Consider the following 103,647-nt stretch of genomic DNA (forward strand, 5'->3'; position numbering starts at 1 on the left):
TGCATTGATATTAAATTAAATAGAAATGGCTGAGCTAGATGTAGTTTTTCAAATGCATCTTTTGCTACAAATGATCAAACACTAAAAGAATGCCGTTTTTGAATTTAAAGCAATAAAATGCTTATTTTCTTATTTAAAATAGAAATTAAATAATTTATTTGCATCTTTTACTTTATTTCTAATATTGTTTAAAAAGGCTTAAGTATAAAATCTACAAAATATAGCATTTTTAAAATTGAGCTGATAGATTAATTGCTAACTAAAATAATCGATAATTGCAGCCCTGCTCTATAAGTTCAGCACATCCCCTTTATGCATTTTTGATTTAATGAAAGTGGTCAAATGAAAAATGTATTCTTGTTTTTAATCTGACTGATCGATTAATCGGCAAAAATAACCAATAGAATAATCGATTACTAAAGTAATCATTAGTTGTAGCCATAAATAAATACAAAAAACATTAAATGCAGTCATGATGGAGTTGGTTTTATTAAAACGTTGCACAGTCAAATACGTGATTGGCAGGAGACAAAAGGCACATCTGAATATAAAAAGGCTGCAGCTGCAGCAGCGGCGTCTTCGTTCTTTATTCTTTCACAATAGTGGGAGTGATCATCTTCTTGAAGGAGTAGTATTTGCATTCAGTGGGTGGTTCAATGTCCATGGTGGTGGTGCTAATCTTCTCCTTCTTGAAGCCGGCCTCGAGCAGATGGGGCACCTGGGTTTCCTGAAAATCATTAACAGAGACAGAGAGAGGCGGTCGGCGTGCGGTCCAATCCGGTTCATCAGCAGCAACCTTGACATGAAAGCAGCAGGTAACTCAGGTGAACGCAGTGATGTTTTCACCATCTGCGTGTGTCTCTTGTGATAATAGTTGTTGCATTGGAAGCATCAGCATATCCAAAGGAAAGCAGATGCAAATTAGCTTCTGCTATAATCTGGTACAGAAACTCAAATGGTGACATTTATGTTTGAGCTGTGCATTGTCCCTTTTAGAACAAAGATTATCATTATCACTAATAATGATTATGATCTGCATGTTTTACAAACAGAGATCTGCATCTACAGCTTTCCAACGCTACATCCCTACAACGTTTTTAGATGAATCTCTGCTCCAATGCAGCCAAGTCAAATTATCGCATCACTTCTTCAGCGTCAAGTTTAAGACGGAAACAATTAATCGGATTAATCAGGATGAATCAAGTGTAGAAATAATCGTCAACTAATCTAGATATCAATTAATCGTTAACTGGAGCATACAGACTTTAAAAAATCCATTTGTAAAAGAACAACAGTGCAGAAATTAAACCAAAACTTGCAAATACATGTGACATTGTTTTAATGTTTCAAATTCTGTAAAAAATAAAAATAAAACTCATATTAAGCACATTTTATAAATCAACTATTAATCTGTCAATCCAACCCCCCCCCAAACAAACAGATTAGTCCCACACTGGATTGATATGTCAAAAAGAAAAGGCTGGACTTTTCAAATGTTGATGTTAAAAGTATTTTTTAAACAAATGATCAAGGATACACTAAAGAAACTCTGTTTTTTTGCATTTTAGGCAGTAAAATGTTAATTTTCTTATTTAAATGGAACTGATTTATTGATTTGTATTTTTTATGCATTTCTAATATTATATAAAAAAAGGCGTAAGCGGTTAAATTAAAAATCTGCAGAATGTGCCAAATGTTTCATTCAATTTATTGTCAAAATAATAAATTTCTAAAATACTCATTAGTTGCAGCTCTAATCATCTAAAAGCTGCAGAACCATAGCTCTGGAGTTGGAGGATCCTGCTAAAGTATGTAGTGAATTTATACGACCAAATTGTATTATAAAAACTGTTTTTATGCTTCGGTTGCGTAGCTGCATCATGGGAAGCAGTTCAGGGGAATTGTTGTAGAGAAGCGGACGATAAATCAGATAATCGGATGATTTTATTTTGATGAGATCATCAAGGCGACAAACCTGGAACATTTTCTCAATGTTGTCGTATTTTTCCTTGAGCAGTTCGCCCCAGGAGGTCAGGTTGCAGTAGGTGAGGACGCCTCCGGGTTTGAGCATCCTGTGAGCGTGACCCTGCAGGTAAAGAAACCACACCGTTCATTTTCCCTTCATAAAAAAATCATAATTAATAATAATAAGATGGTCTGGGGTCTCACTGGGCTCCGACTACAGAAACAATTCGCCCTCCAGCTCAATAATAACATGATAAACACAGGAGCTGTTTGTAAATGTATTTGACTAAACCAAAATCATATAAAACTCTGAAAAGACCTTAAGGTCATGCAAAAGTCGCAGTTTGCATGTTTTTATACGTTCATTTGGGTCTCGACTGCTTCTATAAACAGTCCAAACTTGTTGTTTTTTGGCAATAAGGTAATATTTTTTGATGTCTAAAAAACAAGCCATTTTAAAAATATTCCAATTGTTGAGTCACAATCAACGGGGGCTACACTGTTACCTAGCAACCCCAGCACATCACCTATGGCTGCTGGACAAGACGTGTTTTGCTGTTGATTTCCTACCCAGAAACCACTTGCTGCATTCTTGATGGTTGTGCAGGAGGCTCTACTAATGCTTTTCAAAGGAGCTCAATATAGGCCGAACTGTGCAGACTGATATCTCATACACTAAGAATGATTTTGTGCAAAAGAAATGAACTAAAAATGTAAAACAAACCTCTGCTGCTGTATTTAAAAATAAAATAATTATTGGAGTTCTTGTTATTTTTGCCATTAGCTTTAAATAGAACCAACAAAGTGGCTGAAGAGCTTCAGCTGCAGATTCAGCTTAGAAATGTAGCTTCTTTCAGTCACTTACCTTAATGAAATCAAACTGGTGAGTGTGCCACGTTTCCTCTGAGAGAGGATATGTGTCATAGAGAATACCTGAAAGAGAAGGCAGAGGTGGCAGCATGCATCATGCAGTCAAATTTATTTATTGATTCTTTTTATTATTTCTGCTCTAAAGGCATGCTTTCCTTTTAGTTCATGATGTTCACAGGTCACAGATAAAAACATTCAGTTAGCCCAGCACTCCTCCAGCGTTCCTATTCCCAGTAATTTATATATTTATGACAAATTGCGTCAGGAAATGTCTCACCATCAAAGTGATTGTCTGGCAGGGTTGGAACAACTTTTTCCCACAGACCCTTCAGAGGGACAACCTGCAGGAGGAAAAAAGAGGCTCACTAGCACCTTATTTTACCAACTTTCCATTCTCAGTTGTCACTGCACTGACTGAGTCTAATGACCTTGTGAGGCTGAGACTTGGCCCAGTTCTCCAGACGGGCAAATACTCCATCGTTGCACTCGATGATCCAGTGCTCCTCGATGGGGAAGGACTCCACCTTCGTGGCAGCGATGGCCATGCCGAACCCGATCTCCAGAACCCGACCGCCTGTCAGACAAACAGAACCAAACTTTTCATCTGTTCCCTGCTTGTACGACATTTACAAAACCCATCAAATGTTCAGGGTGAACTAAAATTGTCAGTATTCTACTTTATGTGTGATTTATTACTCTGTAGGGCATTGAGAGGAAGTGATTGCACAGAAATGCCGAGGAGTAACTTATAAAACTTGATGCTTAAGTCTTTTATTTAATAATTGAAAAATCTTTTAATTGCTTTCAGATCATCAGAAATATTTAGATTTGCTTATATTTTTGCAACCTCCAGGAAATTTGTTCTAAGATGCCTAATTTGCTTCCAAATAAAAAAAAACCTTTACAATGTAGATATTTTACATGCATTTGCACATCAATCTAAGAAATAAACTGAATATAGTATTCACACTGTGCAAACTAAACTTGAATTTTAAACTTTTTTGCATTCTTTGAAACATCTGGATCAGTCTGGCTTTCAAAGATGAAAGTACGTGAGCAGAAATGCTCTCTGCCCCCTGCAGACTTCTTGGCCTTTTCCCAGTAGTGAAGTAACAGCTGCTGCAGTATTCACCAACACAGCGCACCATGTGTTTTACCATTACAGAGTCAAAGCAACTGTAAACTGTTAATTTCTTTTGATTAACAGAAAAGAAGTTTACAGATAATAACATAAATTATTAACTTTTTATATATTCCAAAAAATTTTTTTTGCAAATATTTAAATCTATTTTTGTAGTTTGTAGTCCTCAATATTACACATTCGATCTCTAACAAAAATTTAACACATCTATATTTTCAGCTGAGCTAACAACACTTCTGTCAGACATTTCAACGCCTTTTAAGTGTATACAAGAAAAAAAAAGTGTGATTTTAAACCACATTCCTTTAGAATATTCTGTGTTGCTGTCTCTTTAAATGACAAGTTCATGCAATGTGAGTTCAACATCGGACAAGCCGCGCGGCAGAACGCGATGCCCGATAATACACACTCCTTCCCGGCCGTTGTTACCTTTAGAAGCTGCAACGGTCGCCAGCGAGTGCATGTACGGGGTTTCCCAGCGTTCCATGACCGGCTTTCCCATAATCTCTAGGTGTGTATCGGCCTCATTGTACCCGGCGTTAGCGTCGTGCCAGGAGGGCTTGCAGTCCTCTCCCTTGGTGAATATGGGCTGAGGAGCGGAGGTCATTTTGGTTTGCTGTCGTTGCGGTTGGCGGGCTCTACTGGAGGGTTTCTCTGACACAGAAGAGGGTGAAAGTGGAGGAGGCGGTGGTTTATATCGAGCTCACAACTGCTGACACCGCAATCGTGTGACTGGGGGTCAAAAAGCGCAAATATACATTCCAAGATTTAAGAGAGCCCAAGATCCTCTGAAGATAAGATGACTCACTCAGTGGGAAATAACGGATTATCATTATTGTTATATGTACTGGTTTGGTGGCTTTTTTGAGCCAAATTTGCCAACTTTTAAAGTACTTGCAGGCTACTGTTTTTTTCTCTCTCTGTTTTCAATAACAACACAAAATAATTAATTTTGATGTTTTAACTTGTTCAGCAACATTTAATGAATCAAACGACCGAGTCAGATTTGCATAAAAATGGGGATCTTTAGATAATTTTTGATCCTAAACATAAAGGTATCACAGGTTTACTTCTTTCTTGAAGAAAAGCACACAGATTGTTGGATTTTTCTAGAATAGATTATGAAGTCATAAAAAAAGAATAATGTTGCTAACCTCCCATTTTAAGACAAAAAAAAAACTTGTAAAAAATTGCAAATTGTGTCCATTTGCATCAGATGCCAGTACTGGAGGGCCACATTTGTATCATTCTTGAAATGACATTGTGTTTGGGGCCACAAATATAAATAAAAAAACAGACGGACTTCAGTCTGTCTTGTTGTAACCTTTCCTTCAATAACTCTTTCATTAAGAGTCACAACAATATTTAATTTCTCTTTGTTATCTACAAAGTATTTTTTCACCATTTGGACACCACTGGCCAAATCCTACTTGAATTGATCTTCTCAAGGATCTCTCATGTGAAAAATGTAAAAACTGCATAAATATTCATATATTGAGGCACTTCATCATAAGCAATAGGCAAACAGTCCCTACAAATGGAAATGTATTCATTTAGGTCAGGTGAGCTGGAACAGCGACGCATCTAAAACGTGGGTCTTGATGACCAAGGTTAAGAGTTACTGGTCTATCACATAAAACACCAATAACACCAGTTTGCGGTTTTCACATAAGAAAAAGTTCAATGATTTGAACATGAAATAAATCAAATGATTCTTCTTTTGGCAGCTTTTACTGAAACAGCTGCTTCTGGAAAACATATTAAAAGTTGCTGCTTTCAGCTTCTACTGTTAAGACTATCAATCTGACTTAATCTTTGGAATTTGAACTTTTGGTCTCACATAGCACTTATATCAATACCTTTGAATCAGCTGCTGTCCTAGTAGACGTGTCTGAGCTGTTCCGTTGAAAAGAGTTAAATCTCCATGGAGGACAATTAAATCTACCCTGAAAAAATAGATACAGGAAACAAGAAGGTCCTGGGTTTGAATCACCTTTCTGAGTGAAGTTTGCAGTAGTTCTCTCTGGGTCCATCTACAGCCAAAAATATGCAAAAACTGGCTAATTGCTTGTGCTAATTTCCTCTAAAGAGTGTGTGCAGGGATGTGTTTTTCTGCATTGGGTTCTTATGGATGTGTGACATGTTCAGGGTCACTTTAGCTTTTGATTATTCCTACACTTTATTCATCAGATGAATTTAAACAATCCGTGCATTCTGCAGATTTTTTATTTAAACCTACATATGTAACATTATCCTTTTCACTGGATTGGATCTGCCCACAGTCTGGATCATTTCAAATTGTTTCTTAAAACTTTGTTTTATTCGTTGGCATTTAATTAAGGCCAATGATGCTGTAACTTTTCTGATGAGGTGTCTTTTATTTATTTATTTAGTGTATTACCATTTTTCTCTTTCTTTTTTTATCAACTTATTCTACTGTGTTATCATTTTAGTACAATGCTGGTGCAGTTTCAAACCTGTTTTTAAAGGTGCGGTATAAATAAAGTTGACATGACATAATAGAAATGCTTTAAAAAAACAAATAAATTCAATTCTTATTTCAAATAAGAAAATATTTTATTGTTTGAAATACAATTTCAAAGTATTCTTCTTAGTGTACATAAAAGTTGATTGTGCAGCTAAAAAGATACTTTTAACATCAACATGTGAAAAGCTCAGCTGATTTCTGCTTGACTTGGCATCAGTACAGTGTAGAGCTGATCTCCTGAGTATTTTTTTGGATTAACTGATTAATAATTTCTGCTTCATAGGAAATTTCCTTTAACATAATTTGAACCAGATGATGCTAAAACTATGCCACGTGTAGTGGTATACGTTTGGCTTGATTACTGCTCTGATTGTGTTGTTATTTCAGAAAATTACATTTTCTTGAGCCTGTATACTCCACTATACTCGATTACTAAATTAATTGACAATTATTTGATCAAAATTAATCTATTAATCATTTCAGTCCTATAAAATAGCATTTTTCTAGTCATACTGACCACTCAGATATTTATAGAAAAAAAAATTTAAAAAAATAAATATATATACGTGTATAGCTCGGAAAAAATTAAGAGGCCACTTAGAATGATCAGTTTCTATTATTTTACTTTTTATATGTATATATTTAAGTAAAATAAACATTGTTCTGTTATTCTGTGAACTACTGACAACATGTCTCTGAAATTCCAAGCAAAAATGTAATATTTATTAACAGAAAATGAGAAATGGTCAAAATAACAAAAAGATGCAGAGCTTTCAGACCTCAAATAATGCAAAGAAAAGAAGTTAATATTAATTTAGAAACAACAACACTAATGTTTTAACTCAGGAAGAGTTCAGAAATTAATATTTGGTTGAATAACCAGGAAGTTTTCAATGGGGTTCAGTTCACTGGGCTCTTAGTTTTAAACAGAGCTGTATATATTATAAAAACTATGTATATTATCCTTCTACATTTATATACACTACCCTCCTTTGTTCTATCATATAAATTTCCACTGAAATACATTGAAGTTTGCGGTTGTAGCGTGACAAAAGAAAGCTCAAGAGGTGTGAATATTGTACCTAACCAGAAGAGTAGGTTTATTGTTTCCCGTGTCAGAATGCATTAGTTAATGCATGCAAGTGAGATTCAGTGCAGCAAAGTGTCATTGAAGGGAGTGGATATCAAGAGGCTCAAAAGAGGGTTGGTGGATGATGAGACCCTGCAGAGCAACAAGGACCTTCGCTCAGCTTCATCTAATGGAGTAGAAAAGGAATTAGAGGAAAGATGATCAGCGGTTCTGTTCCCGAGCGTTGGTCTGTCTGCTGTGATTCACCACATAATGTTGTGATTCACATCATCTGCAGTGAAAAAGATAAGTGGCTCTAAATATAGTTCTGAGAAGAGTGGGCTTGATTTTCAGATTTTCATCCATCCGTCGTTTACACACACTTATCCTGGTGGGGTCATGTGGAGGGCTGCAGCCTGTCAGCAAGAGGACGGAGACTGAGACGATTAATCAGATTAACTAGATTAACCAGATTAATTATGATGATCAGTTATTGAAATAATCGCCAACTAATTTAGTAATCGATTAATTCTTACCTGGAGTAAACAGACTCCAAAAAAAGTCCAATTCCTAAAAGAATAACACAGTCAAGGCAGTAATTAAGTCAAAACTGTAATATATACATATATATTCTAGAACTTTTCAAGTGGCATAGTTTTGAATGTTTATTTCATTGTGTTTAAAAAAGGAATTTAATTATTTGTTTATTTGCATTTTAATATATTTTAATCAAACTTTCTTTTTGTTTTTTTATGTTTATCATATATTTTTCTCTGACATTTTACTTATTCAAAATAAATATTTTATTTCATTATCAGCTGGTCTGGTGGCAACAGGAAGAGGGAGCTGTTTTTCTAACCCGGCAAAGCTGCAGTTTTCTGCACATAGCAGCTGGTTGAATCTGACTTTAATAACAGAATATTATAATAGAAATGTGGCAATATTACATACTTAATCAGGAAACATTGAATTTGTGATAGATGTTACAATCAGAAGAGGTTGTAACAACATGATTCATTCTGCCAGCAGCCTTAAATGTCAGGGCCGGCCCAAGACATTTTGGGGCCCTGAGCAGATTTTCAATTGGTGCCCCCAACATCATTTCTAAGCTACTGTGTAATACAACTACTATCATTAATGTCATTTGTAATTATTTCATATCACACAAATGTTATTATGGCTGTTGATTTTAGCATTACAGGATTGCAAACTAAAATAAAAAATATTTGGATTTTGAAATGCAGAGTTATATTTAAGTGTGACATATTATTTTTACTGATAAACATTAAATTTACTGTAACCAAGCTAACAAATCTGATATCTTATATTTCCCTAAAGGTGACAGCAACCATCAGCAGTAAGACACTATTTGGGTAAAAACTATGAAAATAATAGAAGTAATTTTTCATGTGTAGTTTTTTTTTTTTTTTTTTTTTTTAACATAAAGCATCTCTAAAAATTAACACTGAACCCCATTGGAAATCTCATGATTATTCAACCAAATATTGATGTCTAAGCTCTTCCTGAGTTAAAACATTAGTGTTGTTGTTTCTAAATTAATATTAACTTGTTTTCTTTGCATTATTTGAGGTCTGAAAGCTCTGCATCTTTTTCCTCATTTTGACTATTTCTCATTTTCTGCAATTAAATACTAAATTTTTCCTCTGAATATCGGAGACATGTTGTCAGTAGTTCATAGAATAAAAGAACAATGTTCATTTTACTCAAACATCCATTCATTTTCTTTCACCCTTGTCCCTCAGTGGGGTCGGGAGGGTTGCTGGTGCCCATCTCCAGCTAACGTTCCGGGCGAGAGGCGGGGTACACTCTGGACAGGTCGCCAGTCAGTCGCAGGGCAACACAGAGACAAACAGGACAAACAACCATGCACACACACACTCACACCTAGGGGCAATTTAGACAGACCAATTAACCTAACAGTCATGGTTTTGGATTGTGGGAGGAAACCGGAGTACCCGGAGAAAACCCACGCATGCACAGGGAGATTATGCAAACTCCATGCAGAAAGACCCCAGGCCGGGAATTGAACCCAGAACCTTCTTGCTGCAAGGCAACAGCTCTACCAACTGCTCCACTGTGCAGCTCTTACTCAAACATAAACCATTAAAAAGTAAAAATTAAGTGGTCTCTCAATTTTTTCCAGTTCTGTATATGTACGTCATGATGTATCCTATTAATCCCATTCATGCTCAACATGTTTTGATCATTTCCAAGTAAAATACATTTGACACATTTGAATATTTACTAATTATACCCCTTATTGATGTGCTTTATGTCCACCTCCCCTGCTGCTCCTATTTCTGTCTTTGTTAGGGAAACAGAAGTGAGTCCATTTCCTCTGAGAAACATGATCAAGCTGTTTCCCTCATACATGAGGTGATTTGAAAGAAATTGGCTCCAGTCCCAGTGGAGAGGCTGCTATAAATCATGACATGCTGATGTTTGTCCTCAATTTGTCCTTTATGAATGATATGGAGCAGATAAAGAGAAACAAGAGCATCTTCCAGGGACATGCTTTGCTGAGTGAGAAGGTGGTTCTCGTTCTGACTTTTATAATTCCCACCGGCGAACTGGGAAAGCTTTGGGAATAACAGCAGCACAGAGACACTCCTGTACTTCTATTTCTGTTGTTAATTAGATCCAAGATACATAATTGGTTTGAAAGGACACAGTTATAAAGGGAAAAAGGGAACAAATGTGTAATAAACATGATGATCCATGCAACATTGTATTGAAAAAATAATTTCAGATAATATTTTATCTTTCAAATATCTTTGTGTGTGCGTTTGATTCATGAAGACAAAGAAAAGTGGAGAAATGTTTCTTAAATCTGACGCTATTAATAAGCTGAGTGGAGGTGTGGGTTGTTGGGTTCATTTAAAATATCTAGAAAGTAAAAAAAAAAGTACGATTTTGGTTTTTTTTATTATTATGTGAAATGTTTTAAACCACGTGTCAAACTCGAGGCCTGTGGGCCAAATCTGGCCCACCACAGCTTCTTATGTGGCCCTTAAATTCTAGACTAAACACTAAATGTGCTTAAATATCATGTTATCAATCAAATCAATGCAGTTTTTGTCTGTTTACTGACAAATTATATAAATCGACTTTTTATTACTCGCTGTATGGATCATGGACTATAATCTGACATCAATTTGACTCCCAATTATGTATTAGCACAAAAAAGAGTGTGGATTTGTTGATTTTACATGAATTTGCACAATAATACTCAAGAAACCGGAGGTTCTGACTGGTATAATTTGGCAGTAAACAGATAAAAACTGCATTGATAACATAATATTTAAGCATATTTAGTGTTTAGTCTAGAATATAGAGGGCCACAAAAAAAGCTATGGCGGGCCAGATTTGGCCCACTGGCCTTGATTTTGACATGCATTAAACGATTATATTTTTGTGATTTCAATTTGCGCAATTTTATTGTTAACAGAAACACAGCTAATGTCTTCTGTCAGAGGCTTCCTGAGATGTTGCTGTAATACAGACTGCTACAGGAGATCCTTCAGCATCTACAACTCTTTGAAGAAAAAATGTTAAAACATTCAATTCCCACTCGGATTAATACAGTATTTGAATATGAGTTAAACTTCACAGTTACTTGCAACTTCATGTCCCTTTATCCCATAAAATCCCAATGAAATCCAGTGACGTTTGCGGTGCACTGTAAACTGAGCATGACGTAATTTCCAGATTACAGTTCTGTCTTTCTAAGCAAATGAGCCGTGGAGTGCTGGTGTTTGGGTGTAATGTTCCTTTAAAGGCTGTTGCCCCCTGCAGCGTCGTCATTGCGCAGAACAGTTTGAACCAAAAAGCGGAGTGACCTTCCTCCGCTTTCAGTCTGAGAGGGGCAGCACTGAAGCAAGAAGCCGCTCACAGCTCCCAAAGTCCACCGCTACAGCCTCAGAAATGAACAACAACTTAGTCGGAGATGAAGTCGGGTGAGATATGCCTAAAAGAGCTTCCCTGTGTTTCCACAAGAACATTTTTCTGCTGTTTTGTAACTTGCAGCCTGCGCTCGGTGTTGTCAAGCTGTCATTTGACAGCTAGCTGCGGCTAGCTCGGTTAGCTTCAGTAAGCCGGAGGAAACGCGGCTAAAAAGTGAAACTAGTCCTCAAAGTGAGTGGGTTGTTTGTGTTATGGCTTGTGGCGAATTATACCCGGTTGACCTGCGGTAGTGACACACTAGTTGTCAAATCGGTTTTTACTGTTGTCACTTATTTCTAGTTAGCTCCAAGCAGCAGAGCTAGTTTTGCTAGCGCTCGGCAGCGAGGCGAAAGTCAGCTCTTGACTCCGCCGCGGCTAGGACATTTAGCGGGCACTGCTGGAGAATGGAGCATCCTCTCCTGCACCGGGCTCTCGGTTTTTACATCCATCACCTCATACGTTGTGTCGATTATCTCCACCAGGTAGCTAGTTGAACAGTTGAAACAGACGCTGAACTTCATGGTTATTTAGTCGGCACCGGGAGTTTGGTTCGCTCCGCATGCAGCGAGCCGAGCCACCGCGCTTCCCCCGGCTCTGCTTCGCTGTGGTCGGGCTCTCATGGTTGAAGGCTGGTGGTTTCCAGTTAGCTCCCCCAACGTCACGGCTCTGTCCCAGGCTGACTTACGTGGCAGGACGTTTCATGTAAAAGACCTCTTTATTGTCGATGCCGCTGCTTGCAGTATTTAAAGCGCAAATTGGCGAACATTAGACGCGGTGTTTTTAAGCGTTGCACCGTGTGTTTATGTTGATGTTGCAGCAGTTTGTGTGTGTGTGTGTGTGTTTTTTTATTTAAACTTTTAATGTAATATCCGCACATTTTAGCAGAAGCTCTGTTTTTCTCTCAGTTCATCTCTTTGCTATAACTAGTGATTATGTTTGGTCTCATCTTTTAGGAAACTTTTTGTAGGTGGACTGGACTGGAGTACGACACAAGGTAAGTCCTGCTGCTATAACATAAGTAGGAATGTCAGGAAAATAAAAATAAAACTATAGATGTCATTGCATATTTGTGGAATATTGCATTTACTGTCAGCGCCAATAAAGCCATAAGTTCCTCATTCATCCAATTTGTCAAATATTTGAATGCATTGTATGTAAAACCCTATGAAATGCTGCATTCAAGCATTGCACAAATTGACTTGTATGCTGATTATAATTCCATATGTTCTGCTTCTCTATTCAAAACAAACATTTCCTTCTCAAAGCAAATGATAACATCATCATGTTAGGACTCCAGTTAATGCCCTGCAACTTTTATCAGCATCTTTTAGCTCTGCAAAAGTCTGGAAAAGAGCCATTAATTTACATCAGGTGTTTAGAGCAGAATAAAAATACTTTTTATTGTCCCACACTGAGGAACGTTTGGGTGCAACAGAAGTAAAGTGACAAGCAATCAAAGCATGTAAAGTATTGCGAATATATATAAACAGAAAATATATAAAAACAGAATTAAGAATAATTTGCTGCACTGTAACAGTAAAAATACAACATAAAAATACTGTGCAGTTATTAAAAATAGTGTGTTCTGAGGCAGAGATGGGCAGAATACACAAATTGTACTCAAGTAAAAGTACTTGAACATATTTTTACTTAAGGTAAAAGTAAAGAGTGGCCATCCAAGAAATTACTCAAGAAAGAGTGAAAAAGTATTTGTTAAAAAATCTACTCAAGTACTGAGTTACTGATCAAATTATCAATCATTTAATATTTAAAAGTTGCATAATCAGACAGACCAAAATATAAAGTTAAGTGGAAATTTTGTTATTTTAAGGATGAAAATGACAATAATTCAAATAAGTAACAAAAAATAACAAAATCAGGCAAAAGAAAATCTTTCTAAATCAGTTTCTTTCAATAAAAAAAACTTATGCAACTAGAAAAAAAACTGCAGGTCTTTGGTTAATTTTTGGTTAAAACATGTTTGGTTTCTTTCATTCAGTGAAGAAGAAAATCCAGAAATTTTGCTCAAAGAAGAATAGAAATGCTTCATAATAAAATTACTCAAGTAAAAGTACAGCACAGTAAAAATACTCCTAGAAGTCTGTTGTTTCCCCCCCCCCAAAAAAGTTACTCAAGTAAATGTAATTGAGTAATTGTAACTAGGTACTTTCAAACTGTGTGCCACTGAGTAGGATCAGTTTAAAAGTAATATACGAAATGTGTGTTTGTGTCTTAAAAACAACAAACTGTTCACAATAAGTGATGATAACAGGAGGTTGTTGGGATGGTAACTGAGTTTAACAGCAGATTGGAGGAAGGATCTACGGTAACACTCCTTTGTGCACCCAGGATGCAGCAGTTTGTCGTTGCAGGAGCTCTGCAGTTCAGCAACACATAGTCCAGCAGTGATGTTGCATTACTTATTCCTTCTGCCTCCCATCACCTGAACGGGGTCAAGAGGTCGTTCTGGGACAGAACTGGTGCAGGATAGTCTGGTTGAAATTAAAAGGCAACAATGTTTAAAAAGCTGATAATCTGGGGTAGCTGATCTCATTCTAGGGAAATTAAAACCAGAGTAATAATTCAGAAATGTAAAAAAAAATTGTGTATAACTGGCAGATATTTCCCTCAAACATTCTTAGACGCTCTACTTTTTTTAATTCTTTGAATAAAATCTGTTAATTGATTTGTATTAGTTTAATCGGCTAGAAAATATTTTAACCTTTTAAAATGACCATATTCTGAAACAAAAATTCATCCTGCTTGCATTGATGTAAACATTAGAGTTAAATGTAGACTCGTTGATCGAATGAATCAAATCAGTTGATATGGAGCTAATATTTAAGGTAAATCAAATGCACCTGGTTTACGTCATTAACATGAGTAGATGGCAAATTATATTCTAAAAGGGTTTTACATTATCGATGTCATTTATTGAAACTGCAATCCTCATCATAAGTGTTGCTGTATTATTATTATTATTAATAATAATAATAATAATAGAGCTATTATAAAACCACAAAAATATTACGTATTATTTTTTGACTAAATGTGAAATAAAAATCTGAAGAACTAAGTATTAAGTACAAAAAACTATTTGATAACTGGGCCTTAAATATATAGCATAAAAAAAAAAGTTATTACAGGACGATAAATTCATTACTTCTATTTGATATCAGTTATGCAGAACCAGACCTAATGCTAAAATAAGGCATGTTTCTTACGCGTACTTAATTTTTTTATTAATTAGTAGAGATGCACAGATTTAAAAAGAATTTTCTGCCAATTTCAGTTAAACTTCAAGGCACCGATTCCAACTTTTATTCTAAGTGCATTTTAATTCATAAGAGAAAAATGTGCTGCTGGGTTTTATTCATACAGGAATTGGTTCTGAATCCAACTGACTGAATGAATAATCTCAATTTATACATAAAGTAAATAACATAACTTTATAAAAGCGAAAAGTCAAAGGTTGAAAAGTCAAAGGTATTTACTGAAATTGGTGGAGAATTTTATTTTTGCTGCATTAATTGCACATGTTTGCAACCGGAAGAGTCATTTTTGTCTTCAGTTCTGCTGTATCTTTTAATCTTAATCTTTTCAGGGGACAAAAATGTAATTAATAATCTGTAATAAAAATGTTTCATTTTTAAACCACCGCCATTTTGTCTATTTTGACAATTTAAAACAAGAGAAAAATAAACATTTCATTATTATTTCATCTGCTGATCAAATGCAAAATGTGTCAATCGATTAGTGTCTCTCTATTAATTATGGTTGCATCGTTTTGTAAAAAAAAGAAATAACGTTGGAGGCTAAAGGCCTGCAGGAAATACTGATTTGTTTCTCTTCCAAGTCATTCAAGGTATTTTCCAGATATGACCTAAAGGGAAGTGCTCTTGTGCGTTGAGACAGTTTAATTTTATTTAAATACACATCTTTATGATGCTTTCACATAATATTTGGTAGGAAGACCTGTAAATCAAAAGCAGTTGGTTTATATTTACGTCCTGCTTGCATTCCGACCCAACAGGAGTCGACTTCCAGGTTTGCTTGAAGCCCTTCTGCAGCTCATGGCTAATTTGTTGTTGTTTAACTTTGCACAAGAGCTTGTCTGTATTTACTGCCGTCTTAACTTTAAGATCTGCACCACAGTTCTGCGTAACTCTGTGGTTTTTTTTCTGCGCCGATGCCCCAGGGCTTTCCAGCAATAAGAAAACCGATTATACTAGCTCTCCAAAGTGACTTCTCATTTGTTCAAACTTGCTCGTCTTGGTTGAAACGGCTCCCCGGGTGTGTGCTGGGTTTGCTGTGCTCGGTAGCACGCTTGGCACCGTGCAAGATGACACTAGGTCTGTGCTTTGTTTGCTTTTGGGGAGTTTCTGTATGCGTCTTATTCTAATTTAATGTTTTAACGTAAATAGTCCAATCCCTGGTGATGCAACATAAATTCAAGGTCGCAGGAGGATTTTCATGGTTTAGCAGCACAGTATGCTTTACTTTTGCACTTCTTTTTGTCCCACTTACATCTTCAGAGCAAGTTTAACTGCTAAGCATAAATTCATCCTCCATTTATCCTGACTGTACTTCTTGATTCTATTCTTGAATCTGTGGTTGTAATTTCCTGCAAAGCTGTGAAATATCAATGCAATGTCTGTCTCTGCTTTCTTAGAAACATTGAGAAACTACTTCTCGCAGTATGGAGAGGTAGTAGATTGTGTCATCATGAAGGACAAAACCACAAATCAGTCGCGAGGCTTCGGCTTTGTTAAGTTCAAAGACCCTAATTGTGTACGAACAGTGCTGGAAACAAAGCCACATAACCTTGATGGAAGAAATGTGAGTATTTTAGGCTGTAAAACTCCTCTGCTTTGTGCTAACTGTGCATAAACATGTTTCATATTTATAGGAAACTATTTGAGAAAAAAGAGATTATATTAGGATACTGATCTTTCTGTGCAGTCCTATGAGTAAAATGTGATGTTTAGAGTAAATATAGGACTTTATTGTCAATATATATACAGCTCTGGAAAACATTGAGGCCAGTGCACTGAATCCCATTGAAAACCTCCTGGTTATTCCTCCAATTATTAATTTCTTAACTCTTCCTGAGTTAAAACATTAGTATTGTTGTTTTCTTTGCGTTACTTGAGGTCTGAAAGCACTGCATCTTTCTAGTTATTTTGATCATTTCTCATTTTCTGCAAATAAACACTAAATTTTTGCTTTAAAATTCAGAGACATGTTGTCAGTAGTTCATATAATAAAAGAACAATGTTCATTTTACTCAGACATAAACATATAAAGAGTAAAAACTGAGAAAATGGTCATTTTAAGTAGTCTCTTAATTTTGTGTCAGATCTGTGTGTAGGTACATTTAAAATAATTGAGAGTATAAGTTAATTTATTTAAGTATATCAATTAGTTTAAGTCTTTAAAGTCTCAGTTGATGGAAAAACAAATTTTCTGTTTTGCAGTATCATGTAAAATCGACAGCAGCTATTTTTTAAGTAGAGATATTTGTCTGCAGAAAAGTATTTTCATGAACTGATGCATTCACTCAGTTCTTAGTGGGGCTCTGCCGAGGCGGTAAGGCAGTCCAAGTTGCCCTAAAATGTATTTATGTAAAAACAAAAAAAAAGGCTTAAAATCTGGAGAATGTGCCAGTTTTGTCAGAATAATCGATAGAATACTATAATTAAAATAATCATCAGTTGAAGCCCTGCTTGCAGCAAGCACTATGTTTGTTGTCGCATTAATTTGATGCCTCGTTAGGCGTTTAGCTCATGAATCTGCATTCGACTTTCTTCTGTTGTTCTTCTCTGTGAGAATATTGTGGAAATATCTCCTCCTCCTCTCCTGTCAGATTGACCCAAAGCCATGCACACCCAGAGGAATGCAGCCTGAAAAGTCTCGAATCAAGGAGGGCTGGGTAAGAGTAATCTGATTACTTCTCAGATAAAACACGCTTATGAAACAAGATGGCGGCTTTGTGCGGGCTGACGTCACTCTGAACGATGGAAACCGATGGAGTTCAATGATGGGGGGAGGGAGAATCCATATTTTCCTAAAATTAAATATTTAAAAACAAAAAAGAAAATTGCTTAATTGAAGGCTGTTCATCATTAAAGATTTTCCTGGGCGATAAATTGTCCCAGAAATTGTTTTGATAAATTATATTATTGTTTTGAGACTATTTTCAAATGTTTATTATTTTCATTATTTTATGAAAGTTTTCCCTCTCAAAACTTCAACTTTGTGCAGAACACTTAACACTGGAGCTGGAAGACATTTTAAGTATTCAAAATAAAACCAACAAGCAAAAACAATAAATAAAACGGAAGTAAAAACAATGAATAAATTGGATTACGATGTCTCTGAAAGTAAAATTACCCTTCAAAAAGTTTACATTTAGCTCATTTTAACTTATATGATTACACATTAAATCACACATTAAATTTCTTATTTATGGTTTTCCTGACTCTGTGGCTCCTTGATAATTTGCAGAAACATTTTTAACACAAACAGCCACTTTTATGTGAAATGTTCTCCCTTGTAGTGTTTTTCTCTGGATTTGGATTTGAAAATAAACTGGATTTTATGATGTAAAATAAAAAAACAAATGGCTCTCGGCACTGAATTTATTTAGGCAGTGAGAAATGTTTCCTCCAACTTGGATCATTTTTGGGTCAACCAGCAAATGCTGCAAAGCTAGATTCATTTTAAGTCACATATTTGGCTGTATGAAGACTGAATGTCAGCTTTATAACCCCCACCCCAAGTCATTCAGCTGGTTTTTACTGAAAAAAGTCGAGATTAAATGGGTAAAAAATAAGTAATTTAAGCAGCGTCTTGCTTTTATTGCCAGATTGCAGCAGCAGCAGAGAAAAGCTCTGCGGTTGAGTGGAAGTGGAAGATGCCGTGTTCTAGACTGGAGCTGCATTGACTTGACATGTTAAGAATTATACCCCAGGGCAGTAGAAGAGCCTAATTTCTTCTGCACTGTCTAAATAGATGATAGCGTACTGACCTCCCCCTCCTCCTGAAGTGATACTGTAACACACTTTGATATCAAATCCATCCACTCTCTTGCTTTTTTTTATTTCAGAAGGGCAGCAAAGCTGATAGCAATAAATCTAAGAAGATATTTGTAGGTGGAATTCCCCATAACTGCGGAGAGCCTGAACTCAGGGACTATTTCAATAGATTCGGAGTGGTAAGTATCACTGCTGCCCATTTAGTGTTGGTTAAAATCACATTAATGTAAATTAAAAAAAAGCCCCATCAGATTTCCTCTGGTTTTGTTTTTTCTGTTGTATTTAAGTTTTTCAGACACGGATAACCTGAGTGAATATAAATCAGTTTTCAAATTTTGTTTATTAAAAGAAAAAAAGCCAGCACCCCTGAATCAAATGAACGACTAAAGTTGGAGTAGAAAGTTTTGAGAAAACCAGAGACTTGGCGTGTTTTCACACCTGATAGTCCAGTAGACGGTTTGGGACCAAAGTTACAACATTTGTTACTTTTTCAGCTGGTGCGCTTCTCTTTCTCACTGCACTGTCAAACGGACCAAACCCTTTGAAAAACCTTTTCCCCTCCTCGCCTGTGGGGACACTGCATCAAGAACTACTGAAGAAGACGCTGAATGCTACTTCCTTTTTATGAAATGTAAACAAAAACAGTGGTGTCAGATTTAGTAGGATTTCACTTTTGTTTTTGGTAAAAGACAATGAGCCTTTAATGTTAAAATTATTTGAATAAGCACGACTTGCAGGTTCTCAGCTCCTCCCCCATTGCGAATCGTGTCGAACTTGAGAAATTGCAAATTTTCCTGTACCTTTAAGTTATTTCTCCACCTTTATCAAAGCAGCAGTCTTGAGCTTGAACCACTGTGCTCACCGTGGTAGAGGCGGGTGTGAGCAGCAGCTTTACAAGTGTGATTGACAGCACGAAGTCCCTCCTCTTGGCTCTGATTGGTTGTTTTTGAGCAGGAGTGTTGTATTTCTGCAGATGGCAATAGGACCACAGGGAGGAGATGGAGGAACTTGATTTAGTTTTTCACATATTATCTGTCTCATACTGCCAGGAGATTAACAGTTTTAATAATTAGTTAAATAAATAAATGTTTATAGAAGTTACCTTCTGCTTTGTCAAACCTGTTGATTGCCAGTGACGCTGCAGCAGCGATGCATCCAGATGTTGGAGGATGGAGTTGCAGACACCTGATTTACAATAACTGATGATTTTTTGTGTGGCTGAAATGTTTAAATTCAGACACAATTGAGGGTTATTGAGCGTCAGTCGTGTGTTCTCCATTAGAAACAAGTGCATACTTTGACTAGACAAATGCCCAGAAACCTTTATTGTGTTTCTTTTTAGCCAGAGATGAAGTGACTGCTTGTCAAAATTTGCTTTAGCTTAATGTAACGAACCGATGGGCGAACATTTTCCTTCAGGATTTTTTTGGTTTGCAGCAGAGTTTAGTTATTCCAAGCTGTCCAGGTCCCCAGATCATCATACTGCCAGCACCGTGTCTGACCATAAGCATGACGATCTCTTTCTGAAATGCTGCTTTCCACCAGATGTAATGGGACTTTTTTCTCATTAGTAGACAAAATATTTTCTCAAAAGTCTTAAAAATGTGGGAGGATTCTTTGTTTTTGTCTCTTTTAGCCTCTGATCTCCTCTATGGATGCCGTTTTATTTGCTGAGCATCTGTCCTGTTGAATCATCATCACTTATTTCACCGAAGCAAGTGAGACCAGCGTGGTTTATATCTGGTTCTAGGTTCTGGGTTCTTTTGTGACCCGGATGAATCGCCACTTCACTCCTGGAGTAATTTTTGTAGGCCGGCCAGATGAACTCTATGTCTTTATAATTTGTTGTTTATGGCTCTCACTGTTTCACTGGAGTCTTGGAGCCTAGAGGGCAGCTGCACAGATCAGTCAATAATTATGCCCCAGTTCATTTTTCTACCACACACACTGGCTGCGTCTAGTTGGTGGCCGACGCTCCGAGGCGCGGCGCTCACATCAGCACGATGAGACTAATTTATGTTAAAAATGCAAATTTATGCATTAATTGATAAGATCCAACAAAGTGTTTTGGAACCTTTTCCAGACTGATGGATGTCATTGGTTTTCTCGTGTGTTAATAAATCTATTTTTTTGATTTTTTTTTTTTTAGCTTAAAATAGCAGGAAAAAGTTCTATTTCAGGAAATTCTGGATGCTGCAGCTCTGCTTGTAAAGTTGATCTGATATTAATCATTAATTACAGTCGAGTGATTTAACAAAGTGAACAGTTACTGTTTTTACATAGGGGCTGGTTGCTTTGGATACCTTTTTCTTTTTGAATTTTAAATAAATTATTTTGTAAAATAATCTACTCAGGTTATCTTTGTGTATTATTTTTCATTATTTGAATCTACAATGCTACATTCACACAGCATGCTTGTTTGTTCATAGTACCAATTAAATGCGACCGCAATAAAATTTCAGTTTATGAAAAATCTCCAACCTGTTTTTATGCCAAATTTGATTTCTGATTTTAATCCTTTTCTTCTTCATCACTTAGTTATTTGTTCATTTTTAAAAAAATAAATTTTTTTCAATCCTTCTTTTTGTGAGATGACTTGAATTCAAAGTCGAAATAATTAGAAGCTGTAAATGCGCTTGTCAAACAAGATGGCTGACATCACTCGGTCTGAACTATGGAAACTGAAAGAGTGCATTGGTGAAAAAAAATCCAGATTTTCCAAAAAATGTAATTTTCAGAAACAGAAAATTTGATTGACGTCTACTACTGTAGATACTTGAAAACAACTGAATCTGTATCCGATTTAGTATCACATGTGGAAGTACAAATCAGATTTTTTTTTGATGATCGAAAGAATCAGAATTCAGCCTGGCGTGGAAAAGTCTGATAAAGGTCGCATTTGGGCAAAAAAAGAACAAAAATCAAATTTGGGTTTCATTTGTTTGGTGTGTGAACGTAGAATGAAACACTTTTTCATGGCATTGCAGAAGAACGTTAACAGTGAGGGTTATTAAATTGAATATGAAAGGATCCTGTCCATTTTTCTAAATGGAGCCACTGTTTTCCTTTTGTCCCATTCAAGGTCACAGAGGTGGTAATGATCTATGATGCGGAGAAGCAGAGGCCCCGAGGTAAAAGCTGATCCCGTTTTTCTCCCCCCTCTCTCCCGCTCTATTCCTCACCATCTTAAATCCCATGGCAAACTATTCTGGCCCAAAGTGAGAAATCACAACCCATTCATTTCCATTTAATTCACTTAAAACATGTCACCCTGCAGCAGGCGTTGTATGTTGGACACACACTGAATGACAAAGGCACTTAAAGCAGATTGGAATAAACCCAGAATGTTTCATTAATAAAAGAAGCTCAGTTTTCTAGAAGCCATTTAGTAGAAAAATGACTAACTCGTCCCACCATCTGCTATCACTTCATGATTGAAAAAACTCAACTCATTGTGTTTTTATTGTTTTTTCCTCCATGTTTTTTGAAGTTACTGTAGCTATTGTAGGGTTTGCTTTGTAGTGTGTGGGTTGTGACCTTGGTGGAGAACATGAGTCTTTTCCTGTGATTTTTCCTCAAGATTGATTTCTGAAAAGAAATCGGTGATCAAACAGAGCAAGGAAGCTATTTATTTTAGATTTCTTACATTGAAGGACAATAAAACCTGAAAACAGAAGCTGTAGCTTTAAAAATACCTCTAACAAGACGATTTATGACATTTGTTTGTTGACTTGAGGTTATTTGTAGTTGAAGGTTCCGCACAGGCTCCTAATTTTACATTGGGACGCTAAAATGTTTAATATACATGCGATAGAACGCCATTTCGATTTATTTATGGATTTATTTTTAGTTTTTTTTTTTTTGCTTAAAGGGGATCTATTATGCAAAATTCACTTTTTGGACATTTTTATACTTCCATTTCAATTCAAATTCAATAATACTTTATTGATCCTAAAGGGAAATAAAATATTTTTGTAACTCGTATTAATTAAAAATTCTTCTGAGTTATTGAATCTCAAATGTTCCTAAAATCAGCCCAAGACCTTAAAGAAAAACACCCAGCCGATTTTTGGCAATGAGTTAGTTTTTTGGGGGGTTTAGAAAACGAGCCATTTCAAAATATGTCCCAGTGCAGTGCCATTACCTAGCAACCCCAGAACCTGGCCCGTCACCTAGCAACCCAACTTGCTCCTGCGCTTTTGTTGGTCAGTTTGTTTTACCGCTGTATGCGCCGTACAATGTACCTATTCTAACCTGTTCAAGGAACTATAATAACTTTAACGGCTCTCCATATTTCTGCAAAGAATCAGTCATTATTTTGCAGGAATTTTGCGAATTCTATTTTTAATTTTTTTGGCACATTTTTCCCTTACTCTTATTGTGGCAGTGACAGCAGGGCAAATGTTTTGTGTATTTTAACAGGATTCAGTTAATGTTAACGCATCGTTGTCTAAAGTTTTATGTAATGTTTTGCTTTATAGGAACAAAAGCACCAGGACACAGACATTTATATTTAATACTATGTTATGTTTAATATGTTTTTTTATTCCTGTTTTTTTTTTTTTAATAAAAGGTTCTTGCTACAAAATACTACACTAAGCCCTAAAAACACAGCTAAAAATAAATATTTGTAATTGAATCAGTGCATTTTTTTCCTGTGCTGTTATAAAGATATCATTTTCTTTTTATGCAAAAAGAAAAATTAGAAAATCCCACATGGGACGGATGAATGCAAATCCGTGTCCACAGTGGCTTTAATTACACATGTTGATGTATAGCTTCATAAAATGCTATCATTTTCTGTTTTTTTTTAATAGTAGATGTCTCTCCTATAAAATGCAACAAAACGGATTCATCCAATTAATGAAGAAGTTAATGAAATGCATTCTGGGATCAGAGCTAAAAGGAACTGCTACCTGATAAGGAGACAGATTGTGGGAAAAATAGGTGCTCCAAAAAATACAGCACTTAATCACAGTGTGCAGCTGGCATATTGAGAACAGTTTGAGCATCTAAAGAGGGATTTGTCCTTCAGAGCGGCGGCTCGCAGCCCAAAATCCATATGGCGAATACGACATCGTTACCACAGGAACAATAGCATTGAGCTAAAAATTTTTTACCCATTGAAAAGTTTCTCTAACCTATTTTCCGGCTGCAGAAACGACTGACTTTTACATCTGTCCGGTTAAGTCATAAATAAATGATGAGCCTTTGACATGTGTCGACACTTTTAGCATTCACGGTCTCCTCTCCTTGGGAATCAGACTCGTCCCGCCGGCTGTGCTGGCGTCAGGCTCGGCCCGCTGAGTTACAGTCACAGCTGTTTCATTTGTGCTCGTCCCACATCGCGGTGATGCGGCGGCGGCCGCTGACCCACTGCTTCCATTATCGCTCCACCTTTTATGTCACCATTCATCCGCTGTTGGGAGGAACCCAGAATAGTTTATCATTGGGATTTAACATGATGATCTGCATCAGTAACAATCATTTATTTAATCTTTAATAATATTAACGTTTTCTGGTACTAAAACTATTTTATGTATGTCTTAAAGATTGGAATAAGTTTTCTTTACCTTGATTTAGAAGTAACTTGTACTTGTATCTTAAATGGCATAGTATGTTTTCCCGTTTGTAGAAAGTTAAGTATTTTTGTAAGTAAGCCCTTTCTATTTTTCTTTCTTCTGTCCCCTTTCTCCTTGTGAATGGTTTGAATGTGATTAACTTTGTTTTCATAAGATTTGTCTTTTCTCCTTTAGGTTACTGTGCATTGACAGGTAACACAGAGGTACAGGCCTGCTGTAAATGCACTTCATTTTTTACTCTGAAACGGGGTCTACAGAAGGTGCATCAGTTTTTAGTCTTTTAGACTGAGATAAGTGGTGAGAGAGAGAACCGACTTACTGAGAGTTTTCAATCAGGTTATTCTGGTGGATGGGCGCATATGAAATATTTACTGCATTTATTCTAACCATATGTATTATTTACTGGTAGAAAACTGGCACCACATTTTCAATTGCACTGATCAAATTCTGTGTTTAGTGTTAGGCCTATATCAAAAACCTGTAATCAGTGGTGGTTTTTGGCATACATGCATTAATAAATTAACAGCTTATACAAGTGTTAGCAAATTGGCGATAACATCTGCGAATCCATTGTGGAGAGTATTCAGATCTGAATTTATTAAGTATATGAAAAGAATTTATTAAATATTTTTGACTTGTTTGATATTTGGCTGATTCATCTAATCTGCAAAATTGGGTTTTAAACATCCTTCCTGTGTAAAAGTTTAAACATACTGAGATGCTTTTTCCTTTGCATTCCCTCGCTATAGTAAGTTCTTGCATCTTAAATGCATGAACTGCTACAATATAACATTTTTGTACCTTTTGTTTCTATGTATGTTAGAATATCTAATTTGTAAGACATCAGATGTTTTACATCTTTTTCTTTTGGATTCAAGTGCACCACAAAACCTGTGTGCTAAATGCCGGAGGCAAAACGAGTCAAACATGAGCTTTCCATCTTCTCTAAAACATAAACACGACGGAAAACTTTCTGAAAGAAAGCAAACAAGCTTGAAAGAGAAAAATCCAAACTATTTAGACTATTGGAGTTATTTTCATGGAGTACTGTCGCCATCTGACAGGTTTGGTTGTCTGAATGGCTAATAACAGACAGTTTTTATGTGGAGTCCCATCCATACCGAAATATATTACATAAACACACAGTTAATAAATTGAATTCCTGCACCAAAGAGTTGAGAAGTATATACAAGTCCAAGTTTAAATTGATATTTATCACTGTGAAGGAATACAAAGGAAAAAAAATCCCCTGTTTCCCTTAAGGGGATCAGTAATTTTCAAAAAGTCACTCCAGGTGTAATACGTAACCTTTCTATGTTCATATATATGTAATATAATATAAAAATGCAATAAATAACCTTAAAACATGCAAAACAATAGCTCCCAATGAGAAGTTGGCAGCAGTTATCATTGTAACATTAAACGTGGCTAAAATTGGCAACATTAATTATGATGGCAGTTAAAAATATATACAAAACAGCAAATTTACTCATGAAACACTGTACATTATTAATTTTATCTAAAATACATGTTAAGATCTAAGACTTGTAAAGGAAACGCAAAGCTGATTCTAATACATACCACAGTTACAGACACCTGAAGAAGTGGCAGTTACAGGTTGCTACGGTAACCACCACCAACCGCCAAGAGCAGCGGAAAAAGAACTTAAAAAACGCCAATAAATGTTGACTAAACAAAAATAAATTCAAAATTCAAAGAATTAACAAATTTGGACAAACTTCACATTGATAACATTGTTAAAATAAAACTCCGCTTTTTATATATATATATATATATATATATATATATATATATATATATATATATAAAACCAACTTTTTAGAAACCATTTTCTGCCATTCCAGTTTGAGTGCAACCAAGATATTTCAAACTTCTTAATGGTGCCAGTGTGGTTGTAAATTTAGGTTGGGGACGGGTCATTGACAGATGTTATTAATAGTGGTAGAGCATAAGGCAGGGGAACGCCTGGCGTTGCACTAGAGGTCTCTGAAATCGTCTCGTAGGACGTTTAATTGGATCCAGGTTAGGTCCCCAAGTGGAGATGTGCTCTCAACCCAGTTCTGCCAGAACCCAAAGATAATCAGATTGAAAAGTAGATCACCGCAGCTTGTTAACACTCTGCAGAGAAGTTTTGAAGTAGTTCATTGAGAGGTTGGTGTTCCCAAAAAGTTTGACTTTGAACTCGATTCTTCTTGGTGCACTTTGTGTATTCCCCGTAAAACCCTTTGAGTGAAATAAATAAATGAATCGGTGAGGGGAAAACGCTACGACCTGTATCTTTGTGTTACCTTTGTAAGCAGTTTTGCGAATGTCCGTTTTTTTAGGCTTATCCTGGCAGACTCAAAAGTAAAAAAAAATACTGAATTTGGGAAAGCTCGGAGAAAGCTTTAGGCATTCTACAATTTGTGTTACTCCATGTTTTTGTGATGCATTAACAATGGCTGCTGCGAGTGTGTGCTCCACAGCAATATACCAGGGGACAGATCAAGGTGGGGTTTGGATGAAACGGCAACAACTAACAATATGTAACAATACTGCAATTTATTATTTAGGTGGAAAATTGACCTTACTGACCGACCTCATTTTCTAGTGATCCACACTCATCATCCTTCATGTTTAACATGTAAGCTGTTCATAATTGTTCATTTCACCAAGTATTGCTAAAGAAAAAGATTTCCTTCAATCCCCCCAGGCTTTAGTCTTGGATTTGTGTTGCTCTGCAAGTCTGCGACGTCATCCGAACCCCAGGAGCCTCTTGCTCATCCTTGACGGATCCTCAATCTGCTGAAGCCCAATACTGTTCTTCATCTTGTGTTGTCACAACCCCCTGCTACCTTGATTCACTCTTGGTCGTTGGCTAGGTTTTGGATTTATTACTTTCGAGGCCGAACAATCAGTGGACCAGGCTGTCAACATGCATTTTCACGACATCATGGGCAAAAAAGTGTGTAGTTGTAGTTTTATTTTACCCTTAAGATCGAACAGAGGCTTGGGCGATGCGCTCTGATGATGATTGTCAGAATTTTCATCAGCAGCTTAAATGCATCACTTAACATCCTAAAATAACAAGAATATTGGCACCACTTAACAACTTATCTCGGCTTCTGTGTGGATTTAATTGTCGCCCAAGGCTTTGTTTAAACTGACCACTCCTTTAGAGTGTCTCAAGTAGATTTAACCAAAATTTCTTAAATTTATCATATTTTTCTGGCTTCCAGTGTAAAATTATTTCCAATTCAAGTAGTTTAAAATACCATTTATCACCTAAAGGATTGGTCTAATCAGTTCTGTTTTCTTTTTTTCTTCATTCTTTCTTTTGTCTGTTTTCTAATGTTTTGTTGGCAGGTCACTTACATGTCAACATGTTTTTATTTTTAATTTATTTTTTTCTTTTTGAAAAAGTTCAACTCGGTGACCTCAGTCGAATCTCCATACTGTGTCTGTTAGCTGTCGGAAAAAGCAAAAAGGAAAGTGTGGAACGCCAGGCAAAAGAAAGATATTTGCATATCACTTCTGGGTGTTTGTTTAGCTTGCTGGGTTCTCCAGATGGATGGAGTTTACTGCACTCGTTGCAAGGCGTTTCAGATAGAGGCAGGTAAGCTGCTCATACAGGCAGAAACAACACTTTGTTGGTGGTGTCGCATTCAAACACTCTTCATAACCTTTTTGGCACAGTGTGTGTCGGCTCAGTGTGTGTAGTAAACACCACCCAGCTGCTGCCTCAGCTGAGTAAAACCCACCCACAAAATTGGCAAGTTTTAGTCAAAACATATCTGATATTTGCTCCAAACATGTCAGTTTCCTTGCAGCTCTTGAATCATTGGTGTTAATTTAGTTACATTTGGTCTAATTAAAAAAGTTAGCCTACTTTTCTGCCTTAATACAAACAGTGGCTAAAATGGAGCATTGTTAAACTTTGTTTTTGCATGACATTATAGGGAAGGAAATGTTGTGAAAGTCAGTTTAATTTACTAGACGTGGACAAAACCTTAAATAAAGTTCAGTTTTTATTATAGCAGCAAAATCTGACTGAATGTTTCAAAAGATCCACAGTTAAACTTTCATTGTGAGGTTATGCTAATGCAATAAATTATAATTTGTCCACATCTGTACCATTTTATATTCTGGCACAAACAATTGTGCCAGAATGCTGATGATGCTAACATCATCAGCAGTTAGCTGGATGATGTTGTAGCTGTTAACATAACTAAAAACTAAAAGTTTATTTGCTTGGCTGAGATTATTTCTCGGTGCCGAATAAGCGAATATTTAACAGATTTGATCATTAAAATTTTCTAATAACTTCTGCTTAAATACAAACTGAAAATATAATTGGGATTTATTTAAAATTTATCATTAACCAAATGCTCAGTTCCCTTTAGCATTACAGGACAAAATGGATTAAACATGTAAAAAGTTTCTCAACTATTATTAATGTAATAAACCCTTTTGAGGAACTGTTTGAGAGTATTCAGTACAAACAGAAATTATGTAAATCCAGTTTATGCTACTGGTTGCAATCTTTTGCTCCCATTTTGTAAACCTACTTGAATAAGGACAAGCCACATACAGAGTTTTAAAGTCTATTTTTATCATTTATAGTCCTCTACAACAGCTCATAGCGCATATTATCTGGAAATATATAAGTTGTTTTTGAATAAATAGAAGGGTTTGTGTGTGCATCCTTAAAAAGATTTAAATTAATGCATTTAAAATGAAGGCCTTAAAATGTCTTAAATTAATTGAAAAATAATATGTTGGACTTAAATATGTTTAGACTATTAAATGTGATTCTATGTAGTTTTCTTTTTCCTTGCGGGACTTTACTGTTATGCATAAATTTGTCTGTATTCACTGTGTTCTATGATTGAGGGCAGTTGCTGCTACTTGTAGCTAGCTGCTTAATATACTCTTGTTAGCTAACTAGCTTGCTAGCAAGAGTAACGCTAGCTAGCTTTTTTACATCTATTATGTGTAATTGAAGATTTATCAGCAGTTAGCTGGATGATGTTCGTCTTTGCCACTGGCTCTCTTCTGTTGCCATTTCTTTAGTCCATTTCTGTTGTGATACAGGTCTTAAATTCTGGTCATCTTAAAAAGTCTTAAATTTGAGTTGGTGAAACCTGGAGAAACCGAGATATAGATTGGACAGAGTTTTAATAGGCTCAGGATTGTGACATCAGTGAAAAGTTGAAAGGAATTTGATAAAGACGGTTGTTTTGTTCTTTAAATAACTTGACCTAATGGGTCATAGCTGCTTTTAATTTGAAAAATCTCCCCAGGAAGACGAGTAAAAACCTGAACGGGATTTCTGTTGCTAAGTAATGAGACATTAAGCTTCACTGATTATTACATTACAAAGATGAGTTGAAACCCGTTTAGTCGGTTAATGATTCAGCCCAACCTGTGTGCGTACCTTTGGTACCCGCTCGCCTTGACTTTGCCCTCGTTTCCTACAGGAATCGCGGCTCGACTTAATCCATTGTTCTTGACTTGACTTTACTTTACGCCGGGACTAGAGGGAGCCTGGGAGATATAAGTTACAAAATTAGAAACTGGAGCACATCAAACTGTGGAACAAATCCCAGTTCTGCTGTTGGGGACCACGCAGAAGTCATGGTATCCATCACTTGTAGCTGCGGCGCCCACGGGGAGAAAATGCTCAGGTAGCAGCCGGCGGCGGCGAGGGCCACTGCTGGAAACATGTGCATGTAATTAGGTCGACAGAGAAAGAAGACGGGAAGCTGGGGAAGGTGGTAACACCTTAAAGCGGGGAAGAATTTGCTATTCGTTTTCCTCCTGCAAGGTGACCCCAATAACTCAACCCTTCAGTCTATTTCTGGTTGGCTCCGCTTGGTCTCAACCTGCTTCTTTGCTCTGGTTAGCTGCTAGCGTAGTTAGTGGAACAACACATAACCGGAGCTAATTTTTCAATTGGGATCAATTACTATCTTTTTTTGACACAGTATGAAGATTCTGTTTTATGTTGACTAAAAAAAAAAACTGTTCATTTGTACAATCTGCATGTTTACTGTTTATCCTGTTAGAACCAAGAGACAACTTTCTCTTTACATCCATTAACCCTCCAAAACTTACTCCAAATAAATTTGATAAATTAGATCCTTTTTTAAGCATTAGCTGAAGAAAGGTAAGTCATGACATTACATTAGAATGTATTGATCTTACATAGGGCAATTGATAACAAATAAATACATAAATCTATGTTTCTCGGGTACATTTTAAGATCTGGAGCCAAAATGTTTTAAAAGTACAATCATTGAATGACTTAATTTTATAACAAGTACCTGAGACACATAGCCGTACAGCTCTTGTGGCTACACTTTAAATTTAATTTAAGTAGCTCCCCCACATTAATCCAATAAACATAAAGTGAAAGATTTTAAACTGGCCCAAAACGTTAAGCTTAAGCATCACAGGTAGGGCAGGTGAAGGATTTATTTGACCCGTTTACAGGTGTTGCCAAATGTGCCCTTCTTGTCCTTCATCCAGGTGGAAGTAAAGAAGGCAGAACCTCGTGACAACAAAGCTCCTGGCCAGCTTGGTCCTGGCCAGTGGGCTCCCAGGGGGATTTTGACTGCAGCTAATGGTTGGACAGCACAGCCGGCCCCAGGCTGGCAACAGGCTTACGGCCCACAGGGTGAGTGGGACCGAGTCCCAGAGTGAAACGAGCAACAACCTGTGTAGATATGGAACATGTTCTGGGTAAATATTAACCCAGTTTATGTAGATTAGCACTTGTTTTTGTTACCTTGAACTTTAAAGGGGACCTGTTAGGCAAAATTCACATTTTGCACATATTTGTACTTCTCAACTGCTTCTAAAAACGGCCCAACCGCTTAAAAACAAAAACGCCCAGATGTTATTTGGCTGTAAGCTAAAGTATTTTGGTCTTTGGAAAGTGAGCCGTTTCAAAAACCTCCCAATAAGTCACAATTAATGGGCAATGCGCCGTTACCTAGCAACATCAGCGGAACTCTGCCTGTTACCTAGCAACATCAGCAGAACTCTTCCCATTACCTAGGAACCCAAGCAGAGTTCCAGCACGTGTGATTGGCTGCAGGAAAAGACAGTAGTTTCATTGTAGACTTGCCATCCGAAATTGCAGTATTCTTGTCAGTTGTGCAGTAGGTTCCACTTCTGCAATTCATAGATTTGTATAATTACACATCTGTATGATTTTTAGTGATGGCACTCATCAAAATGTAAAGTTTGTTCAACTGTGGACTGTATGGTGTTTTCTTTATAATTTTCTTTATGTAAAGCACTTTGACCTGCCTTACTGAAATGTGCTTCACAAATAAACTTCATTGATTGATTGATTTGTTTGCAGGCATTTTCACAAATGAGTGTAAACGTTGAGTTGGGGGCGTAGCCAGTAACAACTTGTTCAGATTTTAAGTGGCTAGAGGTCCTAAACAACTCATTCTAAATGGAGATCAAAATATTGAACAGACTAAAATCTCATTATCCAAGAATAATTTTGTGCAAAAAAAATTTAACGTTTTTTTTAATCACACATAGACTTGTTCTAAGCAGTTCAAAGAAGCATAATGGGTCACCTTTAAACATTAATCCAGTTTATGTAGATTAGTCCTTGCTCTCGTTGCCTTGAACTTTAAAGGGAACCTGTTATGCAAAATTCACATTTTGCATCTTTTTGTACTTCCACTTGGGTCTCAATTGCTTCTAAAAACGACCTAGGAGCTTAAAAATATGTATCTACGTGCTTTTTGGCTGTAAGTTAAAGTATTTTGGTCTTTTGAAAGTGAGCCATTTCAGAAACCTCTCGATAAGTCACAATAAATGGGCACTGCGCTGTTACCTAGCAACATCAGCGGAGCTCTGCCTGTTACCTGGCAACCCAAGCAGAGTTCCAGCACGTTTGCTCAGCTAGTTTGACCATTGTATTTGCTGTATAATGACTGCTGGAAAAGACAAGTGTTTACCATCGAGGAAGCTTAACAGGTCACTTTTAAACATTAACCTAGTTTATGTAAATTAGTCCTTGTTTAAACTGTAGCATTTTACCTTTTCTGGATCGGTGTTAAACTGTGGCTGTTTTCTCTTCCTGAAGGAGTGTGGGTGTCCGCTGCCGGCCAGCCTATAGGTGGGTACCAGCTCCTCCACTGACAGACCCTTCCTTGAGTTTTCTGCATGCTGGCTGGCTGGCTGTGAGATTGCTGATAGATGTGTCGTGGCCGTGTGATCACGTGCTTATCTGGAAACGCTCACGTGGCAGAAACGGGGCTGAAGCACTGTGGCCAGCGTGCTGATGACAGTCTAGCAGTGCATGTTATCACTGATTCATAATGGCTGAGGCTGCTGATAATTTACCACTTGAGCCAGATGGCGGGGTTGAATGGTTTCCGGCATCACTCTGCTGTTGGTCAGGCTTGACTTCATGTCAGCCTGCAGGTCAACCTGCGGGGGTCACTGGAGTTGAAGTTATTAGCTGAAGTTATTATAACACAAATAAAAGCTGTTGAATGATAATCTTGAGGAACGATATCATGGGCTTTACAATAAATTGAAATTAATTAATTGTGATTAAAACTAGTTTAACTAATTTCTAACTGTAGTAAATCGGCTGAAAAATGGCGTACTCGGAGCAGGACTGAGTCAGAACTAAACACAAATATATTTATTTAGCATTTAAGATATAAAAAAAAAGGAAAAACCAAACCCTTCTTTGCCTGTAAATGTTTTACTACTCTAGTGGCAGTTTTTGCTTCGCCTGGATTTTTTTCAAATTCTGGGGGAAAAAAATCTCTTAAGCACCTTTTGTTATCAAAATATGAATTGATTACTTGAAAAAATAAAAGGTCAAAAGCCTAGAAGTATTTGTTTTAGCTACAGATGCGTCTTTTGCTACAAATGATCAAGTGTACGCTAAAAGGAATGGTACGTTATTGCATTTTAGGTAACAAAATGTTTATTTTCTTTAAAAAAAAAAAGAATTTAATTTAACCCTTCTCCAGTCATGACAATGACTTTTTTTCCTAATCCGAGTTATTTTCAAAACATCTTTTCTTCCCTTTAAGGTAGGGAAACATGTCATAAGCTTCTGTCATCCAGCTGAATTTCAGTGTGCAGCAACATGTGGGGGAGGGACAACGTAGTAGAACCGTGTCCACCATGCAGCCAATGAAAAATTTCAGTCACTTTTTAATGAGAAAAAGATGGAAACATGAAAAACTACAATTTTAAAAATGATGACCGTTGTATGCTATGATGCTGGTAACCAGTCAATGTCTGTTAGTTACTGTTGAGTTGATAAATGAAAGCAAGTCTAATTGTGGTTAAAAACAAAAGTTTCTGCATTGATTAATTGATGGATGCTTTCTTTGTTTGAGCAGGTGGGTATGTACCTTCGCTTTCAGCGGGCCGGGGAACCCCCACGCAACCTCCGTCACCCTTTAACGCATTCCTGGTCACCACGCCGGCCGGCAGCTTCGCAGCACCTCAGGGCTACCCTCAGCAGGGCTACAGCACAGCACCTCAGTTCGGTCAGTCCTTCATTCACAAAGATTACTTACTCTGATGGCAATAGCATCATTTCAAGGGGATTTCATGCAGGAACTTTGTATAAACTGATGTGGTCGGAGTCGTTTTTCTGGAGAAGACAAGCCAGGAGATTGACTGGATGTGTCATTTTAAATAAATCAAATAAAGTTTACCCTCTTTCAGTTGTAGCGTTTAATCTAGTGAGCACATAATAAAGTGATCTGAGCTACTAAGTCGCTAACCAAGTCTAACCTTAAAGCTGCAACTTTTATAAAAATAAATTTTTACGTATTTGTTGAAACTGATAGTTTTAAGACGACCTGTGAAAAATCAAGCTCCTCTCTAGAAACAACCAGTCAGAGCCAGGAGGAGGGTCTTAGTGCTGTCAATCACCCTCTGTGTGGCGCTGCTCATCTCTCCTTTTCACTCTGCTACGCTGCAGCTAACATAGCCTGTTGTGAATGCTCAGGCTACATAGCATGGCCACCGATGACGGTGGATAAACAATATTCTTGTGACTTTAAGTTGTTTCTCACCATTAGCACGTAGAGCAGCGAGTACACGAGGATGATTTACAGCGTTAAGACCCTCCTGGCTCTGATTGGCTGATTTTGGTCGGTGGTGTATTTCTTCAGAAGGCGATTGATTAATTCTCTGTAGTCAGGAAGAAGGTGGAGGAGATCGATCTTTTCACATATTAACTGTTACAACATGGCGACACTTTTAACTAGAGATGTGCCGATCAGGTTTGTTCCTACCGATACCGATCACCCCTGAGGGCCGATCACAGATACCGATCACAGATACCGATCACATAATTATTATTATTTTATCATAAATACTACCGGTTACATTATGTGGAAAAAGGAACCATGAATTCACCTTAATTTAGACAAAAACTTGTTTTTAATAACTTTTTCCAAGAAGAAAACTAAACAAAACGGGCATTGTGCAAATTGTACTGCTATTGGTAATACTATCTTTAACAGACTGATAACATATGAAGGCTCTGAAGAGGCTAAATAATGCAAAGAGCCAAAATAAAACCTCTCAACATTGCCAAAAAAATTCAAGTATAAAACTTAACATTCAAAGGCAAATACAGGATCCATTACAATAAACAATCCTGAGTTACTGAATGAAAACTTCCTGATAGCATGGCGGCTAGCTGATTACTGCTAGTTCTGAGATGCTGTTTCTGACTGAGCGGAGTAATTATGCAGAACCGGGAGGAGATCGATTATTTTTTTAGAGATTATCTGTCTCATGTTAGGACAGTGAAAGTTTTAATACGTATGCAAAATGTATTTTTTAAGTTAGATGCTGCAGCTTTAAGCAGAGGTTCGGTGTGAGAGTCACTACCAGGTGGAGCAGAAGCGGCGCTCCGTCTGTGAAATATTACTACCTGTAGCGCATAGCAGCAGTTCAACAGCGAGAACAGAACCACATCGCAGCTCGAGGACTTAATAAATAATTTTGCGGGTTATTTGTTTAGCTTTCTGACAGTCATGCTAATCCGGGTGAGTGTTTGTAGCTGTGCGCTGCTTTACCTGCTGTCTGATCCTCCATATGTCTTTTTTACTGCAGTGAGCCTTGATGTAGCCAAACTCCGTCAAGTATGGCATTGTTTTTATGTCGTATTAGCTTCGTTGTGTTGATGCATTTTGACGTGCTTCAATTTTCCGCCGCAACACGCAAACTTCCCTATTCACTCAGTGCGTTATAGTTCCACATCGCTTAGGATTTGTTGCTGCGCAGTGTGAAGGAAAGGAGACCAGCTGCACAGGCAGGCTGCGAAATGAGAAGCAGGTGATCGGTTTGTGTGATCGGCAACAAGAGACTGTGATCGGCGATCACCGATCATACACTTTTTCACGGAAATCGGCCGATTATGATCGGTGACCGATCAATTGGCACACCTCTACTTTTAACAAATATACAAAAAACATAAGTAATTTTAAAAAAAAATATTTGTTAAAACTGTTTTTCTGTCCTGACTGCATATAATCTGAGTCAAAACTCCTTCACAATGCGTGAGGCTGATAAAGTCACACAGAAATTCACTAAGTATTCTTCTTCTAAATGTTGCTCTACAAACTGTTGACTTATGGGATGTATTTAGTTTTTCTCAATAAAACTTTCCCACTTTGGTTTCAACTTTGTTTAAAAAATTTCATAGCCTTACTTTTTGTTGTGTTTTTGTAGATTTAAAGTTACATTTGAATAATTTTGGACCAGAACGTTTTATTACTTGGAAGTGAAGGAGGGTGTGCGCTAAGCTGCTGCTGTAAGGGAGTAACCTTCGTCTTATCAGAGGACAGCATGACTTGCAGACTCAGAAATGAGTTAAATGCAGCTGGAATAACCATAAAGGATTACTGACTCGTACAGGGTTCGTACCTGTGCTGGAAATCCTTGAAAAGCTTGAATTTCAGTGTTTTCAAGGTGCTTGATAATCAAGCAATCAGTTTTGTAATAAAGTGCAGTTGTCTAACGTTTGACTAAAAGCCTAAATTTGGGGAAATTATTTTTACAGTTGAAACCAGATACTTTCATACACCTAATAAAAAAAAAACATTCACAGTTTGAAGTTAAATCGGATCAAACTTTTATTGTTTTACGTCAATAATAATCACAAAAATTATTTCTACTTGCTAAATGCCATAAAACTTTGAGTATTTTTTTTAGATATTTGTTTCTAATTTCGTATATTGTGTTGAAGGGTTTAGTCTGAGCAGCAACATCATTTACCTCAATACTATTTATTTGGATTGTTTGTATTATTTTTAATAGTGACTTTTTGATTTTTGAAAATGAAATAAATGTTGGCTTATATTTTTTACTTTAACAGTATTGAAATTGGAGAGGTTTTTTATGTATTAGTAATTCTCAGTCCAGTCAGGTGTACAGAGTGTGAGAGACATTTCAGTAATAAATTATACCTAAGAGTGAATAGAAACTCTTTTTTTTTTTTTAGTAAATTTTATTGCTTTTATCTCTAAAATCTGGTGCTAGAAAAGTTTTGAAAACTTACCTGGGAGTTGGGAAAGTTTACAAACCCAGCTCATGTTGGCACGTGTTTTTGACAGTAGTTATGTTAATGTTTTGTAAATGATGTTCAACAAATCTTTAAAATAATTTCAACAAACCAGAGAATTGATTATTTAAAACATATTGATGTATGAATTCTCTTTGGATGCATCCTGAAGCTTTTTATTTTCCCAAACAGTGAGGACAATTTTGAGAAGAATTTACTTCAGAAGTTAAAACTTCTGAATAAAATGGTCTATTATTTGTTTCCTTTCAGGTTTATTTAACTGGAGATGTTTGTTTACATGAACATTTAAACAAACGGCTCTCTGTAGGCGGCTCACTTCTGTTGTCTGACCGTCTCCTACAGGTTACAGTTTCGGCACACCCCAGGCAGACCAGTACGCTCCGCAGGTTCCTCCTCCTCCCACCACACCAGGAACGGCAACGCTGGGCTTTGCCCCCGCAACCACGCCAACTCAGGACTTGAGCAAAGCTCCCACAGGGCAGCCTGATTTTCCTTACAGCCAGTATGGTAAGGAAAGCCTGAAGGAAGGAAGGAAGTGTGCTGCACGTTTTCTGTCCCTTTTTGATTTATTGTTGTGTTTTTAATCATTCCTTTGAATTCTGCACATCTTCCCAAATACACTCCAACCTGGTGCAACATCTGAGTTCATTACAGCAGCAGGAGCTTGCTCTTTGGTCCCATTTAGCTTGGACATCCATACATGCTTTCTGCGTACATGAACACCTCTGGCTCTGCTGTGGAGATGCTGCTGATGTTTTCCAGGAGTCCTCAGCAATCATTTCTGTCCAGTTCTCCCAGCTGGGCTGTGCTTTGGTTTTTAAAGATTGGTAGGTCTTAGTTGGGTTTGAATTAGATCATCCTGCATTGCAATGTGTTTTGTTTGTTTTTGTTTTTTTAAGGGCTTCTTCATGCTCTGTGTGCAGGATTTGTGATTTGATCCCAATTCTACCACTTCTCATATTAACTCTTCCACCTTCTTCCTCCCTAACCCTGATCTTGGCATGGTTGTTTTAGAAGGGCACTTGCATGACAGTATCACCTTTTTAAAAACAAATTTCTGATTAATTTCGCTTTCTTAGCAAAGTATAGGGCTGGAACTATTATTCTAGTAATCGATTATTTTGACGATTTAATCAGATAAAAAAATTGACACCTTCTAGAGATTTTTTATTTAACCATTTATGCCTTTTTATGCAACATTGGAAATGTATTAAACATGTAAATAACTATTCAATTCTGTTTAAATGCGAAAATAAATGTTATATAGCCTAATATGCTATAAATTAGCAACATAGCATTAGCGTACACTTAATTTTTTTTATGTTTTATTTTTTATTTTTTGCAGAATTTGAAAAAAAAAAAAAGCTAAATTGTGTGTTTACGTTTATTTCAAACCTTAAAAATAGAAGTAAGATGGTAGCTCTTTAAAAATGACAACAAATTTCTAAAATTGCAAGTTATCTTTTTTTAAAAAGTCGTGTCATTTGCAGCTCTAACCAAGTTTTATTTTGCTGGCCTGAAATTATAAAGTTGCAGATTTTTGGATTAGAGGTACGAGTTTTGAACCAAAATTGCAGGTTATCCTCATTTATGCATTTTTTCAAAGCAAATGTCATGTCAAAAGCTTAAAAAGAGCTTCAAAGAAAGCACATATTGTGATGCATTTATAGACTGAAAACTGTGGAAAATTTTTGTTTTGATGCTTCTAATGAACAAGGATCTAATTTCTGGCCAATTGGTGCATCTCTAAAATTAAAATTTTTGCTAGATGTGTAGAGTTTCACAAGTTCATTTGAAAGTTACATTAATCTTTTCTAAAGTAGTAAACTGGTTACATTACAGTAAGCATTTATGCAGATATGTAGGGAATTAAAATTCCTACTTCTTGATTTTTTTTTTTAAGACGACAATGAGGTAGCTGTAGTTACCAGAAAATCCAACATTTATTCAGCTTTAAAATAAAGGGAAATACAGGGAAAACAACCTGGTTTCCATAGCGACAAATGCGGCCGGATTAAAGACGTTCATGTAGAAGAAGCTTCGGTTTTCTGTCTGTTTTCACTCTTGGCTTTCAGCTGCTGAGTTTATGTTTGGAGCAGTCATGTGACCGCTGTCAGTCATGGCAGGTGTCCATCTTGTTCAGTGTTTCCTGCTTGTGCTGGGCGTCCCATTCACCTTTTTTGCTTCAAATGTTTGCAGACCCGGTAGAAACTACTAGACCTTTTGTGTGATGTGGTGCTGTTGATGTTAAATCCTTAACCGTTTGTAGAAAAGAGTAGCTAACAGTGGAGCTAACATTATTTATTTGTAAGGGTTTTATTTAGTTTGTGTTTGGCTCAGGGGAAGTGATGAAGGTTTAGTCAGGATTAAGCCAGTGGGGATGCATGTTACATATTATCAGCAACAAAATCCCTAAATAAGAGTTTAAAACCTCCTTGAATGAGTTCTTCACTTGGTGTTTTTCCAATTTTACACACATTTACTCACTAAACATTCATGTTAACTGTTTATAAAAGAACCGTTTCGTCCTAAATTTAGCAACAGACCAAATACTTTTCCCTTATTTTTGGTCAAGTTAATATTGGCCAAATGCTCACCCATTACCACATCTCACCTTTTTTAAATTAATAGGGTAATCATTAATATTTTTTGGTAAATAGGGATTAAGATCAAATCTAAATTGATCTCTACAGAGATCCCAATTAGTCAATTTAGACTAATTCTTGGATATTTTTCTCACAATGTTAATAAATTAGAATATAATTGATACGTTTAGACATTTAAAAATGTAAAGTTGAACTCAGTGTTATTTTTCAAATTAATAATATTTTATTTTGATTTTTATAAAAGCTACTTCTCAGCGCAGAAAGCTGCTAAAGGCTTAATGGAGGAACATTGTGATGACTTCCTGGAGACGGAGAAAGAGTAGGAGCTTCTTAAAGAGACAGAGGCCCAATTTCCTGGTATTAAATTGCAAAGTCAAATTCCTTCATGTTTGATGGATGTACAGCTTTTTTATAACAGCTTTTAGATGGCACTACGTGCCTGAATAGTAGATAATGTCGCCCCTTTAACACGAACAAATAAATATTCCCAGTAACCTGTAAGTCGATTTGATTCAAGGGTTTGAATCTCACACGAACCCTTGAATGGGTTTTCGTTCGCAATCTTCTCAAGTCTGCAGTTACCTCTGTTGAGTGTTGACATTTGCCACATATTTTCCTTCCACTCAACTTTCAATTAACATGCTTTCAAGCATTCTGGCATAAATGGTGAGCCTTCTTAGCAACAACCATTTGCACCTTAACTTCTTTGGAGAGAGTCAAGGACTGTCTGCTAGTCACAGTATCAGCCCTCGATTGTTTTGGCAATAATTATCACATTTTCTGAGAAACTTAAGTTTTTTTCTTTTGCTTTGAGGCATAATCCTAAAATTTTTTAGTTAAAACGGGAAAAATCTCGCTCTGCATGTAAAATCTATACATTTCATTTTAAATTAAATTACTGAGATAAATTGAGGTTTAATTTAGGTTCAAATATACTGACATTCAGGTTATTTGTTAAATCTAGTTTTAGCTACAAACATTAATTCTTTAAGATGTTTAGATTAATCTGTACACCAAATCACAGAAAGATTTCTGTGTGTCATTTCAAACCAAATGAGCAATCATGTTTATGAAGAAAGTTGCTTTATCAAGAACACATTTTACAGCCGCAGTGAATAGATGGACATTTTTTATCTAAATTACAGCCTGGTTTATTATAATTAATGTTTTCTGTAAGTGTGGAAGGGTAAAAAGCTGCACAAACGAGGCAAAAAGAGCTCAAAGTCTTGTTGAATGTACGTTAGCCTGTCCCCAAGTGGTAGAAATGCGTTATGACATGCAGACGAGCATTTGCATTGTAAACTGCAGTTTTTTCAAATGGCTAAAGCAGATAAATTTGAAATGAAACCACACAAAGATAATTTCCCACTGGCTATTCACAACAAAACCTTAAACGTTTATCTTTAATGTAATATATTTATTTAGAAAGTGACCCCAAGCACTTACTTTTGGCATGATTTTCAGTCCTTCCTAACTAGTGGACGATGCAGAAAGGTAGAGCAGAGTAACATGTGTAGCCAGTGAGTGAGCATAGATGTACACAGTCAGTGAGGGAACTATAATAAGGTAGTCAGCCAGCACAATCTGGGTTCAGTCAACCTGGTCTCCTCATCTCCCTGATAGGCCTGGGTAACTACCCTCAGGACCCCTCTGCCTACGGACCAACGCGTCCTTCTCACAGTTATGGTCAGGATGAGCAGGGAGGATATAGTGCAGGTAGGTGCCAGCATCGTCTTCTCCAACAAAAAGAAGCATTTATTTTCTTCACTACTTTAGTTCTTACAGAGCTGCAGCTTGATTGTTTGGCCCTTTGTGTGTTGTATTTTGCATGTACATTTTTGCATGTACATACAAATTACCACGTGCCTTCTTGTATAGTTAAGCCCGGCTATCGTTTACATGACAGCTGACTGGATTTGAAGGACATTTACATCGAATTGGCTAGTTTAGTTCAAATCAGTGGCTGTGGTTTGACTATACCAAGATGAACATGTCCTCCTTTTTTGTTGTTGACTGTCTGCATTGCTTTGCTGATTTCTAAAAGGATGATCTAATTGTCAGAAATTTTGTTCATGGTTCAGTTGTCTCTATGCATCAGCAGTCCATTCACCCATCGTTTTTTCCCCCCATCTACTGTCTCTAATTGTAGCTAAAGGGGTGAGAAAGGAAAGAAGATTGAAAGGAGACCAGCATACCAGTAAATCTGAGTTTCTCACAGATTCTTCTCTCTCTGATGGTCCTGTTGGGATCATTCTTCCAAAAAAACAAAAAAAAAACAAAGTCTTGTATACTTCTATTTGTGCATTTCTTCCTCTCTTTTTCTCTCCCTCATCTTTCCACTCCAGTTGTTTAGATCTTTTTTAGAAATGTTTTGAAAGCTTCACTCTTGTTTTGAACTGGATGCTGCCAGGACAGGAAAATACCTAAACTCTGAAAATCTGGCCACCAATTTGGGAACTAAAGCTGACATTCAAGCCTTGGTCTGAATCATCTCCTCAGGGAGTTTCCTTTCTTAGTAGTTCCTGTGTTTCCCTTCTATTTTGCAGGGAAATGGTGCCATCCAGTGCCTAAATCAATTAGAAAGTGTGTTATGCATACTATACAAGACACTCCACACATTTTACATCAAAACAGAAAAAACGACAACAACAACAACAAAAAAACCGTATTGCTCTAATTTAGGTGAAAATTTCTACATGAAATATCTTAAATATTATTAATATTTTATATTTTAATATTAAAATATTAAACTTTTTGAAAATTTGGGGAAAAATCCACCTTTTTTAAATTTTTTAGGTTATTTTAAAATAAAAATATTAACAGCTCTACATCACATGTCAAACTCAAAACCATTTATGTGACCCTTGAAACTCTTTCAAGTAAAAAAAGTGCTTAAATGTTGTTCTATCAATCAAATGAAAGCAGTTTTTATGTTTATATTGTCAAATTACATCAATGTGAAAAGATGTTCAGTATTTAATTTTAAGAACTACTGAAGGAATGCAGAAAAATGTATTTATTAATATGTATCAGTTTATTAGTGTGTTGTTTTATCAATACATTTTGCTATAACAAACATCCGGTCCTTTGAGGAAATTCTTGGTTATGATTTTGCCAAAAATGAAAATAAGTTAGGCACTACTCCTCTACATAAATAGAAACCGTTTTGGGGGTAAAATGAATAATTAATCAGGCAAAGAGATGGAAAAATTTGTTTAAAAAAAATAATCACCTTGCTGGTCCTAACTCTAGTGATGTTAAAAGGTTTTTCCCTCTTACAGAAATCTTCTCTTTTTTTTTGTTTTAAAATGTTTCAGACATTTTGGATATGAGACAGAGATTACCTGAATAAATACAAAATGCTGTTTTTAGATGATGATTTAAAAGCCATCCAGAACAATATGGTGCCCAGTGAAAAAGTATTGACCAATAAACCTGGCAACCTCAGTCGAGCCATACCTCGTAACCTAACAACCGAAGTTGAGCTCCAGCACATTTGGTCAGCTGGTTTTACCGCTGTATGCACTGAACAATGGGTGCTAGAAAAGACGAGTGTTTTGTTGTCATCTTGCCATCCAGAAACCACTTGCTGCATTCCTGTTGTTTGTGCAGAAGGCTCTACTTCTGCTTTTCAAAGATGTTCGGTTGTATAATTGTGCACCTGTTTACAGCCGTTTTACACTAAATGAGCGTAAACGTTGAGTTGGGGCGTGGCCATCAGCAGCTTATTTTTTATTTAAAGTGACAAGACGCCTTAAAACAGCTGAAAGGAGCTCAACATACTCAACCGGGTAAATTCTCGTTATCTGTGAAAAAATTAACATGATTTGTATTGTCAATAGATGTAACCTAACCTGTTCAAGGAAACTTAATAGGTCACCTCTAAACACAAGTGGCTTTGTTCCTCATCTTCCTTGAATTTCTTTAGAACAGGGCATGTTATTGTTTGAGACCTTTTAACAGACTTCATGTCGTCAGGCAGGTTTTATTATAGGTGTGTTGCTTGCAAAACAGAAACTAACATTTGGTTATTCAGTAGATTCATCATTTTATCTGAGTTTCTTGTTCTCATATGGCCATGTTGGTTTGGATAGCTTTTTTGAAACGGTCATTTGAAAACTGCTTTTTGTTTTTCCTCATGTTCTTTAAAATGTTTTTCATTAGAAACATTTGCGACAAAACGGTAAAAACAGCAGAAATCTGTCAGTGTTTTTTTAATGGATCTGCAACTGTATAATTTTCAGTTAATGAGGTTTTATTTACCAAAAATATGTATCATAATGGTCCTTACGAGGCTCTAAAATTACAACCTTAAATTTAGAACCGCATGATCTTTTGCATGTTGTGATGTAGTGATCAGAAAAGCTCGATCCGCAGTGGTGGTGTGTGAAAAAACCAGACCCACCTTTAAGCACCATTTATCAGTTTGCTTGCTTCTCAGGCTGTACAAGCATCTGCATGTTGAATTGACATAATGATCAGAAAATAACAGACCAAGCCTAATTTCTAAGGCTACAAAACGCATGGCAGTTGAACTTTTGTAGAGTTTGTGTCCAAGCCCTTTACCGTCTTGTTGCTGTGCACTGTTTATCAGCTGGCAGAAAGAGAGCTTCTTCACTTCCCCTCTATGACAAGAAACAAAATTGGTTACTTTGGAAATATTTCTGGTCATAAAACAGGCAGTTTTACAGCTACTTATTGTAGTCCGTTAAGCAGCTCAGTGCAGGTGAGCAACCAGAGCAGATAGCCCAACTAATCAATCGGCTAATAACTTAATTGCTTAATGTACTGCTAGGTAAAGGTATAGTGTCCTTGAATGTGACTTAATCTGGAGGTTTTTGAACCAACTCATTTTTCCAAACACCGAAAAACATTTATTTATTACCAATAAACAACCTTTTTAAGCGCTTCACTGCAAAAACACAAAATCTTACCAAGTAATTTTGGTCTAGAGAACATAGATCAGTACAATTCAAACTAACTAAAAAGTAACTTTTCAGCAAGAAATAGAAGTTTGTTTTAAGTACACAACTCCTTAATATTGATGAAAAAGTACTTTCTATTGGCAAATAACTTATAAAATGGGAAAAATGTCACAAGTGAAATAATTTGCCAATGAAACAAGTTTGTTTTTATCAATATTAAGGAAATATGTACTTAAAAGTTCTGAAAAGTTACTTATAGGTTAGTTTTGCCTTGTTTCAAGTATACTAAGACACTCACACTAGAAATTAAACTAAACATACTTGGTAAGAGTTTGTGTTTTTGCAGTGTTGAGCTACGCTGCACTCAAGAATGCCTCATGTTGGAACAGTGCAGTTTGAAGTCAGACGCTTGACATTTTTTGCTCTGGTCGCACCGCAAACGACAGGTGATATTGGGAGGAGCCTGTTGACTTTTTCCCTTCCTCTACTGGTTACTTTGAACAATGGCGGATGAAATATTGAGAGAGCGCCTTGGCCTTTATTTACTGGAAACAGGAGAATGTCGTCGTCAGGCTCCTCTGTGCCGTGTTTGAATTCACCAAATAATTCAGATGTGTTGAGTTTGCGTTTCACAGCCTAGCTGGGCGCTGACAACCGTCACTTTCAGCACTATTTTTGTCTCACCGAGCCAGTTTGACGACCGGTGTTCTACCTAGCATCGGTGTCTGTACATCCTAGCAGAACGCCAACGGCAGGCCGTTAGGTAGTGGAGTCTCTGATTGGTTGAGGCTCCGTGTCCGGCGTCAAACGTTCCAGCGTCTGCCACATTGGAAGCGAGTTGAATGCTCGAAACGCTTCAAACGTGCAGCACAAACAAAGTACTAAAGTAGCCCACTTTGGTTTTTTTTTGAGCAAGATTATTAAAAAATGATTAGATAGATATGAATAATTTTGAGATATTAAAAAATTATTTTTAATATCTCAGAAACCAAAGCAACATAAACGAATATTTTAATGGCACAAACGGAGCACTAACCAGTCTGTTTGCTGTAATTTTTGTGGGCAGGATATCAGCTTCACTCAGACGCCCCTGATGCCCAAATCACGGTTGATCTGAATGCAGGTTAAGAAGCGGTTATTAACCAAAAGAAGTACTAAACAGTGCAAAGTATGAATTTTTCCTTTAAAGCAAGGTGTAGCTATAAAATATTTTCTTCCAACAAAATTCTAATTCAAAAATACTTTAACAAAGGGAATGGTATAGCTGTAAGAAGGGGAATGGTGGATTTTTCCTTTAATTTTTTGCTTTGTTTGGTTTTACGTAGCAGTTTTAAAGGAGTTTTGCTAAACCTCCAGGTTATCACTATTATCTTTCTGTTTTCTGTTTTTAGGGTACGGTCAGGACCTGACAGCCTTCGGCCACAGCTTTGGAGACCCCAGCCAGCCGGCCGCCTCGTACGGAGCCCCCACAGCACAGCCGGCCGCCGCTGCCCAGTCCGCCGCCAGCGCGTTCGGCAGGGGGCAGAACCACAACGTACAGGGCTTCCACCCCTATCGACGCTGACCGCCTCCCTGTGGCGGTGTGGCATGGTGTAAAGTTCAGAAACCACAAAAAAACAAAGCAAAACTAAACAAAAAAAAAGTCAGGGAAATAAGTGTTCTTGCTCAACGCAATACTGGATTGTTTGTTAGGAATGTTGAAATAACACAGTTTGAGATAGAAATCTTTTATGAAAACAAGGATTCCCGAAAATTTTAAAGGGTTTAAAAGATATTTTTCTTTTTTTTTTTCTCGCATAATTTAAGAAATATTGAGCAGAAAGAAACTTTTATCCCCCACCTTCCCCTACACCCATGTTTTATAGTAGACCTAAACTACTTTGCAATAATTTTGATTGTCTGGTGAAACACTAGCACAGAGACTTATATGTAAAGAGAGTTGCATTTAAATATGTATATTTATGGTGGACGCAAATGGAAAAAAAACAGGGTTTAAATTTTTCTCAGCTTTAAATTCTAGGGAAAAAATGTTTTTATTTTTCATTTGGTGAATTTTTGTTTACTTTCTGAGCCTTTAAAGTTTGTTTAAAATGGAGATTATGAATATATATAATATATATAAACATATATATATATATATTATACACAAACTGTGCAATTTTTTTAAAAAAGAGAATTTTGTACTATAAATGTACACTTTGCTTGTTTTTTATTTAAAGATGTAGACTTCCCTCAGGTGGCTGTTTTGGGTGCATTTTTTGCACTTATGCAAAAAGGAAAAAAAGGACAAATTATTACAAAAATAAATGTTTTAAGATTAAAATGTTTGGTTTTGTTTCTGTGGGGAAAAAGTTATTAAATGCGTTTGTTGAAGACTATTATAAATTGTGAATGACAACTGCTGATTCAGCTGTAGTTTATGCTTATGGAATTTAATTTTTTAGATAGAAATATTTAAAACTCATTTTCTTATGGGTGGAATATGAAACTGGGCTCCTTGGTACGAGCATCTCTTCTATGTCCATCTCAGGTCCAGTAGGTAGACTTCATGACACACACTGAGGTTCACTGTATTTATTCTAACAAAACAGGAAAATCAAGTTGGTAGTTATCAGTCCAGCGGCTTCTTCCCCTATAAAACACAATAAATAACCCAAAACATACAACAGAACTATAGCTCCCAATGAGCAGTTAGCAATTGTAACATTAAACATGGGTAAAATACACAACGTTAATGATACCAGTTAAAACATATTCAACACTGCAAACTTACTCATGAACCACTGTATAATTTGTCTGAAATATATTACTTATAAAGAAAACACCACGGTGGGCTCTTAGCACGCACGGCGTTGACGTCACATCCGCATGAGCGAAATCCGGCTTACTTGTTTCCGCTCTGAGTTACCGGACAGCTAGAAAAGACAAAGTCGTATTTCAGACGCAAATAAAGCAATACTATGAATGTTATCTTCCCAACATAATGGGCTTATAAGTTTTCATGGATTTCCAAGCGATCCTGAATTAAGAAGACGGCTTGTAAATATTTGTCGCTACCAGTTAAAGCTAAGGCGGCACAGCAAAGTTTGCAGGCTTCACTTCACTCCGGATCAGCTTCTTCAGCCTAAACTACCGGAGGGAGACTGATGGTAAATAAAGGAGCCGTCCTGTGTTTTTCCATGGAAAAACTTCCGTTTTCAGCCTGAAAGAGCGAATGTATGGGAATGAGAGAGCAGACCAGAGCCAGACAGCCGAGCAACTGATCCGTCTGTACACACTGCTGTAAACACCGTCCTGCTTCACAAGAAGCATGCAAAAGTAATAAAACTAAATTACACGGAGACCTTAAGGAACACGGCCATATTTTTCTAAAAGCAACAACTTTGAACCTGAACAGTCAACTGAACTCAAACTCTGACAATTACCAGTGCTGCCCTACTTTTAAACTATGGGGCTTGTTGTGTTTCCTCATGCTTCGGAAGCAAAAAGCCTGAACTGTAATCTCTCCCGGTACTCTGATTGGCACTAACGACAATAAACACACATAATATTTGAAAAATAAATACAAAATAAGGTAAAACATATATATATATTGTTCATTAGAATGATTAGATACTTGAATAGCACATTTTTACAACAAAAATATCTGAGAATATTGCCTACTAGCATAATGTTAGCCACAAAGTTTAAAGAAAGTAAAACTCACCTTCGTATCTGTGAATGTATAACGAGGCATACATCTTAAAACCTTTCTCCAGCTTACTTGTTAGAGCTTTGGATCGATGTATCATTGCTACCTTGGACAAGTTCATCAAGCAATTAGCGTAAAATGCCATTTTCAATGGTATCCTGTGTGTGGTGGTTTATTTATCCCATCAAGTGACTTGATACCTTCAGTTCTTATAAAATGCTGTATATCAAATATGACTTAAAAGTAATTGTACTTCCTGATTTAATGCCTTGAAATTGGAACATTGTCTCTTTAAAAATTCCTGCTCTTTCTAAAACTTTGCCTTCAGGAAGTCATATCAATGTCTTTTAACTCTTTTTTATCAGTATTGCACTGAGAAGTAGCTCCTGTAATGAGCTCAGAAGATCCACCATGTGTTTGCTAATTGCTAGTGACTAGTCTGAAGGAGCCTAATGGGCGAGCCTGAAGACGGAAGCTTGGAAACTGCAGTGCCTGAAGGTGATGTTGGGTCCACCCAGGGATTTTGTGCAGCTGAATGGTTCCCATGGGAGATTAAATTACTTTTCATGCAAAGAATTAAGGCAACACTCCAGGTATGTTTTTGATGAGGGAGTAACATTATAACATGATCTAAAGCTCAAAAAGCAAATTTTACACAATGCTACCCCTTTAAACTTGCAATGCACCAATTCACACCTACTGATCTGTAGACTACCTATTAATGTACTTTAATTTGCATGAGTAAAATAATTTTTCCTCAGTGGTTAGGGCACCAAAATGGCCTCAGCCCAGGAGCCCACATTCTTGTAAATCCAGCCCTGGCTGCTACTCTTCTATTGGCCTCCACATGTGTGTGTTGGCTGGGTATTTATATCGGGAATTACTCAAATTACCATTAACTACAACAGCAGTCATACTTAGATTTATTATTTAATTAAAAAAGAAAGATTTCTTGTGTTAAAAGTAGACTTATTGTTTTTAAATTTAGACTAATAAATCATAAATTCAAGGTGTATTTGACATAATCTTTTTTTAAAAATGTTTTAAATAATTTTTCATTGCTGAATTTCCGTGCCCCAATATATCCGGGGTAAAGGTTTCAGTGTGATTTCCACTCGCCGTCTCTTTCCGCGTTGCTCACGTATTAGCATTGAGCGGCTAGCTGCTCTCCGGGAAAGTTGCCCACTTCATCGGCTTATTCGGCTCTGACTCCCCACTTGGACCACAACACCTAAACCGAGAGGAGGAGACAAACTTTCAAGGTCTGTGGGCAGAAAGTGTAAACGACGTTAACTCCGTTTCCATCTGTTTTGATCCTGTTAACTGTGCGTGTTGTGCTAGCTAGCTTAAAACTCAACGGCTGATGATACATTGACTGGGTCGAAACCGAAATTTCAAGAACCCGGAGCGGGTTTATAAGAACGTTTGTCATGGTTTAGTGACGGGACACCTTCAATCAGATGTTTCCTGTCACTCAGAGAGTCACTTCAAGTTTTACCGGAGTGTCAAACTGAGTTTATATTCCTGCTGAGATTGTTTTCAATGTCATAATTCAGAATGGATAAAAGCTGAGGAAGTTTCACATTGATAAACTGTTAAAATCTAACACTCTATTCTGTACAAACTATAGGTTTACATCAACAAAAATGAATCATAATTATTCATATTCACTCGAGTGTGTAGTCAGTTTGTAACCTTTAACACCTGAAAAACCATTTTTGTCTTCAGTCCTGCTTGTTAAAACCTAGAGCTGCAAATGTAAAATGATCTGTTGAATAGAGAAAATTTAGAGTTTTTGTTGAGAAATGGTAGATATTGAAAATTGTTTTTAGTTTATTAAGTAAAGAAAAACATAAAACTTCTGCAAAAAGAAGATGGATATATTTCCTTCTATGGAAAATTGTGTAAACAAAATGACAAGAAAACAGATTATAAAATGTATTATTGTTACTTTTAGTGTCATACATTTGAATTTCAATCAATGTACATTTTTTAAATTATATCTATCTTCAAAAATTGGTTCTTAATCATTTTTAGCCAGTTATTAAGAACCATTTTAGGCTCTGGAGGCCTACCATAAAAAATAAATGAGAGTAATACTAAAAGGTTTATGCATTTCAGCAACTCAATTCATTAAGTGCAACATATTATGTAGATTAATTGTATGTAAACTTATGCTTACAAATATTTTAATGGATTTTAATTCGACTTAAACAAGATTTTCCATTGGTTTGCTAAACCTATTCAGATGTACTTAAAAAGTGTTAATAATTCAATCATTTAGCTGATTTATTTTGGTAAATGAAGCTGAATTTCCAGGTCATTTAGGCCAGAAACAGGCAGCAGGAGACATCCTGCAGTACAATATGGAGTTACAGTGTAATATTTACCACCGTTGTGACACAGACGTCAAGCTGTCAGGGCGCTGCTGCTGATTCACACATGGTGAGAAACCAGAACATTGGCACGATCAGCTGAAGAGGACTGGATCCTCCAGGAAGCAGCTTAGGGAGAACTGTCACTGTTTTCAGCATTTGATCAGGTAGGGCTGGGCGATCAATCCACTTTATTGATTAATCACAGTTTTGGTTTTTGAAGGGCAATTTTTTTCGAACATTTATTTTCCCCACGAATGCCCTTATTGGGTTTCTCAGAGTGATGTCAGCGCACTCAGGGCGGCCATCTTGTTCCACAAGTGTTTTTTACAGCTTCTGTTTATTTGGACTTTGAATTTAGATCAACTTTACGATGGAATACAAGCTAAAAAAAATTTTATTTCAGTTACAAGAATAAAGTCATAATATTACAAGAATATAGTCGACATAATGCGAGGATAAAGTGTTAATATTACCAGAATAACGTTGCAATATTAGTAGAATTAAGTAATAGTAATAGCTTCAACATGAAAAATAAAAAAAAGTTATATTTTGGTTTTCGTTTTACAGATAAGAAAAGAAAAAATATTTCAACAGGTTATCAAATTATTATCAGCAGCAGGACTTTAAAAGAGAATCTATTTTGAAGACAGAACCACAAACTGAGCTGATTTCTTCGCATGTTTACATTTTTGCCATTTTTTTCTTGTAATTTTCAGACTTTTTTCTGGTAAAATTACATTATCATTGCTCAAATTCTGACTATAAGGCATGGTCCTAATACTCTGTCGCACAACTCACAGAAGAGAAGATTGAAAATATTTTAGTTCAAAAAGAAGAACGTTTTAGAAAAGAAACTGAGAAAAAAAAACGGATTAAAGTTGCATATGGTATGAAAAAATCAGATTTTATTTTTAAGCTGTATCGCCCAGCCCCAATATCAGGCTCTGGTTCTGTGCCAATGTGTCACAAAAGTAGCTTTCCGTTAGGCTCCGTCTGTAAACATTTAGAAATGCTTGTTATTTCAGAACAAGCCTTTTTATTTCGTTTCTATAATTTTCATGTCATCACCTCGTTTTGCAGGTGGTCGGATCTGGATCAAGGTTGTTAAACAGTTAATGCACAAGATAAAGAGGCTGAAAACCGACGACAAAACAGAAGACGGCCAGGAAAGGTGAGAGGTTTTTATTTATCTGGTTCCACTTCTCATTTATTTAAAAGAATATACGTACATAAATTGTTTTACATTGTTTTAAGTAGGACTGAAATTATGGATTATTATCAATTATGGAAATAAGAATCAACTAATTTAGTAATTGATTAATCATTAACTGGAGTATTCAAACTGCTAAAAAAGGCAATTTGCTGAAAAAACAACACAAAAACTGTACAAAATATATTACGACTTGCATTTTAAGATGAAAAACCTTCTTTGTAAATATGTTTCACCCAGAACTCCTCAAGTGGAAAAGATTTTGCTTAAAGTGGCTCAAATTCTTTAAAAAATCCAATTGAGCAACTTTTTAAAATCTAATTATTAATCTGTTATTACAAAGAAATAGTCGAAACGTTTCACATGTTGCTTGAAGTATTTTTTTTTTTTTTACCTGCAAATAATCAAGCTCTCACTAAAGGAATACTGTTGTTCCATTTTAAGCAATAAAATGTTAATTTTCTTATTTAAAAAGAGAATAAATTATCTTTTAACGTGTTTCTAATATTGTATAAAAACGGCTTTGATGAAAAATCTGCAGAATGTTACAGTTTTTTCATTTGTTTAATCGTCAGAATAATTGATTACTCAGATTCTCATTTGCTGCAGCTCTAGTATCACAAATCAATCCATTTTTACGATTCTAGTTTTATACTCTTCTTGGTAAGATTCTCAAAAAGATGTTTAGTCGTGATGTTCGACACCACCGATTCCTTTCCAATCTGATACTGGGTAAAATTGAATCTGATACCGATCTAATACCGGTAATTTGTGCAAAAACATTTAATTTTCCTGTTAAATCTAAAAAAAAACAAAAAAACATTTCGTTATTTAAAATCTTGGCTTCATAAAAATATACTAGACATCCCTCTTCATTTTAAACTCAGAAGTACATTGAAGTTGAAGCCTCATTCACTACAGCCAACCTCTTTTAACAACAAAGAAAAATCTTTAAAAGAATAAGCTGTTGCAAACTAAAAGAACAATAAATTGGTACTACTGAAATAAAGCATTAATTATTATGAACAACTATAAAAATGCAAGCTGAAATATCTCCATGCTTGATTTCTTCTATGATCTGTCATTGAGTCTGAGTGACTGAGCAGCAGGACGCTTTACACGTTTACCAGGCGGAAGAAAAAGTAGTTCCCTTCATCCCTGTCTCCTGTCCTCCTCTTAAGAAACATTATTTCAAATTACTGACATATTGAGAATTGATAAAGGCCTGGTAATGGAAGCATCGGTATGTCAGCATCCAGTGTTTAGATAAATCTTCTTGTGTCGGCAGCATCAGAGACTCACTGGCAGGCATGACGGGAGTGGATGAGCTCTCAGACAGCACAGAGGTGGTGGAGATGGAGGACGTGAATCCCACCCAGTTCCAGGTGGAGAAACACTCCTGGGACGGCCTGCGGAAGATCATCCACAGCAGCCGCAAAAACACCGGAATGGTCATCAACAAGGCGCCGCACGACTTCCAGTTCGTCCAGAAGGACGAGGCCAGTCCGCACTCCCACCGCATCTACTACCTCGGTAAGAGCGCAAACCAGCAGAAACAGGTTTTTATTTCTGGATAGGGTCGAGGTAGAGAAAAATAGCAACAGTTTGTTTTGTTGTCCAAAATGTTTGCACAAGGAGCCACAGTTTATTTTCATTTCTTTCAGTTAAAAATACAAAATAATTTGTGAATTCACTCCTTCTTACCTGCAACAATTGTAACATTTATTTTAATTAAAAAGGTCCAAAAAGAGCCTCAAAGTTGGACAAATTGTTAATAAGGACTATTTCCTTATTTTTGTTGCAATTTATTCAGCAACAAAAATAAGGAAATATCTTTGAAAACCTTTAACTGTATTTGGCTGATTTTAATTATTGGGTTTGACTACGTCTGTTTTTGAGTAAAAAGTCACTGGAGATTTGTGGCCCATTTTATTTTGCTTTCATTAAAATGAAAGCAAAAATAATAATAACAAATAATGGAAGAAAGACTTATTTTGAACGCGTCTCAGTAAGAAAATCAGTATACTGCATGGTAAATTAAAATTATTACAGTAAACTTATTGTTTCAATTCAGGTTATTATTATGTTTTTGAAGGTAAAGTTTGTTTAGAGACATTATAATCCATTTTATTTGTGGTTTTGCTCGTGTGTGGTTTTATTTCTGTTTTGTTTATTAATTTTTAATATTTTAAATATCTTCCAGCTCTAGTGTTAACAGCTCATCACAAAATTAAAGTTTATTGGTCTTTGAGAGCAAGAACCTTTGAAAAAGGTCTCAAAGCAACAAACAGTGTTATCGTTTACCGCCGTCATTTCTGGGACAGTTTATTTATCGTGATTTAAGATTTCAATATTTGTTGTTGAAAATCTCAAACCATCTGCATCGTCTCCATTTAAATCAATCCTCACCTGCATCCAGGGGCCACGTTAAGCTGCTCTGAGGGCCAGAAATGGCCCCCAGGCCACACTTTGGACGCCCAGAAAACCTTTGTGAAATAATAATTAAAAAAAGAAAATGAGAAAATGCCACTGTTAACATAAAATTGCTCCACTAACTATTATTGTTCTCCTAGAATGTCATATAGGCTGAACTCGGTAGGAAGGGAAAGCAACAAATTAATTGACAAAACTTACAATATTGAGCGTTTTGTGTTTGCCTTTGAAATAGGAATCAAAGTAAATGTCAGAAACTGCATTAAAATAAAGCCCATAATACATCTAGAAGCTGAATGTTCTGGTGTCTTCTGCTGGTTCTGTGGATCCAGTCATGTGCGTCAAGAGAATCCGGCCTGATTCTGTTTACGAACCCGTTTCATGTCCGCTGAGCCGCGCAGGCTGCTTCCTGTGTGCAGCTGGAGAAAATGGGGAACACACACTGGGACACAATTTGTGCTTTGTAGGCATAATTCAGTTTTTCCATTCGGTGTTAATCGAGGTCAGACGGTCTGCTGCAAGAAACGGGAAACTCTTAACGTTTCATTTAATGTCTAATGTTTCAAAGCAATCGGCGGCCAATCAGTCGGATTGTGTTTCAGTTTTTTAAGTGTTTGTCAAACCACTTAATTATGAATCATTAAGTGTTAAAGGCTCACAAACCTGGACAGAAATGAGATTTTATTTAGAAACTTCTGCCACCGTTATCTGGAGTTGATCTGACAGATCTCTGGTGTTTCTTCCCGACAGGAATGCCTTACGCCAGCCGAGAAAATGCTTTGCTCTACTCCGACATTCCCAAGAAGGTCCGCAAAGACGCGCTGCTCGTTTTGTCATGGAAATCGATGCTGGACCATTTTCAGGTAAAGAGAGGTCGTGGTGGTACATCTGTGATCAGTTATTGAATTAATCGTCAACTAATTTAGTAATCGATTAATCGTGAACTGAAGTATACAGACTCAAAACAAAGTTTCAGAACAAAAACTGTACAAAAGTTTATACATTTTGCATTTAAGATAAAAAAAAATCCTGTTTGTAGAAATGTTCTATCCAGACCTCAAGTGTTAGCTTTAGCTTCAACCAGTTCAAATTCTGTTTAAAAAATCTGTTTTTATTGCTATTCAGTTATTAATCTGTTTATCAAAAACTAAACAAACAGATCAACTCTACATTGTATTAATGTTCAGCAAAAACAAGTTGATGTTAGAAGAATGTTTGTTTTTATAGCACTTTAGGGAGTAAAATGTTTATTTTCCTTATTTAAAAAGGGAATTCATTTGTTTATTTGCATCTTTTTACATATTTTAATGTTATACAGAAGGAGTTTAAGTGGTTAGATGAAAAATATTTTAAAGTAGAGCAAACAGAAAGCAGCTGCTGTGTCTCGTCTTGTCCCGCTGTTTCTTTTTTTTTTTTTCTCCAACCCTCTGAGCAAACGCTTTCTGACCTCGCTGTGATCGGCCTGGTTTGTCACGCTCTATGTCACCTCTGACCCCAGGCCAGTCCTCACCACGGGGGCTTCTCTCGGGAGGAGGAACTGCTGCGAGAGAGAAAACGTTTGGGGGTGTCTGGCATCACCGCCTATGACTACCACCAACCCAGCGGGCTTTTCCTGTTCCAGGCCAACAGCAGCCTGTACTACTGTCGGGACGGCGCCAGCAACTCTTTCATCGTGAGTTAAAGCACAAATACGTAATTTCAGGACTCCTTTGGGTTTATTTGGAGCTGAGAAATCCAGTCCATTGCATCGCAGTCGTCATCTTTGGAAAGTTAAAATATTTGGTTTTATGTCATTAATGTTTATGAGGTTCATCCGGTAAATAATGAGAATTTTAATTCAAAGTTGCATCAAAAGTGTAATTAATAAATGAAATCAGTCATAAACATTCATGAAGACTTCTTCATTTTCATGACAGGTGTTATTTCTATCCATCAGTCAATCAATCAGGTTTATTTGTCTGGCACATTTCAGCAACAAGGCAGTTTGAAGTGCTTTACGTTGTGTTTTTATAAAGTCATGGCACACTGCCAGCTTTTGATGCATTACATTTTGTCAAGTGGTGTCGTTACGCATCAAAATATTGATTAATGTTTCATTAACTATTTTTCAAAATCAACTCCAAACAGGTGGGTTTTTAGTCTAGATTTAAAGGCAGTCGGTGTTTAGGCTGTTTTGCAGTTTTCTGGAAGTTTGATCCAGATTTGTGGTGCATAGAAGCTGGATGCTGCTTCTCCATGTTTGGTTCTGGTTCTGCAGATGCATTTTAAACATCTGTAGTTCATTTAGCTCAGAAACTCTGGAGGAAAAATACATTTTTACAGATTATTATCCAGGGTAAAAATGTAAAAAGCGATTTATTTGAGAGAGCAGTCACTGATTTAATTTGATGAACGGATCCTTGGGTCCTTCGTAATGACAGAGCAGGAAATGCCTCCAGTCAAAAGGAGCGCTGCTTATTTTTGCACCCTGAAGGTTTCCTTTCTGCAGGCGCATAGAGATATAAAAAGGTCGTTACGGCCACCAGGGAAACTCCTGCTGCTGCTTTGTTCGCTGCAGCTGAAGCTTTTCCCACTGGAGGGACTCCCTCGGTTCATCAGCATGTAGAGAAAACATGCTGTGCAGTTTTCTGCCTTTATGCTCAGCACTTTGCTCACTTTGTCCTTGAACTTTGTAACCCTTAGAGATGTAAAATAATTTGTACAATATATAGTTTGACATAAATACTTCTGTTAACAGGCAGATTTTTATAAAAGTTCTAACAATATTATGTATTTTAATAAAAACAGATGTAATTATTTAATTTGTATGGCTCAAATGTTGAATAGTAATATAACAAAAATGAAATGTTACATAAAATTTTTAAATATATTCTAACCTCTTCAGACTTTTTCACATTTGGTCATGTTATAACTATAACCTTAATATGCTAACACAAAATAGCATAATTGCTAAATAAAATAAAAACAAGATGTTGTTTAAAATGTTTTTTTTTCTTTTAAACAAATAAAAGTATAAAAGTGTAATGTGCGTTTATTTTCAGCCCCTTTCATCAATACTTTGATTTACTTTTACTTTTTTCCATCAGCAGCTAAAAATAAACTTCCAGTTTGGACATGAAACTTAAATGTAATATAGAAATAATTGGCATTTGTGATGTTGAACACACTGACGTCAGGATAATTGTGAATTATTTTTCTGCTCCATTGTCTGCAGAATTAGTCATCTATTTTTGCTCGTTTCTCCTCGCAGCGTTTAGATATTTTTAAGTTCTGATCTTCTGTAAATTACTGATAAAAATAAAATACAGTTTTGTTGTTTGGCTTGTGTTTTTCCAGACTTCTCCGATGAACCCCATAGAGATCAAGAGCCAGAATTCAGGCACACGTATGGACCCCAAAATCTGCCCTGGGGACCCCAACTTCATCGGTTTCATCAACAACAACGACATTTGGGTGACAAACACAGAGACCGGAGAAGAGAGGAGACTCACATTCTGCCATAAAGGTCCGGACTGGATCAGATCACATTTTGTTCCTTTATTAAATGTGTTATTTTAATTTTGTTTTTGTTGTTGCAGGTATTAATAACCCTAAAGACGATCCTAAATCAGCCGGGGTCGCCACGTTTGTCACTCAGGAAGAGTTTGATCGCTTCACTGGTTACTGGTGGTCTCCAGCCGCACGCGAAGGTAAATATCATCATGTTTTTTGTGTGTGTTTTTTTTAATGTTTTGATGTTTTCAGAACTGTAATTACAAATTTGTTTCAATTTATTATTTATATTTTTGGCAGGAATTTAGAGGTGAACAGTTTTCTATTTTAGTCATAAATGCATCATTGAAAAGTTAATTTATTTTAATTTAAAATGGAGAAAGTCATACATAAATTTATAGAACAAATATTTGCTCCTAATTTTAATACGTTATTCTGCTAACATTTTGACTATTTTCATAATTAAATAAAAATTCTCGTAGTCTTGCCCAAATACTCTGCTGTACAGCTAACAGGATGATTGAAATAAAAGTCACTTTTTGAAAATATTTCCTCCCTTTTGAAAAATATTCTTTAGAAAGAAAGCAGAAAAATAACCAGAAATAAAAATCTGAAAATTAATTTCTCTAAGTGTAATCAACTGCAATCTGTTTTTAATTAAATTACTGAAATAAATTACCTTTTCAGTGATTGCCTAACGTTTTTCTGCTTGTGTTTTTCTTTGACTCAGAGCCTGATGGCGGTAAAACTCTGCAGATTCTGTATGAGGAGGTGGACGAGTCGAAGGTGGAGATCATCCATGTTCCATCTCCGGCTCTGGAGGAGCGGAAAACCGACGTCTACAGATACCCACGCGCAGGTACAAGGCCAAAAATAACTCTGGTTTTATCAGATTAACTAACTTTCCTGTCTATGAACCAGAGTCATGTTTTCAGGTTTTATTTACACAAGGGAAATACAGGCAGGTCAGAATCTAATTAACCAAGCACACAAGAAACACTAGGCGTCTGTTTGGTACTTGATCAATGTTGTTTCTTGTTTTTACAAGGCGTCCATGCATCCTGAAAAAGCCTTAAACGTGTGTATCTAAAATTAAGGCCTTAAAATGTCTTAAATTTGTGAAAGAAAATTGTTGGTCTTAGATACATAAATCACAGATCTTAAATTTTGTTGTGGCTTTTTAGGTTTTTTCTTATTGGACTTGTATATAAGTCAAAGGTTTGCAGACATCAAGGCTTTATTCAAGGCTTTAATGCTACCAGTAACAAACTGCTATACTTGCTAGCTAGCCTTTTTTGCATCTGTCTTGAGTAAGTGTAAACTTGTAGTGGGCTGGACGCTACTTTCTTACTACGTGCATTTTGTCAAAAAAAAAAAAGGCACTACTGGGGTTAAAGCTGCAGTATTTATCTGTTTTGATAAGGCAATAAATTACGGCGTATAAACGGTTTTCTGTAATAGTGAGTTGTTTTTCCGTCATTAGCATATTAGCAGTGCGTTCGCTAGGTTAACTGACAGCACTAAGACCCTCCTCCTGGTTCTGATTGGTTGTTTTTGATGGCAATGTTAGCACATGGAGTATGTGGAGGATATCGATATTTTCAGATCATCTGTCTCATATTATTCACAGAAATGTAAACAAATATGTAAAAACATATTTTATAGTACTGCAGCTGTAAGGCAGCAGAGAGCAATGTGCCATTTAAAACACAAAGCTGCTGCCAAGAACCGTTGGCAGGTTATGTAACAAAGTTTAATTACTTTTCAGGCAGTAACAATCCTGAAATCACTTTGAAGCTCGCTGAAATCAGGGCAGACAGCGTTGGAAAGGTGAGTCCTCGTTACGTTGTAGGTTTAACCTAGAAGTCCAGACGAAGATTCGACTGATGTGACGCCGTTTTCTTTCTCAGATCGTCAGCACGCAGGAGAAAGTGTTGCCTGTTCCTTTTAGCTGCCTGTTTCCCAACGTCGAGTACATCACCAGAGCCGGATGGACAAAAGACGGCCTATAGTAAGTTTGTAAAACTCAACCGTGGCTCAGTTTGCTTCACGGCTTAAGCTAAGCTTCCTGCTGCGAGTCACGGCTCTTCCTCTCCGTTTCTGTCAGCGCGTGGGCGGTCATGATGGACCGACGGCAGCAGAACCTTCAGCTGGTCCTGCTTCCTCCGGCGCTTTTCGTCCCGGCTCACCAGGACGAAGCGAAACGACAGGAGAGCCTGGAGGCTCTGGGCGACTCGGTCCATCCCTTCATCATCTACAGAGAAACCAGCGACATCTGGATCAATGTGAGCTCCTGACCACAGATTTGTCTCGGACTGTCTTACAGCTGCACTGCAGAAAAATTAAACGTTGCTTAAAGAAACATTAGTGTTATAGATTTTATTTTCTGTCACACTTAAAAAGTTCAGATCAGGAATCTGCAGCCTTAATCTTTAAATGAGACATTTTGCCTTCAGTCCAGATGAATAACACTAAGTTTTATTTGTTTTGATAAATATCTGCTGAAGAACCATCATTTTATTTCTGCTTTTAAATTTTAAAATAGAGATATAACATTTTTGCAATAGTGTGAACAGATACATTTTCTTCTATCTTCATCTTTGTGAGAAATATAACTTTATTTTATTTCTTCCACTTGAAATCGAATTTAAAAATCTTTTTCTGCCGAATAAAGCTGATTTCTGAAAGAATGTTTCCAACTTAATGGCAAAAAGAAAGGAAAAATAGATTTAAAAATATTAGTTCAAAGAACCATCATTTTATTTCTGCTTTTAGATTTTAAACATTTTTGGATGTTATGAAGTGGATGGATAAATTTTCTTCTATACGAGGGTCTGCAGCTCCTGAAATACAATGGTTCTTAATAAAAAGTAATACATTTTAAATTTGTTATTAAATTTATTAGATATAATAACATTTTTAAAAGTGTTTGATTAAACAAACACTTTAAAAAAGTGTTTATTATATCTAATAAATTTAATAACAAATTACATTTATTAATAACTAATTAATACAGCAGTTTATTGCTGTAAGTTACAGCAATAATTGCTGTAAATTTCCACAAAATAATGACCCAAAAGAGCCAGTAATGTGTTTTAACTACTTTTTTCCCTTTTTTTGTGATTAGTTTGTACGTTTTTAGTCAGAAATCAGTTTTATTGGACACAATTGTGATTTCAAGTGGAGGAAATAAAATAGTCAAGTACCAACATACTATAGAAGAAGATGTATCCATATGCATTGTTGGGAAAAAAAAATCTCCATCTCTCCTTATTTTAAAGTATTAAACAAAAATGAAATAATAGTTCTTTAAATATATTGCAGATATTTATCAAAAAACAGACTATTCATGCTTGTAAACCCTCCAGTGTGTCTGAATTAAACGAGTGAGGTAATATTCATCCACAGTGATGTCACGGACACCAACATCATTGAAAACAACCTTTAGTTTTTATTTAGGCTGTCAGATGTTAACATTTGTTGATCTGAAGAATTTAACGGTAACAAACAGGTAAAAATCGAACAAATCCACGCAAACATCCCTGTTTGTTTGTGTTGCAGGTGCACGACATCTTCCATCCTTTCCTCCAAACGTCTGATGACGAGTTCACCTTCATCACAGTAAACGAGTCTAAAACGGGCTTCTGCCACCTGTATAAGATCACCGCAGCGTTACAGCGGGGCAAATTCGACTGGGCCAAAGGATACACTCACTCTGCAGGTAACGCCTCACAGCAGCATTATGAAGAAGAAACATTATAATATTCTGGTTTAAATATGACATTTTCTTCCATCAGATGATTTTAAGTGTCCAGTTAAAGAGGAGGTGACGGTGACCAGTGGGGAGTGGGAGGTGCTGGCCAATCATGGAGCAAAGGTGAAGCTTCACCCCAATTAAACTTTTAGTAAACATCTCAAGCTTTTACAGCTAATAAAGTCAATATTTTCCTGTAATAAGTAAAGCTATTTGTACAACCTTGGGATGCAAGTTATCAGTTAATGAGTTGATCTAAAGTTGATTAAATGATAAGCAGCTGTTTTTTTTTTTTTTAAACTTGTTTTTTTCTTGCATCAAGAAGGAACATGGAGTTTATAAATTTTAAAAAGTGCATAGTAGTTTAGCAGTTTAAGCTGTCATGAATTCAAAATAAACTTTTTTTCTTTTCTCCCATTATTAAACTTGGACATATTTTTCAAACAAATAAAACAGGAATTGGGTTGCTTAATCTAAAAAAAGGAAAAATATTAAATACTTAATCCACCAAGACATTTAAGTGGCGCCCTCTGCTGGATGGCGACTAAATCACAGCCAGAAGGTCTGAGTGGGTGTTGTTAGTTAATCGATTGGATGAAATTTGATCTACTAAACTATTTATTGACAGTTGATTGTTTGCTTGTTACAATCCCAAGTGGAAACTATTTTTCCATCAAGACCTGTGAAATATAGGGAAGTGTCTTCTCAAAGAGGCCTTCCCAATCTGTAAATTGATGTAAATGATGAAATTTAATCTAGATTAACAGGGCAAAGCTCTTTAGTAACAAACTCTGGATGTTCTTGTTGTCTGATTTTTGGTGCAGCGGTCTTGCAGCCCTCAGATTTGGGTTGACGAGGCGGCGAAGCTGGTTTACTTCCAGGGTACCAAAGACTCTCCTCTGGAGCATCACCTGTACGTGGTGAGCTACGAGACGCCGGGTGAAATCGTCAGACTCACCAAACCCGGATTCTCCCACAGCTGCTCAGTGAGCCAGGTACCGACTGACACAAATGAATTATCTGGTTTACGTTTCCTGCCTGAGGTTTGAATTAGGCCATATTTTACCTGTTAATTTAGATAATTAAATGTTTAATTTGAAGGAAATTGAGAAGTAGAGTTCTCTGATCTCTGCTTCATTTAACGGTTAAACATATTTCTGTTTGGTTCTTGTGTAGATTATAGATAGGGCTGGGTGATAAATCAGTTTTATTTATTAATCAGATTTATGGTTTTTGACGATTTGATTTTTGGAAAATCTGGAATCTTTTGGTTTCCATAGATCAGAGTGATGTCAGCGCTCCCAGGGTCGCCATCTTGTTTGCGTGTTTTAATCTTGACAATGAAATATAAAATATAAAGGCCAGGCTAAAAGGTTTTCTTTTAATTACGAGAATAAAGACATATCATTTTTTTCTTATTAAATTAATTTTAATTTCTTCTGGTAAAAATGCATCTTTATTCAGCTAATAATTATGACTGTATTCTCTTAATTAAAAAAAAAATCCTGTAGCCAGGCTCTGTTGTACAACTCGCAGAACAGATGACTGAAATAAAAGCCACTTTATGAGATTTGCAGCTTTTTTTTAGAAAAGAAAACAAAACAAAAAAATTATTAAAATCAGATGTGTATGAAAAAAATCGGATTTTATTTTAATATCGCCCGGAACCAATTATTGATTTCTTAATAAATCTGAAATGTTATGGGTGATTAATTTAGCTTTTTCTTTCTTTCTCCACACAGACCTTTGATATGTTTATTAGCCACTACAGCAGTTTGACCACCGCTCCCTGTGTTCACATCTATAAGCTGGCCGGGGACGGCGACCCGCTGCACAAAGAACCTCAGTTCTGGGCCAGCATGATGGAGTCTTCTGGTGCTGCTTTATATCTTAAACTAATTTAATTATGGTTGATAATTCAGCTCAAACATAATGCAGGATTAATATTTATGGCAGATATTGCTATGTGACAGAAGTTTAACGTCCTGTGTTTTGTTTTTAGCGTTCCACTTTGATGCTCCGCCTCCAGAAATCTTTAGCTTCACTGGGAAGTCGGGCTTTGAGCTCTACGGCATGTTGTACAAACCAAACAACCTGGTGCCTGGAAGGAAGCATCCCACTGTTGTTTTTGTCTACGGTGGCCCTCAGGTTTGATCTCTTCCACTTTAAAATAAACATTGCAATCAATAGAACAAAGAAGGGCTCCTTTGTAATGTACACAGCTAGTCTGAAATATTAATATGTGGCCAGAACAAAGAAAAAGCTACATGTAAAGGGAAGAAGACCAATCAGCTCTCATTTTATTCTTGATTTTTCCACAAATTAATACTAGATTAATCATGTCAGATGATTTCCAACTGTTTTGCATATAGTCTCTCCATTGTCAAAACTGTTTATTTTCATCTGTTGAGATAATCCTGTACACTCAATCCAGATTTAAAGAGGATCTATTACAAAATTCTTATTTTATTTTTTTACTTCCATTTGGGCCTCAACTGCTTCCAAACGCTTAACAGAACCACCCAGCCGCTTTTTGGCAATAAGTTCATATTTAATTTTTTTTATTGTCTGGAAAAGGAACCTTCCATAAAGTCGCTGCACCGTTGCTTAGCAACCCCAGCCAAGCCTCGGCCCGTTACCTAGCAACCCTCTATTAATTCCAATAGTGTTTCAGAGATTTAAGAACTTGTTGCAATATATTCATTTCAGTTTACTAAGGGACCAAATTCTAAGTCTTAATTAAAAAGCTCAAATCTAAACAGGACGCAGATTGTACTGTGATAAATATACGTAGAAAAGGAGAATTTAATTTCTGAATGAAGACGCTCTTGTTTGTGATGACATAACTAGTTCATTTTCTTCAGAATTCATTCTATACAGGGAGATATGGAGAAGCTCCAGCAAACCTGAACAGTTATAAACCATTAAAGTGCATCATCTCATTTTCCATTTTATTTTTGATTTCATTCACTCAGTAAATGCAACTAAAATTAATCAAGACTGAATATGAGCAGAAATAATTGTAAACTTGTGTCTGCAGTGATTAAACGGATCTGAACTGTGACTAAAACTGCAGCACATTTTAGTGAAGCGACTCTGATCAAAGCTACATTAAGATGTGTTGTAGAATTAACCCTTTGCTCTCCTTCCAGGTGCAGCTGGTGAATAACTCCTATAAAGGAGTGAAGTACCTGCGGCTAAGTACGCTAGCTTGCCTGGGTTACGTGGTGCTGGTCATCGACGGGCGGGGATCCTGCCAGCGAGGACTCAAGTTTGAAGGAGCTGTGAAGGATAAAATGGTAACTTCAAAAACCTGATGTTTGTTTTAGTGATCGATTAATCGATTATTTTAACGATTAATCAGATTTTTTAAAGTTAATCATTTAAGTCTTTTTATACAATACTAGAAATACATTGAAATATGCAAATAAATAATTCTGTTCCTTTCATTGCATACATTTCAACACTTCCTTTAGTGTGTACTTGATAATTTGAAGAAATTTGAAAATCTTAGTCTTTTCTGCTTGACCTAAAATCTATGCATTGTAGGGCTAATCTGTGGACTATTTTTTGGATTAGCCAATTATAAAAGAGTAGCAAAATGAAGATTTTATTTTATTTTTTTCCACAGAATTTGAACCAGATAAAGCAAAAAATTAACTCGTGTAAGGAGTTCTGGGTCGAACATATTTACAGATAAAGACTGTTTTTTTTATGTTAAATGTAGATTGTAGATATAATTTTATACAGTTTGGCTTAATTTCTGTGTTATTTTTTCAGCAAATAGCATTTTTTTTCCCCACTCTGATTACTCAGTTTGTTGACGATTAATATCTGATGAATCATTTCAGCCCTAGTAAATCATTACTTACATCAAATTTAGAGATTTGTTTTGAAAAAATTGCACCAGCCAATCTGCTGCCAGTGTTCTGTGTAGAAAATTAGATGTTGAAGAGAACGGTGAGTATAATCGGTTCCTCTTCATCCAGGGTCTGGTGGAGATTGACGACCAGGTGGAGGGTTTGCACTATATTGCTGACAAGTACAAGTTTGTGGACCTGAGCCGCGTCGCCATCCACGGCTGGTCGTACGGAGGATTTCTCTCCCTCATGGGCCTCATCCACAGACCGGACATATTTAAGGTGACAGCAGGAAATCAGAAACGTTTAGTCTCTTCCGTCAGATGTGTTACTGTAACTTGTGTTTCTCTAATTGACGCAGGATCAATCAGACGTGATTTCAGGTTCATTTTGTGTGTTGATCAGGTCGCCGTCGCCGGAGCGCCGGTGACTCTGTGGATGGCGTATGACACCGGCTACACGGAGCGATATCTGGACACGCCGGAAAAAAACCAGAAGGGATATGAAGCTTGCTCCGTCGCTCTGCATGTTGACAAACTTCCCAACGAGTGAGACCTCCTAATAAAACACCAGCTCACGCTTTCATAAACAACTTTTACCTAAGCAGATTATATTGATGCCTAAGCCTCATCGGGGGAGCATTTTTACCCTCATGAGTCCTGAATGAACTATTTATTGATTTGCACATTCTGTAGGTTTTTCATTAATTGATTAAACATTTTGAAAATACATTAAAAGATCCAAAATAAACAGCTCAGTTCCTAAATAAGAAAATTAACATTTCATTGCCTGAAGTGCAATATCGTAATATTCCTCTAGTGAACATTTGATAATTTGTAGCAAATGATGCTAAACTTATCAATACAGCCCACAGCTGATCTGGTGATTTAGTTTTGATTATCTGACTAATAATTGGACAGCAAATGCACCTAAAGGAGATTATTTTTTACAGACTTTGAATGAGGTGAAGCTAAAACTATGTCACTAGTTTCTGGGTAGAATATATTTACAGACCAGGAAGGTTTTTTTTATATTAAATATAGTCTGTATTGCTTCAATGTGTTTTTATTCGATTAAATTTTGAGTCTGTTTGCTACAGTTGATAATTAATCAATGACTAAATTAGTTGATGATTATTTTAATAGACAATCAGATTAATTGCTTCAGGACTCCACCAAAACTTACTGACAGATTTAGCCATTTTGAATGCAGAAAGAGATTTTTTTTTAGATTTCACTTAGTCTGTTTATTCACTTTTCACAGAAAATATTTTATTTTACAAGTTTTCTTGAGGTTGGCTTGACAATTAAGTAAATCTGATGCTTGTTTTATATTACCAGCAGTAATGCCACTAAGTGGTAACCGCTACTGCTAATGAGTCTGTAAATAAATAAAAATGGCCGACATGCATCTCTGTGCGCGTTGCAGGCCGAACCGACTGCTGATCCTTCACGGGTTTCTAGACGAGAATGTTCACTTCTTCCACACTAACTTCCTGGTGTCTCAGCTCATCCGAGCAGGAAAGCCGTACAGCCTTCAGGTACGTTGATGAAACCTGCGCTGATGTTTGACTGGAGAAAAGATTTTAACCAGGAACGGAGACCGACTCCGGATCAGAACCTCTGGAACATCTGGAGTCGGATGAGTGAAGATTGTTTTTGGAAAAGCAAAAGAGATTCTGGAAAGAGATTTGGATTCATTGGCCTGTTTCTAAATGTTCCATCCATCCATCTGTTCATCCAGTTTGTTTTTTAACAGTTTTAAGTTTGGAGCCTCATTTCAATAAAATATCCAACATAAATTTGCAGCAAACATTAATAATTTGAGTTTTGAAATTAGTTAATTTTTGTGTAAAAAAAACTCACTATTTATCAGTATTTAGTTGCTTTTTTAGCGTAGCGTAGATTTTGTTTTGAACGCTAAGATGTCCAAAAACATTTCAAGGCCACATTCTAACTTTTACATTTTATACTTTAAAATGTTTCATTTTGATGGTCTTGAATTTGTTGCAGTACCATAAGATGAAGGAACAAATGTTTAAAAGTAATTAGTTTCATTCAGATTTTTCAAGTAAACAAAAAACACAAACATAACAAAACAGCAGAAATGGTTTAAAATAACTTGAGATCATTTATTGATTGAATACAATCTTGCTGAGCTGGAATGTCCAAAATGGCTGCCAGATGTTTTGAAAGGACTTGTTTTCTCCTTGTGCATCAAACGCATCATTTAATGTATTTTTCTTTTACCGTTTCTGCAGATTTATCCCAACGAGCGCCACAGCATCAGGTGTCCGGAGTCCGGGGAGCATTATGAGATCAGCCTGCTGCACTTCCTCCAGCAGAACCTCTGATAAGCCTCTCCACACGCCTTCCTCACCTTCCCTTCCTTCCTGCCTCTCTTTTCTCAGCATTTATCCAAACCTGCTTCTCCACTTTACTTGACTTTATGATCAGCTGAATGCAATCTACTCCGAACTTCATCATGCCTGCAGAGCCGTTCACCAGTCTTACAGTCGCAGCAGCATTTTCAGCATCAAAATGTTGCTGGAATATCAGATGTTTGGTTGCCTTTCACGTATAATTCAGGAGTAAAGCGAACGGCTGTGTTAATCTCTGCCGCCAGCAGAGGTCGCCGTTCACCCGGATCATGAAACGATAAAGACTTTTTATTTTCTTTGTGTTGAAATCCAGCAACAGGAGCAAGTTTTGATGTTTAAAATGCTGCCTTATGTAACAGAATACACATGTGGACCATTTACAACAATGTTTTGATTTGTTGGGGTTTTTTAGTGCCATTTAATTTTATATTTTGAAATATAAAATTAAATGCAACTCATTTCTGTGAATCAAAGCTCACTTTTCTGTCTCTGAATACAAACTGGTGTGATTTCAGCACCCCTGTTGCACACTTGATCGTGTTTTGCTATGAGATTTGTGTCTTATGCCTGTCACAGGTTGTTTTTTTATGCAGTTATTCCAGAAAAATTATATAAATTCCACATTTTTATTAGGTTGTACTATTTAAAAAAAAAATCTTCTAGAAATGTTGGGAGTTATCTGGGACCTGTTCTTGATCGCTTGCTTTAACTTCCTGAAGAGCTTTCCTTTCTCCTGCTGCTGAGGACTTTTTGCACAGTACATTATATTTACCTTTGTGCCAAGAAGCTGACCTGAACGATGATGTTTGAGACAACTGAGGTGCCTTGCAGAGTTTAGGAGCACCTGCTCACATTGAAAACAAATCAGGGAATCAGTCAGAAGACTCAACGCCTTGTTATCATCTGCTGAACTTAAATGTTATAAATGTACTCTCAGTTATTGAAGAAATAAACTGAAGCGAACAATCTCCCCCTCTACGCCGGTCTTTGTTTTATGTTTTATAAGCTTTCAGTTTGTATCCAGTTTGTATCCTAAAGGATTAAACTGAGCACATCTTCACACCATCCCAATAGCTTTTGTATTAGTTAGTATTTTATATTCGCATGTTGTGATGGGGAACCTGCAGTAACTGCCCGCTGCTCTATGATGGCCTGTTTTTCAGATTGTAACTGACGTTAAGGGCCGAGTGTTTGTGCGACTTGAAAACCTCAACATGAACTTTTAATAAATATAAATATAACTGAACCCAGATGGTCACATACACTATAAAAAACACGCAACTTTTTATTCCTTTCTGACACCGAATCAAACCAGCCTGGTCAGGTTTTGGGTCGGTTAAGATTGCAACATTTCTTTTATTTACTTAGTAACTTTTCAGCAAGACATGACCTTTTTTTAAAGTAAATAGTTTCTCAATATTGATAAGATAAAAACTACTAGTTTCACTGCCAGATTATTTCACTTATAAACATATTTCTCACGTTATAAGTTAAATAATCTGGCAGTGAAACAAGTATTTTTACCTGTAAGAGGGAATTATTGACTTAAAACAAGCTTCTATGTCTTGCTGAAAAGTTACTTGTTAGTTTAGTCTTATTTCAGGTGTGCAAAAATGTTTGCAGAAGAAATTAACCAAAAATACTTAATATTTTGTGTTTTTGAAGTAAAAATATAGGGAATTAAATTTGTATTGAATGAAATCCATTGGCTTCTACAATTAAAGTTATTCACAAAAAATAACACCTGAACAAAAGTTAAATAAATAAATAAACCATTTTCTTTGTTTTCTACTGCCAAACATTTAAAAAAAAAAAGCAAACAACAGTTTCCTTTTTGGTTTCTGTCTGGTTTGGATTAAATATTTTAAAAGTCTGTTCCTACTGGAATGCACCTCGTTTAACAAAAAACTATTTTACATTAAAACCCTGCAGTAAAAGAGTTTAAACTTTCCAGCATTATTTAAAGAACACCTTAAATGCACTGAAAAAAGAGAATGACAGAAAAATGGGTTTGTCACATGTAATGTGACAAATAAACCCATTTTTATTTGTCACATTACAAATAAAAATGTCTTGACATGCTTTTTTTTTAATTTTTTATTTTTTATTACTTCTGAAAATACAAAATGTGTGTTCTGTTCTCATTTTCCAACCCACAGAGCTCCGGTTTTTCGGCTGGCGCTCCGACTGGGTCGTTGTGCTGGACGGGGTTATATCCCTGTCCAGCACAACGGACGGGGTCTTAAGTTAATAAACTTAAGTCTTAAGTTTATTAAGACTTAAACTTAATATGATCACGTCACCAGTTAACAGAATATATTTAAGTTAAATCACCTGTTGTTTTTTAGTGTGCATAATGAATGACTCAGAAAATAACTTCCAGCTTTTATTTTTCATGTTAATTTTTATTCATACAAGTAAAAAGCATTTGAAACTTTAATCAAATGAGTAAAAAAACAACATATTAAATAAGGAAAACGCAATTAAAGGAAATAGATAATGTATAATAAAAAGATCCCTCACAAAGGGGAATAAAGTCCCAGTCAACATGACTGAACGTTTCAGCTCCGTTTCCTCGTATGCATTGCATAGAAATAGCCGGCGGTCAGTGCATCAGCAGACCTCGGTAATGTGCGTTGTCAGCGTCTTTTCAGGCTGTCAGTAGTTAAGGCCCCAGATGTTCTCTGGGTTGAAGTGACTTCAGTGCTGGCGTCTTATTGCGTCTTCGAAACCGGAGCGATTTTCAGGAGAGTGGAGCTGAGCGGGCCGAATTGTCCCTGAAACTTGGCCCGTCTTCTTCCCCCGTGGCGCTGAGGGAACTTCCCGTTGACATTTGACTCTCCGCAGCTGCTAAACCACCAACCGCCTGGGGAAAAAAAAGCACAGATGGAAAACCTCGTTTAGCTTAAATCGTTGGGCCGATCGGAGCCATTTTTAATCTGGATTTGGGTTTGTACCTGAGAGCAGCTCGGCGCAGTTGGCGTCCGCAGCGAGGTCGTTGTCTCTGTCGGCTGTGGAGAAGGGAAGTCCAGACGCTACGGTGGACTCGATTCCCTCCTGAACGCCAGACGAAGGGTCGAGGTCAAGGTGCAGAGCGAACTGCCTCTCCTCTCCGTCCACCTGGAAGCGGTAGCGAGCAGCCTGGCGCCGCCCGGCCTCGTCGGAGAGCTCCACCTGAAGGACGTACTGGCCTTGCTTGGAAATGGAGTGGATGTGGTCCAAACCGAGCCAGAACTCTCCTGGGAGATTAAAAATTATGTTTAGTTTTTGATTGTTGGAAAATTCTGGCTTTTATTTATTCATTTTTTACATTAAAATTTCCAAAACTCACGGTTGAGGTCGCCGAATCCTTTCCTGTAGCTTTCCCAAAGCTGGTTGAAGCTCTGAGATCCATCCTGGCGTTTCTGGATGACTGTCCAGCCGCCATCTGCAGAAAAAACAGGAAAATAAATCAGTTTTTCCCCTCCTTTTTTTTAAAATTTGTGTAAAAATCTCCTGATAAGACTCAGAAGTGAACAAACTCACCCGGAGTCATCTGACAGAGAACGTTGAAGGGTTTTGAGTTGTCGGGCTGAATCATGTAGACGCCGCTGACTCGCTGTCCCTGTGCGAACAGATCCTGACAGTCTCTGGCCAACCCTGCAAACAAAAGCACAACATGAATCAGACTTTGTTTTTTAGCTCCTTCTCCATAAGTCACTTTTAACAGCCTTGTTTTTGTTTTTCTTTCTGACGTTGCTGCCCTTTCTTCTGAACTTTGCTCCGTTTCTGAACGACTCTGCCAGCGAGTCAGACATCGTAACTTTAAGTGCAAAGGTGAACCGTTTGGTTATGTCTTTTTACAATCCATTATTAGCTGTTGCACTGCAAAAACGTTCAGTATTTTTGGTCTTGTTACAAATGAAAATAACTCTCAATTATCATTCCAGCAGCATATCGGGGCTGGTTTTGATCACATAATTCCTTGATATTGATTAAGTGGAAGATTATTTCACTTATAACGAGACATTTTGTTATAAGCCTTAAATCTTGCTGAAACATTATTTATAAGTTGGTTTTATTTCAGGTGTATCAACTTGTTTGCCTTAGGAACTAAACCAAGAATACTTGGTAATACTTTGTTTTTGCAGTGTGTGATTTAATTAAAATCTTCATTAGATGTATTGTTTTCCTGTTTTTCCAGGAGGCGTGAGTTTTGACTCGCCTAATGTTTTTTTTAACGAGCTGAAACGGTAAAAAGTTACCTGCTTGGTTGAGCTGTGCCTCGCCTGTCAGCGCTCTCTCTTCGTCTCTCCGTCTTTGGGATTTCACCCTCTTATGCGCAACCTTCAGAAGAGCAATCAGTGGAGGATTAGAAAACATTCTGGTGTTTGTTTGACGTCACAAAGCCGCAGGTTTGCTTCCAGGCGTCTCACCTTGTTCTGCAGGGCCTGCAGGTGCAGACTCTGTTTCTCCAGCTTGTCTTGCTGCTGCCTGATTTTCTCCACCAGCTGATCGATGCGTCTGTTCTGGGCCACCATCAGCCTCTGGACGAGGGGAGAAGACGCTCAGCTTCAAACTGCTTTACTAAAATCAACTGTTGAGGCGTTGAAGCTTTGTTCCAGCTCACCTGGATGAATGAAACCCTCTCGTGTTCGCTGTCGTTGCCGTCCTTCGTCGGCTCTGTCAGAACCTCCTCCAGTCGGTCCATCCTGGACGTCATGACCTCCGCCTGCCTCTTCACCTCGCCGACCTCCAGCTTCACCTCCTCTCCCAGCTGGGAGAGCAGCCTGTACGTCCCCTGCGCCTCCTTGCTCTGGGTCATCAGCGCCTCGCCCTGCTGCTCCTGTCTCTGCTCCAGCTCCGCCAGCGTGCCGTTGACGGCCCTCAGCCGGCCGCTCACGTCTCTCATCTGAGCCTTGGTCTTGTCCACATGCTCCTTCAGGCCCTGGCCGAGCTGCAGGAGGCCGTGGGCCACCACGTTCACGTCGTCCCAGGAGGCGTGCTTCTCCCGGCGGGTTCTGTCCGACGGGAAGCCGGCGCTGGCGTGGACCAGGATGGTCAGGAGGAGGACGGTGACCTGGGGCGTCTTCATGGTTCTGGTCTTGGGGTTGTTTTGAAATCAGCGGTTCTTCGCGTCGAGCTCAAGTCTCTTCAGTTGTCTGCTGGTGAATGGTTTCATGAGGTTTTTATAGCTCTGAGCTGCAGCAGGCGGCGCGCCTGATTGGCTGCTTGGAGGCGGAGGAGGAGGAGACGCAGGAAGGACGGAGGAGGGGAAAAACGTTCATAGTGGGGAGCTCGGCTATGATGCAACCAAACATCTGAATTTCCAGTTAAATCCACATGTTTCTAATGTAGTCCCGACTTTGGTTATCTTGTGCTTTTTAGGTGAATGGATTACTTGTTCTGCATTCATAGAGGCTAAACAAAAACAGTATTACATACTACATTTTGAAAGAAAAAGAAAAACGGTGAAGTTTCAGGGCTGCAAAAACACAAAATCTTACCAACCAGTAAGATATTCACTATAGACCAAAAATAAGACAAAACTAACTTAAATTACTTTTCAGCAGGATATATGACTAGTTTTTTATACAATATTAGAAATCTATTAAAAGATGCAAACAAATAATTAAATTCAATAATTAAAAATATTTTTTTTGCCTAAATCCAATAAAATAGCATTAATTTAGCTTGTAGCAAACAAAGCATCTGCAGCTACATTTAACAGACTAGGCCTATTATGTTTTTTTTTTTTTTTTTTGATAAACTGAATAATTATTTTTTCTTACAGAATTTGAACCTGGTGAAGCTAAAACTTTGACATTTGAGGAGGTTTTTTTTTTTATCTTAAATGCTAACTTTAGATATTTTAACATTTTTTCACCAAATCATTTCCTCCAGTTAAATCAGTTACTAAATTAGCTGGTGATCTCCATAATTTATAATTTAGCAGCCTTGTGTTGGGAGTCAAAACGACTGACCTTTAACATTTAGCCTACATTTCATGCATCTGTCAGGAAACTGGCGTTAACATCCATCAAACTCTGCAGAGTGGAAATGGCGCGGAGCGAGAAAAGCAGTGGAACATTTTCCAGTTTGTGTGAGAAGTAGGGGAAAGTTCAACCCTGAGGCCTTTTTACTCACTGGTTCCTGACAATGAAAATCCTACACACACACACACACACACACGAGGCGCGCGTTGTCCCGACTGACTGAAAACGCTGAGGCATGCATGCTTTGTGTTCCAGCAAGTCGTAACTGGAATAGGTCTTTACTCACCATGGCTGAACGCTCATTTGACAAGATTAAACCAGCGAAGCTTTAGCAAGTAAATATTTGAGGTGAGGGCAGATTTAGTTCTGCCAATCATCTTTAAAGGGACACAAAGGCTGATCTGAATTTTACAACATGTTTGTATCAAATCAGACGATCATTTTTGACGCCTTAAGTTTGAGAATCCCAGTGTTTGACAGTTTAATGCTAAGATGTGGCTTTCAATTCATATTATTGCATATTATGTTCCAAAACACCCATTTTATAATCTCAATTTAGACATTGAAATTAAAGTGAAGTCACTTGTTGTTTATTTCTAAGTCAAGTCAGGAAAGAGTGGGCACCCCAACATGGCCGACCGACCGTACACCAGAGATCTCTCCACTTTCAGTTCTGAATATTTTGATTTGGTTTTTTATTTTATTTTATTTATTTACTCAAGGAAACTAAACCATTGTTGACTGTCTGTACTTTTAGACTGCATTTACACTAATCCTGTTTGGTCTGCTTTAGTCTAACTCTAGTTCGTTTGTCTTGAACACGTGTCAAACTGAAGGCCCGGGGGCCAAATCTGGCCCACTATAGCTTTTTGTGTGGCCCTCACACAAAAAGCTATGGTGTGAGGACCACACAAAATGGACTGATTGGTGTAATTTAGCGTCTGGAGTCTTCCAGACGCTAAATTACACCAATCAGTCCATCCAGTTTTCTGTGATCCTGCATTTTTTTTCTGCTAATTCATAACTAAGTTTATTGCAAATTTTCCGCAAAAACATTGGTTTTACTGACCACTAACTCCCACCTGTAGGTTTCAGTATCTTGCATTGAGACTCAGCGTTTCTGCCATTTTGCAGTTTTCTGGGAGTTTGTTCCAGATTTGTGGTACATTGACGCTGAATGCTGGACAGAAAACTAGTGTAAAAACGTTAAGAACAACCGATATGAAATGTTTTAAGGCAAAACTGAAAGAAAAGGATGATGACTCATGACTTTGGCACATGACTGTAGTTTTAAAAACTAATCTGATAAAACAAAAACACATCAGGAGACGCCTGTTAAGTAGTTTCTTTATTGTAACTACAAGCTAATTCGTATCTTCGGTGATGAATTTTACGGAGTCTTGGTTTGCAAGGTGGAGGAAGGTTTTGTTTTCACTTTGGGAAAACGTTGCCGCTGTTCCAGAGCACGTAGCGCTGCGTACTGCAGCTCCGCACGTACGTCCTCGAACCTGCTGCCCCCGTCAGGCAGCGCTCCAAATGGGTCCAGTTTGAGCAGGAATCACTTTTCCTATCCCAGCTGTGTCAGGACACAATGTTCGACTCGCGTTACCAGGCTGCGTTTGGAGCCTGGACTCGGCTGCAGCAGCTGTTTCCTGCCAGGGCTGCAGAACTGCTGGGGATGTGGAGGAACCAGCAGGACTGGACTCTCTGTTCTGGTTCTGTCTGTGGCCACCAGGGCGTCTGAAAATCATTAAACCAAACCTGGATGCTGTAAAGTCGTCTCTCGTTACATAACGGGTTTTTTTTTTTTTTTTGTCCAGAGTTAAACTTGTGGATCTTTAACCTTTTTTTAGCTCATCATCATCTCCAGGCATCTGTTTGGCTTTACGTGGAAACTTCAAACAAATGGATGAGTGAAACTTTACCAGGAAAAGAAAATATTGGCTGAAGCAAGAGAATCTGATTCAGCTTTGGTAACCAGACTTGTTACAAAAAGGTTATTGCAAAGCTAACATGTTTTTGTTGCTATTTACATCAAAAGACACTTTTTCTCCTTTTATCTTCACCAAATAAATCAAATTTATTCTGACTGGACAGAAAACATTGAGGTCTGGACTTTGATTAGAATGTTTTATGTGCTTCAATCCAACTATTTTATTGACGGCAGTTCAGTATATTATGGAAAGTTGCAGTAAATCCGTCATTCTACCACCACCATGTTTTACTGCATTTTATGGATGCAGTCATGAACATTTTCCTCTTCTGCCATGATTGAAGCCAAGAGAGCTTCAGATTTTGTTCTGGAAAAGCTGGATTCGCTCTTGGAGTGATTCTGGTCCACCACCCACTTCCAGGAACCACTGTCCCACAGCTGTTTGTTTCTGATCTGTTTTTTTAAATCTCTGGGTTTGACGTCAGACCCGAGGTAACGGCGCTCTAGTTAAGAAGTCAGAATTTCAACATGGCGACGCACCTAGCTCTTACAAACACATGCTTGCCATAAGCAAACAGCACTTTCAATTTGTTCAGTTTAGAATTGCAGGCGCAACATGTAACTTTGATTTTTAGATGCACTTGTCATGTAAAATAAACGTGGTTTTATTGAAACGCAAAGTCGTAACTGGGTTCAGTCAGAGTTGCTCACAGCTTCCCAGTGGGAAATTTGACTTCGGAGGGCAGTCCAGTTGATTTGGGAAGTTGGGATTTCCCAGCTCTGAGTACAACTGGAGCAGCAAAACTCACTCACTATTTGGTTACCTAGCAACAGCCTGTTCAGTAACTTGTGGTTACCTAGCAACAAGCTGATGAGTAACTTGCGCAGCAGCAGTTTAAGGTTTTACTGCCTCTTAACTGCTTAGAACTAAACAGCGTGCAGTGAAAACTGGGGATAAACGGTTCAGGTTGGCAGTATTTCAAATATTTAAAACAAAAACTAATCAATAAGTATTGATATTGACTGATGCGAAACCTTTATCCTGTCAGCCGTATCGTCCAGCCCTATTGATCAGTTAACTCGTAATTTAACAAGACGAGTGATGACTTTTATTTTAAGGGAGTCAGGTTCATTCAGATAGTGTTTCTCAGTAGATCTATGAAGTCATTTGGAAACTTATCTTGTATATTTACTCTGCTTATCTTTGTAAACAATGAAAATACGATTATCTGAAACATTAAGGGAGGGACAAATACTTTTCCAAAGCACTAAACAAAGAAACTTCAGATCTGTTTATTAATGGGCAACTTTGTACTTAGTGGTTTGGATCTGACGTGCAGAGCAATGCACACGCACACACACACACACACACACACACACACACACACACACACACACACACACAGCAGGGTCCAGACAGGCGCATGCAGAATGTGCACTCCTGGTTGTAAACAATGGAATCACGTCTGTCTGTTAAAACACTGAGTGACTCATTTCCTCCTTTACCAAAGGAGGAAGTTTCAGTTTTCTCAGGTCACCAGTTTGACTTTTCAGCCTCTGGTTTTATTTCAAATTCTCCTTAATTTATTATTTAATAATTTTTCAGTTGTAAAGCTCAAAACAACTAAGACTGCACTCACCCCAGGCAAATGCGACACAAGTTAAATTCCTTGACATAAATTATATTTTTATGGCAGTCTGGACGACATCGCTCTGATCTGTTCACCCCCCACAAAAAATATATTCTTTATTGAACCACAATGGATACAGAAATTCAGTGGCATGAACCACAACGCAAAAATAATCAGATTTCAGCAAAAACTTGGCATGCTGTGTGAACGTCGCCTTAATTATCACGAGGAAAAGGCGTCCGATTTGTTTTCTTCGGCATATTGATGCAAACATTTCTAAGCAGAAATTAATGAACATGATCAAAAACTGACATTTTATAAATGTGTGCAAATTATAACAAAAGCAGAAAACAAAATGAAACCAAACTGTTCCAGATTGTCTTAGATTTGGTTTCGCAAGCAATGACCTAACTTCCCATGGATCTCGGTTTAATGTTTCTGTGTCAAAGTCCAAATGTAGCCAGAGCCTTATTTAGGCCTGCATTTAAAGATAAATATCTGTAACACAAACACAGACGGCTCCTCTATCGCAGCTCCGGGTGACACTGATTGACCAAATGTGAACTGATTCCACATCTTATCTCAGAGTTTATAAACCAAACGCCGGTGGAGTCGGCCTCCCGCTCGTCAAAACGTCGTGAAACATTCCTGAAATGTCTGTGATTCATGATGGGAGGGCTGCACAGCATGTTCCCTCACGCACATGGGGCACGCATGTGTCTCCGCAGAGCGATGGAGGTGTTTTACAGAAACCAGTGGGTTAGTGTGTGAAAGGTCCGGCTGCTGTTACGTGTCTGGTATGTTGCATCAGCCCCATGTGTTTGGGACCAGGCGTGCACAGCTGTGTGGGGCCGCTTGCAACGAGACCCGGAGAAACGCACGCAAAGAGGGGCCGCTGACTGATCAGAGGGTATTTTTAACTCCTGTCGGGACCTTTGACCTCTGATTCTAGGAGTTATTGGTTACTTCACAGAGCAAACACCAGAGTGGGGGAAAGGAAAACAAGATGGCGGAGAAGTTGCTAAAACTCCAAAGTACATTTAGGTAGATCTCAGTAACAAAAAGGTTGATTTATCTCAGTAAAAAGTTAATATTGCATAGTTTAATTAACTCCTGAGTGATAAATTTCCTACTGCAGCTATTAAGGCAATACTTAAAAAAAGTTTTTAAAAAATTAATTATGAGAATAAGGTTGAAGGAGAATAAAATCATAGTATTACAAGAATAGTCATGTGAGAATAAAGTTAAATACGAGAACAATTATGAGAACAAAGTTGTTAATATTATGACTTTATTCTTGTAATTTTATTTTTATTAATTTCTTAACGTGATTTCTAGCTTTGCTGTAAATTATTTTTTACTCTGGCTTACGGCTAATGAAAACTCAAAATTTAATTCCTCCATTCACTCAAATGTGTGTCTGGAGTTCCGGGTCATTCGGGTCAAATTTGGCCCAAAACAGGCATTTCTATGGTAAAGAACCAGAGTGTTACTCTCCTTGTGTCCTATTTTCTGAAGATCAAAGTAAATTTAGCGTTTTATTCAATGAAGTCCGGTATAAAGTTTCCACAGTCGGTGATGATTTGTGGTGCCATTTTATCTGGTTCATCGGGTTTTATCAAGTCCAAAAAGCTCCAGACCACTAGGGGGAGTCAGGAGTAGGTAACCTACGTAAATATGCTGCTGTTAACATGGTAAATGACTGCATGTTTGAAAGATCTGAGGTTTAACACACCTTTTCTTTCTTAATTCCAGATTTCTTCTAGAAATCCCATTAAACCATCGACTTTACTGACGGCCTCGTCCCGTGTGATTCCGTTGACTCCCCCTAGTGGTCTGGAGGACTTACTGGAGAGTTTTATGCTTGCTGTTTTTGCTTATTTTGCCATTTTTTCCCGTTCGTTTTGTTTCCTGTTTGCAACATTTTTCTGATTGCATTTTTTCTTCAATTGCAGTATTTTTTTTCTGTGCTTGCACTGTTTTTCCAGTCTTTTTCCATTACAAAAAAAAAGAATGATTTTCTCTTTTTTTTTCTACTAAAAACTGGATGACAAAAGTCTCCAGTTTGGTGATTTTGTCTCAACTTGCCTTTTTTTTATTTTTATTTTTTTTAGAAAAACAGTTTTGCTTACAAAGATTTCATAATTTGTTTTGTTGTTTCTGTTGTTTTGTGTCTTTATTTTGGGTAGTTTTGCAGCTCCAGTGCTAAATGTTCACTTGAATTTAAAGTTTATTGATCTTTGATAATATGTTTGTGCATTATTATAATTGTCATTATTATTGTTTACCACACCAACCAGCTAGGCTTGTTTTTCTGACCGGCCTGCTCGTCTCCCACAGTGGACGGTTTGTTTTTGTTTGAACAGATTCTGTATTTTGGGACGGGCTTCTGGCTCGTTTCAACGTCTCGGTTTCACGTCACGGTTTTTGGCTGAGCAGCGAAGTGGGTGAAAGGTTGCGCTCGTGCACAGCCCGTGTGCGGTTCGCTGATGTCACGAGGGATTCAATAATAGCAGCTGTTATTTACAAACCAGAGGCCGATACTCCATCCTTTCGCTTCCATCACTGCGACCTTTTACCCAGTTTCCTCCTCTCCTAAACTCTCTGCATCCCCGGGTTTCTCCTCCTCCTCCCGCCGCCCTCCTTCCCTTCGCAGTCTGCCGTTGCACTTTCACCCAGAAAGAAAAGATGTTTCCCCGAGGCGTCTTCTCTGATCTCAGACTTTGTGAGTCAAAGGTCGTCCGGTGTGTTGATGGCGAAAGCTGCTGGTTTTTTCCTTGTTTTTATGAGATGCTTGGCTCATTCTTTTGGGTTTTACGGGAACAGTAAAACATTCAAAGTAAGCGTTAAAACCCACCAAAAAAAGGGCTTCTGTGTGGAAATTATTATTGTTTACAAATTCTTTTGGGGTGAGGAACTGTTGACGCGTACGTCATTACTCTGCTGTGTTGGTTGGTGAAAAACTTCCTTTGTGCTGATTCAATTACAAACATGTCGGCTTCTGTCCGATCCTCCCCTCAGGATCAAGTTCTGGTCAACGGTTCCTTTCACCTTTCACCTACTTCTACATTAGCTGTGATTTCTGTTGATACTTTTTAAAAATAAAACTCTATTTAGCAAGTTTTGATTGACTCATTTCAAAATCCAGCTGTTCTACTTGTTTAATTTTTAATGTTGCTGTTTATTTGATGGAGACATAAACAATAAACACAAGAGAAGGGAAATAAGAGGGAAATAAATCTTTAAAATTCATTATTGCAGAACTAAAGCATTTTTTAGTGTATTAAATATTGCTACGATGAAGTATAAAAAATGTGGCAGCATATAAATTCAGCTAAATCTGTCTCTATTCAGAAATGTCTGACACTAAAACATTTTTAACACAATATTAAATCACAAAAAAATAAACAAAAAACAAATAAAATATCTTAGTTTAAACAAAGTCGCGCGTATGTACAGAAATGTTTTCCAAGTGTTTCAAGATTATTTTAATTATCGATTCTATTTATGATTTTTATTATGTTAAAGTCCATTTTTTTTAATTCCTGCCGTTTGTAGAAAATTTTCTTAATTTCATTTTTTTTTCATTCTCTAATACATCTATGTTAGCACAAAAGAAATGTAACATCTGCTGATTACACAGAATAAAATAATGTATAGGAGTGCTTTAATGTCACTGTATCCTCTTGTTTGGTTTTATCAGTAGAAGATGAATAAATGTTCTTATAAAATGGATCTCAATGGGACAAACCTGGTTAAATATTATTAAATGTCGGAGAAAAGCTTTTAGTCGGAGCTTGATGATAGAAAGTGTAATAATCTAAATGAATTCAGAGTATCCTGACAGAAACACGTCATTGTTTACCTTTAACAACTCGGCACCATTTTGTTGAGTTTAATACTCGGCTTTCAGAAAGTTTATCAGGTTCTTTACAGCAGATAAAAATCTTTCATTGTGTTAGATCTTCTCTTTAAAATATCCATAAACATCTAAAACCTGGAACACGCCGTCTTCTTCATCTTTGTCCATGAGACGTATTCATGCTCTCAGTTTGGACTTTCACCTCTGACCTTTGACCACTATGTTGCAAAACTCACATTTTCCCCCCTTTTAAAGTCCAATAATGGCGATTGGTTTACTGCTGAAACCTGACCAACCTCTGCTCTATTTTGAAGGTGAACCCGTCCTGACCTTCCCGTCCTTTGGCGGCGTCGGGTTGATCAGGTATTGGGTCCAGACGGCGGCTTGTCCATCATCGCAGCTCCGCTGCAGGTCATTCTGCTCTTTTATTCACCTTTTACCCAGAAACCACCAGGTGAAACCAGCATGTGAGAAAACACGTGTTCATAACGGCACATGGAGTTCGATCTTACTCAGGTTGGCGAAAATCAATCGATAAAAACTGGAGAACAGTTTGAATTGAACTTCAAACGTCTGATAAGATGGACTTTTTCATGTTTTCATCACCCAGACGTTGACAAAATCAATCAAAACTTATTCATAGAGAACTTTTTATTCAGCCAATCGTGACACAGAGGTTTTAAAAAAAATGGATTAGACACAAAACGTATATAAAATATTTAAATTCTCTTTGGGATTAATAAAGTATTTTTGAAATTGAATTTAATTGAATTTGAAACCAATAGAAACACTAAATAAGCAAGTTAAGCAAACAGACGAGCCTAAAAACAACAATTTAATAAGAGATAAGTCAATTATAGGGAATGAGGAACTATGGAAATCTAATTAAACAAAAACCCCTGAAAATAAATCATTTTCTGAAACTTAATAAATTAATTGTCCTTATAGCTCAAAGGTCAGTGGCTCTTCGGGCCTTTCATCATGGCTCTTAATGATTTGGACTAAAAATAAAAAGCTTCTGTTTCTACATTTAGACAACAAACGTGGGTTTTTACCAGTTTTCAGTTTATGTCTTCAATATTTGCATTTAATTCCCACAAAGATCGATTCTAAAACTACTAATATGATTTTAGATGTTTTTCTTGTCTTTTTTTGCTCAATTTTATGTAACCCTTGATTTCAAATCCTAAAATAGAAATAATCTAGTTTTTTATAGTAGATATTTATCTAAAATTATGAGGGTTTTTTTCTTTTCCAAAATGAAAAAACCCTCTAAACAAGTTTTATTTGTCTGAGAGTGAAAGTGGCTCTATATGTTGTAAAGGTTGCAGACGTCTGATCCAGCTCCTTTTCCACAATTTTGATCCTAAACTATATAAACATCCATTCCATACTTTTCATATTTCTAAATAAAAACATTTATTTTATTAACTTTTTGTTTAGCTAAATTCAATATATCCATTACTTTCTATTTAACGTTTATTTTACAAACGTTGCAGTCAGATGCCCGTCTGCTTGACGACAAACTTTTCTAGGTTCAGTGAAGTTGAAAACTTCGACCGATTCTCCCTCACAGGATTGATAACCTATAAACTGACCTTTGACCCTTTGTAAAAGTGCAAGCAGAAAACGAGACGCAACTTCTCAGTTTAATGATGGAAGAGAGCTGAGGAGGAGAAGGAGAGAAATTCTCCAAAGTTACACATGCAGTTATCTAATGCTGCACTTTTTGATTCATAAAGTTGTAACATTACAGTCATAATATAATAACTGAAGTGGAAAAATGGAGAATGTCCCTGAAACCTTTGAACAGTTTGATGGCTGAAAATCTCCATGGTATCTATAATTGGATAAAAGTAGTTTACTTTGTTCGTTTAGCATTTATGCTAACTTTGAAAATGTTTAGCGCGCTTTTCCCAATTTCATTTTTCCAGATAAATTCTAAAGCAGTGTTTCTCAACCTTTTTTGGGCCAGCGCCCCCCGAGCCTTTATCCAGGTCCCTCACCGCCCCCCACCAAAGAATTTGCAGGTTACTTTGCACTGACTATTATTTTATTATTATTACTATCACTATTGTAGATGTTTTGATTTTTATGCTTGTTTCTGTATTTATCATAAAAAAATAATTTCCAAGAGAACAAAAAAGCCATGGGAATAGAAATTATTTTCACAGGTGTCTATGAAAAATGCAATGAACATTCAAGTTAAAATCGGTAGATCTAACAGCAGCCAATCAGAGTGGAAAAAATCTTCTTATTCTGTGCCATTTTCTAGTTGTTAAATATTCCACAAAATGACCAGATAAAAGATGAACAACATGCCAGTTTAAACTTTGAACTATTTTCAAAACGACTGAGCTCTGCAACATTAAAACATGGATAGAACTGTAACTACATTAATCATAGCTCTTCTTCTCAGGATTTCAACTATTTAGTCACATGCAGTCCATAAATTTCTGACCATTGAGTAAGGAGCAGCTCTGCAGTCGAATGTCTCTATTCCTCCTTCACTGCAAAATCTAACCAAGTTTTTTGTCTAGTTTTCAGGGGAAATACCTTACAACACTTAAAATGAGACAAAACTAGCTTATAAGTAGCTTTTCATCAAGATATCGGAGCTTGTTTTCATTCAATAATTCCTTAATATCGATGAAAAAGAACTGGTTCCATTTGTATTTCACTTATAACATGGGAAAAATGTCTAGTTAAAATTTTAATAATCTACTAGTTGAACTAATTATTTTTCATAAATATTAAGGAATTATTGACTTAAAATAAGCTAATGTATTTTGCTGAAAAGTTAGTTGTAAGTTAGTTTAGTTTTATTTCAAATGTGCCAAGATATTTACACCAGAAACTGGTCTAAAAAGAGTTGGTAGGTTTTTGTGTTTTTGCAGTGTGGTGGTTTTATCTTCCTCATCCTCACCTGGTTTTCTGATGAAGTTGCTTCCAGATTCAGCTGCAGGTTTTTATTTCCACATCATAACAGTCAGAGACGCTCGTCTTGTTTAAAAACATTTCTGTGATGTTTCTGTTTGTCATATTCGGCGCCTGTTTTCACCACATCCCCAATCTGAGGATCCGTTTCTCCACCTGACATCTGAAAGTGGATTCAAAGTTCAACTCGTTCACTTTCTGCCTCTGGAGAAGTTATAAGTGAAATAAGACGATGAAAACTGATTCAGAAATATCTCAATTTACCTGCTGATAGCAAGACGGTACCAGTGATCCCAATCTGTTATTTTATCTTTAATAGATCAAATATTAAAAACAAATTAGTTTTTTCCTGTTCCTTGAAAACAAATCAAAGTTTTCTATGAAACTCATCCACACATTTTTTTGCTTGATGCATTTGTTTGGAAATGAAGGTCGGGACAGACATAAGATGCATGAATGGTGAGGAATTTACAGGAAGTATAAAAACCTTTATTTTTTATTGTTTATGCATTAAAACCACAAGGCGTTCTCAATCCCTGACCGAGTTTAGCTGCATTGTGTCACTGAAGGTCATATTTTTTCAGTTCCCCAAATATTTTCCACACCGATTATTACAGCAAGTTGGAACACAAACTTAAATTGATTTTATTAGGATTTAATATAACAGAAATATATATATTAATTATAGTTAATGTAATTAAAAACAAAAAGTACAAAGTTCTAGAAGTTGTGGCTTAAATTTGTATTCATACCCCTTTACTCTGATACCCTAACACAACGTTCAATCAACTTAATTTCAGTATGAATCCAGCTCCAACAAACCTGACTTTTATGGAACAGTGTCAAAATTGAGTCCCATTTAAGTCAAGTTTATTTTTTATATTACATTTCAGCCATAAGGCTGAAATGTGAAGTTCTTTACATCATAAAAAACACCATCCATCCATCCATTTTTTTACACCCTTGTCCCTCAGTGGGGTAGGGAGGGTTGCTGGTGCCGATCTCCAGCTAACGTTCTGGGTGAGAGGCGGGGTCACCCTGGACAGGTCGCCAGTCTGTCGCAGGGCAACACAGAGACACACAGGACAAACAACCATGCACACACACACTCACACCTAGGGGCAAGTTGGAGAGGCCAATTAACCTGACAGTCATGTTTTTGGACTGTGGAAGGAAACCGGAGTACCCGGAGAAAACCCACGCACGCACAGGGAGAACATGCAAACTCCATGCAGAAAGACCAGGGCCGGGAATCGAACCCAGAACCTTCTTGCTGCAAGGCAACAGCTCTCATAAAAGACACAATACAGTCAAAATTATTAAACATTTTGTCAAATTCCATCATTAAAATTGTCAAGCAAATACACATCAAATATGTCAGCTTTAGCCTTGATATAAAGGAACTCAGCGTTTCAGCAGTTTTGTAGTTTTCTGGAAGTTTGTTCCAGATTAGAGGAGCATAAAAACTAAATGCTGTTTCTCCATTTTGGTTCTGGTTCTGCAGATGCAGATTAGACCAGAATCAGAAAACCCAAATGTTCTGGAAGTTTGTCAAAAAGCAGGTTGGAAACTGAGCAAGTCTGAAGTATTTTTGTCATGTTGGCAGAAAAAATGAGGAAATTGTTGAAGAGACAACAACTATGGGAAATATTGCATGAAATATGTCATAGAGAAGTTAGCAGGAAAATTAATTTTTTCTCATAAATTACATGTTAAAAAATTATCGTATTATGTATTTTCCAAGTATGTTGCGGCATTTTATGGAAAAATCAAGTACTCTAAAAAAAGAGACTGGAGCTCTAACTTAAAATGTATTTGTTACATGTAACCAAATTAAGTTTATGTTTAATATGACGACTTAATAAACTTAATATATAAACAATAATAATAATTTGATTACTTGTAATAAAATTAACTAAATTGTTTAAGTCGTTAGGTCTAATTACTTTTTTCAGGTTATCTATGTTACCTTCAGTTATAAAAATATATCAAATATGACTTCAAGGAAATGTGACCTTTTAATATAATGCCTTCAAATTGGGCCCACTGTCTCTTTAAGAAACTCTTTCTGAAACTCCGCCTACATTCAGCTCAGTGGTTGTCATGGAGATTAAAGAATTTCACAAAGAGGCATGTAGGAATCAAGGCAACAATCCAGGTGTCTTATCTATAAAAACACCGTGTGCCACGGATTTCTTAACATTTTCAATGTATTTTATACACTCGTCCTCCATTGGTAAAGCAGAATTAGAAACACGGCTATTGAGACGCCAGTCGCCGTGGCAACTCCACTGACAATCAGAGGAAGAGCTTGAAGCAAATAACATCATTTATAATTTCAAAACCAGCTGTGAAACATGAAAAGCTAGGAAATAAATGCATTTCAATCCATTTTAAGCTCTACAAATTGCATTGGGTTCATTTAAAGTAAAATCAGGTTGGAGTTTTTGTGAAAATCAAGTAAATAACCAAAACAACAGCGTGTGTTATGAAGGTAAATCACCTGATATCCTGATTTTTTTGGATGTTGCTGCTGTGGTTGAAGGATTTTCTGCAGTTTCTGGTAAAAACACAAAATAATCAGTGAAGTTTCTTTTTTTTTTTTTTTTGCAAGATAAAGCTGGATAATATTTATAATGCATGAAAACTGGATTAGCGGGTGTTTGGGTTTTATTAGTGCTTTTATCACCACCAGGCACTAAAAAACAGGTGATTCAAGTTAAATAAATTAATTGGTCACAAGTAGTTAAATGAAGTTTGTCAAACTTATTTATTTACATTTGTTTAAACTTGGATTAACTTAATTTGATTACATGTAACCAATTAACACAATATATTTAAGTTGGGTCACATGTTCAGTTTTTTCAGTGTGTTTATTTTGTTGTCATGCTCTGTCAGTTTATTCCTTTGTTTGTTTCATTATTTATTCTTATTTTCTGTTCTTTGCACATCTTGATTCTGTTTCCTTAGTTCTGTATTTTTCCTTCCCTTTTGTTTTTACACTTTCTAGTTTCTTCTTTATGAGTGATAAACATTTTCTTCTTTTCTATTTCATCTCAAATGCCGTTAGTGGAGAAAGCAAAGGAATCAAATTTGGTGGTAATTTACAATCTTTCAGTTTCAAATATTTCCTCTTATGTCACAGGATGAAGCTTTAATCTGGGTTTCAGCAGAGACTGTGATTGAACAGAGCAGTAATGCACTTGACTGAGGAACTCACTGTGCAAATCTGTCAAAGCAGTGCTGGAAACTCTCTGAACCTGAAGGCTGCTGATCTCTGGATTTTGTGAAGTGAGTTCTGAAGAGTCCAGATTCTCAAACGGGTTCTGTGTTGTTCGTATGAAGTTTCCGTCAGTAACTGTGTTCCCTTGAAACGACACAGAAATTAGTTTCCAAAGTCCATTTTGCTTAATTTTGAAAACAATCAGATATCTATCTGAATTAGTTCCACATATGGAAGTGGCACAGGTTGGATTTTCTTTTGGGTGAAAAGATCAGAATTTGGCCGTTGAGTTTGCTGTAGAAAAGATGGATGTGGGTTAGACGTGGACCAAAAAAATGGATTAGGTGTCACATTTGCCTGCAGTGTGAACATAGCTTTTAAACTCACAGGATGCTAAACTCCCAACACATTTCCACATTCACTGTCTGCAGTGTCTCATCTGAGTGGTTTGCTTCATAGATATGATGAAATTGTGACGCAGTCAGATACACGTTAGTCACTTTGAGAGCAGCTGCTGAGTCGGCAAGCTGCTCTGACTTTGGCTCAGATTGTGTAAAAGCTGAAGCGACTCATTGCTGCCATGACATCTTTCCACTAACGATGCAGATATATGAGGTTTAGTGTCGGCCGATACAGAAAAACACTGCTAAATTTACTTAAAATGATTTTTTTTTTTTTTTTTGTAAATTACACATTTGTTTGATAATCCAGTACAGCACACGTAAATACACCCAATAGCTTCACAAGCTTTGTCAAACATGTGAAAACAACACAATAATTTGTTCTTTCAATGCAATCAGGAGTGTAACAGCCAATGTGAAATAAATAATAAAGAAACTGACAGAAACGATAAGTTGGTCAAACAGGTAAAAAAGCAAACCTTCTATCAAATCACACTGCTGGGAACTTTGTATCTGACAGCCATCTTGGTAGGGATCCATAACTAACTGTCAAGGCAGTTGCTATGGTGAGGCTATGACAACAATGAACAATCCACAAGCTTTGAATAAGCTCTGGCCTCTTTCCTATCTCACAGCATGCTTACATGGCCAGTATTATTTTTTTTACAGCTGGTCCTTTCAAATATCTCATTTGTTTGAAACCTTAGAGCTCAATCGCTAATTTTTTTTATTTAGTTACAAACAAATTGCAACTCGGAGACAAGATGAAGCCATTGAGTGCAATAAATATGTTGTTTAAAAGTAACTTAAATGTGTATAAAAAATGTCCACATTTTATTTGACATTTTAACAAAAGCTAACTAGCTTTATTTGACAAAGCTAGTTAGCACTTGGCACAATGCTATATAACTCTGCATGGTGCCTGTATTGCATCTGGTGATGGAGTGAATCATGCTGCTGTCATGAAGTCTTGAGCTAAGAACATAGAGTTTGGATGTCTGCGGTAACATTGAATAAAGTGGCAACCTTTGTGCATCATGGACCTGAGCATCTGACCGGGTTGCTGTCATTCCCATTTGTTTCCACCTTGTTATAATGTCACAGTTGATGCTGGTGGAATATTTAATAACCAAGAAAGAAGAAGGTTCCACTTTTAATGAATCTACCAAGTTCCACTTAATGACCTACCACTTAATGACTGCGGTCATTAAGTGGTAGGTTCCTAGGTGTGAAGGGATTTGTGTAAGATACGATTAGTCGGATTTATCATATCACTACTCTGGATTTCAGTGAGCTCCCGAGAGCAACCCTGTCTTTCACAAACGATTGCAAAAGTAAACTACCTGCCGTTATATACCTATGATCACGGAAATGATTGACGCAGCAGACATCAATCCTTCAAGTTTTTTTTTTCCCCCCATACCTGACGATTTTTTAGTGCATCACACCACTAAAAATGTTCAACTGCTGGACTAAAAGTGAGAAAGCAGCCAAAGTACACACACACACACGCCCACACACACACACCCTCGTCCTCTGGGGTGCAGGAAACAGGACAGTCCCTCTACTGTCGAGGAGACAGCTCCCAGCGCCACTGGCAGAGGAACATTGATAACCTTACAGTATATTTCTGGCTGCTCAATGCAGGAATTCACTCACACTTACACACACATGCACACACACTTTTGTCTCGCTATCTTTGCGGGGACTTTCCATTGACTTCCATTCACCCTAACTCTGACCAAAACTTAATTCACACCTTGGACCTAAACCTTACCCCAAACCCAAAAACAGCGTTTCTTCTTTGGGACCAGTGAGTCCCCACAATGTAATATGTGCCAGAAAAATAGTCCCCACAATGCATCAAATACAGGATATACACCCACACAAAACAGGCTTCTACTAGCTTTGACCTGAACCAGTGATGTCACTCATTCTCTTGACAGTGATGTCACTCATTGTCTGTGACATCACTGACATCACTCCCTTTATTCCAAAATTCCAGAGCAACTCATTTGTTCTACAAGCGAACAAAGTTGGAACTCCTGCTGTTTTATTCTGTTTTTGTAAAACACGATCTCATTTAAAACATGGCACACAGTGGCTGTTATCGATGTAGGGATGAAGATCAGTCTAGCCTGTCGACGGACCAAAGTTCTGAAGCCACGACCCCTGAAGAATTGGAGATAGAAAACAACGAACTCCGACAGTTGGTGGATGATCTCCGACGGACCATCGAGTGCTCCAAACCTGGCAGGAGATCCAGGCAATCGGTCTTGCAAGCTAACTGTGACATGTTAGCAAGTGAGAACGATGCACTTAGAGCTCAAATCATGTGTTTTCGTGTAGAGCTAGAAAGCACACAGCTCAGACATGAGGACATGAGAGCTGAGGTGCGTTGCCTGGAAGAAGCTCGACAGACTCTGAAAAAAAGACTCATGAGGCTTCGGATGAACTTGAAAAGGGCATATCTGTGCATTCAAAGGCGATCCGAAGACCTGCAGAGTCTTTCAGAGGAGTTGGGCGATATCCGGAGCCAGTTTAACAGAGACTGCGAGGAGATTGAGTACCTTAGACAGCAAAACAAGACTTTAATGTCTGAAAGTGCTGGGCTAAGGGAAAGATTGGCTCAACAGCCGACTGAGGAGCACCAGGAGATCCAGGAACCAGATTCAGCTCTCCGAAAAGTCGGCAAAAAGGTAGGTACAGTTTTCAAGACCATGTACCGAACAGGAACTCTGAGGTACTGGATACCAGAATGGATGTACTAAATCCATGCTGGTATCCCTCGGGTTGTTCTGGTAAAACTGGCCACCTTGCTGAAACTGGTTCCAGAGAAACAGGTCACTTTGCTGATACCGATTCCTGAGAAACTGGTCGCTTAGCTGATCCTGGTTCTAGGGAATCAGGTCACTAAGCTGATCCTGGTTCTAGGAAATTGGGTGGCTAAGCTGATATTGATTCCAGAGAATTAGGTCACTTAGCTGATCCTGGTTCTAGGGAATCGGGTCGCTAAGCTGATCCTGGTTCTAGGGAATCGGGTCGCTAAGCTGATCCTGGTTCTAGGGAATCAGGTCACTAAGCTGATCCTGGTTCTAGGGAATCGGGTCGCTAAGCTGATCCTGGTTCTAGGGAATCAGGTCGCTAAGCTTATCCTGGTTCTAGGGAATTGGGTCGCTAAGCTGATACTGATTCCAGAGAATTAGGTCACTTAGCTGATCCTGGTTCTAGGGAATCGGATCGCTAAGCTGATGCTGGTTCTAGGGAATCAGGTCGCTTAGCTGATACTGATTCCAGAGAATCAGGTCACTTAGCTGATCCTGGTTCTAGGGAATCGGGTCGCTAAGCTGATGCTGGTTCTAGGGAATCAGGTCGCTTAGCTAATACTGATTCCAGAGAATCAGGTCACTTAGCTGATCCTGGTTCTAGGGAATCGGGTCGCTAAGCTGATCCTGGTTCTAGGGAATCGGGTCGCTAAGCTGATCCTGGTTCTAGGGAATCAGGTCACTTAGCTGATCCTGGTTCTAGGGAATCGGGTCACTTAGCTGATCCTGGTTCCAGAGAAACTGGTCGCTTAGCTGACACTGGTTCTTGGGCCACCCAACGGATGTGGGGAGACGTCAGTTTTCTGCTCCATGTTTCACTAAACGTCCGCCAGCAGTGCTACTGATCTTTAACAGCTACTGATCTTAGGCAGGATTTTGTTACCCAACCAAAAAAAATTAATCCACAGATCCAACCGTGTTACAACACAGTCATGACATATCTATCTCTCTTGTCGGTTTTATGGCGGTTGGCAACAAACTGTTAGTAGCATTACTACCACTTACTGGTATGGAGTGTGGTTCATGATGGTTTAAATATTTACACATATATTCTATTATAAATTCTATCTAAACATACACTCACACATTCACACGTAAAAACACATACTTGTGCACAACTTTGTATATCATGCCTTCACTCACAAACACACTTACTATAATTCTATTATATTCTTGCCTTTTCTTCTCTATCCCATAGTTCCTACCATTTCTTTATTTTACTTATACTTTTAACCTCATTTGCTGCACTCTTAGCAAATTTATCCGCCAACTCATTTCCTACTATTCCAATATGAGCAGGAATCCAAATTAACTTAACCCGGGATCCATATTTTTTAATTCTAAAAATAGATTGATTAATATCCAATATGATGTCTTGTTTCTGAATTCTGTTCTAAAATAATTTTCTTATTTTTAACTGTTTCTTGACAAGGTTGTAACATAACATTTGGAGGATAATTGTCCTTATGTCCTTTAACATTTGCCCAATAATTTATGGCTGCCGAACCAAACACTCCTGTCAAACAAATGTTAATACATGCCTTGAATTGTGACCAACTGACTAATTGTCAGCGCCAATTCATGCTTTTGCATGAGACACAATAGCCTCTATTAAATTTTAAAGTAATATACAATATTTTAAATAATTTTAATATTAAATAATTCGGTTTTCTTCAATAGCTTCCAAGTTATCTGACCTGTTTACTCAGAATCACTTTGAAATCTTTCTACTACACTGTATAGATGAGACACAGTCATTTGTTTTCTATTTTAAGTCATTTTCCTTTTTTTGTTTTCTATTTTAAGAGGTAAATTCTAGATGTGTTTCAGTTATTGGTGTGAAACTGTGGAATGTATTGAATGATGATTTTAAGTTATGTCCTTTATGTGGATAATTTACCAAAAAAAAGTGATTGATCGATTGATTAATTGATTTTTTTTAGGATTTGTTTTTTTTTTTTTTTTTTCAAAATTGAGGGTTTTTCTTCCAGGTCATGTGACCTGTTGACTCAAAATCACTTTGAAATAAGTGATTTCAAATCACTTTGATTTGAAATCAAAGTGATTTGATTTGAGTATAGATATCTATACTGATCTTCTACAAATCAGTATAGATGAGACACAGTCATTTGTTTTCCATTTTAAGACATTTTCCTTTAACAAGTTTGTTTTGTCAAAATTGAGTGTTTTTCTTCAATAGATCCCAAGTCTCTTGACCTATTTACTCAGAATCACTTTGAAATAATTCTACTAGTCCAGTGTTTCTCAACCTTTTTTGGGCCAGCGCCCCCTCCTAGCCTTTATCTTTCCTGTTGCTACATTTATTTTATCGTTTATTGACCATCAGTAATTTTCACTCATCACCTGCTGCGCCGCCTAATCATCATATGTTTCACATCACGTGTTGATTTTTTCACTGTTCAGCGTCTGATTCTCTGTTTTTATGCCTTAATTCACATCTAGTTTGTCGCTCCGTTTTATGTCCCGCTTCTCCTGTTTTAGAGTTTTGCGCAATGTGAATGTCTTTTTTTTTTAAGCCCCTAAGGTGCAGGGCGGTCGGGAATCGTATCAATGGGGAAAACGCAGACTGACATAAACCTTTAAAAACAACGGAAACAATTTCTGCATTCTGATTATTGAAATTTAAAAGTGCTGTGTTGTTCAATCACCCCCGTTTCATACCGGACCACTTACAGCGCCGTGTTAACGCTATAAAATGAACGCCCTCTATGTGGTATCACCCATGGAGGGATTTCTTGATTTCTTTATTTAAATGGGTTCATTTTTCAGAGGGATACACAGTGAGGGTATCGTGATTTTAGCTACCAGTAGCAGGAGAACGGAGCTGCGCCAAGAAGCTAACAGAAGCTAACAAACACTGAATAGAAGAAGAGCTGCCATCGATACAGTTGCAGCCAAGCATGGTTTAATGTTACACAAGACAGTTTTACCAAGTTACTCAAAGTCTAAACTGGCATTGTTGTGCATTTAAGGTGTAAAGTTTACCTTCGACCAAACGCCCCCCAAAGGCATCCCAGCGCCCCCCTTTTGTAAAAATGTCCGCCAGCGCCCCCTGCCGTCCTCTGAACGCCACCTGGGGGGCGGTACCGCCCACGATGAGAACCGCTATTCTAAAGCATTAATTTACTTTAATTAATTTGCTGTTTTGTGAATGTTCAATAAAGTTTATCACCTGAACGTGATAACGTTCAGGTTATTGACTTTTTACAAATCTTCAGGTAGCTAGATGTTTGTATTCATGCTCTTATTTTGAAGTGAGCCAAGACTGTTTACGCAGAAGCTCCATTTCCTTTCCTCCTTCATCCCTGATCTATATGGAGAGCAGCAAATCAATCAATAAAATTTTATTTGTATAGCACATTTCAGCAGAAAAGCATTTCAAAGTGCTTTACATAATTAAAATAGCAAATGTCTTTGGTCTGTACCCAGAATGCATTGCAGCAGACCTACAGTAACAATTTAAAGTCTACCAATGTCCCGTTGGTGTGTAGCGCTTTAGAGTTAGTAGAACTAATGTTGATGATGTGTGCTTTAGGGTTAGCACACCTAACTTTAGAGTTGGGTGGAAATTATACCAATGAATGAATCGGATTCATTGGTATAATTAATCCATTTCATTATATATATAATTTTTTTTTTTTTTGGGCAAACGATGGAGCATAATTTAGACAGATTGGCTATCCATCACAGGTCAAGATGGATTTTTCCTAGTTTCTCCAAACTCGAGTTTCCATGTGTTGCAAACTTAATTAATCAGTGTGATTTCGCAGGGTTTTTTTATTTTTATTGTTGACAACTGTTAACACAGACAAGAAGAAAAGTGATCGCCTGATTAGCAGTTACTGTGCTTAATTTCCGTTGATTGCTCAGTAAATAACTATTTACAATCTGGCTCAAACAATTAAACATTCATATCTTTTGCTCAAATATCAGGTTATTTCACCTTAGCGCACTTCTTCTATACAAGTCAGCTAACATAAATAGCAGCACTAATTTATCGCCGAGTTAGGAGTGCTCACTGTGTTCTATTCGCCCACTGGTGGCGAACTGCTGTAACTACAATTTAATGCCTCCCTCAGTCTGAATCGGAGAAGTGCAGCTTAAAATAATTTTTATAGTCAAACAAAAGTCTTCAGTGTAACTAAGAAAAAGGAGGCGGTGTAATTATTTCTAACATCTAACGCATCAAGACTGCTATGTGTTTAAACGGTTTTAGGAAAGCTTTACGGGCGTCTGAGGACCAAAGTGTTTATCATTCCTTCCTGTCTCACCCTGTTTGGACTCTTTTTGAAAAAGTAAACATGTTGTTCTGCCATGGACTTTGCTCTTTGAAGGCTGACGGACAGGTATCCTCCTATCTCCATCCTGTCAGTAACGGTCACGGCTCAGTGGGGAAATGACTTTATGGGTCATTGTTCTGATAAAGAGCTGCAAAGGTTTTGGCATCCAGGTTTGTTTTTCCTCTCAGGTCGGCCAAAACCTCCGAAGGTTTCAACAAAGCTGTCAAAATGTGTTGCAGTAAAAGAAAGAGCACAGTGGTGATCTTGGAAAGTTCAGCTGTCACACCCAAAAACAAAATAATATGTCAACATATTATGTCTGACGCTTTGATGCATTTCAAAAAGAAAAAAATAAGTTAAAACAATTCTCTAAAAAATGGATCTGTCTCATAATTTTGGCATTAAGTAAATATAAATAATTGACTTAAGTCTGATGTAAAACAGAAAAACTGATTTAATGTCATTGAGGACATTAAATCCTCAATGATTTAATGTCCAGTATTTACATACTGTAAATATGTATATTACAGTGAATGTAAACAACTAATTTCAATACTTAACATCGAGCTGGAGATATGGTATCTTTATTTTATCTTTTAGCTTGTTAGACACGGTTTCTGTATAAAGATAATGGTTGTACATTACAAAAATTAATGATGGGTTTATTATTTAAACAAAAACCGTGTGATAAATTTGCACTAATGTGTTTTTAGAAAACTATTTAATTTCTAGTTATCCACAACTCTACGCTATAAATATGTATGTAAATGTAAAAAAAGAAATTTATTCAAGACTAAATTAGTCTGTCATAGAAATAAAAACAAAAGACAAACCACAGAGCAGTCGCTCTGATGTTTATTAAAGCTAAAAATGTTGCTATAGTCAAGAAAGCTCTCGACTCAACGGTGCATGAATTTAAATATTCCTCAATAAAGAAGGAAGAGTAGAAATGTTGCTCATGAAAAACATTTGACTTGCAGATGTTTCTAAATGAATCCTGAAAAGCTAAATGCAGTTTCTTCTCGACTATTTTACCGTAGTTTCACCACCAGTCTCTCTTCACCTCCTCGTCATCACAAAGATCACTGTAGAATATCACCTACATATTTTACTTTGCTAAATTAAAAATTGAGCGTCTGCAATCAAAACATTCACTTTAAGGTTGAGCATCTCAAACTGGACGCCATATTTAGCACGGAGTAGCTGCTGCAGCCCAGCACTGTAGAGAGACAAGGGAACCAAATAATCTGCAAACCTTAAATGATTTACAAGGTGGTTACCAAAACATCCGGTGTTAAAATCACTTCAGAAATCAAGGTACAAATTAAAGAGACAAAATTTAACTTGGTCTGATTCTATTAGATACAAATAAATTTTAATTTTGCTTGGATTACAACAACTGCATGGCGACATATGAATCCACTGTTATAGGAAGAAAGTATTGTTAATGTCGTAGGTGTGAACAAATTGGCATCCAGGTGTTTTTGCTGCCCCCAAGTGTCGACAAACCCGCAGTAACGTCATTATCTCTGCAGCTCTCTGTGCTCCAGATTCCCTCATTTCCTCCTTGCGTCTCTTTTAAATCAAATCCGCCATAAATTAATGTTAAAGTTGCTCTCATAGAACTTATGAGGTTACATGAATAAACCGTGCTGGCTCTCCTGGTCTCTCATGTGCTACGTGCCGACCAGAAGCACAAAGGAACCTGATTATTTCCTCTCTCTGTTTGAATTAAGGCACTCTGTTTTGAAAGAGCCTGGTTGTATCTGCTTCTGTTTCTTATGTTTGGTAAAATAGTCACAGCATTAAATTATCTTAAATTATCTGCAAAAATTAATACAAATATAATAAGTCACAGACTGTTCCCAGCACTGTGCAATGATTAATACATGAATAATCCTAGTGAATGAATAGTAATTAAAAATAATAGTGGATAAAAGGCTTCAGAACATTTATACCACAGCAGGTATGGAAAACCACAAAAGCAAAAATTAAATCATATACAAATCTATTAATCTCTTCATGTTAAATAAATAAAAAGTATAATGTTTTATTTAAATATTTATGTCAGCTTGAGTCAGGCAGAGCTGATCTGATCATTTCCATAGCAACGATCAGAAGCAAGATGTTGTGCCAGAAGTCCAGTGAGCTCACTGATGAGGTCATAGATGACATCATCACTATAGATCAAAGAAGTTCCAATGCTTGAATGCTGGAATCTCTAAGCATCAGTCAGGATCCAGACATTTCTTAGAGTTTCAGATTTGTGTAAAGCAACAATGTTCAGTTTTGCGACGGCGCTTGTTCCCCTGATATTCCTGGTTGGTTGGGGCATCGGATATTCCGTGACCACTGGGATGAAGAAAGTGTGTGATCGTTTCTTTCCAGGGAAGGATTGCAATGAAGAAAACGATCAGGATGAAGAGGACGATCTGATTTGGAAAGGATTTTCATCCACTTCCAAAGAACGAACCGACCCGGCTGGGGAGGTTTGTTCTGAAAAGGCGTTGGATGTTGGGGCCTTGGACTCCATCTCGTCCTCTGTACAAGACAGTACAGAGGATGACGGTACTGTCTCTGGACAAACTGACCCGGCTGGGGAGGTTTGTTCGGAGATGATGGTACAGCGTGAGGGTGAGAATACAGTCGCAGAAAAATATAACCCGGCTGGGGAAGATTTGTCTGCAGCTGATCTCGCAGCCAAAGCTGTGGGTGAAGTGACAGCCAAAGCTTTGGTTTCGCTGGTCCCGTCCTTACAGAAGAGTCCTCTGAAGGGCACTTTCACAGGCGCCTTTGAAATACAAAGTTACCCGGACGGGGAACTTTGTATTTCAGAAGACAACAGAGTTGCAGATTTGTATATATATATATCCGACATATATAAAAAAGAACAAATATATATATATATATATATATATATATATATATATATATATATATATTCAATATAAGAAATAAAAGAATAACTATATATTTAGTTTTTCCTTTTTCTAACACATGAGTTTTCGTCAAGTAATGTATATATTTTCTTTCTTATTTGACCTAAACATGCGTTTTTGTCAAGAAAAATACATATTTTGCTTTGTCTTTTCTGCTTGCTGTTTTTCTGCTGCATCGTTATGTTAATGAGGAGCTGCCTTCTATGTCTCCTATTGGCCAATACAGCTTTGGAACCAACGTCACTGCGTCAGACAGTTGTGGGGCGTTTAGGTGCAGTCGCTCGGTGACATCTTTGCAGGCCACAGACCAGAACAAACTTTATCTCGGTGGTTTTGTTGTGTTACCGACTGCAGTGAAGTGAACCTCCGAGCGCGGAGGAGGGAGCTAGAGAACGGCTGACCGAAATTATCGTTCATAAATCGGATCCACCTTGAGCTAAATGCCGCTTACTCTGCGGATATTGGAAAATCCAATATCCAACTCGAAACTAACTTCACTGCAGTCTGTCTCTGACAAATGTGAGCAAGAATTTGTTGATATCAGGCTAACACAATTGCGCTGGTTCCATTAATTCCACACAATTAAGAATACACGTGAATAAGATAGTTCACACAATAAATTACTAAAAACCATATTATGCCATCATCCTCCTACCACTTCCTGTTGTCTCTGTCTTTTCTGCAAGTAGTAACATCTGGTTGTGGGTCACATGACTGTCATGATTGAATGAATTATGTTTATGTCCACCAGGTGGCGAGCATGAGTTCATGAGAATGTATAAATGTAAGGAACACGACAATAGAAGCAGAGAGTCTTAGTGAGTCGAGGCCGATACACCTGTGAGCAGACCTTGAAGAAAGATGCTTTAATAAAAGCATCTGTACCTAACACTTCGTCTGTCTTTATCAAGCACGAATATAACAATGACTTGTGTGATGCAAAAAAAAATTCCATTGCAGTTTTGCAAAATACACTAATTTCGATACTGCCAAAAAAGGCTTCTAATCCTAGTACAAAAATGTAATCAAAAAATTTGAGAGTGAACTCTCTGCTCTTCCTGTCTGACGCCTGTGAACGTGACTGAGGTGTTCAGTTTTTTGTTGCCTAGTTATTCCTTGAGGCAGCATCTTGTTCTTCCTGCTGGCTCGTGACGACCTGAACGCATTGTTCCCTGTGACCACCAGAGAGCCGAGGCTTCCTGCCTGACAGCTCTGCAACCTGAAACGCTTGTGAGTTCCTGCTGCGTTTCTGCTTCATGAAACTCTGCATAGCACAGTAAAGGATTTCTTTTTAGGTAATGAGAACAGAGAATGTTACATTTTAGGAAAAAAGCAAAAACAAAAAAAACTGGCTAGATCACATGTAGCCAGATATTTGGGAAAACTAATACATTTTAATGCATTTTGGTCTTTCAACTACACAGAAACTCAGTTTTATACCACTAGAAGTTATTATTTAAAATATAAAGAATGTGTTTGCGTGTGTACATGGGAAAACAGATTTGGGGTTTTACAGTCTGTGGCAAATTATGTGCTAATATCCACATACTTGCGTTACATGATTTTCAATCGGCATCGTCGTGTTTTAATAATATTCTACTACGCAATTTAATCCTCTTGTTGTCCTCATTTTGTGGCTGTGGTAGATGTGGCTGTTGATCCGAGGACAACAGGAGTGTTAAAAGTAGTTCCACAAACATAAACTTGCTGGCGCCATGTTTAATTGCTGACTGGAAGTCGTGGTTGTTTTGAAGCACTCTGATTGGCTGACAGGTTTTAGCTTTGCGCTACACTGCCCCCTAGGGGTCTGGCATGTTTAAAACAATGATTAGAGACGCATTTGTGCAGGTTCATGTGGATGAAAACTCTTCTGAAATAGATTGTGCGCACAATGTTTTTTTATTCAACGTGGCATATTCTTATATCCTCTTAAATTTTCTATAAAATACTTATTCCACACTATAATAACCTCCCCAATTCCAACTTGATGACCTTTTACCAACTCTTTTCTTGCTCTTAGCCAAACTTCATCAATCCAAAGGAGTCATTTGTGTTTTGTCTGTCTCTGACCTTCTGACGAGAATTATTTCTTAATCAAGAAACATCTGCAGCGGTCTAAAGAAGCAATGAAACGTGTGGAACAGATTAAAACATTTTTATAAAGAGAAGGAACTGAAGAAGATGTAGACATCTACAATTTAAAGAAAAATTGTTGAATAATGTAAACATTTTAAGTGCTTTGATGTCATATTTTGTTTCTGTATTAACTGAAATATTCGTCAGTTAAATCTCCCTCCTTTCATCAAAACAGCCTCAAGAAACAACTCACCGCTTCAATTTGAGGCAACAGCACCATCAGCTGGTAAGTAGACGATTTGGGCCTTTTCAGTGTCTTAAAATAACTGACCTGCTGCTCTTATGTATCCATCCATCCATTTTCCTTAAACCCTTGTCCCTCAGTGGGGTCGGGAGGGCTGCTTGTATGCATCGTTCATTAAAAAAAATACTCCTTTATGGTTATTGTTAAAAAAAATTACTTTTGAAGTATTTTAAAATGAACCTTAGTAGATGTTAATGTTTTGTATTGGAAAAAAAAATGCCTTTTTCAAAACTTTATTGTTGATTTGAAAATGCATGATTTACCATTATTGAAATCATTTAACACGGGAAACGACTTCAGCTTTCTTTTTGTTCATACCGCCTAGTTCTACTCAGATAATAAACAAGTTTATCTACAAGTTTAAGTGAGTAGCGACAGATAAATGTTTTAATTTGATCTTATCTAATTACCAAAAACAAGACAAATAAAAAACAAAAGTAACGCATAAGAAAATCAGAAGGTATTCTTACCTTGCTTCCTTGAAAGGCAGCAGAGGCGCAATAATCAGAAATTAGATTCAACGCATGTGTTAAGCTTTCACTTCTGCATCCAATAAAATTTAAAGGGTTTTTTTTTTTTCAGCTTCACACGACACTTATGGAGAAGTTGGTTCTCATCCCTAGCTGGTCTGCTTGTCAGGTCAAAGAGATGAGCAGCAATGCAGGAAAAGACTGGATTGTTTTTCCAACCTCTGGGGTCTTTTAAAATATGCTGGGCACCAATTTGCTGGAATGAACTGCATTCCTCAGCATTCATAGTGCTGGAGACATTACTGTTAGAAATGCATTCATATCTGTGCCCCTCACTCCCGTTTCTCTCCATTCGGCTCAAGCAGAACAGACTGCAGGACCCCCGGTCTTTACAAAGAGTCACATTCATTCGTTTGTCTCACTGTGTCAGTGATTTGATCAACTATCACAACCTTGTGAATAGTCTGTGGTGAATTTGCAGTGTAAAAAGGGAAAAATATATTCAATACTTTCACAAGGTTATCTGTTTTGTTGACAATTTGGTCAGTCAATCTTAGACAGATATGAAAGCTACCGTAACCTACTGAATAAAATAATTTATTTGTGAGAATTTAGGCACAAGATAAAACCAGGTTATACTGTTTGTTTTCATTGTGTGGAAAACATTAAACCAACTCAAATACTCAGTTTTTAGTTTTTATTGATCTAATACACAAAAAAATTCCAATTCACCATACAAACGCCGTATGTTCTGCAGATAATTAAAGCAACTCCTTGTTAACAGGCACAAGGCAACAATTCAAACATTTCAGACATTTTCACAGAACAAAAATACATTTGCTTATTTCTGGTCATCTATAGGTTCTGCATTAATCTATGTTGGTTTCTCATTTCAGGCATTCGTTCTTTTTCAGGTTTATTTCTTTAATATAATTTAATAAATTCTATTTTCATTAAGTCATTAAATCCTTGTGAGGTCTCCTTTAATGTTACCCCATCAAACGAGCCTCGTGGACGTAACAAAGGCAAGACAGAGAACTGATTACTGAAAAGATGGTTTCCTATTCATTCACAAACATGTATTGGATAAGCAATAAAAAAATACAATGGATTTCTTCCTAGAAATGGGAATACAAAGTTAAAACAAACACAAGTATATTGCCATCATAAAAACCCCCCTTCAAACTTGGGTCTGCTCTTTAAAAGTGTCAACACCTCAAAGTATTTGAGCACTAAAACAGCAAGTGGAAAAACATCAGAACAGACCGCAAAAGACTTAAAACACAGAACTAGTTTTACGTGGCCATTTCAATATTCCCCTCCTTCTTCCTCACCCTCCCCTTCAATAGAATCGGTTCCGACCTCTTCATAATCCTTCTCCAGTGCAGCCATGTCCTCCCTGGCCTCGGAGAACTCTCCCTCCTCCATGCCCTCACCCACATACCAATGAACGAAGGCACGCTTGGCGTACATCAGATCAAACTTGTGGTCAAGTCGAGCCCAGGCCTCTGCTATGGCCGTGGTGTTGCTCAACATGCACACGGCCCTCTGGACCTTGGCCATGTCTCCACCAGGAACCACAGTGGGAGGCTGGTAGTTGATGCCCACCTTGAAACCAGTGGGGCACCAGTCCACAAACTGGATGGTGCGTTTGGTTTTGATGTTGGCAATAGCAGCGTTGACATCTTTGGGCACCACATCTCCACGGTACAAAAGGCAGCAGGCCATGTACTTGCCGTGGCGAGGGTCGCATTTCACCATCTGATTGGCTGGCTCAAAGCAAGCGTTGGTGATTTCAGCCACGGTCAGCTGCTCATGGTAAGCCTTCTCGGCAGAGATGACAGGAGCGTAAGTGGCCAGAGGGAAATGGATTCGTGGATAAGGCACCAAGTTGGTCTGGAACTCGGTCAGATCCACGTTGAGCGCACCGTCGAAACGAAGAGAAGCCGTGATGGAGGACACGATCTGACTCATCAGTCTGTTCAGGTTGGTGTAGGTGGGGCGCTCGATGTCCAGGTTCCGACAGCAGATATCGTAGATGGCCTCGTTGTCCACCATGAAGGCACAGTCTGAGTGCTCCAGGGTGGTGTGGGTGGTCAGGATGGAGTTGTAAGGCTCCACCACAGCTGTGGAAACCTGTGGGGCCGGATAGATTGAGAACTCCAGCTTGGATTTCTTGCCGTAGTCGACAGACAGGCGCTCCATCAGCAGGGAGGTGAAACCAGAGCCAGTGCCTCCACCGAAGCTGTGGAAAACCAGGAAGCCCTGAAGACCATTACACTGGTCAGCCTGAAGACAGAGAAGGGTTGACAGAATCCACATGTCACAAAATTAACTTTTGTCTTTCCAGATGGTTTGAAATTTACTTCATTCCATGATCTTACCAGTTTGCGAATCCTATCCAAAACAGGATCGATGATCTCCTTTCCGACGGTGTAGTGCCCACGAGCATAATTGTTGGCAGCGTCCTCTTTACCACTGATCAGCTGCTCAGGGTGGAATAGCTGGTGGTAGGTCCCAGTGCGCACCTCATCTATGGAGGAGTGGAAAATAAATAGTCACACATCAAATAAACCTTAATAAGCACATATTCAAATCCTTAATGTCAATTGCTTCATTCAGTGCTCTCCAGCAAGTGGTGAGACTTACCAATGACAGTGGGCTCCAGGTCCACATACACGGCCCGGGGAACATGCTTTCCAGAACCGGTCTCACTGAAGAAGGTGTTGAAGGAGTCGTCTCCTCTTCCTGCGGTCTTGTCACTCGGCATCAGACCGTCCGGCTGGATGCCATGTTCAAGGCAATACAGCTCCCAGCAGGCATTGCCAATCTGGACTCCAGCCTGACCGACATGGATGGAAATACACTCACGCTGGACAGGAAGAAAAGATTCATTTTAATATGGGACACAGATAAAATATGTAATCTGGCCTCAAAGTGGGAAACAAAACCATTATAAAGCTAACTGAATCAATACAGAAAAGGGCTCATCAATAAATAATCTATATAATTTAGTGATATAGATTAGAATCTAACCCAACAAAATCAGCCAGCTACTCTAATATGAAATATTTGACAAACTGTTTATAGTTTTGTACTTAGAAAATGAAGCTCTTTGTCCAAACTGTGGCTGTTAAAGAGTGAAGGAATTTATTCAAAATTTTGCATTAGCGGAATCAAACGTTTGTATTCAAAGATAAATGGACCGTTATATCAGTTGAAGAAACTTCTCTCCGCTAACTGAACACTGGCAAAAAAATAAAAATAAAAAAAAACTGAACACCGGCAAAAAACAAAACAAAACAAAAAAAAATAAGCGGGA

General features: G+C 37.3%; 5 protein-coding genes and 2 long non-coding RNA genes across 11 annotated transcripts in view; 3 read left to right on the forward strand and 4 right to left on the reverse strand.

The window, feature by feature from the left end:
• Window positions 1–465: 465 nt before the first annotated feature.
• Window positions 466–4,704, reverse strand: gamt (guanidinoacetate N-methyltransferase). Its single transcript, XM_008406642.3, has 6 exons — window positions 4,406–4,704; window positions 3,264–3,409; window positions 3,113–3,176; window positions 2,831–2,898; window positions 1,976–2,086; window positions 466–727 (listed from the first exon to the last, which is right to left on the reverse strand). Exons 1-6 carry the CDS (start codon window positions 4,581–4,583, stop codon window positions 587–589), a joined length of 708 nt encoding a protein of 235 aa, XP_008404864.1. The 5' UTR covers window positions 4,584–4,704; the 3' UTR covers window positions 466–586.
• A 6,576-nt stretch (window positions 4,705–11,280) lies between these two features.
• On the forward strand, window positions 11,281–46,573 carry dazap1 (DAZ associated protein 1). Of its 4 annotated transcripts, XM_008406638.3 has the most exons (14): window positions 11,281–11,510; window positions 12,450–12,490; window positions 16,169–16,335; window positions 17,363–17,428; window positions 18,605–18,712; window positions 21,616–21,664; window positions 26,998–27,080; window positions 30,647–30,794; window positions 32,232–32,264; window positions 33,514–33,663; window positions 37,062–37,226; window positions 40,949–41,041; window positions 41,475–41,522; window positions 45,642–46,573. In XM_008406638.3, the coding sequence occupies exons 1-14, from the start codon at window positions 11,479–11,481 to the stop codon at window positions 45,812–45,814; spliced, it is 1,356 nt and encodes a 451-aa protein (XP_008404860.2). In that variant the 5' UTR covers window positions 11,281–11,478; the 3' UTR covers window positions 45,815–46,573. The 4 variants fall into 4 exon arrangements, with proteins under 4 accessions (XP_008404860.2, XP_081462266.1, XP_008404861.2 ...); XM_008406639.3 differs by lacking the exon at window positions 41,475–41,522 and having other exon boundaries at window positions 11,284–11,510; XM_008406640.3 differs by lacking the exons at window positions 40,949–41,041; window positions 41,475–41,522 and having other exon boundaries at window positions 11,293–11,510.
• Window positions 19,273–23,839, reverse strand: LOC145551412 (uncharacterized). Its single transcript, XR_014087236.1, has 3 exons — window positions 23,675–23,839; window positions 19,636–19,751; window positions 19,273–19,500 (listed from the first exon to the last, which is right to left on the reverse strand). It is a non-coding gene; the product is annotated as an uncharacterized LOC145551412 (long non-coding RNA).
• Window positions 46,574–49,042: 2,469 nt separating the features above from the next.
• Window positions 49,043–68,426, forward strand: LOC103463346 (dipeptidyl peptidase 9-like). Of its 2 annotated transcripts, XM_081606141.1 has the most exons (22): window positions 49,043–49,203; window positions 50,348–50,483; window positions 51,400–51,490; window positions 52,818–53,062; window positions 54,713–54,825; window positions 55,461–55,634; window positions 57,299–57,467; window positions 57,541–57,651; window positions 58,185–58,313; window positions 59,223–59,284; window positions 59,365–59,465; window positions 59,562–59,739; window positions 61,016–61,175; window positions 61,252–61,331; window positions 62,033–62,203; window positions 62,951–63,083; window positions 63,211–63,356; window positions 64,361–64,507; window positions 65,198–65,350; window positions 65,474–65,616; window positions 66,497–66,608; window positions 67,329–68,426. In XM_081606141.1, the coding sequence occupies exons 3-22, from the start codon at window positions 51,435–51,437 to the stop codon at window positions 67,419–67,421; spliced, it is 2,676 nt and encodes an 891-aa protein (XP_081462267.1). In that variant the 5' UTR covers window positions 49,043–49,203; window positions 50,348–50,483; window positions 51,400–51,434; the 3' UTR covers window positions 67,422–68,426. The 2 variants fall into 2 exon arrangements, with proteins under 2 accessions (XP_081462267.1, XP_008404857.1); XM_008406635.3 differs by lacking the exon at window positions 50,348–50,483.
• A 1,395-nt stretch (window positions 68,427–69,821) lies between these two features.
• Window positions 69,822–72,605, reverse strand: LOC103463345 (angiopoietin-related protein 4-like). The gene is made up of 7 exons (XM_008406634.3): window positions 72,058–72,605; window positions 71,864–71,974; window positions 71,693–71,774; window positions 70,974–71,087; window positions 70,780–70,875; window positions 70,406–70,687; window positions 69,822–70,314 (listed from the first exon to the last, which is right to left on the reverse strand). The coding sequence occupies exons 1-7, from the start codon at window positions 72,520–72,522 to the stop codon at window positions 70,163–70,165; spliced, it is 1,302 nt and encodes a 433-aa protein (XP_008404856.1). The 5' UTR covers window positions 72,523–72,605; the 3' UTR covers window positions 69,822–70,162.
• A 25,399-nt stretch (window positions 72,606–98,004) lies between these two features.
• LOC103463342 (uncharacterized) lies at window positions 98,005–101,011 on the forward strand. Its single transcript, XR_533499.3, has 3 exons — window positions 98,005–98,705; window positions 99,787–99,837; window positions 100,438–101,011. It is a non-coding gene; the product is annotated as an uncharacterized LOC103463342 (long non-coding RNA).
• The window catches only part of LOC103463343 (tubulin alpha-1B chain-like), a 3,131-nt gene continuing 492 nt past the window's right edge, over window positions 101,009–103,647 (reverse strand). The window contains exons 2-4 of the mRNA XM_008406633.3: window positions 102,975–103,197; window positions 102,710–102,858; window positions 101,009–102,614 (exon numbers count right to left, since the gene is read on the reverse strand). Of these exons, the coding sequence (XP_008404855.1) occupies window positions 101,634–102,614; window positions 102,710–102,858; window positions 102,975–103,197 (1,353 nt within the window). The 3' untranslated portion in view covers window positions 101,009–101,633. The remainder of the gene's footprint in view (window positions 102,615–102,709; window positions 102,859–102,974; window positions 103,198–103,647) is intronic.

The sequence above is a fragment of the Poecilia reticulata genome, chromosome 4 (assembly GCF_904066995.2).
Source record: "Poecilia reticulata chromosome 4, P_reticulata-male-v2, whole genome shotgun sequence".
Lineage (NCBI taxonomy): Eukaryota > Metazoa > Chordata > Actinopteri > Cyprinodontiformes > Poeciliidae > Poecilia > Poecilia reticulata.

Excerpts from the sequence above, each read along its gene's own strand:
- LOC103463345 (XM_008406634.3), bottom strand. The coding sequence starts at position 72,522 with ATGAAGACGCCCCAGGTCACCGTCCTCCTCCTGACCATCCTGGTCCAC. Across the intron at positions 71,088-71,692 it reads GGCACAGCTCAACCAAGCAG|GGTTGGCCAGAGACTGTCAG; the intron begins GTAACTTTTTAC and ends TTTTGTTTGCAG. Across the intron at positions 70,876-70,973 it reads TCTCTGTCAGATGACTCCGG|ATGGCGGCTGGACAGTCATC; the intron begins GTGAGTTTGTTC and ends TTTTTTCTGCAG.
- LOC103463346 (XM_081606141.1), top strand. The coding sequence starts at position 51,435 with ATGCACAAGATAAAGAGGCTGAAAACCGACGACAAAACAGAAGACGGC. Across the intron at positions 59,466-59,561 it reads TGGACAAAAGACGGCCTATA|CGCGTGGGCGGTCATGATGG; the intron begins GTAAGTTTGTAA and ends CGTTTCTGTCAG. Across the intron at positions 64,508-65,197 it reads GAGCTGTGAAGGATAAAATG|GGTCTGGTGGAGATTGACGA; the intron begins GTAACTTCAAAA and ends CTCTTCATCCAG.
- gamt (XM_008406642.3), bottom strand. The coding sequence starts at position 4,583 with ATGACCTCCGCTCCTCAGCCCATATTCACCAAGGGAGAGGACTGCAAG. Across the intron at positions 2,087-2,830 it reads ACCAGTTTGATTTCATTAAG|GGTCACGCTCACAGGATGCT; the intron begins GTAAGTGACTGA and ends CTTTACCTGCAG. Across the intron at positions 728-1,975 it reads ACATTGAGAAAATGTTCCAG|GAAACCCAGGTGCCCCATCT; the intron begins GTTTGTCGCCTT and ends AATGATTTTCAG.
- dazap1 (XM_008406638.3), top strand. The coding sequence starts at position 11,479 with ATGAACAACAACTTAGTCGGAGATGAAGTCGG. Across the intron at positions 17,429-18,604 it reads CTCGAATCAAGGAGGGCTGG|AAGGGCAGCAAAGCTGATAG; the intron begins GTAAGAGTAATC and ends TTTTTATTTCAG. Across the intron at positions 21,665-26,997 it reads GGAGAAGCAGAGGCCCCGAG|GTTTTGGATTTATTACTTTC; the intron begins GTAAAAGCTGAT and ends GTCGTTGGCTAG.